The sequence below is a fragment of the Medicago sativa genome, chromosome 5 (assembly GCF_051527215.1).
Source record: "Medicago sativa cultivar Bolivia chromosome 5, Bolivia_mono, whole genome shotgun sequence".
In the NCBI taxonomy this organism is placed as follows: domain Eukaryota; kingdom Viridiplantae; phylum Streptophyta; class Magnoliopsida; order Fabales; family Fabaceae; genus Medicago; species Medicago sativa.
Genome location: NC_140753.1, coordinates 57,065,303 through 57,191,222, shown reverse-complemented (window position 1 = coordinate 57,191,222; position 125,920 = coordinate 57,065,303). Strand labels below are relative to the sequence as shown.

Sequence of the window (125,920 nt, the reverse complement as noted above, 5' to 3'; positions counted from 1 at the left end):
GGTGTAAGAGCTAAACTTTATTTATATTTTTTTTTTCGAAGTTCATATTTAGCAAATTCTTCGACGCGCGACCCGCCGTACAACCCGTGTTGTAGCATTCTCCTTTACTAGTTACCACTTACCACATGCAAAAAGCCAACTTTTCATCTAACAATTAGTAGGACGAATATATAGTTGAGGTGTAAATTCAAGGATGGAGTCATGCAACTTAGAGCATCTACAATAGAATTATTGCATTTTCGCTCTTTAGCGGGTCGTGCGTGTGTGTATATGTATATGTATACGTGTGTACTCAAAAATGGTCTAAAGTCAAACTCTTATTACGATGTGTATATGATGTAATTAACTTGTTTTTCACAAGTAAAATTGAATGTGGTTCATTGTTACCTCTAAATATATGTTTTCCTTCGTCAATTTTATTAAATATAAATATAACTTTATGTCATTTTTTATTCACACGATCACAAATTCATTTCACAAATAAATTCATACCTCGAGATTGTGTGTCAATATTTTTTTCTTTGTCAAGTCATCTAGTAACTAAAAATTCACTTTTTAAAGGTAAATAATAAAGGTATTTTAATTTTGAACCCTCACTCTTACTTGTTACAATGTATTTTCTATATTATATGAGTTAAGCTTAGAGAGAGTGTGTCCCTATTATAGTCTAAAAAAAAAAGTAACATACATTTGTATTGTATCCTTAATTAGATTACTATAGACTTGCGTAGTACATCAATAAAAAAGTGCACGGCTACATGCTGAGCAATAAACTATGCTAATGATCTTTTTATGTTGTCAACCAGTGCCACCTTCTTCACATACCACCTTTCTATTGCAAAATATATTGTTCCTTTTCAACCAAACACACAAACAAATTCATAATCATAATCTTGTATAGATTAACATTGTTAATAATCATCTCTAATCACTTATCCTTACACTAATAACTCTGTCCTTGTAGTAAGCCTAGTGCACATATTTGACTGACCGTAGGCTGCTAACAGCCCCCGACCGTATAGCCGTCATGTGGGTTCGGTCATAATGCATAATAATGCATGAATATGGACATTAGAAACAACATGGTCATAGATATGAAAATCTGTCTGGGCCACAATTCTTTTCGTTCAACTTTCAAACTACATTTCTATATTATTTATTACATTTGAATATCAATTACACTCTCCAATCATTATTATAAGCAAAAATCAACATTTTAAATTTATTTATTAAATGATGTATTAGTCTTTATTAAAGATCATATACATCATTAATTGAATAATTCTAAAATGTAAATATTTACTTATAATAGTGACTGGAGGATATATCAATTAATTAATTAATTATTCATGCATAGCTACAAATACATGGTTATAGTTATGTCGTCATTGATGACAGGTTTTTTTTTTTTTTTTGCACAATAAATTTTCTTTTACTTACCTATAGTACATCATTATAAATTTGAGACAAATACCAAAAACACAACAAAACATGACATTTTAGTTTACTTTATGAATATATTTAATATCGACCTCTAAAAAATAGTTTACAGAAGAGCATTTATGATTTTTAATAAAATAAATAAATTTTGATATATATTACAATAATATTCAATCAAACATTGTGCATTAAAATATCGAAGAAACTACAACCATAATTGTATTGGAAGTGAATTAGCTCACTAACAAGAACGGTGTGAGTGAACTACTATAAAAAAATACTTCATCCGTTTCAAAATGAGTGCTGCTTTAGCCAAAAAAAATTGTTTTAAAATGAATGCCACTTTCGGTTTTCAATGCAATAATAACTTTTTCTTTTCAATTATACCCTTCAATTAATACTATGTTACACTACTTCCAAAGTATTATTTTTTCTTTAATGAAAAACAAATTGTTATACCCTAATTTTGGACCTAAAAATACCAACTCAATTCTTTCTTTTTTTTTTTTTTGCATTTCAAGTCATTTGATATGTCTCTGATCAATTGCATCTTTCTCTGCATTTTATTTCAATATTATTTGCAAAATTCATGTAAAAGGGTATTTTAGTCATTTCCTGCGTTCAACTCATTTTTTGTTTGAGTCTTTTAAATTGGTTTGTATAAGTCCTTGTTTCAATCTCATGTCAAAATTCATTTCAGAAAATATTCAGTTGAGTCATTTTTTAGTCAGTTTAGCCCCTAGGGGCATTTTAGTCATTTCCCATGATAAAATCTCTTTTAATCTTTAAAAATTTGTTTGAGTCTTTTCAAATAGTGTGAATAAGTCTTCATTTCAATTCTATGTCAGAATCCATTTCAAAAATTGCATTTAAAGTCATTTCGAGTCAATTTTGCCCCTAGGGGCATTTTAGTCTTTTCATGTGTTAAAACCCTGTTTAAATTCTAAAATTTGTCTCTGAGTCTTTTAATTTGTTTGAATAAGTTCTTGCTTTAATCACTTGTTAAAAAATCATTTTAAAATTGCATTTGAGTCGTTTTTAGTCGTTTTTAGTCCCTAGGGGCGTTTTGGTCATTTCACATAATATTTCTGATTCGTTTTAATCTGCTTTGTTGTTTTTAATCGTCTCGTTTTACGTTAATTTTCAATTTACTTTTTCAATTCGATTTTAGTTTTAATTTTCATTTTAGTCCTCGCACTTTTATTATTTACGTTTTAATCCCTTTTAAGTTTGTTAGAGTCCAAGTGCCATGTGTCCAAATGTTATTGGTCCTTAAAAGTTTGTTACAAGTCAAGTGCCACATGGCATTATTTCATTGGTCCAGGCTCACCACATCACCTATATAAGTCAAACTTGTGGTCAATTTTTCAACACCAATCATTAATCATTTTTTCACAAATTCCACAAAAAAGTCATAAAAATTTTCTCTCTTTTCCCTCTTTCTTTTTCCTCACGTGTTCCTTTTCTTCTCCTCCATAACAACCTCTAACCACCACTTCCTCCACCACTCAACCACCCTAACAACCTTTCTTCCCCACCATAACTAACCACCCTAACAAACTCCTCCTTCCCTTTAACCACCTCAAACCACCACAACAACAACCACTAGCCGCCACTTCTCCCACCTTCAACCACCACAATCTCCAACAACCTTCATCATCTAGCATCAACAACATCCCAAATCTGCATTCAATCATTACCTTCATCCTCACGCAAGCTTCATCATCATCATCATCATCCTCACGCAAGCTTCATCATCATCATCATCATCCTTCAACAATATCAACAAACCGCACCATTTTCAAGCAAATCGAATCCAATTCCGACGAAGGTTCCGCTGAACCAATTCAATCACAATCGAATTAGCAAGATCAGCAACAACAACACGTTTTCAAACAAACAGAGGTCCACCGGAACCGAAGCTTCAAGCGGCGAACAGCGGCGATCTCCGGTAACGACGAAGCTTTCAAAACGTGAACAAAGAAGGAACAAGAAAACGGAACAGAATTGAAGCTGAAGCAAGGAGTGCAGAAGACTGAATCTGAGTCAAGGAAAAACCGTCCAGCTTGAAGGAAGAAGGATCCGCCATTGTTGGCTTCAAGGTCGCAAAGCAAGCAAGAAATTCCTCCGATTTGTGCAAGAGGTAAGCATGTTAACCCTTTGGTTGTGATTTTCGAATTTACCTCTCAAAAGTGTTGAATCTGGATGTTTAAGTCTATGTATTTTGAGCATGGATCGGTTGAAAGAAAGAAAGGAAGGAATGATTGTGTTGAAAAAGGAATACGTGTTTTATAATTTGGAAGAAGAAAGAACCCATGATCCATGGATCCAAACCATGACCCATGCCACTATCCAACAAACATGGATCTGCCCCCATACTCTCTTAGGCCCAACGTTTTCCTTTTGTTCTTTTTTCCAGTATGCTATATCCACCCCCCTTCCCTGCATGCTTGTGTTAAATTTTGCTAATTACACCCCTGTTTGCTTAATCTTTTTCATAAAAATTCCTAAAAAATTTCCTAGGTGTTCTTGATCATTTTTTTGATATTTTTGTAATATTGTCATATGTTGAATCTTGGTTAAAAAATGTGTGGTATTTTCTTGATTAATTGTTTGCTTTTTGTCAAAAAATTGTGAAATTTTGCATGTGTTTGTGTCTAAAATTCTCTAAAAAAATTCCAAAAGATTCATACATGTTTCTTGATAGTTTTGCGGTATTTTTTGTGATAATTGTTGCATGTTAAAATTGATAAAAATATATGTGGAGTTTTCTTGTGATTTTATGTTACTTTTTGATAATTTCTTGTGAAAATTTTGCATGATCTTGGCCCTTAATCTTGAGTATTTGATGTGGAACCTTGTTATATGAATTTTATGAAAATTGTGACTTTGAATCCAAGAAATTGGTGCTGTTTGTGAATATGTCATTAATGCCTTGTGTTCCAAGTTTTGTTTGTAAATAAATAATGTGAAATTTGCCTAATCTTTGTCTTAAATGCTTGGTAGTGTATATTCCTTTAATCCTCTTTGTGAAAATTGAATTGAAATTCTTTGGAAACTCTTTGAGGTATGAGGATTATAGGTCATATTCAAGCCTTGCATTGGTGATGATTTTTTAGGCCTATTTCACATTTGTTTTTGCTTGTTTTTCTTATGTTAAATTTTCTTACTCTTGTTATGATAGCTTTGACTTGCTTTATATCTTGTGCTACTAACCATTTGTTCATTGTTTCATACATCATAAGCATTCCATATCTCATCTCTTTCTCCATCTTATTTCTTGCACTTTAAGTTTCAATTTCATGCAAAAATTAGAATGTAAAGATTTAGGAGTTCTTGTAATACTTTACTTTAATGTCACTTTTAATTTCTTGGCAAAAGGGCCATAGAATGTATCTAGGGTATGATGTAAAGGACAATGGACTCTAATGATGTACACCGACACAAGCACCGACACATGCACACACATCACTATATAGTTAGAATATGCATGTTTAGATGTATGTTTAGGATTGTATGTTTAGATGTATGTTTAGGCCTTAGACTTAGAAAAAACCAATTTTCCAAAAAAAATGTGAACAACATCACTCAAAATCATTTTCACAATAAACCTTGGGGTCCAAAACCCCATTGAATTTTCCTTTTCATTTTCTTAATCAAATTTCAATGAATAATAACCATACTTAGACCACATTTTGCAAATAACTAATCTCACCCCACATTTTCTAAATCTCATGCCCTTGAGGCCTCTTTCTATTCTTCAAACTCCAATTTTCAAACTTAAAATCAACCAACAAAAACAAAAACATTTTTGAGAGAGAACTACGGTGGATTTGATCCCTTAATCGGGTACGTAGGCAAGGAACAAAATTCCTTCAATTCAAATAAAATAAAAATTCAAACACATTCTTCTCCCTCCAATTCTTCACTTAGAACATTCTTAGGTTTAATAAACATTTTCAAAATAGCATTTAAAAATAAAGCGCGCGCGTAGAAATTAAAGACGGTTCCTATAGGTTACTATAGTCGTTATGGGTGCCTAACACCTTCCCGTAGCGAAAACAACTCCCGGACCTCGATTCTCAAGGGTTTTGCTTACTTTTTCCCTTCCCAAGAAAAAATAAGATATCACCGGTTAGAAAGGTTCAAACGTAATCAATGTTTGACACCCGAAAACCAAGATAAAACAGCTGGCGACTTCACTGGGGAGATTCGAGAGTTACGCCTAGTCTTTATTTCCACGCTTGCGCTTGTATTTTTACTTGCTTCCTTTACTTGCTTTCCTATGTGAATAAATGTTTAAATTCTTGCAAACGTGTGGGGTGAGAATATCAAAAGTCCTGCACCCGGGCTGAGTGAACTTAGGATTTAGGAGGGATATAATCGACAATTCATTCCGGGGGTTGCCTCGTGTTTTGGATTATGCGATCAATCCCACATAGCTGAGGCATTTTGGGGGTGATGTTGTCGGCGCGAGTTGTCGCGTTTAGGCACTTTGCTTCTAATTGTTCTATGACGCTATGAACCGTAGATAACCAAACCCATCCATGGCCATTTTCTAGGATGTAGTGCGGAGGCTAAACCGGGTGTTGTCTCGAGTTTTAGTCGTCACGCGATACTACACTCAAGTTAGACCTTCCACGTATAATCATGGAGCGAGTGTTTGTCTCGTGACACCGTGAGATACGTCGGAGAGGTTGCAACTTGGGAACCTTTTTAGAACCCGGTTACTATTATCCTAAAACCATAGTTTCACCGGACACCGTGTCCACCCATGACTCCTCGACTTTGAACTTCAAACCCACCATGTTTTCTCCGAACTTGAACATAATCATGCATTCATGCATACATGCATACATGCATAAACTTTTTTGTCATGCATTGTTATCGAAGGGCTTAGACAAGTTGAAATTGTAAACATTGTAGGGATGAAGATGACTAAGTCCTACAAGTTCAAGGAAGTGGATTTGGCTAGTTTGAGGGATTTGGCACTCAAGATTGAGGATCCGACTGGTTTCCGACGCCGTTACGGGACTTTACTTCCTATTCTCCATACTAATGTGGATGAGAAGCTTGTGCACACTCTAGTGCAATTCTATGATCCGGGGTATCGGTGCTTCACTTTTCCAGACTTTCAGTTGGTACCTACTCTAGAGGCTTATTCTTCCTTGATGGGTTTATCTATTGCTAAGGGGATACCTTTCTCAGGACCTGAAAATCCTCTTCCTCCATTGGTTATTGCTAAGGATCTCCATCTCAAGACCACCGATGTCTCCAAGAATCTTGTTACTAAGGCACATATCCGAGGGTTCACTTCAGAGTATCTTCTTGGGAAAGCCAACCTCAACACCACTTGTCAGGACACTCTTGAGGCTATTCTTGCACTTCTCATCTATGGGCTTATTCTCTTTCCGAATCTTGATGGCTTCGTGGACATGAATGCTATTATGATCTTCCACTCCAAGAATCCGGTTCCTACTTTGCTAGCTGACACATACCATGCTATTCACGATCGTTCCAACAAAGGTCGTGGATACATTCTTTGTTGTGTGCCTCTCCTCTATAGGTGGTTTATTTCGCACCTTCCGCAGTCTTTCCACGACAATCCGAGGAATTGGTCTATTTCACAGAGGATTATGGCTCTCACTCCTAATGAAGTGGTTTGGCTCACTCCCGCTTCTAGGGTCAAGGAAATCATCTTTGGTGGTGGAAAGTTTCTTAATGTACCTCTTCTTGGTACCCGGGGTGGAATCAACTATAACCCGGAGCTTGCTTTGCGACAATTCGGTTTCCCGATGAAGGATAAACCCATCAATCTTGCTACAGCTCCTTACTTCTTTCACTACTCCAATGCTCCCACCGGAATTAGAGAAGATTTCATGCAAGCTTGGACCAAGCTTCGGAAGAAAGAGGTAAAGCATATGGGTGTGAGGTCTGGTATCGCTCATGAGGCCTATACACAGTGGGTGATAAGCCGAGCTGAGGAGGCTGGTACGCCTTACCCCTCTATGAGATATGTGTCTGCAACTGTTCCTACCATGCCTTTGCCCCTACTCCCACCTACCCAGGAGATGTATCAGGAGCATCTAGCTATGGAGAGTCGGGAGAAGCATCAGTGGAGAGCTAGATACTATGAGGCTGAGAACTTGATCATGACTTTGGATGGAAAGGGTGAGCAGCAGACTCATGAAGTCTTGATACTGAAGAAAGAGTTAGCTAAGGCTAAGAGAGAGATTGAGGAGAAAGACAGACTGCTTATGAGGGACTCCAAGAGAGCTAGGGGGGCCCGTGACTTCTATGCACGATACTGCGACTATGAGTCTGAGTCTGAGGACGACGCTTCCACTTCCTATGCTTGAGGATTGCCATTTTCTGTTGTTATTTCCATTTGTTTATGTTGAAATTGTCTTGTAAAACTATATGTTGGTTGTTTGTTTCCCGTTTATGTTAATTGTTGTTTAGTAATGTTTACAAGTTTATAATTTGTCTAAAACCCTTCGGTAACCTAAAAAGAGTCTTTTTTTTTGCATATGCATTAACACATTTCATGCATCATATGCATTCATTGGCTACAAAAAGCTTCTCTCGTGCTTACTGCCTCCTGATTTTGTCCGCCGCAGTCTGAAAAGTGGCTCGTGCTCGCAAAGTGTATCAACCAGATAGAATTCACCAAACAAGATTTCACAAGAGAAGGATCATGGCTAACTTTGAAGAAGAGAATGCTCGGCTCCGTGCCGAATTGGCTGCTATGAAAGAAGACTTGGCTAAGGCTCATGACACTATGTCTACTTTGCTGGCTGCACAAGAACAACCAGCCACATCTGTCCCAGTTTCTACTGAAGCAATTCCGTCTATCCCACTATCTACCGTGGCTACTGATGCTCGTTTTGTTATGCCCAATGGGCGTCCTTATGGTCTCTCAGCTTACTATTCTCCTAATACCGCTGCTGGTGTCTCTGGTTTCGCTGGTCAAGGACAGATTCATGTGTCCACTGCTATGCCTCAGGTGACTACTGTTGTTACCGACCCTGTTGTACACACTGTGCACCAGGTAATTGATGTCGATACTCCGCGTGGACAAGATCCCGCAATGGAAGCTATGAGAAGACAGTTGATGGAGTTGGCTGGAGAACTCCGTGAGGTCAAGGCTAGCCGAGGAAGCAATGGTGTTCCTGCTAAAGCTCGTGATCTATGCCTGGTATCCCGATTTGAGGTTCCAAAGAAATTCAAAGAGCCAGAATTTGACAAGTACAATGGGACTTCTTGCCCACATAACCATGTTATCCGGTATGTCCGAAAGATGGCTAACTACGCAGACAATGATGCACTAATGATCCATTGCTTCCAGAGTAGCTTGACAGATGATGCAGCAGATTGGTACACTAGTTTGAGTAAAGACAACATCCATACTTTTGAGGATCTGGCTGCTGCTTTTGAGAGTCAATACGAATTCAATACCCGTCTGAGGCCAAATAGAGACTCTCTTAAAGCCTTGTCTCAGAAATCAGATGAAACCTTCCGAGAATATGCTCAGAGGTGGAGGGGGGCAGCTGCCCGTGTTTCTCCTCGACTTGATGAGGAAGAGTTAACACAGACATTCCTGAAGACTCTGAAGAAGGAATATAAGGAGAGAATGATAGTCTCTGCCCCAAACAACTTCTCTGATATGGTTACAATGGGAACGCGTCTAGAGGAGGCCGTCCGAGATGGTATTATTGTCCTAGAGAAAGGTGAATCTTCAAACAGTGCATCAAAGAAGTATGGTAATGGTCATCATAAGAAGAAAGAATCTGATGTAGGGATGGTGTCTGGTAACCCATCTGCAGCTGCCACACAATTACCTCTGCCTTATCATTACATGCAGTACTCGCAACATCCTTTCCTCCCGCCATTCTACCAGCAATATCCTCTGCCACCGGGCCAACCACCAGTGCCCGTCAATGCCATCGCTCAGCAAGTGCAACAACAGCCTCCTGCTCAACAGCAGCAACAACAGGGTCCCCGACCCAAACCTTCCTTCCCACCAATACCAATGCGGTATGGTGAGCTGCTCCCAACTCTACTGGCCAAAGGACACTGTGTCACTAGACCAGGCAGGCCTCCGCCTAATCCATTGCCTCCCAGGTTCCGACAGGATCTAACATGTGAATTTCATCAGGGTGCTCAAGGCCATGATGTTGAGGGTTGCCTTGCTCTGAAGTACATTGTGAAAGACCTAATAGAAAAGGGACGGTTGACTTTTGAGAATAATGCTCCTCATGTCCTCGGCAACCCGCTTCCAAACCATGCTGCTGTTAATATGATTGAGGCTTTTGAAAGGGTCCCTGTTCCTCAAGAGGATCCCGTGCTGGATGTCCGCAATGTTGTTACTCCCTTGGTGCCATTACATGTCAAGCTTTGCCAGGCTTCTCTGTTCAAACATGATCATGCTTCCTGTTCAGGATGTCTTCAGAATTCTATGGGCTGTTGTGTGGTGCAAGGTGATATCCAGAGCTTGATGGATGACAAACACTTGACCGTCAGTGATGTATGTGTGATTGTGCCAGTGCTTCAGGATTCTCCGGGTCAAGCAGGGCAAGCTGCTGGCTGGGGCAAGGTGATTCAGATCTTGGAAAACAAGCGTAAAGAGGGCCTTGGATTCTCCCCGACATCTGCTGTTTCAAAGGGAACCTTTTACAGTGCTGGGTTCATCAATGCTATTGCTGAAGATGCTGCTGAAAGAGGTCATGTGCCTACGTTTGTTATACCAGGAGGCACTGTGAGAAATTGGGAGGCCATTGATGTTCCTTTAGTCATGCATGCTTCCATGTAATGTGTTTTGTTGCTCATGTTTTTTGTTTTCAAAATAACAATCCTTTCGCTCTGCCCAAGGCGAAAGTGATATCATTGTAAGGGCATGTTTGTTTCGGCATTGCCGTTATCAATAAAAGTTGTCGTCTTTCTCACGACTCTTTGTTTTTTACTTTTTAGTGCCTTTTTCTTGGAAATAATGGTAATGCCAGAAAAAACCAAAACATTTGTTATTTTCTTATTAATTTCAAAAATCTGCATAGAAAACATTTTTCTAAAATCATCCCAATCATATTATGCAGATTGAACCACAATAAACCCGTTGAACACAGTGACCCTATGGTTCCTCCAAATTTTGAATTCCCTGTATATGAAGCTGAAGATGAGGATGATGATGATGAAGAAATACCGTATGAGATCACTCGACTGCTTGAGCAGGAAAGAAGAGCCATTCAGCCTCACCAGGAAGAGATTGAACTCATCAACCTGGGTACTGAAGAAAACAAGCGAGAGATCAAGATTGGTGCTGCACTTGAGCCAGAAGTGAAAAAGAAGATCACTCAACTTCTCCACGATTATCCAGATGTCTTTGCATGGTCCTATGAAGATATGCCGGGTCTAGATCCCAAGATTGTGGAACATCGGATACCGACAAGACCTGAATGTCCTCCTGTCAAACAGAAATTGAGAAGGTCTCGTCCAGACATGGCTCTTAAGATCAAGGCTGAAGTACAAAAGCAAATTGATGCGGGTTTCCTCATGACAGCTGAATACCCTGAGTGGATTGCCAACATCGTACCAGTACCAAAGAAAGATGGGAAAGTTCGAATGTGTGTTGATTACAGAGATTTGAATAAAGCTAGTCCAAAGGATAACTTCCCATTGCCTCATATTGATGTGCTTGTTGACAGTACTGCTCAATCCAAAGTGTTCTCCTTTATGGATGGTTTCTCTGGTTATAATCAGATACGAATGTCTCCTGAAGATAGAGAAAAGACGTCCTTCATTACTCCGTGGGGAACGTTCTGTTATAAAGTGATGCCGTTTGGCTTGATAAATGCTGGTGCCACCTATCAAAGAGGTATGACAACTCTGTTTCATGATATGATTCACAAAGAGATTGAAGTATATGTTGACGATATGATTGTGAAGTCAAGTGATGAAGAGCAGCATGTTGTATATTTGAAAAAGATGTTCGAAAGATTGAGAAAGTACAAGCTGCGGTTGAATCCTAACAAGTGCACATTCGGTGTAAGATCTGGAAAGTTGCTAGGCTTCATCGTCAGTCAGAGAGGCATTGAAGTTGATCCTGACAAAGTCCGAGCCATCAGAGAGATGCCGGCCCCTCAAACTGAGAAGCAAGTCAGAGGTTTCCTCGGACGTCTGAATTATATTTCAAGATTCATATCTCACATGACTACTACTTGCGGTCCAATTTTTAAATTACTCAGAAAGAATCAGCCGGTTGTATGGAATGATGAATGTCAGGAAGCTTTTGATAGCATTAAAGAATACCTGTTAGAGCCACCTATCCTTGTCCCGCCAGTGGAAGGAAGGCCTTTGATCATGTATCTGTCAGTGTTAGATGATTCAGTTTGTTGTGTTCTCGGTCAACAAGATGAGACTGGCAAGAAAGAGCATGCTATCTACTATCTGAGCAAGAAATTCACCGACTGTGAGACTCGGTATACGATGCTTGAAAAGACTTGTTGTGCTTTAGCTTGGGCTGCCAAACGCCTGCGTCATTATATGATGAATCATACAACTTGGTTGATATCCCGAATGGATCCAATCAAGTACATCTTTGAAAAGCCCGCTGTTACTGGAAAGATTGCGCGTTGGCAAATGTTGTTGTCTGAATATGATATTGTGTACAAAGCTCAGAAAGCAATCAAAGGAAGTGTCCTTGCTGAGCATCTTGCTTGTCAACCTCTTGATGATTACCAGCCAATTAAGTTTGATTTCCCTGATGAAGAGGTCATGTATCTGAAAGCAAAAGACTGTGAAGAACCACTGATCAATGAAGGTCCAGATCCCAATAGCAAATGGGGATTGGTGTTTGATGGTGCTGTTAATGTTTATGGTAAAGGAATTGGGGCCATCATTGTAACTCCGCAGGGGCACCACATTCCTTTCACCGCTCGAATAACCTTTGACTGCACAAACAACATAGCTGAATATGAAGCATGCATCTTGGGCATTGAAGAAGCCCTCGATCTGAGAATTAAGCACCTTGACATCTATGGAGATTCTGCACTTGTTATCAATCAGATAAAGGGTGAATGGGAGACTCATCATGAGAAGCTGATCCCGTACCGTGACTATGCAAGACGTCTGTTGACATATTTTACCAAGGTTGAGCTGCACCACATCCCTCGGGATGAAAACCAGATGGCTGACGCTCTTGCTACTTTGTCTTCTATGTTTTGTGTCAATCACTGGAATGATGTGCCTGTAATCAAAGTGCAGCGTCTTGATAGACCCGCTCATGTGTTTACTATTGAAAATATGCCAGGTCAAGCTGATAGAGATGTGAATGATAAAAAGCCTTGGTATTACAACATCAAACAATTCTTGCAGAATCGTGAATATCCACCTGGTGCTTCCAACAGGGATAAGAAGACTCTGAGGCGATGGGCTAGCAGATTCCTTCTGGACGGAGAAATCCTATACAAGAGGAACTATGATATGGTCTTGTTGAGATGTGTTGACAAACAAGAAGCTGAGAAGTTGATGCATGATGTACATGATGGTACCTTTGGGACCCATGCTTCGGGTCACACCATGTCAAGAAAGCTGTTAAGAGCCGGCTATCACTGGATCACTATGGAACGTGACTGCAACAGACATGCCAAAAGATGCCACAAATGTCAAGTTTATGCTGACAAGATTCATGTGCCTCCACATGCTCTCAATGTTATCTCTTCCCCATGGCCTTTCTCTATGTGGGGCATTGACATGATCGGAAGAATCGAACCAAAAGCTTCCAATGGACATCGTTTCATTCTAGTGGCAATTGACTATTTCACCAAGTGGGTTGAAGCTGCTTCCTATGCAAATGTGACCAAACAAGTGGTTGTCAAGTTTATCAAGAATAACATCATCTGTCGATATGGTGTCCCCAACAAAATTATCACTGACAATGGTTCCAATCTGAACAATAGCATGATGCAGGCTTTATGTGAAGAATTCAAAATTGAACATCACAACTCTTCTCCTTATAGACCTCAGATGAATGGTGCAGTTGAGGCCGCTAACAAGAACATCAAGAAGATTGTTCAGAAGATGGTCACTACTTACAAAGACTGGCATGAAATGCTACCTTTTGCCCTGCATGGTTACCGTACTACAGTGCGTAGTTCAACCGGGGCAACTCCTTTCTCTCTTGTGTATGGCATGGAAGCAGTTCTCCCTCTGGAAGTGGAGATTCCATCTCTTCGAGTGATCATGGAAGCGAAATTAACTGAGGCTGAATGGTGTCAAAGTCGTTACGATCAATTGAATCTGATTGAAGAGAAACGTATGGATGCTATGACTCATGGACAGTTGTATCAAGTGCGAATGAAGAATGCTTTTGACAAGAAAGTCCGACCTCGAGAATTCAAGGAAGGCGAACTTGTATTGAAAAGAAGGATAAGTCAGCAACCCGACCCAAGGGGCAAGTGGACACCTAACTATGAAGGTCCTTATGTTGTCAAGAAGGCTTTCTCTGGTGGTGCTCTGATTCTTACACACATGGATGGTGTTGAACTCCCAAATCCCGTTAATGCCGATGTAGTCAAGAAATACTTTGTCTAGAAAGAAAAGAACAGCGTGGTAGGTCGAAAACCCGAAAGGGCGGCCTAGGCAAAAATGCGCTTCCCGGTGGATCGAAAACCCGAAAGGGCGATCCAGGCAAAAGTTAGGGACAAAAAAAATGAATATGAAAGAGCTCGCTGAGATTGTACGCAACTCAGGCAAGAATGAGCGCCTCGATGAGCCGAAAACCCGAAAGGGCGGTTCATGCAAAAATGAGGTTGACAATAAAGACAAGTAACTATATCTGGCAAATCACCATCACCCCTTGGGGCATCTGCAACTGTCAATGATCTTCTTCATCAGAGGCTTCTGTACTTGTGAATTCAAAATTTCTATGAAATGTAGCGGTCATCGTGTTCAATGTATCACCAACCAATAAAATTACCATTTTCCAAGCTTTGTAAATCCGTGGAGTCATGTCCTTTGGCTGATTTTCACTCTCCTACATCAATTTGAGCCTTTCTATTGTTTGAAACTCTATTTTTCTTTCCACTTTCAATGCTTTATACAAAATATTTCTTTCTTGTTTGATAATGTTAATGTCTGAAACAAACATTTTTGAAAATTAAAAATCTTTTTCTGTCTATTTTGAAAGCAAACCTGAGCAACAGGGTACATTTCAATGAAACATGCATAAATGAATGTCAATGTCTATTTCAATACATGTTACAAGCAGGTTACTCCCCAGGATGATCTGTGGTCAATGGCAAGAATGAAAAACAGAATGAAAATGAAAAAATGAAAAATGAAAATAAAAAGCTCGCTAAGTTGAAAACCCGGAAGGGCGGCTTAGGCAAAAATGAGCACCCCGCTGATTGACAACCTATGAAGGCAATTCAGGCAAAAATGGGGCAATGAAAAGAATCTTTATTCCCCGGTGAATCGAAAACCCGAAAGGGCGGTTCAGGCAAAAATGGGGTTTGAAAATGAAAAATGAAAAGAATGAAATATTGAAAAGCATTGACCACAGATGCGAACATCCAATGTTTACCCAGCACTGACACGCCTAGCAACGGCGACCTGTATCCAAGAACCTTCCAAGGATCCCTCCTTTACATATTTTATTGCCCTCAGCCATGGTTTTGATACGTCTCCCAACGATGGTCTCTCCAAAGAGGTTTTTCCCCTGTGAATATGTTGCAGCACGAGCCACTACGTGCCCAAACTTCCAATGTTTCATCTGCCTTTGTGAAACTTCTCCGTCAAACTGTCAACCAATCATGCATTTCAAGCATTCATACATGCATAATCATGCATTTTATGTGATCATACATCCAATAATCTTGCTATACCATACATACATGTTGCATATCCAACTTTCAACTGTCAACTGTCAAATTCAATCCAAATTCCAACTGTCAAATTCAATTTCAATTTCAACTTCAATTCCAATTCCAAATTCAATTCAATTTCAACTGTCAAACTCAATTTCAATTTCAATTTCAATCCCAACTGTCAAATCCAATTCAATGTCAAACTGTCAAATTCAACTCAATGTCAATTGTCAAATTCGATGCAATCTCAACCTTCCAATCTCAATTCCAAACCATGTCAAATGTCGAATTCGAAGCAATCTCAACTCCAATAACAATGTCAATGTTGACATCCAATGACAATGTCAATGTCAATCTCCAATTCCAATGTTGACATCCAGTGACAATGTCAATGTCAATCTCCAATTCCAATTCCAATGCTAATCTCTAATTCCAATTCCAATGCCAATTTCCAATTCCAATGTCAATTTCAATTCCAATTTCAATCCAATTCCAATGTCAAATTCCAATATCAATGTCAAATGTCAAATGTCAAATGTCAATATCCAATGTCAATGTCAAATGCAAATGTCAAATGTCAAATGTCAATGCCAAATGTCAATGTCAAGTATCCAATGTCAAATGTCAATGTCAAATGTCAATGTCAAATATCCAATGTCAAATGTCAATGTCAATGCCAATCCAATGTCAATGTCAATGCCAATTTCAATGTCAATGTCAATGTTAATGTCAAATGCCAATGCCAATGTCAATGTCAATGTTAATGTCAAATGCCAATGTCAATGTTAATGTCAAATGCCAATGTCAATGTCAATGTCAATGTTAATGTCAAATGCCAATGTCAATGTCAATGTCAATGTCAATGTTAATGTCAAATGCCAATGTCAATGTCAATATTAATGTCAAATGCCAATGTCAATGTTAATGTCAAATGCCAATGTCAAATGTCAAATGTCGATGTTAATGTCAAATGCCAATGTCAATGTCAAATGTCAATGTCAATATCCAATGTCAATGTCAATGTCAATGTCAATGCCAATGTCAATGTCAATGTCAATGTTGATGTCAATTTCAACTGTCAATTCAGTTCAAATCAATGCCAATTTACTTTTGGGCCAACAAAAATGGTCATGTCTATTTTCAAATCAGGTCAATGACAATTTACCCTCAATTGGTATCTTGTTAAACCAGACTTTCAATTTGTATCTTGTTACTGGTCAAGTGCAAGGTTCAATCCAAAAAGAACCACTTGTACCTGCTTATATGTCTATGTTTCCGGTCAAACGGCAAGTTCGATCCAAAGAACAGTTTGTACCCTTTGCTTATGTTTTGTTTACGGTCAAGTGGCAAGTTCGATCCAAAGAACAGCTTGTACCTATCTTTTGTTTGTATTCTCTCGGTCAAGTGGCAAGTTCGATCCAAAGAACAGCTTGTACCCGTTTCGTGTTTGTATTTCCTCGGTCAAGTGGCAAGTTCGATCCAAAGAACAGCTTGTACCCGTCTCTTGTTTGTATCTCTCGGTCAAGTGGCAAGTTCGATCCAAAGAACAGCTTGTACCCGTCTCTTGTTTGTATCTCTCGGTCAAGTGGCAAGTTCGATCCAAAGAACAGCTTGTACCTGTCTATTTTTTGCCCGTTCTTTCTACCTTGATGTCTATAAATCCCTTGGTGGTGTGACACAGCCTGTAGATTCCGGTTCGATTGTCTTGCATTCATAAATGAAATGTTGCATGGCATTCATGTCTTTGAAAATCTGAAAGTGTATTTTTATGTCCAAAAGCAGTGCAAATGTTAATATTTAAGTATCTTCGTCCCGTCAACTCAAAGACTTCGTCTCTTGACTCTCCGGACAAAGAAACTTAAATAGGGGCAGCTGTTATACCCTAATTTTGGACCTAAAAATACCAACTCAATTCTTTCTTTTTTTTTTTTTTGCATTTCAAGTCATTTGATATGTCTCTGATCAATTGCATCTTTCTCTGCATTTTATTTCAATATTATTTGCAAAATTCATGTAAAAGGGTATTTTAGTCATTTCCTGCGTTCAACTCATTTTTTGTTTGAGTCTTTTAAATTGGTTTGTATAAGTCCTTGTTTCAATCTCATGTCAAAATTCATTTCAGAAAATATTCAGTTGAGTCATTTTTTAGTCAGTTTAGCCCCTAGGGGCATTTTAGTCATTTCCCATGATAAAATCTCTTTCAATCTTTAAAAATTTGTTTGAGTCTTTTCAAATAGTGTGAATAAGTCTTCATTTCAATTCTATGTCAGAATCCATTTCAAAAATTGCATTTAAAGTCATTTCGAGTCAATTTTGCCCCTAGGGGCATTTTAGTCTTTTCATGTGTTAAAACCCTGTTTAAATTCTAAAATTTGTCTCTGAGTCTTTTAATTTGTTTGAATAAGTTCTTGCTTTAATCACTTGTTAAAAAATCATTTTAAAATTGCATTTGAGTCGTTTTTAGTCGTTTTTAGTCCCTAGGGGCGTTTTGGTCATTTCACATAATATTTCTGATTCGTTTTAATCTGCTTTGTTGTTTTTAATCGTCTCGTTTTACGTTAATTTTCAATTTACTTTTTCAATTCGATTTTAGTTTTAATTTTCATTTTAGTCCTCGCACTTTTATTATTTACGTTTTAATCCCTTTTAAGTTTGTTAGAGTCCAAGTGCCATGTGTCCAAATGTTATTGGTCCTTAAAAGTTTGTTACAAGTCAAGTGCCACATGGCATTATTTCATTGGTCCAGGCTCACCACATCACCTATATAAGTCAAACTTGTGGTCAATTTTTCAACACCAATCATTAATCATTTTTTCACAAATTCCACAAAAAAGTCATAAAAATTTTCTCTTTTCCCTCTTTCTTTTTCCTCACGTGTTCCTTTTCTTCTCCTCCATAACAACCTCTAACCACCACTTCCTCCACCACTCAACCACCCTAACAACCTTTCTTCCCCACCATAACTAACCACCCTAACAAACTCCTCCTTCCCTTTAACCACCTCAAACCACCACAACAACAACCACTAGCCGCCACTTCTCCCACCTTCAACCACCACAATCTCCAACAACCTTCATCATCTAGCATCAACAACATCCCAAATCTGCATTCAATCATTACCTTCATCCTCACGCAAGCTTCATCATCATCATCATCATCCTCACGCAAGCTTCATCATCATCATCATCATCCTTCAACAATATCAACAAACCGCACCATTTTCAAGCAAATCGAATCCAATTCCGACGAAGGTTCCGCTGAACCAATTCAATCACAATCGAATTAGCAAGATCAGCAACAACAACACGTTTTCAAACAAACAGAGGTCCACCGGAACCGAAGCTTCAAGCGGCGAACAGCGGCGATCTCCGGTAACGACGAAGCTTTCAAAACGTGAACAAAGAAGGAACAAGAAAACGGAACAGAATTGAAGCTGAAGCAAGGAGTGCAGAAGACTGAATCTGAGTCAAGGAAAAACCGTCCAGCTTGAAGGAAGAAGGATCCGCCATTGTTGGCTTCAAGGTCGCAAAGCAAGCAAGAAATTCCTCCGATTTGTGCAAGAGGTAAGCATGTTAACCCTTTGGTTGTGATTTTCGAATTTACCTCTCAAAAGTGTTGAATCTGGATGTTTAAGTCTATGTATTTTGAGCATGGATCGGTTGAAAGAAAGAAAGGAAGGAATGATTGTGTTGAAAAAGGAATACGTGTTTTATAATTTGGAAGAAGAAAGAACCCATGATCCATGGATCCAAACCATGACCCATGCCACTATCCAACAAACATGGATCTGCCCCCATACTCTCTTAGGCCCAACGTTTTCCTTTTGTTCTTTTTTCCAGTATGCTATATCCACCCCCCTTCCCTGCATGCTTGTGTTAAATTTTGCTAATTACACCCCTGTTTGCTTAATCTTTTTCATAAAAATTCCTAAAAAATTTCCTAGGTGTTCTTGATCATTTTTTTGATATTTTTGTAATATTGTCATATGTTGAATCTTGGTTAAAAAATGTGTGGTATTTTCTTGATTAATTGTTTGCTTTTTGTCAAAAAATTGTGAAATTTTGCATGTGTTTGTGTCTAAAATTCTCTAAAAAAATTCCAAAAGATTCATACATGTTTCTTGATAGTTTTGCGGTATTTTTTGTGATAATTGTTGCATGTTAAAATTGATAAAAATATATGTGGAGTTTTCTTGTGATTTTATGTTACTTTTTGATAATTTCTTGTGAAAATTTTGCATGATCTTGGCCCTTAATCTTGAGTATTTGATGTGGAACCTTGTTATATGAATTTTATGAAAATTGTGACTTTGAATCCATGAAATTGGTGCTGTTTGTGAATATGTCATTAATGCCTTGTGTTCCAAGTTTTGTTTGTAAATAAATAATGTGAAATTTGCCTAATCTTTGTCTTAAATGCTTGGTAGTGTATATTCCTTTAATCCTCTTTGTGAAAATTGAATTGAAATTCTTTGGAAACTCTTTGAGGTATGAGGATTATAGGTCATATTCAAGCCTTGCATTGGTGATGATTTTTTAGGCCTATTTCACATTTGTTTTTGCTTGTTTTTCTTATGTTAAATTTTCTTACTCTTGTTATGATAGCTTTGACTTGCTTTATATCTTGTGCTACTAACCATTTGTTCATTGTTTCATACATCATAAGCATTCCATATCTCATCTCTTTCTCCATCTTATTTCTTGCACTTTAAGTTTCAATTTCATGCAAAAATTAGAATGTAAAGATTTAGGAGTTCTTGTAATACTTTACTTTAATGTCACTTTTAATTTCTTGGCAAAAGGGCCATAGAATGTATCTAGGGTATGATGTAAAGGACAATGGACTCTAATGATGTACACCGACACAAGCACCGACACATGCACACACATCACTATATAGTTAGAATATGCATGTTTAGATGTATGTTTAGGATTGTATGTTTAGATGTATGTTTAGGCCTTAGACTTAGAAAAAACCAATTTTCCAAAAAAAATGTGAACAACATCACTCAAAATCATTTTCACAATAAACCTTGGGGTCCAAAACCCCATTGAATTTTCCTTTTCATTTTCTTAATCAAATTTCAATGAATAATAACCATACTTAGACCACATTTTGCAAATAACTAATCTCACCCCACATTTTCTAAATCTCATGCCCTTGAGGCCTCTTTCTATTCTTCAAACTCCAATTTTCAAACTTAAAATCAACCAACAAAAACAAAAACATTTTTGAGAGAGAACTACGGTGGATTTGATCCCTTAATCGGGTACGTAGGCAAGGAACAAAATTCCTTCAATTCAAATAAAATAAAAATTCAAACACATTCTTCTCCCTCCAATTCTTCACTTAGAACATTCTTAGGTTTAATAAACATTTTCAAAATAGCATTTAAAAATAAAGCGCGCGCGTAGAAATTAAAGACGGTTCCTATAGGTTACTATAGTCGTTATGGGTGCCTAACACCTTCCCGTAGCGAAAACAACTCCCGGACCTCGATTCTCAAGGGTTTTGCTTACTTTTTCCCTTCCCAAGAAAAAATAAGATATCACCGGTTAGAAAGGTTCAAACGTAATCAATGTTTGACACCCGAAAACCAAGATAAAACACAAATCAATAGTTGATTAGGATAATTTTGAAATACCCCTACTAGAAAATTACCTAGGATATCTAGCATGAGTGTTAAACTCGGCATCGGGTACATTAAAATTACAATAAATAAAAACTCTCTGAACAATTCATAGAACTTCTCACCTGTTAACTCATAAATAGTACCACTGACGTGTACTTTATATGGTCCAGCTACTTCTGCTCCTTCATCAAGTACCATCCTGTCGTATAAGAACTCGTATATCTGAAATAAATAAAAGGGATTGGGGTGAGACAAGATGTCTCAGTGAGTTCCTCCTATCCTAGGTTGTAGGCAACCTCGGGTAAACTAGGATCGCCATCTGTTTTTAAACTTAGCCCATTTTGAGTTTATACGATTTCATTACGCATAACTGAGCGATTAGGGGATAACTAGAATCGCTGTTTGAAATACTACTTTGATTATATAACACATATAGTCATACTCATAACCTTAATTATAACCATAATCACCATAATCATAATAATAATAATCATAAACATATCTCCAATATATCGTATTTTGGTATAGCTTACATTTTGACATACTTATCTGGGTATGTCTCTGATCCTTTTTTTTATAACAACTAGTTTCGGCCGGAGTTCCATAACTAAAATTCCACATTTCCAACTATTGGTAAAAATGCCCATGAACTATTGCTTCGTAGTTAATTCATTCTAAACATAACTTTCATGTTAATATGCGTATGCTATGTTAGTGCTCATGTTGGAGGGTCCTTAGAATTTTTCCTTGGTTCCATAATTGAATATATTTTATATTTTTCTTTCAATTATTAACATAATAATTCTTGACTTAAAATTTCATATCATTAATTATACATTTCAAAATGTGCGTATATACCACATTATCTCTTCGTTGTGGCGAACGGAGTTTTCGTATTCGTTACTATGACCCGTACGTCATAGGCTACATTATCTCTTCGTTGTAGCAAACAGAGTTTTCATATTCGTTACTATGACTCATACGTCATAGGCTACATTATCTCTTCGTTGTAGCAAACGGAGTTTTTTCTCAATATTCTCATTTTCTTTCTTTCTTTCTTTCTTTCTTTCTTTCTTTTTCTATGAGCATGTTACTCATTTCAATTTTTCTCCTCATTTCCATTTTTCTGTGATTTTCTATAATTCACTGTGAGCATATTACTCATAGGTTGCATTTCAAATTTTCTTTCAAATCATTTCTATAAGTATATATGCATCAATTGCGTTGTTAATTTCCCTCCAACATTTATACTAACATCAACATACTTATTAACATAAAAGATATTTTAGAATACACTAATAAGGATACCTAATTCAAAAATAATCATTCTACTGTCTCATATTTATTCTGTTTCAAATGTACCATTCATATGGCATAATAGTCATGCTATAATTATGCCAACTTATTCTAATAACTCATAATCACACATTAGCAATTTAATGGTATAATTTACTACCCAAGGGTGGGTTTTCTAACTAAAGGAACTCACCTCGAATCACTCTTGGAAAAATTGCAAAGCATCTTATCAACAGCCTGCAGATTCTGCTATCTCCAAAACTACATAATCAAATTTTCAAAATAGCTTATGCCTTGACTTATAGGTCTTGACTTTTCCAAAACAGTCCAACCCACTTGTGACATACTCCTAACTCATCAACCAGCATATAGAAAAATTAACATTTCAGTCCCATAAATAATCTCTTTTGGAAACTTTAATCCCTTTTAATGCCTCAGCTTATAGCTTCTACTTCTTGGCAGCTCATGATTCGTTTTCCAAGCTTCAGATCAAAAGCCCAAACCCTAGCTTCAATTTATCTTGCTTCTAATCCCCAAATAAACCATGACTAAAGCTTCAAACACACCATACCTTAACCCACAAGCTTGATTTTGCTACAAAAGTGAAATAGGAAATGGTGGGAGGGAAAAGAAAGGAACACGTGAGAGGAAGAGGAGAGAAAGGAGAGGTGCTAATTTTTTATTTTTTTTTTTTTGTGAAAGAAGAGTGTAGAAAAAATGTGGCAAGTTTAAGTTTTGTCCTATTTGTACCCCTTTTTGTGCAAATGACCAATTTTCCCTTTCTACACTATTCTTCAAACTAAAATATCCGATAAAATGCCGTAAAAGTTTTAAGCGGAATATTCCATTTCCCGTAGTCCGTTGGTATAATATGATTTGGTCCTGAAAAGTCTTTTGCGCAATTACCATTTTGCCCTTCACTTAAAAATTCTAAGGATAAGTAACTGATATTGAATTTTTACATGCGGGGTATTACAAATTTGGTAAAATTGCTATGACATTTGACTACTTTATTCCATTCCTTAATATGTGTACAATTGGTTAAAGCGACTCTCATTTTGAAACGAAGGGAGTAAATTAATTGAATTGAAAATAGAACAATAAATAGAAAACAATATGATAGAGAAAAAAGTTCATGTATACTATAAAACAACTTATAATTTATGAAAATTTTTGCTTGCAAAATGAATTTCGGTTTGAGAGAGAAGAGTGATATATATTACTCCATCACTTCATTTTTAAATGTCGATACACGTTTTGTGTTTCTATTTAACTACCGTTTTGAAAGTCTAAGAGTACAAATTATCAATTACACATTTTCTCAACTACCCATTCTTACTCCTTTTCAATAAACTAATTAATAATAGGCTAAAATATGGTATTGGTCCCTGCAAAATAGGTCAGTTTTGGTTTTAGTCCTTGCAAATTTTTTTTATGGTTTTTGGTCCCTGCAAAAATAGGTCAGTTTTGGTTTTAGTCCCTGCAAATTTTTTTTTATAGTTTTTGGTCCCTGCAAAAATATGTCAGTTTTGGTTTTAGTCCCCTGCAAAATTTTTTTTTTTATAGTTTTTGGTCCCTGCAAAAATTTGTTTTTGAAAATAGTCCCTGACCCCAATTATGTGATGATTTGTCACTTTTGTGCATATGTGGCATATGTGCTTACTTAATAAAAAAGAATATTATTTTTTATAATTTATATAACAATAATTATTTTTTAATTAAAAAATAATAATAAAACAGATACAATAATTATTTTTTAATTTATAAAAGTGACAAATCATCACATAAATGGGGTCAGGGACTATTTCCAAAAATAAATTTTTTTGCAGGGACCAAAAACTATAAAAAAAATTGGAGGGACTAAAACCAAAACTGACCTATTTTGCAGGGACCAATACCATATTTAAGCCTTAATAATATATATTTGGAAAATTCAAGTTTCATTTTCAAACAGAGTTTGTTTTATTTTAAACTTATTATGATAAAAGTGATAATGTAAACACAAATAAAGGGAACTAACATACATAGATTATTTTAGCAATTGTAATCTCACTCAAGATAATCATAAACTACCCAAAGAGGTGGGTTCTACAACTAAAGGAACTCACCTAATCACTTTTCTAACAACTTTAAAGCAGTTTAACCTTCATTGAGCTTCTGCCATCTTCGACTTCAGCTTCAATCTCTAATCTATTAATTCAAACATGTCCAAACAGCTCCGCAATCACACTTCGAAACGTAACAGATCTTACCATTACTACTTACTCATCTTTCTTGGCTTCTATAGGTTGCATAACATTTTATCTTCTTATTTCACAAATTTGACACTTAAGGTTCGGGAGGTGTGGCTGATCTGACAGGGCTTAACTAGATTGTGTTGACCACCACTCAGTAACCACATTAAGAAGTTAACTTCATCAGTTCCAAAATGGTTTGCTTAATCCTCAGTTAATTCACTTAACAACTCAAACATTAAAATCCTGCTCGTTCCAAGCGTTCAAGTCCCTCACTTCTTACATCCTCTACTTCTACTGAGAGCTTATGGCAGCAATTAATCTGGGAGTTATTCAAGAGCATAATGGAAATGTTTTAAGGTTAAGACGGAATATGTCAATATCGTTTGACGTGTGGTTGAACGGTATTTCATATGTGGATACAAGAGAAGTAAGTGATCCGATATGAAGCTTTCAAGTGGACGACTAAGATTTTATTAACCCCATGGACATGTTGGATAAGTTGAAGTCACAACTGAACAAATACTTTGTTCATCTTGGTGAAAATTAAAAAACATGTTATGTTGGTGTACAATAACCATGCATATATTTGGGGGATGATAATGACCAACGAAAAACTTTTTATGGTCCTCAAATACTTCAAGATGATGGCGATGTAGTATCCATGTTTTCATAGATATTGTTGAAAATAATAAGGTCTCTCTTTGGGTTCGTTCCAACTTCGAGTGTCTAGATTGTCATTAGAGATTTGATGTCAATTTATGGAGTTTTCAGTTATTTAATGTAATGTCGTGTAATATGTTGTCAATTTATGTAATGTTGAATTTTAATCATTTGTGTATTGTGAATGTAATGTCGAATCGTTGTGATGTTCTTGAATTATGAAAGAAATATGACATTTAGACCGGTCATTTTCTGTTCTGGTTGTTAATTTAAACGTTGTAAACATTTATGAAGGATTTGATTTATTTTCAGATTTTGTCTAATAAAAACATTTATTACAAGATCGGCTGGTAACAACCGTTGGGGAGAATGAACCGTGTAAATGAGTTAATTCCAGGGTGTCCTAGAACAATTTTTGAAGGCTGAAATAGGTCGTGAGTTTAGCTCAGTTGCTAGGAACAATGCATAATATATACAAGGTCATACAAGATCGGAGGTTCAAACCAACCCCCCAACCACTAGGCATGGCAACAAAACCCATACCCACGGTTTGTTGGAACAAAATGTGTTTAACAATGAACCTTAAAGAGTTTTGATGATAACAAGGTATTAAAAATTGTAAATTGGACTAGCTAATATTTGTTCAAGTGTACAGGACCATAATTATAAAGTTACATCATCATTGGTTCTGAATGAGCAAATAAAGAGCAAAAGGAAATGAAGCTTAGATGATTCTGAAGGCAAAGCGCTCCTGAAGTCAAGCTGCTCCTGAAGAAATAGCGCTCCTGAAGTAAGCTGCTCCTGAAGAATAGTGCTTCTGAAGACAAGAGGTCCAGAAGCCACATCATCAGAAGCTGCGTCATCAGAAGCTGCAGAAGTCACATCATCAGAAGCTGCATCATCAGAAGCTGCCTTATCAGAAGCTATTTCACCAGAAGCTGAATCTCAACTGGATTTGCAAAAGATTCAAGAATTGAAGAATTATCAATGCAAAAGCTGTCTATTGGATTCGAAAACACAAACAAAGGATTAGTGGAGTTTTGCAACGGTCATTTCAAAGGTGTTTGAAGGCTTGTGCTTGCAATTTGGACGAAAGCGTTGACATTGTACTTTGTACGAATTGTACAACCACGTTCTCCACTACTCTGTTTTGTGTCCACGCTTCAAGACAAGAAAACAGCTTCAGAATACGGTCTCGCCTGCATAGATGTTCCTTTGGATAAGGAATGGATTTCAAATTGGTTCTTCATAGGACAACAACCAAATCAGGCAAAAGATCATTGGTGAAAGATCAAGCTTCAACAACGACTCTTTGGTGTGCTGGCAATTTCACAACGTCTCTTTCACACCTCTATATAAAGGAGTGAAGACCTAGAGAATTGGTAATGCAAGAACGCTGAACGAAAGACTCACAAGATTTTCACAAGTACCAAACCTCTGCTGAAATTGTTCTGCATTCACTTAGAATTTCTGTGTCTCAAAGTCATATCTTAGAAATTCTTAAGTCCATTGAGTCTGTATCTGATTTGTATTGTGAGCACCTCTGATTGTATATCAAGTGTTCAACCTTAAACAATTTTCTGTGTAATTTTGTTTAGTTAGGAAGTCTCTTGCAGTTGTGCTTGAGCAGGAAGTCTCTTGATTGTGTTCTTGAGCAAAGGAAGTCTCTTGCTTGTGTGCTTGAGCATTGGAAGTCTCTTGCTTGTGTGCTTGAGCATTTGTAATCAGATATTACTCATAGTGAAATCTCCTTGGAAGTGCAAGGGGGACTGGACTACTTCCGGATTGTGGAAGGAACCAGTATAATTGCTTTGTGTCGTTCTTCTTCTCTCTCTCTGTTTTATTCCGCTGCATTTAGATTCTGATTATCACTTCAGAAGCTGTCTCGCTTAGCTTCTGATCAGTGTGTTCAGTTTTTAGGAGAAACGAAGAATTTTTCTAAAACACAATTCAACCCCCCTTCTTGTGTTTTTTTCTCACCTTCAATTGGTATCTAGAGCCTTGGTCTGTTGTGTAACACTTAACCGTGCAACAGTCAAAGATCTGAGAAAAACATGTCTACTCCTCCTCCTACTGGTTCTAGTGATACTAGCTATAAACATGTCTCACATGATTATAGTGATAGTAAGAAAACCAGTGTTGGAAAAGTTCCAAAGTTCAATGGAGATGCTGAAGAGTTCTCTTGGTGGAAGACCAACTTTTACAGTTACATCATGAGCCTGGATGAAGAATTATGGGATATTCTGGAAGATGGTGTTGGTGATTTAGTCCTTGATGAAGAAGGAGCTGCTGTGGATAGAAAGAAACATACTCCAGAACTGAGGAAACTTTACAAGAAGCATCATATTATCAGAGGAGCTCTTGTCACTGCCATACCCAAAGCAGAATACATGAAGATGAGTGACAAATCCACTGCTAAAGCTATGTTTGCTTCTCTCTGTTCAAATTATGAAGGGAGCAAGAAGGTCAAAGAAGCAAAGGCTCTCCTGCTTGTACATCAGTATGAGTTATTCAAGATGAAGGATGATGAAACTATTGAGGAGATGTACTCAAGGTTTCAAACCTTAGTTTCTGGGCTACAGATTCTAAAGAAGAGCTATGTTGCTTCTGATCATGTAAGCAAGATACTCAGAAGCTTACCTGCCAGATGGAGACCAAAAGTGACTGCCATTGAGGAAGCTAAAGATTTAAACACTTTAAGTGTCGAAGATCTTGTTAGTTCTCTCAAAGTTCATGAGTTAAGTCTTAATGAACATGAGTCTACTAAGAAGAGTAAATCAATAGCTCTTCCATCCAAAGGCAAGTCATCAAAAGCTCTCAAAGTGGTTGAATCTGAAGAGGAAGAACAGTCAAGTTCAGATTCTGAACCAGATGCTGCTGAAATGGCCATGCTCTCAAACAGACTTCAATATCTGGCCAAGAAGAACAGAAAGTTTCTCTCCAGAAGGGGTAACTCCAGAAGCTCAAAGAAAGAAGATCAGAAGGGATGCTTCAACTGTAAGAAGCCTGGACACTTCATTGCTGAATGCCCTGATCTTCAAAGAGAAAAGTCAAAGGACAAGTCAAAGAGGTCTACATTCAAACCAAGCAAACTCAAGAAGCAGATTAAGCAGAGTTTAATGGCAACCTGGGATGATTTGGGTAGTGAATCTGGTTCTGATAAAGAGGATGCTGATGAAGATGCAAAGGTAGCTGTTGGGTTGGTAGCAACAGCAACTTCAGAAGCTGGATCAGATTCAGACTCAGAAGATGAAAACGAGGTATATTCCAAAATTCCCAGAGATGAACTTGTTGAGTCACTTAAAGAACTTCTTACACATTTTGAAGTAAGAACCAATGAGTTGAAGGATTTAAAAGAAAAATATGCTGATTTGGTACAACAGCAAAAATCAACTCTATTGGATCTGAAAGCTTCTGAACAAGGACTTAGGGGCTTTGACTTCATGTGTAAAACATATGAAGATCAGCTCAGGTTCTTATGTAAGAAGCTACAAGAAAAGTGTAATGAAAAACCTTTAAGTAACCATGAAATTGCTCTTGAAGATTTTATTATATCTGGCATTGACAGAAGCAGAGTAGCTTCTATGATTTATAGCATTTACAAGAACAATGGCAGAGGAATTGGTTTTCCAGAAGTGAAACTTGAGAAAACCAATCTAAAATCTTGTTGTGAATGCATCAAGGAAGGTCTGAAAACATTCTTTGTACCAGAAGGGGCTGAGTTGGAAACTGTTGTTCAATCAGAACCTGAAGCTTCTAGTCCTAAGGCTAAGATTACTTCAACGCCAAAGAACTCTAAGTCAAAGGCTATGATCAAATCTGATTCCAAGACTTCAAAGGTCAGGATCCTGAAAAGATTAGAACCTATTCCTCAGAGTCTGGTGAAACCAAAATCTGGGGTTCTGAAGTCTAAGTTTCAGAAGAAGATAGTTACTGCTTCTGAAGTACCAAAACCTAAGGTGATGGTTAATCAGAAGCAACCCAACTCACAGCACAAGGTACAAGAAGTGAAGAGTAAAGCCTTAAGTACTAACCTTCCAGGACCCATAGAACAATGGGTACCTAAATCTAAAAATGTCAATGATGCAGGTATGTCTAAGAGCAGTACCAAAGCAAAGATCATGGTACCTAGACAGCGGTTGCTCAAGACACATGACAGGAGACAAGTCCATGTTCCTCAGCCTAACAATGAAAGAGGGAGGAAATGTGAAATTTGGAGGCAACCAGTCAGGCAGGATCATAGGTACAGGAACTATTGGTAATTCCTCTACCTCAATTAATAATGTATGGTTGGTAGATGGTCTTGAACATAACCTTTTGAGCATTAGTCAATTTTGTGATAATGGTTATGATGTGCTTTTTGAAAAACCCAACTGTACAGTAATCAACAAGGAAGACAAATCCATTGTGTTCAAGGGAAAGAGAGTTGACAATGTCTATAAAATCAATTTTTCTGAACTGGCTGATCAGAAGGTGGTTTGCCTACTATCAGTGAATGATAAGAAATGGATGTGGCACAGAAGGTTGGGACATGCTAACTGGAGGTTAATCTCTAAGCTTAGTAAGTTACAACTTGTGAAAGGGCTATCAGACATTGACTATCATTCAGATGCACTCTGTGGTGCATGTCAGAGGGGGAAAATTGTGAAATCATCTTTTAAAACCAAAGACATTGTTTCAACCTCAAGACCTTTAGAATTACTCCATATTGATTTATTTGGACCAGTAAGTACTGCATCCTTATATGGAAGTAGATATGGATTAGTCATTGTTGATGATTACAGCAGATGGACTTGGGTGAAATTCATAAAGAGTAAAGATGTTGCGTGTGATGTATTCAGTAGCTTCTGCACTCAAATTCAATCTGAAAAAGAATCAAAAATTTTGAAAGTCAGAAGTGATCATGGTGGAGAATTTGAAAATGAGCCATTTGAAGCTTTTTGTGAAAAACATGGAATTTTCCATGAGTTCTCTTCTCCTAGAACACCACAACAAAATGGGGTTGTAGAGAGAAAGAATAGAACTTTACAAGAAATGGCCAGAACCATGATTCATGAAAACAATTTACCAAAACATTTTTGGGCAGAAGCAGTGAATACAGCATGCTATGTTCAAAACAGGATCTATATTAGACCTATTTTGGAGAAAACAGCATATGAACTCTTTAAAGGAAGAAAACCCAATATCTCTTACTTTCATCAATTTGGATGTACTTGTTACATTCTGAACAACAAGCTCTACCTAAAGAAATTTGATGCCAAGGCCCAAAGAGGAATCTTCTTAGGTTACTCTGAAAGGTCAAAGGCATACAGAGTGTATAATTCAGAAACACTTTGTGTTGAAGAATCTATGCACGTTAAATTTGATGACAAGGAGCTTGAAGATAAAACTTCAAAGCAAGGTGAAAGTTTTGCAGAGATACAGGTTCCTGAGGCTACTCAAGAACCTGATCAGATAGCTGAGTCTGAAGATAGTCCAGAAGCTGAACCCACATCAGAAGCGCAAGATGAAACTGCTTCTGATGAAGCACAAGATGGCTCACATCAAGCAGATCCTCCCAGAAACACATTCAAACACAAGTCTTCACATCCTGAGGAGCTAATCATTGGAAACAAAGATAGTCCAAGAAGAACAAGATCACATTTCAGACAAGAGGAGTCAATGATTGGACTAATCTCAATGATTGAACCTACAACAGTTGATGAAGCACTTTCAGATGATGGATGGATCCTAGCTATGCAAGAAGAGTTGAATCAATTTCAAAGAAATGATGTGTGGGATCTGGTACCCAAACCTCAGCACAAGAACATTATTGGAACAAAATGGGTATTCAGAAACAAGCTGAATGAGCAAGGTGAAGTAACAAGAAACAAAGCCAGGCTTGTTGCACAAGGGTATAGTCAACAAGAAGGCATTGATTACACTGAAACGTTTGCTCCAGTTGCAAGATTGGAAGCAATCAGGTTACTTCTTTCCTTTGCAGTTAATCATGGCATAATATTATATCAAATGGATGTCAAGAGTGCATTTCTAAATGGTGTCATAGAAGAAGAAGTGTATGTCAAGCAACCTCTTGGATTTGAGGATATTAAATATCCTGACCATGTTTTTAAACTGAAGAAATCACTATATGGCTTGAAACAAGCTCCCAGAGCTTGGTATGATAGACTAAGTAATTTCTTAATCAAAAATGGTTTTAAAAGAGGACAGGTTGACACTACACTCTTCAGAAGGACCCTTGAGAAATATATTCTTGTTGTGCAAATATATGTTGATGATATAATATTTGGTTCTACTAATGCATCTCTTTGCAAGGAATTTTCGGAGTTAATGCAGGATGAATTTGAAATGAGCATGATGGGAGAGCTGAAGTTCTTCCCGGGCATTCAAATCAATCAATGCAAGGATGGAGTCTATGTTCATCAATCAAAGTACACAAAGGAGCTTCTGAAGAAGTTCAAACTTGAAGATTGTAAAGTGATGAACACTCCAATGCATCCTACGTGCAATCTGAGCAAAGAAGATGAAGGAGCTAAAGTAGATCAGAAGCTGTATAGAGGTATGATTGGTTCTTTGTTATACCTCACTGCATCTAGGCCAGATATTTTATTCAGTGTATGCTTGTGTGCAAGATTCCAATCAGATCCTAGAGAATCTCATATGACTGCTGTCAAGAGAATCTTCAGGTATTTGAAAGGAACAACTAATCTTGGACTCCTTTATAGGAAATCCTTAGATTATAAGCTAATTGGATTCTGTGATGCTGATTATGCTGGTGATAGGATTGAAAGAAAGTCAACCAGTGGCAATTGTCAATTTCTGGGTGATAATCTTATATCCTGGGCTAGCAAAAGACAAACAACTATTGCTATGTCTACAGCAGAAGCAGAATACATTTCAGCTGCAAGTTGTTGTACACAACTACTTTGGATGAAACATCAGTTGGAAGATTATCAGATAACTGCTAACAGTATTCCCATTTATTGTGATAATACTGCTGCTATTTGTTTGTCTAAAAATCCAATTTTGCATTCAAGAGCGAAGCACATTGAAATCAAACACCATTTTATCAGAGATTATGTTCAAAAAGGAATTTTAGATATACAATTCATTGATACTGAAAATCAATGGGCTGATATATTTACTAAACCTTTAACTGTTGAAAGATTTGATTTTATAAAGAAAAATTTGAACATGCACTTTGTATCTGATTAAATGCTTGCTTGCTCCTGAATAGGATTTTAGGTTCTGAAGTTAGTTCAGAAGCGGTAGTCCATCAGAAGCTCTTTATTGAGGTTCTGAGGAAAACACGCTTCTGATGATGACGTCAGCATCTGAAGTCCAGAAGCTGGATTTGTTGCTTCTGAATAGTTGAATTAGTGGAAACGTTGGAAGTTACCTTTTAAAAAGTAACTTCTGGCCCACTAACTTGGTAGTTACTCTGTGAACTTCTTACGTGGCCTGTATGTGTTGGTGTATAACTAAAAGGGCAATGATGATTTAATAGCTTTGAAAGTACTTTTCACGCGCCCCCAATTTTGTCATTAATGTTATGTTTGTTTGTCTCTTTTGAATTGCAATCGTTTTACTTTTAACACTTTGTCAATTCACACACTACTCACTCACAACAAACACATTTGCTCTCAAACCTCTTGCGAAGTAAGCGCATTCTCTCAACCTTAGAACCCTAAAATCTTCATCTTCTTCAAATCTTCGTCAATCATCAAATGGCATCATCAAGCTCAAAAGTTTCAGAATCTACATCAAACAAGCAAAGCGTATCAGAATCTGGGTCCATCTACAAAGAGAAGACTATGGATATTCCATGGAAATCCTTAATAGTTCAAGTAGAGTCACCGGTGGATTTTGCTTCACTCAAGAAGTATGAAGTAAACATGGAAGGATTGATAGAGACTCAGATGCTGTCTGAGTATTTCAAGATGCTAAATGGGCCAACATATGTGAACTTGGTCAAGGACTTTTGGTTAAAAGCTGAAGTGTACAATGAAAAGCCTGCAAAAGTCGTAAGCAAACAAGCTGGGTCAAAGAAAGGGAAAATGGTCATGGATATGAATCCTACATCATTTGATAGCTTAGAAATAAGGTCTGAAGTGATGGGCATTCCTATAACCATCACTGAGGACGTTATAGCTAAAGCTTGTAGGATGGATGCAGAGGGAAGATTCCAAGAAATAGTCAGGAAGGAAGATGTCCTGCTACAAGGTTACTACAACACTCTTTTGGGTGGGAAGAAAGATGCAAAGCCTTCTGAAATGGAGATTCACAACAGGATGTTGGTGAAATTCAGTAATGATTGCTTCTTTCAAAGAGCAGGAGGATCTGACCAACCCAACAATCAACAGAAGCTAGCAATTTACTTCATGGCTATTCTGGAAAAGATAAACTTCCCAAGATATGTAATGGATCATCTCTGCTGGGCCATAAATGAAAGCACTATCAGAGGAAGAAAACAAGTACCCTATGGAAGATTGCTGTCTGAAATCTTTTATCAAGGAAGGGTGTTGGAGTTCTTAAAAAGGACAAGGAGTGCTTCTGATAGATGTTTCGAAGTCTCTATTGCTGAAAGGACTATCAGTAGCAGGAGCTTATGCTCTATGAAGTTCATCAAAGAAGCCCCTAAAGATGAAAAGTGGTTAGAGATGACAACTGCTGAAACTGAGATAATCAGGGACTTTCCTCCCATCTTTAAGGAAAGTGACTCTGATTTCCTAGTTCAATCAGTAGCTGAGTACGTCTTGGAGGAAGATGCGAGGTCTCAGGAGGAAGCTGCTATTGCTAAAGGGAAAGGCAAGAAGGCCAAAGCAGTTGCTGTGTCAGAAGCTGCTGTTTCTGATGCACCTAAAGGGAAAAGGGCCAGAACTAGTTCTGAATCTGATGCTGCTCCTACTAAAGGGAAGAAGGCCAGAACTAGTACTGAGTCAGAAGCTGCTAAACCTGTTTCTATCAAGGAAAAAGGAAAGATGCAGAAGGTTGATGCTGCTTCTATTCCACAGAAGAGGAGAAAAGGTAAGGCAGACTTGGTAATCACTCAAGAGCAGCTGGAGGAAGCTCTTGAAGAAATGGAAAAAGAAGAGGCTGATCCCAAGCTGAAGAAGAAGAAGGCTCCCCTTCAACTTGTGAGTCCTATGGTTGAGATGACTCCAATAAGGAAAAGGATGGCAGATGAACGTGCTTCTGAACTTATTTCAGACAAAAAGGATCTAAAAGCATAATACACTCATCAAAGAGATGAAAAGCTCAAGGCCTTGGGTATGGAAGATTGTGATAGGTACTTCAAAGAGAAATTGGCTGAAGTAAGAGTCATTGCTGGTAAGCCTTCTGAAGACAATGAGGAAGACGATATGATGCTCATTTTTGAAAATGCTCCAGAAGAGGGAACTTCAGAAGCAGTTCCTCAATCTGCTGGTCCACAGAAGATCACTTCTGAAGCTGACCCTGCAGATCAGGTAATCCAGATTCCAGTCACCTCTATCCCCATTTCACCCTCTTCACCATCAGCACCTGAACCATTAGAAGACACTTCTGTCTTAGACAATCTTGCTCTCCACTACTCAGGTGAGTTACCCATAGACAAATCTACCTCAGAAAAGGCCTCTGAAACAACTCCAGAAGCAGCTGCTTCTGAAAATGTTGTTTCAGAAAACCCCCATCAACAAACACCTGAACCACATAAACCCACAACACCCCCACAATCACCAACAGCTACCATTGACCCCCAACTCAACACTCAAACATCATCTTCACCACAACAACCACAAACTGAAACTGAATTTCAACCTTTACCTGAACACTCCCCAGAACCAACTCCCATAGATGTTGACATCTCTCTAGTCAATGTTCAAGCCTCAACCTCTACCACTCACATTGTCTCTGACCAGCCTTCATCTTCAAACACACAAACACACTTTACCTTTCCAGTTCCTAACCCTGTTCAAGATTTGGAAATCAGTGATTCTGATCTTGAAATCCTTGAACAACCACCCTCAAACATCCTGGAATCTGGATATATTAATTCTGAGCTTCTGACAATTCTGAGTCAGATGCATAATCTGGTGGATCAAAGAAGGACAATTGATCTCTCAAGTGCATATGAAGACTCCTGGGCATCTCTTCAGAACCGGGCAGCTGAGCTTATCGAAGAGATCAAGGCTAAATGCATCAGAGTCAAGCAAGCATCAGTCAGAAGGCTAATGGAGCATGTGAATCAGAGTCTCAGAGTAAGAAGTTCTACACTGCTCCTGGCAAACCAGCCTTTCTTCTCAGAAACGGACTACTTGACCAGAGAAGCCAGGTTGTGTAAGCTTCTGAAGAAACAGATGGCACAGCAGCAGCAAGAAGCTAAGGAAAGGGAACAAGCTCTTCTCCAGAGGCAACAACAACTTGAAGAACTGTTGCAGAAGAAGATTGAAGAAATGGAGGAGATGAAGAAACAACAACAAACCAACCCTTAGATGCACACCCTTGTGTTTTACTTTTTGTTTGTTGTTTGTTTTATTTTCTTAGTTCTTGCTTCTGAAACCATCTTGTCTTAATTCTCTTGCTTCTGAATGCTTACTAATTCTGACTATTTAGCTACTTCTGACAATTGAATATACATGTTCATATTTTTTTTGCTCTGATTTATTTAGTTCAATTCCTATTATACTCTCTCATGTTTGAGTTTTTCTCATATCTTTTTGTCTTTTTTGCTTAAATTTATTTCAATTTTTTTGATAATGACAAAAGGGGGAGTATATGTGACAAGTATTTAAAGGCTCTGAGCCCCATTAATGGCATTTGAAATTTTTGAAAAACTTCTATCATTTTTTTTACCTTATTGGTATAAGCTATGAACGAACGAAGGAGTATCAAAATTCAAGTAAAGTTAATTGAACCATTCTTCTTATCTATAAGTTAATTCCTTCAATGATTCTATTTTGTTTTTAAGCTCTGATAATATTATTGCGCGAAAAATGAATTTAATTAACCTGGATAGAACTTAGGGGGAGCTTACAAACCTCACCTTAAAGACTATCAGACTCAGGGGGAGTTTGAGCTTACAAACCTCAGATTCTGAGCTTACAAACCTCAGAACCCCAAAGTCAACTTGTTAATTAGATTAACAACAATTGATCAATTTTAAATACTTTTGTTTGTCATCATCAAAAAGGGGGAGATTGTTGGAACAAAATGTGTTTAACAATGAACCTTAAAGAGTTTTGATGATAACAAGGTATTAAAAATTGTAAATTGGACTAGCTAATATTTGTTCAAGTGTACAGGACCATAATTATAAAGTTACATCATCATTGGTTCTGAATGAGCAAATAAAGAGCAAAAGGAAATGAAGCTTAGATGATTCTGAAGGCAAAGCGCTCCTGAAGTCAAGCTGCTCCTGAAGAAATAGCGCTCCTGAAGTAAGCTGCTCCTGAAGAATAGTGCTTCTGAAGACAAGAGGTCCAGAAGCCACATCATCAGAAGCTGCGTCATCAGAAGCTGCAGAAGTCACATCATCAGAAGCTGCATCATCAGAAGCTGCCTTATCAGAAGCTATTTCACCAGAAGCTGAATCTCAACTGGATTTGCAAAAGATTCAAGAATTGAAGAATTATCAATGCAAAAGCTGTCTATTGGATTCGAAAACACAAACAAAGGATTAGTGGAGTTTTGCAACGGTCATTTCAAAGGTGTTTGAAGGCTTGTGCTTGCAATTTGGACGAAAGCGTTGACATTGTACTTTGTACGAATTGTACAACCACGTTCTCCACTACTCTGTTTTGTGTCCACGCTTCAAGACAAGAAAACAGCTCCAGAATACGGTCTCGCCTGCATAGATGTTCCTTTGGATAAGGAATGGATTTCAAATTGGTTCTTCATAGGACAACAACCAAATCAGGCAAAAGATCATTGGTGAAAGATCAAGCTTCAACAACGACTCTTTGGTGTGCTGGCAATTTCACAACGTCTCTTTCACACCTCTATATAAAGGAGTGAAGACCTAGAGAATTGGTAATGCAAGAACGCTGAACGAAAGACTCACAAGATTTTCACAAGTACCAAACCTCTGCTGAAATTGTTCTGCATTCACTTAGAATTTCTGTGTCTCAAAGTCATATCTTAGAAATTCTTAAGTCCATTGAGTCTGTATCTGATTTGTATTGTGAGCACCTCTGATTGTATATCAAGTGTTCAACCTTAAACAATTTTCTGTGTAATTTTGTTTAGTTAGGAAGTCTCTTGCAGTTGTGCTTGAGCAGGAAGTCTCTTGATTGTGTTCTTGAGCAAAGGAAGTCTCTTGCTTGTGTGCTTGAGCATTGGAAGTCTCTTGCTTGTGTGCTTGAGCATTTGTAATCAGATATTACTCATAGTGAAATCTCCTTGGAAGTGCAAGGGGGACTGGACTACTTCCGGATTGTGGAAGGAACCAGTATAATTGCTTTGTGTCGTTCTTCTTCTCTCTCTCTGTTTTATTCCGCTGCATTTAGATTCTGATTATCACTTCAGAAGCTGTCTCGCTTAGCTTCTGATCAGTGTGTTCAGTTTTTAGGAGAAACGAAGAATTTTTCTAAAACACAATTCAACCCCCCTTCTTGTGTTTTTTTCTCACCTTCACGGTTACCCGCCCGAACCAAACCCAATTTGACGGGTTTTCCCTGTTTTGGCTGGGTTTGGGTATGGGTATGAGTTTTCCCCGATTTCAAAACACGGGTATGGGACGGGTAACGGGTATATAAGTACCAACCCCGAACCCATACCGTAACCAGTCCCAAATGAAAAAATTACTTTATGTTGATATGTCATGTTAGTTTGTTTGATAATTATCATGTTAATGAAAACTACTATTGATATTTAAAGGATCAAATAAATCATTCCGTCTAACAAATGTTAAAGTGAGTGTATTGTTGGATAATGTATTACAATGTTGCTCTTGGGGATGCAAAAAAACTTCTATTTTTTATCAAAAAAAATTATTCAATGCGTGGACGGGGATGAGGCTGGGATACCCGAACCCGTGGGGGACGGGGATGAGATTCAATTTGTCATCCATGTTGGGTTTGGGTAGGGTAACGGGTAAGTATATAAAAATCGGGCATGGGGACGGGGAAGGTAAAACCCGTCCCCACCCTACCGACCACCACAAAAAAAAAAAAAAGGTTGAAAAAGCAATCATATTAACAAAATTGAATTTCTTTTAAAAAAAAATCAAAATTGAATTGAATGAAACAAATATACAAACAAAAAAGGAGCGAAAATTGAACGAGAACAATTCTCATCTCACCGCCGGTACAACACCTCTTCTCTTTTCTTAATAATCGAATTGCTTTATTTTTCTTTCGTTAATTACCAACCTGTCCCAATCGAAGAAATTGTTGTTGTTTTGGTTTGTTTGTGTGATCGTGAAAATTCTGAATTTAAACCTATGTTGAATGCAAAACCCTAGTTCTAGGAAATTGCATTTAATTCTAGCTGCGGCTTCATGATTATGGGATCATGTTTCACACGATTTTTTAAGTCCATGTTCCTTCATAACTTCCTGCTTTTTAAATTACTTATAATTATATGATTTATCGTATAATTTTTGTTATTTGTATTACAGATTGATCCAAAATGGCCAAAGATGAACCCAAAAGTAAGTAGATAGAAACCCTTGCTTCTTCATTTGCTTAATTATAGAGCTTGGATTTCATTTGCATATATGTGAATATTAACATTCATTAATGGTAAAGCTAGTAACTTGAGAGTATTTCTTTTATGAGAAATTAGTTATTTGCAACACTCTTCTCTTACTTTATTGCTTTTGTTTCCTTCTTATAGAGACAAATGCTCAAAAAGGGATTAAACGTCGAAAAACACGACGTGAGCTTCAACCGTCATCTGAGAATAACAAGAGAACCAAGAAGTTAGCTGAAGATGATCATGATCATAGTAAGTGTATTGCAGAACAGTTGTGATACAATTTTCTTACTGTATTCTCATGTCCTTTTTCTTTGCTTCATATAGAGACCGTCTTGGATGTCGACTCAAATAAGCTCAAAACAGATGATGGAAACAAAGGAATTGAAACAAGCAAAACACCACTTAAATCTGAAGATTATGAACCTTGGAATCCTAATAAGCCTATACCTGAAGGTTTTGTACCTTGGTTGGAACATGATCATGATAAGTGTATTGCAGAAGAATTGGGACTCGACCTTGATGCTCCGATACCAGCGCACTGTAAGCCGACCTCACTTGTTCTTCAGTATTTGATGTATATGTTATATAATATTAATTAATGTATGCTGTGAATATCAACCTCTGATATCTTCTTCCGAAGTTCATTGTGTGTGTATTGGCATTCAAGTACCATCTTTTTGGGAAGTAAATGATTTCTAGTATTCAAAGTTGATACGTATCTGAATATTCATAATCACTCTTCTCTCTTGGTGATTTATATTTTGATATATATGTTTCTCACTTTTCATTACTACATTGTGTTGATAAAACTCCTATTATCTTTGCAGATGCCGATTATTTTTACAATCAGGTACTGTGTTCTACAATGTCTGCCCTTTTAACTTTTAGTCATAATGCTTTGATGACCACAACATTATATAAATATCAACTTGAAACTTTTGTTTATTGAAACTTTTAACTTTCCACTAGAATCAACTTGATGTAGCACAACTATTTAATTAGATATACCCTTTAATGTTTGGTCCATTTCTCCAACATTTGCTCTATCTTCTGTTTTTTTTCCTGGTTGTAGGCTACTCCTTCCCCAGAAGGATCATTCAATTTATATTATTCAGAATCAGAATTAGCCAAACTCGATCCACTTGATATTATCCGTCGGGCACCTACTCCACCAATAAAATTTCGATCTACATGTAGTGACTCTTCATCATCTCCTTCTGATGGAGATCCAATGGATCTTGGGTCTGATGATGACTCAGATGGTCTAGGGGGGCCGATAACAAGTTCCAAGGCAAAGAAAAGGAAAGAAGCTTACAAAAAACAGCTTGAACTCGAGTCCCGCCCTGATGCAAAAACTGCCGAATGGCTCAAAATGCTTGATGAAGACGAGGCCAGGTGGAAACCAACTAATTGATTTTAGCACTTCATTTGCTTAAGACTTTATTTCTAATTTCCAGTTTAGTTAATTTTGAGATAACTTATGTGACGCACCAGACATATGCCTAAAAAGAACGTGCTAGCTTTATGTACCTGTGTCATATTGATAGATGTTCTGAATTTCTAAAAGAGCCGTGCTATTTTCCGCAAAGAGAGTTCTCACGGAATTTTGTGAATACTGCTTTTTATATTTCTCTCGTATATGGTCTTAAGAACCTCTAAAATGTATAGCTGAAAATAATAGATGATTAATTGTAAGGCCCATAGATCATACACCATCAACATTAAATCTGATTTTTTTTTTTTGTTTTTGAAGGATTAAAACTCAATTTGCTGAACAACTTCAAACATTTAACAAAGAGTAAGAACCACTGATCCCTTGGCATGTTAGAAGCTTCAATTTCTTAAGGTTTTGCATCTCTTTCATAGCCAACAAATTCCACAATCATCTCCACGGATACCAGCAATACAAGTTGTCATTTTAGATACTGTTACACGTTGTTTCTTACAACATATGTGTATGGAAAGAAAAAGAAAAAAAAGGAAACGGGTGACACAATATTATGCCATTTGAGTTCTTAAACAGGTTTTTATTGAAGCAAAAATTACTACAACTTCTAGTTTTAGCATTAGAGACACTCTTACTCTTTTTTTTTTTTTAAAAAAAAAAGAAGATAGTCTTATTACACCTAGAATCATCAAATGGAAACTATTGTCTAATTGTCAATGGAAACAAAAGTTCCTACTTATTTTCACATAAGCATAAAAAGGAAAAATATCAACATTGGAAGCAACTTGACTAAAGACACAATGAAAGGCAAAATAATTGATTTCGCCTACTTTGTAGTTTATCTCTTGAACCTCCTAATGCAGTACTTTGTTCAATGGTTAGGTATGTTGGTCTATATGGCCAATAAGGTTGCAAGCTAGAGGGGGGTGAATAGTTTTTTAAAAAAGTTTGATTTGAAATGTTTTGACTAATTGGAAACAAGCTTGAACAATCACAACAATTACAAAAAGTTAAAACTATGTGCTAATAAGATTCAATATAGAGAGATTCACAATATAAATCTTATTACAATCAAATATTAATAGTTCTTGAACAATTTGCAAAACTTAGACAATTTCAAATCCAAACCTATAAGGAAATATAATATGCTATCAATAAAAAACACAATGTATATGCAATTGATAAATTGGATAGAATTTCATAATAATCAATCCAAGTACAATAGTGAAAACCAAATTCAAGGAATTAGATTAATTTTTATAAAAAAACTACTTCGTTCAATTAACAAAATTCTACACTATCAATTAATCAATTAACATATACAATTAACGAAAATTAAAGAGGATAAGGAAAAGAGAACGACACCGATATTTTTATAGTTGTTCACCCTTTCGTCCTGGCTTCGGGCTACGTGAACTCTTATTGGTGAAAAATGCCTCCACCAAGGTCATCCACTAATAGTAATAATGTTGAATTAATACAAATGTGATTACAAGAGTTCCTTAAAACTATCCTAGTTCTTCAACTCCTATGTAAGCACTCCCCCAAACTTCAAATACCCTTTGAATTTGGCACTTCTTGAATCTTCGAATCCTTGAATACCCATGCACCCCTTTGAACTCTTCACTTAAGTCTTTGATGCTACGTCCGGTAAACGAATCCCCTTCGATTGCAAGAACAATTAGAAAGACCCCAAAGACCTTTTGAGGTGGAATGAGATTATTCACTTCACTTTAAAACCTTGATTAAGCCCAACCAATTTCCTTGAGAATATCAACTTACAATCCCTATAAGCACCCTAGCAAATCAATGCGACTCAATGTACAAAGTGATTATAAGAAAAAGTGTTTAATCTTGAAGAATTTATGAACAATGAGTTGTTGTGACTTAGAGAGAATAGATGCAAATGATTCATTGATTTTGGTATTATGAGGAAGTGTGTGTGTGTGTGTGTGTGTGTGTGTGTGTGTGTGTGTGTGTGTGTGTGTGTGTGTGTGGGGCAAGTGCAAAATTTCGGCAAAAAACAACACAGCGAATCGATTCACTAAATGTGTGAATCAATTCAGACAGCTAAATGACAAGCAGGCTGACTATATAGATTGATACGCATCAGACACCTTTTGAATTGTTTTAAATGTTGCATACGCACACAGAACAGATGTTGCTTCAAGATCAACTTCTTGATTAAGCTCTTTGTCATGTATATATCCTTACTAATGAACCGATAATTTTTTTGTGATCAATATATTACTAACATTAAATAAATATAAGTATTTTTATGTTTTATATCGTGGACAAAATATCAAAAGTTTAAACGTTACGAACTAAATTTATTACAAGATCGACAGTTACCTGTTGTAGGGGAGAGCCTTGGTGCCGGGTCTCGAACCGAGGTTGAAGAGAGTTTCTCTCAACAACGTGACTTCTTAGGAGACAGACGAGAGCCTACAAAAGTTAAATGCCATTCGGGGTAAGGGAGCAATATTAGAAGTCTAACGAGCAATTTTCAATTATTATATAAACAAAAATTGAATAAAAGTAACACATAAAAAAAAGGAAAAGGAGCGTTATTCTCATGTTACCACCGGTACATCACCTCACGCTATATCATCTTCTATTCTCTTTTCTTAAAAATCGATTGCTTTCATCTTTTTTGCTTTTTTGCTTTCATCTTTCTAGGGTTTTGGTTTGTTTCATCTTGAAATTATTGTTTAAACCCAAGCTTAGTGTAAAACCCTAGTTCTGGGAATTTGTGTTTAATTAATTGATTTATCATTCACAATTTTTTGTTATTCGTTTTACAGATCGATCAATAATGGCCAAAGATGAACCCAAAAGTAAGTACTAGATAGTAACCCTTAATTCTTCATTTGCTTAATAATGGAGTTTTAATTTCATTTTTTTTCTTAAGTGAATTGAGTTTTAATTTCATTTGTTTGCTTATAACACAAGAATTCTTCATAAACTACTAATAATTTTAACATCTATAGAAACCAATATGACTTACAATACAATTGCTTTTGTTTCCTTCTTATAGAGACACATGCCAAAAAATGGATTAAACGACCAAAAACACGACTTGAGCTTCAAGCGTCATCTAACAAGAGAACCAAGAATTTAGTTGAAGACAAAAAACTCTGGGATGAGCATGATCATAGTAAGTTTCCTAACAGTTGGGTTGGGATACAAATTCTGTACTTTTTAATTTTACTGTTCTCGTCTCTTACTTCTTTCTTATTTGTTTCTTATAGAGACTGTCTTGAATGTCAAGTCAAAGAAACGCGTTAATTCAAAGAAATGGGTGAATTCAAAGAAACGGATTAATCCTCAAAAAAAACTAAACAAGTTGATAAACAAAATGGCACTTAAACCTGAAGCGTCATCTACGATGAAGAAGAATTTACCTGAAGAAGACGAACTCACTAATGAGCATGATCACAGTAAGTGTATTGCAGAACAGTTGGGATAAAATTATCTTTCTGTATTCTCATGTCCTTTTTCTTTGCTTCATATAGAGACTGTCTTGAATGTCAACTCAAAGAAGCTCAAGACAGATGATAGAAAGAAAGGAATTGAAACAAGCAAAACACCACTTGAACCCAAAGCCTCATTTCAAGATGATGATCCTTGGTATGATCATGATCATGATAAGTGTATTGCAGAACAATTGGGACTCGACTTTGATGCTCCGATACCAGCATATTGTAAGCCGACCTGACTTGTTCCTCAATATTTGATGTATATATAACTTATATACTATTTATGTATGCTATGAATATCAACCTCTGATATCTTCTTCCGAAGTTAATTGACGGCTGCCTATAACATTGGCATGAACTTAATCGATGTCTTAGCTTTATAATTACAAGCAAATGCAACCTTCAATCTTACAGTGTACTTGTGTGTGTGTGTGTGTGTGTGTGTGTGTGTGTGTGTGTGTGTGTGTGTGTGTGTGTGTGTGTGTGTGTGTGTGTGTGTTGGCATTCAAGTACCATCTTTTAGGAAAGTATATTATTTCTAGCATTCTTCTCTATTAGTTTAGGTCATGGAAGATTCAAAGTTGATATGTATCTCCCTCTCTTGGTGATTTATATCTTGATATATATGTTTCTCACTTTCCATTACTACACTATGTTGATGAATCTTTCTATTATCTTTTGCAGATGCCAAATATTTTTCTGATCAGGTACTGTGTTCTACAATGAATGCCCTTTTAACTTTGAGTCATTATGCTTTGATGAGCACAACCATTATATACTATTTAATTTTACAACATAAAATATACATGCTTTTGTTTTTTCACTCAAAAAAACTCGTGCTCTTTTTGTTTGTTGCTTGAAACTTGTAGCTTTCCACTAGAACCAACATGACGGGACACAATTATTTGATTAGATATTCCCTTTTACTGTTCTTTCCCATTGTCCAACATTTGCTCTATCTTTTGTTCTCTTTGTTTCCCATTTGTAGGTTCCGCAATCCCTAGAAGAACCATTCATTTTGTCAGGTTCAGAATTAGACAGATACTCTCCATTCCATAGCCCTCCTCGTGAAGTAACTCCATTATCACCTCGTTATAGAGACCTAATGGATCTTGGGTCCAATGATGCCGCAGATGGTCTTGGGGGTCGGGGTCCAATGACAAGATCCAAGAGAAAGAAATTGATTGAAGAATGTTACGAAGAGGTTGAGATTGTACTGGCCTCTGAATGGTGCATATCCATGGAAGATAAAATCTTTGAAGTGCCCGCTGTGAGGGTATGAAGTGTTTGATTTTAGCATTTAAATTGCTTAAGACTTTATTTTAAATTTTAAATTTGGTTTAATTTGTAACAATAGCCAACTAGTGATTTAACCCATGCATTTCACATGACATGTCTAAAATGAAGGTGCTTTATATATATTATTGTAAAACGCTTAAAATATATTGAACAACGAATATCCTATGCAAGGTAATCAAAATCAGACCCAACATTAAATCAGTGTAGACGAACCGGTAGTAATTAAATATTTTAATTTTTTACGAGCTCATTAATCCTCTATGTGAAAATGAGTTGTCTGTTTGTTATGACATTTAATTTTATTGATATGGAGTTCACTCTCCTCTTTTTTCGTTCACATCGCCTCCTTCACTTCATGATGTGGAAAAGTTGGATATATGACAGACATGTTAAAGCATGTAAGTCATGTTTAAGCATAAAGGTTCCTGACAGACATTTTAAAGCATGTAAGTCATGTTTCTATTAATCTTACAGAGATGTTTAAATGCTCTTATGGGTTTCGGATTAAGAAAGTTAATTGCTCTGTTTAATCTTGCAGAAACTTATCTTTTATGAACAAGTCCAGCATAACATTGGAAAAAGCTAAGGGTGCCCACAGCTTAGTTTGAGGCCTTCAATTGTGAGGCCAATTCGATCCAAAAATTACTAAAGTGGCATTGGTTTTCAATTTTTGAAGTTTAAAATGGCAGGAAAAAGTAAAATCCGGTTGAACTTGTGTAACTGGCTCAACAGCCGCTGGTTTTTATCTCGTGTGCTTGATTTTTATCTGGTTCTATCACAGGCCGGTTACAGGTGTCAATTGGATTGGGCATAGGTTTGGTTCCAGGTTGAATGGCCTGTCCGGTCTAATTTTGATTACCTTGGTTCTATTTCATATTGTTAGTTGCACTTAATTTCTAAAAATATATAATATGTTTGTAGCATTAAATTAAAATGGACCAGAGATCTTTTCTTTTTCCGAAAAGTGTCATGCAAGACACTTGTTAAGAATTCAAAAACCGAAATAATTGATATGTTTTGTGTAGATAAGTTTCTTTTTAAAGTTTTATGTGCTTACATCATTCTCAAGATAACATCAGAAGACACATCTGCTATGGTTGGACACACAAAACTTCCAAATACATATTTCCAGGAAACTTAATGCATAATATATTCAGAGAAGCGAGAAACTTGGTGGTTCAATAGGAAAAACAGAAGGTATTTCAACTTTCTGATCTATGTGCATACTTGCTTCATATGTATTATGGAATTTAATATACAATGCAATATGGAATTGAATAGTCTGAGGTTATTGATATCAAACTAGGTTTTCTAGGATGTCTTTCTGATTGTTGTTATAAATGGTTGAAGGATTCTTAGGTTTTGGAGTGTTCTTTTCTGTTGCTCAGTTTTGAGTAATATTTTGTTTGCCATTGTATGTTTGTCTGAGGTTAGAGATTATTGATATCAGTGCAAGTTTCTCTATGTTTCTGCCTGTTAATTGATAGTTAGTAGCAGGGTCTGATTTGGGCTCATATCAGAAGTGACATTTTCTGGTTATAGGCTCAGGAGGATTTCTAGTTTTTATCTTGTGTCTCTTTACTAGTTTTATTGGGTTTTGGCTTAATAAGCTGAAATCTATGGTTTTTTCTATGGTTTATACATGTTATATCCAATGAGCTGAATTGTATAGTTTTTCAAATTTGTTGCAGGTTCTTCAAAAGTAAAAAACCTTGTGGTCAAGTTGTGGTGATGAAAGCTTAGGAGGCTAAACTATGGCATGCTCGAGAATTTAGTGGGGCTATGGATGTGCACTACTTAGTGCAAAAATGAAAACATAATAAGAAGGAACAAAATTAGTGGGGCCATAGATGTAACATATTTGGAGTTTTAAATTTGAATGAAGTTTGATCTAATTTTGCAACACTTTTTACAAAATTCTCAAAAATGATAAATGTAACGTTTTTTTATTGTTACCGACAACTTTTGAATGTTATAGATAAAACTCTAAAATGTAACTAAAAATCTTTAGTAACAAGGCCTTTGACTAAAAAAAATATTCAAATGTTACTAAATTTAATTAGTAACATTTTTCTTGATTTAGTAATAGTTTTCAAGTGTTACTCAATCTCAACTATGTTGTAGTGACTTTTGCTCCCAAATTTTCTTTGCAAGTTAGACCTTTAAGGAGCCACTGTGTTGTGTTAACAGTGGGGGGAATATGGGCTCCTAGGGGGATGATAACCAAATGATCTTAGCAAAATAAAAAAATAAAAAAGGAAGTGGTAAGAAATTCAACCATGACTTCTTCAAAAGAAAGAAATTCAACCATAGTTAAAGAAAAAGCCAATACATAGTTTGCGATTCAATCTATTTAGAGAACAATGTTTGCCAAATGATACACAAAATAAATATGAATTATGGCAATATATTTTGAACTAGATCTTCAACCCATGCCAACAGGTCGTTTATAATTGAAGTATAATACTTTTTGCAATTTGAATATCTGTTTACGTGATGAGGAATGATATTTTGACAACCAATTTTAAATAACTTTTAGTGACACCTTTTTTCCTCTAATTTTATTGGACAATAACAGTAGAGAGTGAAAAATGAAGAGAGAGAATAAAAATACAATGTGAGTATGAGAGAGAGCTGTCACAAAAGTTGTTTAAAAATGGTTGTTCAAATATCATTTCTCTTATGTGATAAACATATAAATACTCAATATTTGAAGGGATTTGTATGCCTAGCTCTACTAACAATTATGAATATGATGAATATTTTGAATCAGATTCAAACCCAAAATCTCACATCTTCTTATCTTCTTTTATTATAAAAGCTTATCTTTTTTTATAAAAGCTTATTAGGTTAAGTTTTGCTTAACCCTAATTTCTTTTGGCTTTTCCCTCCTTTGTTATGCATTAAATGAACATCATTTAATGCATTTTCAAATTCAGTTTCCCTCCCAATCTATTATGACCTTTCATAAGCCAGATTTGAATTGTCAATATCTTCCTTGAATTGTCAATATCTTCTCTTAATGTCTAAATAAATTCGACCCCAAAATCAATGTTCCTCTTTTAATCTTCCCATTTATAATTAGTGTAAGACAATTGTGTCTCTGCCATAAGCCCTCTCTATGTCCTCCATTGTTGCTTCTTTCTCTGTTTCCCTCAATTCTCCAACCGTATTAGTGGTGTTGTTTGATTTGCTGGCTAATGGTGACCTAATTAAGAGGTTTCCCGACAACATGAAGCGGCAGAGGTTGGAACTGGTTCATTTGTGTTCTACTTTTTGATCTCCCATTGTCTCTCTTTCTAATTCACATTTAATCCAGATCAAACATTTGAAATTGTTCTCTCTCACCCCCCCCCCCCCCCCCTTCAACATGCATCACCGGTCAAAGAGAGAGAAGCCTTTTCAACTCCTTCCTCTGATGGACATGTTTACTGCCAGGGTTCACTGAGCTTGTAATGGATCTCATCATCTCATTCCCTCTCTTTCCCTTACCCCCTCTTTCACATTCGTTCAGATGGGCTTTTCAAATCGCAGTCTTTTTTGTGTTTCAACTTTCAACGAGCAAATAATAACATCTATGTCACTGTGAACAAATTCTGCTTGGTAAATATTAAATGTCAATTGTAAGGTTGTCTAAATCGAGATTTTGCTTCAGGTTAAAAGAGAAGAGCAAAATCGACTATCTTAAAATCTCGAAGGATTTTACTCAACTACTTTTGCATAATCGATATTAGAAATTGTAAAATCACAATCAAAATCGATGGATTTTACAAACAAAAAAAAACTTAAATCCTAAATATATGTTATAAATGGTATGTAGTCATAAATGACTTAGTTTATAAGAAATGGTAAAGTCACAATCAAAATCGATGGATTTTGCCTATTTTGGGATTTTACTACGGATTTGAGCCGTTGAAGGTGAAGAAAGTCACAAAATCTTGAATTTTAGGATTTAAGTCAAAAGTTTTGACAACAATGGTCAATTGTGGGGTGCTGAGAGCAATTTTAGAAGTCTGAATAGCAGTTTTCAATTATATAAACAATAATCCTTATTTATTAATTTTGTTACGTCTACAACAATTTAACCTAATTTTTTCCCGCTCATTTGCTTTATTAGGTTTGCAATTATTTAACTTAACAAATTCCATCTAAAAAAATGCATCGCACCAATTTCATTCCTATCATCTTGCCTTTTTTTTTTTTTGAAGAAAATATTTTCTACACTTATTTGATGTTGCACGTTTGTTCCAGAAACTATGAGCATATCAATGATCACGTTTGATGTCTTCTATTTTATACTTTTTTTCGGCGACCCTAATCCTTATTTATTAATTTTGTTACGTCTGCAGCAACTTAACCTAATTTTTTCCCGCTCATTTGCTTTATTAGGTTTGCAATTTTTTAACCTTTTACACTTTTTTTTTGGATTTTTTTTTTAATTTCATGCCTTTTGTTTTTGACATCCTTATCCTAATTTATTAATTTTGTTACGTCTGCAGCAAATTAACCTAATTTTTTCCCGCTCATTTGCTTTATTAGGTTTGCAATTATTTAACCTAACAAATTCCATCTAAAAAAATGCATTGCACACCAATTTCATTCCTATCCTCTTGCCTTTTTTTTGAAGAAAATATTTTCTACCATATCAATGATCACGTATGATCCTTCTTTTTTTTGTCAAGAATTTTACACTTTTTTTTTTGGATTTTTTTTTAATTTCATGCCTTTTGTTTTTGACATCTTTATTTATTAATTTTGTTACGTATGCAACAACTTAACCTAATTTTTTCCCGCTCATTTGCTTTATTAGGTTTGCAATTATTTAACCCAACAAATTCCATCTAAAAAAATGCATTGCACACCAATTTCATTTCTATCCTCTTGCCTTTTTTTTTTGAAGAAAATATTTTCTACCATATCAGTGATCATGTATGATCCTTCTTTTTTATACTTTTTTTTTTGTCAAGAATTTTACAATTTTTTTTTTGGGTTTTTTATTTATAATTTCATGCCTTTTGTTTATGAGATCTTTATTTATTAATTTTGTTACGTATGCAACAACTTAACCTAATTTTTTCCGCTCATTTGCTTTATTAGGTTTGCAATTATTTAACCTAACAAATTTCATCTAAAAAAATGCGATGCACACCAATTTTATTTCTATCCTCTTGCCTTTTTTTTTTTTGAAGAAAATATTTTCTACCATATCAATGATCTTACGGGTTAAAGATTATTTATTAGTCTCTATTATAGTCGAGAAAACCCGTGCAACGCACGGGTCAAAAGTCTAGTTTCCATGTAAACTTGGTTATACAGTTAAAACTCTATAAATTAATAATGTCGGGACCGGAGAAATTTATTAATTTAGAGAGTTATTAATTTATCGATAAATTAATAATTATTAATTTAAAGAGTTTTTAAGTAATTATACTGTACATACCATACAAAAAGGCAAATTAGTCTATGCCTCTTAGAATTACGTTGCAGCGAACCTTGGGACTCAACGTAAATTAGTAACTACTGTGTCTATATGCATTGGAAATCAATAATGACTTTTGAAGTACAATAAATGTAAACAAGAGGAACAAATGTGTTCAATGTATTCTTAATATTTTTTTTCAGTTTCTATGAATTATTAATTTATGATTTTCTTGGGACAGAAAATTATAAAGGGATCTCCCGAAAAATTATTATCTTATTATTTTATCGAGTTTTTCAATTTTTTACATTGGTTCAAGTCGGGACCGGACAAATTTATTATTTTAGAGAGTTTATTAATTTATCGAGTATTAAATTAAAGAGTTTCTACTGTATATACCTAAATTATTGATAGGATTACCGAATTTTCTTTTAAAATATTTTCAGATTTCATACATTTTATGAAGTGTTTTAATTTGTCTACTATGGATTATCACATGTTATTTTTTCACCGTTACCTATTATATATTGCATTTTATTATTCGTATGTCAATCCCTTTACAATAAATCTGAGCGGAGCACGGGTCAAAAATCTAGTTGAATTGAATGAAAGTAACACATAAAAAATAAAAAAGGAGCAAAAATTGAACAGAGCGCTATTCTCATAATACCGTCGGTACAGCACCTTTCGTTTTATCATCGTTTATTCTCTTTTTTTAACAATCGATTGCTTTCGATTTTTTCTTTTGTGAATTAGTAACTTGTTCCAATCGAGAAATTGTTGTTGTTATTGTTTTTGTTTGAGTTTTTTCATCTTGAAATTATCTGCGTTTAAACCCAAATTGAGTGCAAAACCCTAGTTCTGGTATATTGCGTTTAATTCTGGTTGCGGCTTCATGATTATCATACAATTTTTGTTATTTGTTTTGCAGATCGATCCATAATGGCCAAAGATAAACCTAAAAGTACGTAGATAGTATTAGTAACCCTTACTTCTTCTTCTTCATCATAACACCAACCCTTAATTATGTGAAAAAAAATTAACATTAATTCATTCATTATAAAGCTTATAATACATGCATAAACCACTAATTATCATAACAACTTGTATTTCCTTCTTATAGAGACACGACTTAAGCTTCAAGCATCATCTAAGAAGAGAAACAAGAACTTAGCTGAAGATAAGCATGATCATGGTAAGGGTATTGCCCATCAGTTGGGTTGGGATACAAATTCTCTATTTTTAATTTAACCTCACTCGTCTCTTACTTAGTTCTTATTTGCTTCTTATACAGCCTGTCTTGAATGTCAAGTCAAAGAAGCGCATTAATTCAAAGAAACGCGTAAATTCAAAGAAACGGATTACTCCTAAAAAACCACTAAACAAGTTGATAAACAAAATGGCACGTGAACCTGAAGTATCTTCTACGATGAAGAATAATTTACCTGAAGAAGACGAACTCTTGGATGAGCATGATCACAGTAAGTGTATTGCAGAACAGTTGGGACACAATTTTCTATTTGCAGCACTCATGTAATTTTTCTTTGCTTCATATAGAGACTGTCTTGAATGTCGACTCAAAGAAGCTCAAAACAGATGATGGAAACAAAGGAACTGAAACAAGGAAAACACCAATTGTACCCAAAGCCTCATTCCAAGATGATGATCCTTGGTATGATCATGATCATGATAAGTGTATTGCAGACCAATTGGGACTCGACTTTGATGCTCCGATACCAGCATATTGTAAGCCGACCTGACCTGTTCCTCAGTATTTGATGTATATATATGTTACATACTATTTATGTATGCTGCGAATCTCAACCTCTGATATCTTCTTCCGAATTTCATTGACGGCTGCCTATATCATTGGCATGAACTTAATCGATGTCTTAGCTTTATAATTACAAGCAAATGCAGCCTTCAATCTTACAGTGTATTTGTGTGTGTGTGTATGTGTGTGTGTCTTGGCATTCAAGTACCATCTTTTAGGAAAGTGAATTATTTCTAGCATTCTTCTATTAGCTTTGGTCATGGAAGTTTCAAAGTTGATACGTATCTGAATATTCCTAATCTCCCTCTCTTGGTGATTTATATCTTGATATATATATTTCTCTCTTTTCATTACTACACTATGTTGATGAAACTTTCTATTATCTTTTGCAGATGCCAAATATTTTTCCGATCAGGTACTGTGTTCTACAATGAATGCCCTTTTAACTTTGAGTCATTATGCTTTGATGAGCACAACCATTATATACTATTTAATTTTACAACATAAATATACATGCTTTTGTTTTTTTACCCAAAAAACCCGTGCTCTTTTTGTTTGTTGCTTGAAACTTGAAGATTTCCACTAGAATCAAATTGATGTGCATGACACAATTATTTGATTAGATATTCCCTTTTATTGTTCTATCCCATTGTCCAACATTTGCTCTATATTTTGTTCTCTTGTTTTCCCGTTTGTAGGTTCCGCAATCCCCAGAAGAACCATTCATTTTGTCAGGTTCAGAATTAGACAGATACTCTCCATTCCATACCCCTCCTCATGAAGTAACTCCATTATCAGAGCCAACTGATGACATTCTATTTTCACCTTCTCATAGAGACCGAACGGATCTTGGGTCCAATGATGTCGCACATGATCTTGGGGATCAGGGTCCAATGACAAGATCTAAGAGTAATAAATTGCTGGAAGAATTTTACAAAGAGGTTGAGATTGAAATGGCCTCTGAATGGTGCAAATGGCCTCTGATTTTACAAAGAAATTCCATTGAAGAGCCCTGTGAGGGTATGAAGTGTTTGATTTTAGCATTTCAATTGCTTAAGACTTTATTTTAAATTTGGTTTAATTTGAAACAAGGGCCAACTAGTGTGTTAACCCATGCATTTCACATGACATGTCTAAAATGAAGGTGCTTTATATATATTATTGTAAAATGCTTAAAATATATTTAACAACGAATATCCTATGCAAGGTAATCAAAATCAGATGCAACATTAAATCAGTGTATACAAACTGGTAGTAATTAAATATTTTAATTTTTTTACGAGCTCATCTCTATGAGAAAATGAGTTGTCTGTTTGTTATGTTTTCAATTTTATTGATATGGAACTTCACTCTGCTCTTTGTTTCGTTCACATCGCCTCCCTTCACTTCATGATGTGGAAAAGTTAGATATATAAGTTCCTGACAGACATGTTATTATAGAATCAACATTAAAAACACTTGATTTATTAATGATTTACTGGGCCAATTCAACCATCAAAGTTCCTGACAGACATGTTTAGGCATGTAAGTCATGTTTCTATTAATCTTGTTGAGAGGTTTAAATGCTCTTACGGGTCTTGGGTTAGGAAGGTTAATCTCTGTTTAATCTTGCAGAGAGTTGTCTTTTATGAACAAGTCCCACATAACATTGGCCAATTTGATCCAACAGCCGCCGGTTCTTATCTTTATTGCCTGATTTTTATCTGGTTCTATCGCAGGCCGATTATAGGTGTCAATTGGACTGGGCATAGGTTTGGTTCCAGGTTGAATGGCTAGTCCGGTCCAATTTTGATTACCTTGGTCCTATTTCATTTTCATAGTTGCCTTTAATTTCTAAAAATTTTACATGTTTGTAACATTAAAGTGAAATGGAGTAGAGATCTCTCTATTTCGAAAAGGGTCATACAATACACTTGTTAAGAATTCAAAAACCGAAATAATCGACAAATTTCATGTAGAAAAGTTCCTTTAAAAGTTTCAATGTGTTTACATCATTATCAAGATAAAATTTTCACTTTGAACTTCTTAACAAGTGTCTTTAGCATTTCCCTTCCTATAATAAATTGACATCTCCATTACTATTAAGTGATGTGTAAATGTTTAATTAATGTCATCAATTTGAAAAATGTTTGAATTTATAACATTAATAAGTCCAAAATCATAGTAATGAAGACCTCCATTTCTTTTGAGAAATTGTGAAGATCCTTGAACAATGAAATACAAATCGTCATTTTTGAAATTGTTACAAATTGTTTATTTTATTCTTTTGAAACTCATTCAACTAACAGAAGCAACAAGAGAAAAAATCGTCAGCCTTTCCAAAAGAAAGGCATCTACCAACCAAGACTTGCAACCAACTTGCATAGCACAACTAAGTCTATGATCTTCAACATTCAAATTCCTAGAAACCAAATTGACAGACCCTTGTAATCCTTGAAAGCACCCAAAAGTAGTAAACCCCTTCGGGAAGCAACCTGCATCAACCTGAATAACATAAGCATGAGTTGATTGAATCTAAACCGGTTGTGCACTCTGCTGCCTACACTTCTTTGGTACAACTTGGTTAAATTCCAAAACAAAAGAGGAAATAAAGTGGGTGGATTATAGGGTGAAGGATCAATTAAGTCCTTCTTCGGTGGACCAGAATAAAAATATCATTAGATTCAATCTAGGGTCAAGATTTATTGAAAATAAAAGTTAAATCGTTTAAAAATTGTCGGGGTTCCGTCATATTATATGTCAATGACGACAGCCGCGCTGATCTCATTATTAATGTATAAGGTGGACTAGACTGTAAAGTTGAAATATAAAGATAAATAACATTCAGGCTCATATAATTATTAGGATATAACCCAAGTGGGAGATTGTATTGCACTTTTTCTCCCTATCTTTTGTCAATTGTGCGATTTTGCACCCCATGTTTTTAAGCAAGTGATTTTGCACCCCATCCTTTTCCCCCATTCTGATTTGAATGCCCCTCGTGTGTTTTAGTGATGATGTGTCTAATTTTGATGATGTGTCTTCATTTAATGTTTGCCATGTGTGTAAATGTAATTTTTTAAAAACAAAAAATTGATTTTGGAAATTAAAAGAAAGGGAAAAAAATTGCTAAAAAAAAGGAAAAAAATTAACAAATCCGCCATGGACGGAACCAGTAATCAAAATCCACCACCGACTTCCACCGTCAGAGACAATTCTCCACCGCCAGAGCAATCACCGGAGAACCTCCGTCACGTCAACGGTATGATCAACAGAAACCATTAAAACCAATAAAACCCATATCTTGTTTCCCTCAAACTTATAAAAACGCAGATCCATGGTAATTAGAAGAAAGCCAAAATTACTGTCACCACCGCAGTCTAATTCGTCACAACAACACTGTCGTTTTCCCTCAACCACAACACCACTGTCACTATCCCTCTCACACAACCCTATTTCTCTGACGGTTCGTCGCCACGTCCTGATCTCTGGCCAAATGCATGATTTAGGAACTGGTGTTGATGAACTAGGAATTAACTGAAATGGTTCTCGACCATATGATGAAGATGAAGGGAAAAAATAGGATGAAGATGAAACAAGTGTTGATGAACTGGTGTTGTTGAAAAGGTTATGACGTTGATGAACAACAATACCATGAAGTTGAAAGGGAAAAAAATGTGAAAGGTTTTTCTTTTTAAGTTTTACGATGTTTTAGATAGATATTTTTTGTTTAAAAAAAAATCTGTGAATAAAATCCAAATGGAAAAAAAAATTATAATAAATAATTGGGGTTTTTTAATTGGTTTTAGTTTTAATTTTATTTTCTCTCTCTTCTCTCTTCTCTCTCTCTCAAAAAAAAGTTTTAATATTATTTTTGTTTTAATTTTATATTTTAGTTGGTTTTTGTTTTAATTTTATTTTAATTGGTTAATGTTATTTTAATTTTAATTTTATTTTAACAAGATCCATATTTTCTTTTAATTTCCAAAATCAATTTTTTGTTTTTTTAAAAATTACATTTACACACATGGCAAACATAAAATGAAGACATTTCATCAAAATTAGATACATCATCACTAAAAACACATGAGGGGCCTTCAAATCAGAAAGAGAGAAAAGGATGGGGTGAAAATCGCTCGTTTAAAAACATGGGGTGCAAAATCGCATAGTTGACAAAAGATAGGGGGAAAAATGCAATTAAGCCTTGAATTATATTCTAATGTCCTTATGTGAACAAATATCTTTATAATAATTTCATTAGTTATTTATGCATTGATGATCAAATTAAGTAATAAGGCTAATTAGATTTTTATGTAGATAATTAATTAATTGATATGAACTCAATATGAGTGAATGTCTGAATTGTCCATTGACAGAATAATGGGAAACCTAATGGTCATCACACTATAAGAGGTTGTGGTCCCCAATACACCATACATTGTCTACTCTTTTCTCCCCATCTAAAGAGAACTTGAGGCATGAAGGTGACGGTTGAGGAAAAATCAAATCAACCGTCCCACATAACATTGGGAAATTGAAATTATAGTGTGTGGAGCATGAGTTATAAGTTGAAGTCTGTACCTCATCAAACTAAAGCTAAGGGTGCCCACAGCTTAGTTTGAGGCCTTCAATTGTGAGGTCAATTTGATCCAACAGCCGCCGGTTCTTATCTTTATTGCCAAATTTTTATCTGATTCTATCGCAGGCCGATTATTGGTGTTAATTGGACTGGGCATAGGTTTGGTTCCAGGTTTGAATGGCTATTCCGGTCCAATTTTGATTACCTTGGTCCTATCTCATTTTGATAGTTGCCTTTAATTTCTAAAAATTTAAAATGTTTGTAACATTAAAAGTGAAATTAATGGAGTAGAGATCTTGTCTATTGCGAAAAAGGATATGCAAGACACTTGTTAAGAATTCAAAAACCAAAATAATCAACAACTTTCATGTAGAAAAGTTAAATCGTTTAAAAATTATCGGAGTTCTCCTATGTTATACGTAAGTGACGACAGCTGTGGTGATCTCATTATTAATGTATAAGGTCGACTAGATTGTAAAGTTGAAATATAAAGATAAACAACATTCAAACGTGCGCCTAAAAAATTCTGATATAATTATTAAGATATGCAACCCAAACGGGAGATTGTTGGAATATTTTTTATTTTTTTTTTAAGGAAAATTGTTGGAATATTTTATTATTTAATTATATTCCAATATCCTTGTGCCGACAAATATCTTTGTAATAATTACATTAGTTATTTATGCATTGGTGATCAAAAAAGACTAATTAGATTTTTATTTAGATAATTAATTAATTGAAGAGAACTTAACGCATAACGTGCACCGATTGAGGAAGAACCAAATCAGCCGTCGTTAACCGTCTTCTATGTTTTCATATCAGGATCTGATCATATTCATGATTTGGTTTTAATTAGTTCCGCTAAAGATTTCTACTTTTGTCTTGTATTATGCACGTCTTGTGAAATTGATCTATATACACTTAATTCCGACAGGTAACGCCATTACAAAACCACGTCTTGTTATTGGAGAACCATGGAATAGCAATACCTTTCTTCATTTAATACCTTAAACCAATTACCTTTGTTTTATCGTGAAATTTCATGAATTATACAATATGAGTGCAAAACCCTAGATCTGGGATATTGCGTTTAATTCGTTTCATGATCATATGAGCATTTTTCACATGATATTTTTAAACCCTTGTTTATTATTAGCTTCCTGCTTTTGAAATTGCTTCTAATTAATTGATTTATCATTCACATTTTTTGTTATTGGTTTCACAGATCGATCCATTATGGCACCCAAAAGTAAGTAAATAGTAACCCTTACTTCTTCATTTGCTTAATTATGGATTTCATTTGCTTATGTGAAAAAAAATTAACATCCATTTATGGTAAAGTTTACAACACATATAACAAATTGTATTTCCTATTGCTTTTGTTTCCTTCTTATAGAGACACAACTTGAGCTTCAAGCTTCTTCTAAGAAGAGAACAAGGAATTTAGCTGAAAATGAGCATGATCATAGTAAGTGTATTGCCCAACGGTTGGGTCAGAATACAAATTCTATATTTTTAATTTTACCGCACTCGTCTCTTACTTTGTTCTTATTTGCTTTTTATAGAGCCTGTCTTGAATGTCAATTCAAAGAAACGCTTTAATTCAAAGAAACGGGTGAATTCAAAGAAACGGCTTGCTCCTCAAAAAACACTAAACAAGCTGATAAACAAAATGGCATTTGAATCTGAAGCGTCATCTGTGATGAAGAATTTACCTGAAGAAGACGAACTCACGGATGACCATGATCACAGTAAGTGTATTGCGGAACAGTTGGAATACAATTTTCTTACTGTACTCTCATGTCCTTTTTCTTTGCTTCATATAGAGACCATCTTGGATGTCGACTCAAATAAGCTCAAAACAGAAGATGGAAATAAAGGAATTGAAACAAGCAAAACACCACTTAAATCTGAAGATTATGAACCTTGGAATCCTAATAAGCCTATACCTGAAGGTTTTGTACCTTGGTTGGAGCATGATCATGATAAGTGTATTGCAGAAGAATTGGGACTCGACCTTGATGCTCCGATACCAGCGCACTGTAAGCGGACCTCACTTGTTCTTCAGTATTTGATGTATATGTTATATAATATTAATTAATGTATGCTGTGAATATCAACCTCTGATATCTTCTTCCGAAGTTCATTGTGTGTGTATTGGCATTCAAGTACCATCTTTTTGGGAAGTAAATGATTTCTAGTATTCAAAGTTGATACGTATCTGAATATTCATAATCACTCTTCTCTCTTGGTGATTTATATTTTGATATATATGTTTCTCACTTTTCATTACTACACTGTGTTGATAAAACTCCTATTATCTTTGCAGATGCCGATTATTTTTACAATCAGGTACTGTGTTCTACAATGAATGCCCTTTTAACTTTTAGTCATAATGCTTTGATGACCACAACATTATATAATATTTAATTTTGTCATATACAATATAAATTTCTGTGCTTTTGTATTTTCACCGCAAAAGAAAAATCTGCTTTTGTTTGTTTATTGAAACTTTTAACTTCCCACTAGAATCAACCTGATGTAACGCAACTATTTAATTAGATATACCCTTTAATGTTTGGTCCATTTCTCCAACATTTACTCTATCTTCTGTTTTTTTTTTATTGTAGGCTACTCCTTCCCCAGAAGGATCATTCAATTTATATTATTCAGATTCAGAATTAGACAAAATCAATCCACTCGATTTCCCACGGGAACCTACTCCACCAATGGAATTTCGATTTGCATCTCGTAACCCTCCATCATCTCCTTCTGATGGAGATCTTGGGTCTGATGATGACTCAGATGGTCTAGGGGAAGAAGCATTGTACAATAAACTTCTTGAACTCGAGTACTCTGATGCAAAAACTGCCAAATGGCTCAAAAGGATTGATGACGATGAGGCCAGGTGGAAACCAACTATTTGATTTTAGCACTTCATTTGCTCAAGACTTTATTTCTAATTTCCAGTTTAGTTAATTTTGTTGTAACTTATGCGACGCACTAGACATATGTCTAGAAAGAACGTACTTTATTTGTACAACCTTTGTAAAATGCTAATATATCTTGGGTTTGATGATGACTCAGATGGTCTAGGGAGGCCGATAACAAGATCCAAGACAAAGAAAAGGGAAGAAGCGTACAAAAAACAGCTTGAACTCGAGTCCTGCCCTGATGCAAAAACTGCCAAATGGCTCAAAAGGATTGATGACAATGAGGCCAGGTGGAAACCAACCAGTTGATTTTAGCACTTCATTTGCTTAAGACTTTATTTCTAATTTCCAGTCTAGTTAATTTTGTGATAACTTATGGGACGCACCAGACATATGTTTATGTATTATTGTAAGCGTTGTCCTATGCCATATTGATAGATGTTCTGAATTTCTAAAAGTGTCATGCTATATCTCGCGAAGAGAGTTCTCGCGGAATTTCGTGAATACGGCTTTTTATACTTCTCTCGTATATGGTCTTGAGAACCTCTAAAATTTATAGCTAAAAATAATATTAATTGCAAGTCCCATAGGTAATGGAAAATCAAGAATTTATGCAAGTGAAAATAGATCATACACCATCGACATTAAAACTGATTTTTTTTTTTTTAAGGATTAAAGCTCAATTTGCTGAACCGCTTCAAACCTTTAACATAGAGTAAGAACCACCGATCCCTTGGCATGTTAGAAGCTTCAATTTCTTAAGGTTTTGCATCTCTTCCATAGCCAACAAATTCCGCAACCATCTCCACGGATACTAGTAATACAAATTGTCATTTTAGATACAGTTACACATTGTTTCTTACAACATATAAATAGAAAGGAAAAGAAAAAAAAAGGAAACAGGCGACATGGAAATGATGGGTTCATTTGAGTTCTTAAAGTGGTTTTTATTGAAGCAAAAATTAGTACAACTTTTAGTTTTAGCATTCGAGATACTCTTACACCTATAATCATCAAATGGAAGCTATTTTCTAATTGTCAATGGAAACAAAAGTTCCTACTTATTTTCAAATAAGCACAAAAAGAAAAAATAACAACATTGGAAGCAACTTTGACTAAGGACAGAATGAAAGGCAAACTAATTGATTTGACATACTCTGTAGTTTATCTCTTAAACCTCCTAATGCAGTACCTCGATTATGCCTCTATTGTATCATGATAATTCAAAAGTGTACAACATGTACGAAACGATTTTTTCTTCCAATTTATATAATACATGTCTTCTAGAATCAAAACTACGTTTTTTAAAGTTTGCTTGGCGCTTGATTCATAAACAGATTCCTACAAAAGATCATTTATCAAGTCGAGGTGCGATTCAGTCTAATGTTATTCAGTGAACGAGTCAGTGTGGTATGGAGCAAATGAAGCTGATCATCTTCTTTTTTTTGGGCATGCAGTCTTTAGAAGTGTTTCGTATTTGTTTAACAATGGTTAGGTATGTACTCTGTCAGCCCTTTACACCTAACGGATCATCTTAGGAAGAAGAATTGTACAATAAACTGCTTGAACTCGAGTCCCACCCTGATGCAAAAACCGCCAAATGGCTTGATGATCTTGAAGAGGCCAGGAGGAAAGCAACTATTTGATTTTACCATTTCATTTGCTTTAGACTTTATTTCGAATTACCAGTTTAGTTAATTTTTAAACAAGGGCCAACTAGTGTGTTAACTTATGCGATGCACCTGACATATGTCTATAAAGAATGAGCTTTATGTATTATTGTAAAATGATTGTTTCTTGAATTTATGTATTTTGAACAACCGTTGTCCTATGTCATATTGATAGATGTCCCAAATTTCTCCACCATCACCATCTCTTCCCCTTCGATATCTATCCTGATAATGATCGTTTCAAACCCCCAGTGAGAGCTTTGTCAATCGGATAGTTTTTGCATTATTCTGATTGTTTTCCCTTTTATTGTTTATTTGCCACTATTGTTCTATTCACATTCATAGGATACAATATTCATATGACACTTCAGTAGTCTATGAAGGCTAGCTCTGGTGTGAATTTATCCTAGTTCATGTTGAAACTATGCATTTAACAACATTCTGTTACTTATCACAAAAATATGGCTGATATTGCTCCTTGTCACATATTATGGAAATATATACAGGAGAATGTGGTATGTTTTGGAATAAGCAATGGAGAATCACAGGCACATGTAACGTATGAGGAAGGTTTCTTAATTCTATTGGTCACAGATCATACTGCAAGCTACAGAATTCTAGTGTTACGTTGTTCAATTGTAAGGAAAGATAAGCAGGGAGGATACGGTGTAGGAGGAAGGATTTATATTGTATCAGAGATGAAGAAGGGGATTTTATGTTGACCCGAACCGAATGGTTTTCCCCTCTTCTTGATATTGATGTTGGAGAGGCGCTTGGATTGTTAAAGGCTATGGAATGGGTAAGGGATTTATTACAAATGTGGAACATGGATTTCAAGGTCGACTCCAAGACGGTTGTAGAGAACATATACGGAAAGCAGATCGGTGTTTTAGAATTTAGTGAAATAACCACTAAATGTGTATATCTGCTTGCACAGATCTTATAAACTTTAATGTTCATTAGAGACAAGCAAATGAAGCTGCTCATGGCTTAGCTAAGGCGACTCCGTCGAAATCTAGTTTCTATATTAATTCTAACAACCCACCATGTATCGAATATATTTTTATAAATGAAATGCATTAAACTTTTTGTTGTAAACAAAAAAAGTTTGTAGCATTAAATTAGTCTATTATGCCATGATAATTCAAATGCATACAACAAGTAGGAAACGATTTTTTCTTCCAATTTCTATAATACGTGTCTTCTTGAAAGAAAACTACGTTTTTAAAAGTGTCATTGTTTGCTTGGTAGTTGCTTCGTAATCAAATTTCTACAAAAGATAATTTATCACGTCGAGGTGTGATTAAGTCTATCTAAATGGAATTAAATTTTTTAAATAATATTATAAAATATAAAATAGTAAATAATATAGTTTAAAAATAGAAAAGGAAATAAACAACTTAAACTCGTGTATCTTCTTTATATAAACTACTGTTTAAACGAACACTTTATGTCTGTCTATCCGCTATTCTTATTGCACTAACCGATATAAATTACAAACAATAGTTTTTACGAAGGTTTGATTAAAATTAATTTGATTTTGATTAAAATTATAAGTATAGATTGTAACACCCACACTAAACGTATCTAGAAAGTTTAGTATGTGTGTTATCTTTAGTACTGGATACATTAAAATTTACAACAATAAAACTTTGAATGAATATAATATACAACAATACGTGTTCGTACAATATCAATACAACACATCTCGTCTAAAACATAGTAAATACATCCTTGATATCCACATCATCCGACAGCGGGTACGAACGAGCATCTGCTGAAATATCCATCCGACTACTAGCTTGCAATCCAACCTGTTTATTTGAAACAAATAAGGATTGGGATGAGACATAATGTCTCAGTGAGTTCTACCTAATCCTAGGCTATAGGTAACCTTGGGGGAAACCTACGGTCACCACGTGTCTACAATACAACCTGACGGTTGATTATACGTGTGTGGTCATACTTTCCTAGACGGTCGTGCATGTTAAACCCATCATAGGTTCATTTTACTTGTCATACGTCTTGCTATCATCATACGTGTCATGGCGGTTTAAGAGAACCTAATACCGCTATGCCAAGATATGCTAAACACATCGAGGCCTAAACATAACATAATCATGACACGATCCTAAACCGGACGATTAGGGAAACCTAAGATCGTTATCGGCATAATTTTCTTTACTTGCTTTATTTCATAACTTGTACGTATCTAACGTCATATAATATCTTGACATCCTTAGTGGTTCATGCTATCATACTAGTTCTCGACGATCTTCATCAAGGCTCTATTACATAACCTATACATTTCTAACTTCATATGAAAATCAAGTTCATTCATTAAGTTGGAGGTTAGCATTGAACAACAACAACAACATTATCTGAGTTCATTTTACGGAGAGCCCCGGGGTGGAGTAAACCCGAGCACAATCCCTATCTAACCGATGAAAACCTATCTAAGGTAACATCGGAACTCCCTCTGTCACGTGCGGGCCCCCCTTGCGGAGCTTATCCCGTTTCACCTAGCGGAAACCCCTCGAGATCCAACCTAGTGTGGATCACAAGAGACATGACACCTAGGTCTTTCATTATTGTCTTATTCATTCATGTAAGGTTTCTAACCTATACATGCTTTCTCCTATACCTCGGATCCGGGATCGATCCGATTAGCGGTAAACTACATACTTGTTCATTCATGAACATAGTTAATCATAGTAGAGAGATTAACTTATCAATCCACAACTTATCATGCGTGCACAAACTTTCTAAATCATATGCGAAGAAAATATACTTCGCGTCTTATCCTACATAGGATTCTTACTTAACTTTCTAATTCTCGACAAGCTATGTCGAGGCTCTACATACATACCTTTTCTTAGTTCATCGCTACCCGAGTAATTCGGCTTAAACTCTCTTGTGCCATTCTTGCCATACATGCTAAGATTACCATGATTTTCATTTCAAGAATCATTTGATGTTATGTGCATTACTTAGATGTTGTTTTGGGGTTATAAAGTTGTAAAACGATGAAAGACAAGCTTCAGAATGCACCACCGGCCCTAGAATGAGCCATCAAGCCAAAAGCTTGCTGGCAGGACCAGAGAATTTCGCAGATAGCGACCTGCAAGCCTGGGGAATTTCGCTATTAGCGAAATATTTCGCTAATAGCGAGTTTCTTCTGGTCTGTGGTGCAAATTTTGCAATTTTGACCCAAAACTCGTCCAATTCGATCCTGCAATGCACCATAAACATCCATCAACATATAGAGACATTTATAAACATATTTCATGGCAATTTAACATCTAATCAACAAGAATTGGCCAAAGTGGCATTGGGGTTCTAAACCCCTAATTAACATAAATTTATGAATTCTCACAAGAGATAACACAACCCAAAGGTGGAAAACTATCTATACAACTCACCTTAACATGTTTCTTGTAATTCCTTCAAGTTCCAAGCTTTTCCAAGACCAAACCCTAGCCCAAGAATCCAAGTTCAATCCATTCTCTTTGTTGTTTCTTGTCCTTAAAGCTTCCATAATCCATGCTTGGTTACCACTTGTTGATCTTGAATGAGTTTGAGTGGATTGGGAGAGGGAAAGGGGCGACATACTTAGAGAGAAGGAGGAGAGAAATTCTTTCTCAAACCTAGAGAGAGAAAGAAGAAGAAATTATGAAGATTTTACCCCAAAATCACTTATATACTCCCTTGCGCAAAAGTACTTAAATGCCCTTCGTCTCAATCGCGTTTAGCTTGACACTGATACTTAAACCCATACTCGAGTATTATTACTCGATAAACAATATTTGTCATGCTCACTTCCCATGAACCTTGGTCCTCAAACACGTTGACTAGTAATATTCCATTAGTTAGCGAGCGGGATATTACATAGATAATAGATATTATGCATTTTCATATTGTAATTTGTAATAAACTAAACATTTTTTTGAAGGATATACCAAAGTAAGGATAGATAATAAATATTATGCATTTTCATATTGTAATTTGTAACAAACTAAACATTTTTTTGAAGGATATACCAAAGTAAACTTATCTTCTTCAATGATACAACCAATATAACAAATATAAAAAAATTCAAAAAAAATATAATAAATATAATATAACTTTTTTTTAATGACACCAACAAAAAAAATCGGCCCAAAACAGCCCCCATTCTTCTTTTTATATATAAAAAATTTCAAAAAAAATATAATAAATATAATATAACTTTTTTTAATGACACCAACAAAAAAAATCGGCCCAAAACAGCCCACATTCTTCTTTTATATATAGGATGAAAATATAATGTAGAGCGAAAACTGAACTGAGCGCTATTCCGATTTCTATTTCATATTCACATTCACTACCGGTACAACACTTCTCCTCTATCATCTTCTATTCTCTCATTCTGATTTTTCCTTTAATTCTCATTATTTTCTTCATTTATCTTTTCTGAATTACTTCTAACTTGTTCCAAATCGAAGTTGTTGTTTCTTTCATCATGAAATTATTTGAATTCAATAATTTGTGTGCAAAACCCTAAATCTGGGAAATTGCAGCTTCATGATTATGAGAGCACGTTTCACACGATTCTATAAACCCATGTTCATTCTTAATTTTCTGTTTTGAAATTGCTTCTAAATAATTGATTTATCTTTCACTTGTTTTTGTTATTTGTTTTACAGATTGATCCATAATGGCCAAAGATGAACCCAAAAGTAAGTAGATAGTAACACGAGAATTCTTCATAAACTACTAATAAAATAATGAATTTTCGAAAAAAATATTTTGTTACCAAATATAAATTATGTTAAAAAAACTAAATTTGAGATAAAAAAAAGATAAAAAAAATATGAATTTTCGAAAAAAATATTTAAATAGTAGAAGTTCAAATAGTAAAACAAATATAAATTATGTTTGACTCAAATACCATTGAAACTAGTAGACACTAAAATAAAAAATGTTTTGAGCAGTTTGTATGTTTTTCGAAAAAAATATGAATTATGTTTGACTCAAATACCATATTTTTTTTTATCTTTTTTTTTTCGAAAATTTAGTTTTTGTAAATATGATTAATCTTTTTTCAAAAATTTCAAGATTGGTCATTTTCAAAAATTTGAAGATTATTCATATTTATAAAAACCATGTCCGAATAACAGGATACAATGTATATTGATTGACATCGGTATATAAATCATGTTATACGGTTGAATGACAAGTACTTTCCGAAAAAAAAAATATGATTTTTTTTCATTTTTCCGGTATTGAAAAAATCTGGAAATATGAATTTTTCAAAATTTATTAATTTTTTCCATAATGTTATCATTTTTTTAATTTTTCCAGATTTTACTTTTTATTTTTAAAATTTTCCAGATTTTTGTTTTCATTTTTATTAATTTTTCCAATTTTTTTTTTAAAATTTTTCGGTATTTTTTTATTTTTTTCCAGAATTTTTTTTCATTTTTTTTATTTGTTAAGAATTTTTTTCGTTTTTTTATTTTTTTAAATAAAAAACTTAAAAAAAATATTTTTTAATTATTAAAAAAATATTTTTTTTTTATTAAAAAAATATTTTTTTTATTAAAAAATAGGAAATGCCACGTGTCCCTATTAAAAAAATAAAAAATAAAAATAATTATACAGTCAGCGTGCCACGTCATCAAAAAAGGTGACGTGGCGCGCCACATCAGCACCTGGCGTGTGCCAGATTTGACCAGGGGTGTTTTCGACGGAATCTTCATATTTCAGGGTTGGAATCGAAAGAATCTTTTTTACTGGGGGGAAAACCGGAACTCGCCTATATTACAGGGGGTAAAAATGTATTAACCCATAATTTTAACTTGTTCAGAAAACAATTATGTAAATAACTCAAGAGTTTCTCATCTATCACAAATTGTATTTACAACACTCTGCTCTTACTGTATAGCTTTTGTTTCCTTCTTATAGAGACAGATGCCAAAAAACGGATTAAACGTCCAAAATCACGACTTCAGCTTCAAGCGTCATCTAACAAGAGTAAGTTGATCATAGTAAGTCTATTTCCCAACAGTTGTGTTGGGATACAAATTCTGTATTTTTAATTTTACTGCACTCTTCTCTTACTTTATTCCTATTTGTTTCTTATAGAGACTGTCTTGAATGTCAAGTCAAAGAAACATGTTAATTCAAAGAAACGGATTCCACCTCAAAAAACACTAAACAAGTTGATAAACAAAATGGCATGTGAACCTGAAGCGTCATCTACAATGAAGAAGAATTTACCTGAAAAAGACGAATTCTTGGATGAGCATGATCACAGTAAGTGTATTGCAGAAAAGTTCGGATACAATTTTCTTACTGTATTCTCATGTACTTTATTTTTGCTTCATATAGAGACTGTCTTGAATGTCGACTCAAAGAAGCTCAAAACAGATGATGGAAACAAAGGAATTGAAACAAGCAAAACACCGCTTAAATCTGAAGATGATGAACCTTGGAATCCTAATAAGCCTATACCTGAAGATTATGTACCTTGGTTGGAGCATGATCATGATAAGTGTATTGCAGACCAATTGGGACTCGACTTTGATGCTCCGATACCAGCGTATTGTAAGCCAACCTCACTTGTTCCTCAGTATTTGATGTACTATCTTTTAGTTAAGTAAATTATTTCTACCATTCTTTTATTAGCTTAGGTCATGGCAAAGTTGATACGTATCTGAATATTCCTAATCTCCCTCTCTTGGTGATTTATATGTTTCTCACTTTAAATTACTACATTATGTTGATGAAACTTTCTATTATCTTTTGCAGATGCCAAATATTTTGACAATCAGGTACTGTGTTCTACAATGAATGCCCTTTTAACTTTGAGTCATTATGCTTTGATGAGCACAACCATTATATACTACTTAATTTTACAACATAAATATACATGCTTTTGTTTTTTCACCCAAAAAAACCCGTGTGCTCTTTTTGTTTGTTACTTGAAACTTGTAGCTTTCCACTAGAATCAACATGATGTGACACAATTATTTGATTAGATACTCCTTTTAACTGTTCTTTCCCATTGTCCAACATTTGCTCTATCTTTTGTTCTCTTTTTATCCCGTTTGTAGGTTCCGCAATCCCCAGACGAACCGTTCATTTTGTCAGGTTCAGAATTAGACAGATACTCTCCATTCCATACCCCTCCTCGTGAAGTAACTCCATTATCAGAGCAATATCAGCTCCTAACTGAAGACGCTCTATTTTCACCTTCTCGTAGAGACCTAACGGATCTTGGGTCCAATGATGATCTTGGGGATCAGGGTCCAATGACAAGATCCAAGAGAAAGAAATTGCTGGATGAATTTTACAAAGAGGTTGAGATTGAGATGGAACTGGTCTCTGATCAGTACAAATCCATGGAAGAGAAATTCATTGGAGAGCCCGCTGCGAGGGTATGAAGTGTTTGATTTTAGCGTTTCAATTGCTTATGACTTTATTTTAAATTTTAAATTTGGTTTAATTTGTAACAAGGGCCAACTAGTGTGTTAACCCATGCATTGCACATGACATGTCTAAAATGAAGGTGCTTTATATATTGAACAACGAATATCCTATGCACGGTAATCAAAATCAGACAAAACACTAAATCAGTGTAGACGAACCGGTAGTAATTAAATATTTTATTTTTTTTACGAGCTCATTAATCCTCTATGAGAAAGTGAGTTGTCTGTTTGATATGTTTGCAATTTTCTTGATATGGATGTTCACTCTCCTCTTTGTTTCGTTCACATCGCCTCCCTTCACTTCATGATGTGGAAAAGTTAGATATATAAGTTCCTGACAGACATGTTTAAGCATGTAAGTCATGTTTAAGCATAAAGGTTCCTAACAGACATGTTATATCATGTAAGTCTTGTTTCTATTAATCTTACAGAGATGTTAAATGCTCTTATTGGTCTCAGATTAAGAAGGTTAGTTGCTCTGTTTAATCGTGCAGAAACTTATATTTTATGAACAAGTCCCACATAACATTGGAAAAAGCTAAGGGTGCCCACAGCTTAGTTTGAGGCCTTCAACTGTGAGGCCAATTCGATCCAAAAATTACTAAAGTGGCATTGGTTTTCAATATTTTAAGTTAAAAATGGCAGGAAAAAGTTACATTCGGTTGAACTTGTGTAACTGGCTCAACAGCTGCCGGTATTTATCTTGTGTGCCTGATTTTTATCTGGTTCTATCACAAGCCAATTATAGGTGTCAATTGAATTGGGCATAGGTTTGGTTCCAGGTTGAATGGCCTGTCCGGTCCTGTTTCATATTGTTAGTTGCCCTTAATTTCTAAAAATTTATAATAAGATGTTTGTAGCATTAAATTAAAATGGACCAGAGATCTTTTCTTTTTCTGAAAAGTGTCATGCAAGGCACTTGTTAAGAATTCAATAACCGAAATAATTGATAAGTTTTGTGTAGAAAAGTTTCTTATCAAGATATATGTTGACTTTGAAATTTTACATCTCCATAATAGTGATGGATAAATGTTTAATTAATGTCATCAAGTTGATGTTTTTTGAATTTATATCATTGATGTCCAAAAGCATAGTAATGAAGACCTCATTTCTTTCATCTCTTTTTGAAAAATGGTGCATATCCTTTTTCTTTTTTAAGGAAAATTGTGCATATCCTTGAACAGTGTTCTTTGAATTCATTCTTCGGGATTTTACAACCTGCAAAATTGGTTCAATACTAGCATAGAATTAAAGCCTCTAATGCCTTCCATGACCATCAAAGAACACTATCGAATACCAAGCGCTCTAGCAAGAGTAGGTTCAGTTGTCATGTTCTCTTTTATGCAGGCTAAGAATGTTGTTTTACCAGTGTAATCCTTGATAACGCATCCAAAAGAAGTAAACCCCTCCTGTAAGCAACCTCCATCAACCTGAATAACATAAGCATGAGTAGATTGAATCTGAACCGGTTATGCACCCTGCTGCCTACACTCTTTGGTAAAACTTGGTTAAATTCCACAATAAAAATAGAGGAAATAGAGTAAGAAAATATTATGTAAATGTCGGTATTTATTTGAGTGTTTAAAGTTGTTTTTCATTGAACAAATTCTTAGTTTATCATAAGAGATACTATTTACTTAGAATTATCACATGATAGCTATTGTCAATGGAAACAAAAAATCTTACTGATTTTCACATAAGCATCAAAATAAGAAAAATAATAACATGGAAACAACTTGGCTAATTTTTAAAATCAAAAGAAAAATAATTGATTTCACCTGCTTTATACTCCCTCCGTTTCAAAATGAGTGTCGTTTTAGGTGTTTACACACATATTAAGAAATGCAATGATTAAAATAAAGAGAATGGTTATTTTACCAAATTATCCTTATTAACTATTGGTTAGTTTTAAAAGTAATATTTTGGAAGTAGTGTGCAGAGTATTAATTGGAGGGTACAATTGAAAAGAAAAATTTATTATTGCATTGGAAACTGAAAGTGACATTCATTTTGAAACAAATTTTTTTGGCTAAAGCGACACTCATTTTGAAACGGAGAGAGTAATAAGCTAACTATTGAACCTCCTAATGCAATAATTTGATTATGCCCCTATTAGGCCATGATAAGACTAATGTATACAACATATAGGAAACATTTTTTTCTTTCCAGTTTCAATCATGCGTCTTCAAAACCATATATAGGGGGCATAATATATAGGGGATGATTAGAGTTTTTCCCTGGCGGTTCAGCAACATCATACCATTCCAAGTGTCTACTTGTTCCTCAAATAACAAATCTCGCCCTGTAATTAGGTCTTGGTATCTGGGCACTTACTTGCTTCTCAAGTCTCGCCTAGGATCATGGGCCTCCTCGCTCTTTTGATGGGCTCTTATAACAATTGATTTGGAATTCTGCTCTTTACCCAACATTTTTTACTCGTTCTCAACTGAAAAGACCAAAATACCCTTGCGTGACTTAACTCACGCTGGTTTTGTTTCATCCAATTTAACAATTGTTTACGTATAAGAGGCTTCAAGAACAAGGAAAAACAGATCAATCAAAGAAAGATTTAGGTACTAATTGTTTGTTTTAATTTTCTTCCTCTACATCTTTATATTTATTTTTTCCTGTACGTTTGACATTATCATATACATAAACTATCGATTGAGTGGCACCCCGAAATTATCATAATACCTCTAATGACACTTAGTGCCGTTTGTTGTACGGAAACGAAAGTTCTGTTGGGGCTCGACGGGCTTAACGCAAGTGTAAATTAAATATTTTTACTATTCACGTAATTTACTATTCACGTAAATAGTACTGCAGCGGTAGCAATAAAAATGGAACACCAATAATTAACGTGGAAAACCCCCTAATACCGAGGGAAAAACCACGGGACAAACTCCGAAAAATATTTCACTATATTAAAGAATATTACAATATTCTTTTCACTCTCTTACACACCCAAGAGATACAATATAGTTATTCCTGTGAGACCCACTCCTATTCTAATGCTATTATTTTATAGCATCTAGGAGTTATAGAGATGATACCCACCCAGTGTATTTTTCCCACACTCTCTGGATTTACTCAACACTCTATTTTTCCTCTCACACACTTCTACACACAACACACAGCAGAAGCTATTATAATTTTTTTCACTTCTGCTCTTTGTTGTTCTGTGTTGTTGTTATGATTTCCTTCAATTCAAGTCCTCTATTTATAGAAGGGAGGGACTGAAAGAAAACAAAGTTGCAAGCACAATTAACAATTTTTGGACGGCACCGAAAGAAGATTGCAAATTGATTCTTTTTGGCTGGACCAACCCACTCACCAGCAAGTGGGGCCAACAATTCTCCCCCTCCAGCCAAAGGGAGATATCCTCGTAATTCATTCACTTGCGATCCATGCCGATCAACTCGGCACAAAGTTGAAGCTTTTCATGCGCTACAACTTTCGTCAACATATTCGCATGATTTTTATCAGTGTGAATCTTTTCCAACATAAGTTGTTGTTCTTCCGCTGCTTGACGCAACCAATGATATCTGACATCAATATGCTTTGTACGAGAGTGGTACATCGCATTCTTACTCAAATCCAAAGCACTTTGACTATCGCAATGGATAACGTACCTTTCCTGCTTCATTCCCAATTGATCAAGAAATCTTTTTAACTAAAGCATTTCTTTCCCTGCTTCAGCCATGGCAATATATTCTGCCTCTGTTGTTGATAAGGCAACACATTTTTGCAATTTAGATTGCCATGATACAGCTCCCCCTGAGAAAGTAAACACCATTCCTGAAGTAGACTTTCTACCATCCAGGTCACCTGCCATATCAGCTTCTGTGTAGCCTTTCAAAATCGATTCTGATCCTCCAAAGCATAAACACTTATCAGAGCTTCCTTTCAGATACCTCAAGATCCACTTCACAACTTCCCAATGTTCTTTACCAGGATTGGAAAGAAACCTTCTAACAACTCCAACTGCATGAGCAACAACTGGCCTAGTGCAAACCATTGCATACATCAAACTCCCAACTGCTGAGGAGTAAGGTATTGCAGCCATAGCTTCTTTTTCATCTTGACTAGTAGGACAACTCACTCTGCTGAGTTTAAAGGGATTGGCTAACGGCGTGCTAACTGGTTTAACACCCTTCATGTTGAATCTTTCTAGAACCCGATCCACATACTGTTGTTGTGACAACCATAGCTTCCTAGCTTTCCGGTCTCGCAAAATCTTCATACCTAGAATTTGCTTTGCAGGGCCTAGATTTTTCATGTCAAAGGATTTTGACAATTCCTTCTTCAAATCACCAATCATATCCTTGTCTTGTCCCACTATCAACATATCATCTACATATAACAGAAGAATGATGAATTTGTCACCTCGAAATGTTTTGACATATACACAATGGTCTGCATCTGTCTTGGTATATTCATGACTCATCATGAAAGAGTCAAATTTCTTATACCATTGTCTTGGAGCTTGTTTTAATCCATACAAGCTCTTTTTCAATTTGCAAACAAAGTGCTCCTTTCGAGTCTTCTCAAATCCTTCTGGTTGAACCATGTAGATTTCTTCATCTTAATCTCCATGAAGAAATGCAGTTTTTACATCCATTTGTTCAAGCTCCAAATCCAAACTGGCAACCAATCAGAGTATAACTCGAATTGAACTCATCTTAACAACTGGAGAGAATATTTCATCAAAATCTATTCCTCGCTTTTGTCCAAAACCTTTTACGACTAAGCGAGCCTTGTACTTCACTAGCTTGTCACCATCTTTCTTGAGCTTGAACACCCATTTGTTCTTCAGGGCTTTTCTGCCTTCAGGAAGTTTCACAAGTTCATAAGTGTTATACCCTAATTTTGGACCTAAAAATACTAACTCAATTCTTTTCTTGCATTTCAAGTCATTTAAATTTGTCTCTGATCAATTGCATCTTTCTCTGCATCTTATTTCAATGTTGTTTGCAAAATTCATGAAAAAGGGCATTTTAGTCATTTCCTATGTTAAAATTTCTTTCAATCTTTGAAAAATTGTTTGAGTCTTTTCAACTGGTTTGAATAAGTCCTCATTTCAATTCTATGACAAAATCCATTTCAAAAATTGCATTTGAAGTCATTTTGAGTCAGTTTAGCCCTTAGGGGCATTTTAGTCTTTTCATGTGTCAAAATTCTGTTTAAATTCTAAAATTTGTCTCTGAGTCTTTATTTTCACTTGTATAAACTCTCGCTTTAATTCCATGTCAAAAATCATTTTAAAATTTGCATTTGAGTCGTTTTAGTCCCCAGGGGTATTTTGGTCATTTCACACGAAATTTTGGCAGAGAGAGGTTACTTTAAAGTACCTCATTTAAGTATTTGGTTCGTTTTAGTCCATTTTGTGTTTTTTATTGGTTTCACTTTACGTTTATTTCAAATTACGTTTTTTAATTCAATTTTATTAATTTTTTCATTTTAGTCCTGAAGTTCCCAAAAAATTGCATTTCAGTCCTTTAAACTTTTAAAATTGCACTTTAGTCCCTTTTCATTTCTTTTTTACGTCAAAATTTTATTTTAGGTCAATTGCATATTAGTCCAGTTTGTCAAAGTTGCAGTTTAGTCCCAAAGTTTTAAAAATTGCAGATCAGTCCTTAATTCATTTTAGTCCAAGTTTAGTCCAAGGGCACGTGGCAATATTCCATTGGGCAGAGGGGACACTTGGCACCTATAAAACAGTGCCAACTCAAGTCAAAGTCAGAACAATCACCATTCCAGAAAGGCCAACTCATCACAACACAGTCACTATTCTCTCTCCTCACGCGCCACCCTACCAAAGCCCTAACAAACTTTCTCCACCATTGAAACCACCGTAACCGTTTCCAGATTCATCCAAAACAAACACAAGTTCACAAATTCATCACAAAATACACAAAATCAACACAAGTTTCCAAAGATCGAAACCAAAATACTTTCAATTCAACAAAATATTTTCGAATTCAGCAAGGTTCTCAGTGATTACTTGCGTAATCTTCATCATTGAACCGTAAAATTTCTTCCTGCAATTCAAGCGAAGGACGCGATCACAGAAAGGAAAATTGAAGAAGAGAAGAAGAGAAATCGAAGAATCAGAGAATACGAAGAGAAACCTTCAACAAAACCGGTCCAAAATTCAATTCGATCTAATCCAAAACCCTAGGGTTTCGAATCAAGTACCAAATCGAAGAACAACAGTGAGAGAATCTCAAATCTGCGAGGAAATTGAAACGGTTAGGGTTCAGAAATCAAGAGAAGAAAAGAAGATCAAAGGATTCCATCGTCTTCTCCTTTTTTCCAACCGTCAACAGGTAAACACGTTAAAACTCCTCAGTTTTTCTCAAAAATACATCAGCGAAGTCAGATCAAAGTGAATCGGTGTGAATCTGCACTTCTTTCCTCATTTTTCTTGAAAACGTTTGCAAATAGAGGAACAGGTGAGGATTCACATCGTAAAACAAACGCCATAGCCTCGTTTTGACTCGTTCTTTGTAAGTTTCAACCTAACCGAACCATAAAAGTATAGATCTAGAAAGATCTACGAGTTTTTCACAAGAAACAAGGAAAGATTCAGAAAGAGAACGAAAAAGCGAGTATTATGGTGTTTCGTTTCATTAAAAACGTTAGGGTTTCATGTTCGTCGGAATCTGGAAGTAGTGCCGGAGAAGATGAACTTTCCGACCAACATTCATCCTCTCCGGCGAGCCATTTGCAGAGTTCTTAGAGAGAGAGAGAAGTTAGAGAGAGAGTGAGAAGAGAGGAATGAGTTGTGAACCGGTCCCTTGTGTTTTTAAAGGGACGTGAACCAGACCGGTTCACCTGAACCAGTCTGGTTCATCCCTGGACCTTGTTAGCTACCGTTTGATCTAGGGTTTAGGATCCTAGATCAATCCAACGTCCCTGATACGTTTGGATAGTCCAGGATCCATATTCCCTTTGGGCCTGGTTTTTTCGTTTCGTTTTTTTTGTTTTTTTTCTATATGCACTTGTTTGCCTGCTATATACACCCCTGCATGCTTATTTTTGTTCTATAAAAATCCTACAAAAATTTCTATGTGTTCTTGATCTTTTTTTTGACATTTTTGTGATGTTGTTATGTGTTCAATCCTGATTAAAGACATGTGGTATTCTCTAGTTAATTGTTTACTATGTTTGTTAAAATTTGTGAAGTTTTATATGTCCTTGTGTCCAAAAATTCTTTAAAAATTCTAAAAAATTTCACATATATTTCTTGACAATTTTGTGATGTTTTGTGGTGATTTTTGCTTATTAAAAATTGATAAGAATAATGTGTTGATTTTCTTGCTAAATTTGTGATATTTTATAGTAAAAAACTTGTGAAAATTGCTTGATTCTAGCTCCAATTTCTTGATAAATGGTTGTGACCTATACCATATGATTTTGTGAAGATTTGGCTACTGTTTGTATGTGTTTCTTGCTACATGTGAATATGTGTAATTAGTTTCTTGTGTTACAAGTCATGTAAATGTGTGTATGTGAAAATAAAGTGCTAAGTGTACCTAAAGTATGTCATGACCCTTGACTTGGATATGCCCTATAACTCTCACACTCATAATACAATGAAGTCTTTGAAAATTATCATGATATGGGAATTATAGGTCATACACTTGTCTTGTTATCATGATAAATTTTAGGCATACTTTGCTAGGGGTTTAGTCACTTTTCTAAGTTTTTTTGCCACTTTGTTTAATGTTCCTTTTGCTTATAATTTTCATGCAATTATGCCTTATCCTACTAACCATTTCATTTCATGTTTCATTCGTTCATAAGCATTCCTCATCTCACTTCATCTCTATAGCTTTAAAGACTTAGTATGTGAAGCCTAGGAATTCTTGTACTTTATTTTCATGCAATTTTAAATTCTTGCAAGACCATAGAATGTATCTAGGCCAATGATGTAAAGGACAATGGACTCTAATGATGTACACCGACACAAGCACTGACACATGCACACACTCCACTTTAGATGTATGGCTAGGATATGCATGTTTAGATGTATGTTTAGGATTGAATGTTTAGATGAATGTCTAGGATTTATACTTAGAAAAATCATTTTCCAAAAAAATATATGAATAACATCACGCAAATCTTTTTCTAATAAACTTTGGGATCCAAAATCCCATTGATTTTCTCTTTTATTTTCTTAATCAAATTTCAATGAATTTTAATCATACTTTGACTTTCTTTTGCAAATAACTAATTCCAACCTCACAATTTCACAATCTTATGCCCTTGAGGCCTCTCTCTCTATTCTTCAAAATCCAATTTTCAAACTTAAAATCAACCAACAAAAACAAAAACATTTTTTGGAAGAGAACTACGGTGGATTTGATCCCTTAAAAGGGTACGTAGGCAAGGAACCAATATTCCTTCAATTCAAATAAAATAAAAATTCAAACACTTTCTTCTCCCTCCAATTCTTGACTTAGTAAACTCTTAGGTGTAAATATCATTTTTCAAATAGCATTTAAAAATAAAGCGCGCGCGTAGAAAATAAAGACGGTTCCTATAGGATACTATAGTCGTTATGGGTGCCTAACACCTTCCCGTAGCGAAAACAACTCCCGGACCTCGATTCTCAAGGGTTTTGCTTATTTTTTCCCTTTCCAAGAAAAAATGAGATATCACCGGTTAAAAAGGTTCAAACGTAATCAATGTTTGACACCCGAAAAACCAAGATAAAACAGCTGGCAACTTCACTGGGGAGATTCGAGAGTTACGCCTAGTCTTTACTTTTACGCTTGCGCTTGTATTTTTACTTGCTTCTTTTACTTGCTTCCTTATGTGAATAAATGTTTAAATTCTTGCAAACGTGTGGGGTGAGAATATCAAAAGTCCTACACCCGGACTGAGTGAACTTAGGATTTAGGGGGGATATAATCGACAATTCATTCCGGGGGTTGCCTCGAGTTTTGGATTATGCGATCAATCCCACATAGCTAAGGCATTTTGGGGGTGATGATGTCGGCGCGTGTTGTCGCGTTTAGGCACTTTGCTTCTAATTGTTCTATGACGCTATGAACCGTAGATAACCAAACCCATCCATGGCCATTTTCTTAGGATGTAGTGCGGAGGCTAAACCGAGTGTTGTCTCGAGTTTTAGTCGTCACGCGATACTACACTCAAGTTAGACCTTCTACGGATAATCATGGAGCGGGTGTTGTCTCGTAACACCATGATATACGTCGGAGAGGTTGTGACTTGGGAACTTTTTAGAACCCGATTACTATTACCTAAAGCCCTAGTCTCACCGGACACCGTGTCCACCCATGACTCCTTGACCTTGAAACTTAACCCTCCATGTTTTCTCCGTACTTGAAACGTGATCATGCATACATGCATACATGCATACATGCATAAACTTTTTCCCATGCATTTATCGAAGGGCTTAGACAAATTGAATTTGTAAACATTGTAGGAATGGGGAAGACTAAGTCCTACAAGTTCATGGAAGTTGATTTGGCTAGTTTGAGAGATTTGGCACTCAAGGTTAAGGATCCGACTGGTTTCCGACACCGTTATGGTGACTTACTTACTATTCTCCGGACTAATGTGGATGAGAAGCTTGTGCACACTCTAGTGCAATTCTATGACCGGGAGAATCGGTGTTTCACTTTTCCCGACTTTCAGCTGGTACCCACTCTAGAGGCTTATTCTTCTTTGACGGGTTTACCTATAGCCAAGGGAACACCTTTCACGGGTCTTGAGCATCCTCCCGTGCCTTTGATTATTGCTAAAGATCTCTATCTCAAGACCACCGATGTCTCCAAGAATCTTGTCACCAAGGCTCGCATCCGAGGGTTCACTTCGAAGTATCTACTTGAAAAGGCCAATCTCCAAACCACTTGTCAGGACACTCTCGAGGCTATTCTTGCACTACTCATCTATGGGCTTATTCTCTTTCCACACCTTGACAACTTCGTGGACATGAATGCTATTATGATCTTCCGCTCCAAGAATCCGGTTCCTACTTTATTGGCTGACACATACCATGCTATTCATGATCGTTCTGGCAAGGGTCGTGGATACATTTACTGTTGTGTGCCTCTTCTCTATAGGTGGTTTATTTCGCACCTTCCGAAGTCTTTCCATGACAATTCGGAGAATTGGTCCATTTCACAGAGGATCATGGCTCTCACTCCTAATGAAGTGGTTTGGCTCACCCCCGCGTCTAGAGTTAAAGATATTATCTTCGGTGGTGGAAAGTTTCTTAATGTACCTCTTCTTGGTACCCGGGGTGGAATCAACTATAACCCGGAGCTCGCCTTACGACAATTCGGTTTCCCGATGAAGGGAAAGCCCGTCAATCTTGCCACATCTCCTTACTTCTTTCACTACTCTAATGCTCCTACCGGGATAAGAGAGGATTTCATAGAGGCTTGGTCTAAGCTACGGAAGAAAGATGTGAAGCACATGGGTGTGAGATCCGGTATTGCTCACGAGGCTTATACTCAATGGGTGATAAACCGAGCTGAGGAGATTGGCATGCCTTACCCTTCCATGAGATATGTGTCTGCATCTATTCCGACCATGCCTTCACCCCTATTGCCACCTACTCAGGAGATGTATCAGGAGCATCTAGCCATGGAGAGCCGAGAGAAGCATCAATGGAGGGCTAGATACTTTGAGGCTGAGAACTTGATTATGACTTTGGATGGGAAGGATGAACAGAAGACTCATGAAGTGTTAACATTGAAAAGGGAGTTAGCCAAGGCTAGGGAAGAAATTGAAGAAAAGGATAAGCTGCTTATGAGGGATTCCAAGAGGGCTAGGGGAGCCCGTAATTTCTATGCCCGATATTGCAGCTATGAGTATGAGTCTGAGTCTGAGGATGATACTTCCACCTCCTATGCTTGAGGATTTCTGTTTCCTGCTGTTACTTCCAGTTGTTATTGTTGTTTCATGTATTCAAAGTCTATCCCTTGTCTTGGCATTTCAAAGGGAGTTATATTGTGAAACCTTGTGATGTTTGAATGTTTCAAGTTTGTTTAGTAATGTTTACAAATTTCTAGTTCGTCTAAAACTCTTCGATAAACATAAAAAGAGTCTTTTGCATATGCATTAACACATCTCATGCATCATACGCATTCATTGGTCACAAAAAACTTCCCTCGTGCTCATTACCTCCTGGTTCCTCTGCCGCAGTCTGAAAGGTGGCTCGTGCTCGCAAAGTTTACCGACCAGATAGAGTTCATCACACAAGATTGTACAAGAGAAGGAATATGGCTAATTTTGAGGAAGAAAATGCTCAGCTCCGTGCCGAACTGGCTGCTATGAAAGAGGACCTGGCTAAAGCTCATGACACTATGTCTACTCTGATGGCTGCACAAGAACAACCGGTCACATCCGGTCCGGTCCTTACTGAAGTGGTTCCATCAATCCCACTATCCACAGTGACTTCTGATGCTCGATTTGTTATGCCCAATGGCCGTCCTTATGGGCTCTCAGCTTTCTATGCCCCTGACACTGCAGCCGGTATCTCCGGTGTTGCCAATCAAGGACCTACTCCTGCAACAACTTTTGCTACTACACCTACTTCTATGCCTCAAGTGACTCCCATTATTACCGAGCCTGTTGTACACACTGTGCGACAGGTAATCGACGTTGACACTCCACGTGGTCAGGACCCCATAATGGAGGCTATGAAAGAACAATTAAGGGAGCTAGCTGGAGAACTCCGTGAGGTCAAAGCTAACCGTGGGAATGCTACTTCAACTAAGGCTCGTGATCTATGCCTGGTATCCCAGTTTGAGATTCCTAAGAAGTTCAAAGAGCCAGAATTTGACAAATACAATGGAACTTCTTGTCCACACAACCATGTCATCCGGTACGTCCGAAAGATGGCCAACTACGCAGATAATAATGCTCTGATGATTCACTGCTTCCAGGACAGTCTGGCAGAAGATGCGGCAGACTGGTACACAGGTCTAAGCAAGGACAATATCCATACTTTTGAGGAACTCGCTGCTGCTTTTGAAAGCCATTATGAGTTCAACACCCGCTTGAAGCCGAATAGGGATTCTCTTAAATCCTTGTCTCAGAAGTCAGATGAAACCTTCCGCGAATATGCTCAGAGATGGAGAGGGGCAGCTGCCCGTGTTTCTCCTCGACTAGATGAGGAAGAACTAACGCAGACATTCCTGAAGACTTTGAAGAAGGAATATATTGAAAAGATGATAGTCTCTGCACCCAATAACTTCTCCGACATGGTTACTATGGGAACTCGTCTAGAGGAGGCTGTCAGGGAAGGTATCATCGTTCTCGAAAAGGGTGACTCTTCAACTAGTGCGCCAAAGAAGTATGGTAATGGCCACCACAAAAGGAAAGAATCCGAAGTAGGGATGGTATCTGGTCATCAGCCTACAGCTGCAGTTGCTCCTAATGCTGCTCAATTACCTTATCACTACATGCAATACTCTCAACATCCTTTCTTCCCACCATTCTATCAGCAATATCCTCTGCCACCGGGTCAACCACCAGCACCCATTAATGCCATTGCTCAACAGATACAACCACAACCTCCTGCTCCACAGCAACCTCCGCAACAACAGGGCCCTCGGCCCAGGACTCATTTCCCACCAATACCAATGCGGTACGCTGAGCTACTCCCAACTCTACTTGCTAAGGGCCACTGTGTCACCAGACCAGGCAAGCCTCCGCCTACACCATTGCCTCCCATGTTCCGACAGGATATCACATGTGAATTCCATCAGGGCGCTCAAGGACACGATGTTGAGGGTTGCTATGATCTGAAGTATATTGTAAAAGACCTGATGGACAGAGGACGGTTGACTTTCGAAAATAATGTTCCGCATGTGCTTGACAATCCACTTCCAAATCATGGTGCTGATAATATGATCGAGGCTTTCGGAAGAGTGCGTGTTCCTCAAGAAGCTTCAACCCTAGATGTCCGTAATGTTGTTACTCCCTTGGTACTGCTACATGTCGAACTTTGTCAGGCTTCTTTGTTCATTCACGATCATGCTTCTTGTTCAGAATGCCTTCAAAATCCCATGGGTTGTTGTGTGGTGCAAGATGATATACAGAGCCTGATGGATACCAAGCATTTAATTGCCAGTGATGTTTGTGTGATTGTGCCAGTATTTCATGATTCCCCTGCTGAAAAGGTATCTCAGACAAAGGATGTTGAACCCTTAGTGATCAGGTTACCTGGCCCGGTATCTTATGCCTCCACTAAGGCAATCCCCTACAAGTATGATGCAACTATGATTGAGAATGGGGTGGAAGTGCCGCTAGTATCCCCAGCTACAGTTGGTAATATTGCTGAAGGAATTGCCACTCTAAGAAGTGGAAAGGTCCGTCCACCTTTGTTCCAAAAGAGGGTTGTTACACCTGTTGCCACAATAACTCCACCAGTTACTCCTCCTGTTGACAAGAACGCCGGCCCATCAGGCCAATCTATTGAAGAGTCTAATCTGGACGAAATTTTGAGGCTCATCAAAAAGAGCGATTATAAAATTGTAGACCAGCTGCTGCAAACTCCATCAAAAATATCCATCTTGTCTCTACTCTTGAGCTCAGAAGCCCACAGGAAGGTGTTGATGAGGATACTGGAACAAGCCTATGTTGATCATGAGGTCTCTGTAGACCAATTCAATGGAATAGTGGGTAACATCACTGCTTGCAATAACTTGGGGTTTGGTGATGATGAACTCCCCGAAGCAGGAAAACACCACAACTTGGCTCTGCATATCTCAGTGCACTGCAAATCTGACATGATATCCAATGTGCTGGTGGACACTGGATCATCCTTGAATGTAATGCCTGAGTCTACGCTGAGACAGTTGAGTCACCGAGGAATTTCCCTAAGGGGAAGCAGCTATTTGGTTAAGGCTTTCGACGGATCTCGCAAAGATGTTCTTGGAGAGGTAGATCTGCCAATTACCATTGGTCCTGAGACATTCCAGATTACTTTCCAGGTCATGGATATCAACGCTTCTTACAGTTGCCTCCTCGGAAGGCCGTGGATTCACGACGCTGGGGCAGTAACTTCTACTCTGCATCAAAAGCTCAAGTTTGTGAGGAATGGTAAGCTTGTCACTGTGCATGGTGAAGAAGCATATCTGGTTAGCCAAGTGTCATCTTTCTCTTGTGTTGAAGCAGGGTCCGCTGAAGGGACATCATTTCAAGGATTGACTGTTGAGGGTGCGGAGCCTCGAAGAGCTGGTACTACTATGGCCTCATTGAAAGACGCCCAGAAGGCTGTTCAAGAAGGGCAAGCTGCTGGCTAGGGCAAAATGATACAGATTTTGGAGAACAAGCGTAAAGAGGGCCTTGGGTTCTCCCCAACCTCAAGCGTTTTAAAAGGAACTTTCTATAGCGCTGGGTTCATCAATGCTATTACCAAAGATGCTGCTGGGAGTAGTCATGTGCCCCCGTTTGTTGTACCAGGAGGTACTGCGAGGAATTGGGAGGCCATTGATATTCCTTTAGTCATGCATGCTTCCATGTAATGTGTCTTGTTGCTCATGTTTTTCTTTGTTTTCAAAATAACAATCCTTTCGCTCTGCCCTAGGCGAAAGTGATATCTTTGTAAGGGCGTGTTTGTTTCAGCATTGCCGTTATTAATAAAAAGTTGTCGTCTTTTCCGCGACTCTTTGTTTTTATACTTTTTAATGCCTTTTCCTTGGAAATAATGGTAATGCCAGAAAAAACCAAAACGTCTTTATTTTCTTATTAATTTCAAAAATCTGCATGAAAAAACTTTTTTTCTAAAAATCATCCCAATCATTTTATGCAGATTGAACCATAATAAACCCGTTGAACACAGTGACCCTATGGTTCCTCCAAATTTTGAATTCCCTGTATATGAAGCTGAAGATGAGGATGATGATGAAGAGATACCGTATGAGATCACTCGACTGCTCGAGCAAGAAAGAAGAGCCATTCAGCCACACCAGGAAGAGATTGAGCTTATCAACCTGGGTACTGAAGAGAACAAACGAGAGATCAAGATTGGTGTTGCATGATGACATTCTGTCATTACGTAATATTAGGGACTTATTGTGACATTTTGATAGAGTTCTTATGCAATTTCTACTGTTCTGGAGTGCAAAAAGCTTAAATGTTGAAGTCTGTTCGAAGGAAATCGCGCCACGCCAATTTCAAGTCGTGCTGCGATTTTTGAAGCAAAATTACATACTCCCTGTTTGAGGGAAATCGCGGCACGCCTATATACATGGCGCGGCGCGATTTTGACGGGTCAGGCCCATGACTTCTATAAATACTGCACTCAATCTGAAGAACAAGGGTTACGATTTTGGAGAACGAAAGTGCGATTTTAACACCCAGAAGGCTGCAGCAGAGAGGATTTCATCATCTCTAACCCAGTTTATGTATGTTTTAATTCTTTCATTGATTATGCTATTTGTAAACTCAATTATGAGTAGCTAAATCTCTTAGAGATTAGGTCGGAGATGAACCTATGTAACCCTAATTGATCATATGTTGCTGTGAAACTCTATTACTTATTAATGATATTCTAGTTTTCATTCAATTCAATTGTTCTTACTGCTTTTTATATCCTGATCAAATATAAACATGATTTTGTGAGATCAAATGACTACTGACCATAGCTTTCGACTTAGACCTAATTGAATTGTTCTAATAAACATGGTTAGTCTAGGAATGGATAATCGTTTGTTAGTGATATTAGGTTAACGTGCTTAAACCTTTGATGATTATTAGACCACCTAAGGAATTAGGGGCTGTAGTTTAAAAAGAGGGTTCTAACTCAAGGGATTGATTAGGGCTAATTTGTTAACTATCGTGGAACTAGAGAATCATTAGTAATAATAGGTGCAGTAACCAATTAGGGGAAACATAGAGGATTCGAAGACCTGATCTCATCTCTCTCCTATTTTCTTAATCAAATCTTTACTTTTTTATTTGATTTCCTAAAATCAAACCAAATCTACTGCCTAGTGGCAAACCAAAAATAACTTTTATACATCCTAATTATATAACGCAATTAAATTATTGAAGTTAAAAACATTCCTTGTGGGAACGATATTTTTACTACTTCGATAGTTATTGGTACACTTGCCAATCATCTATCAAGTTTTTGGCGCCGCTGCCGGGGACTGTTGAATTATTTCAACAAGGCAATTACGTTATAATTTAGGGTTTTTGCAATTTAATTTTTCTGTTTTTTATTTTTTATTTTTCTGTTTTCATATTCACTTGATTACTTTGCGTTGTGCAGTGCTACTAAGGTATTTTGCTGTTTATGCGAGGTAAACAGAGCTCGGACGACTTAGAGTACGATCCGGAAATTGAAAGAACTGCTAGAGCACTTCGGAAAGCTGTCCGATCGCAAAGGTTAGCTCAATCCGTTCCACCGGGTGTTCGAGAACAAGTACCGGAGCAACTCTCAAGTGAATCTGAAACAATCTCTTCTCCTAAATCTGCAACTATGGAAGGAGAAGGAGTTGTACCACCAAGACCTAAGCTTGGAGACTACGGGTTAGCCACTCATCGCGGTCAACTGACCCACACTTTTCAACCAGCTAACCCTGTAGCTTTCGACATCAAGACAACTGTCCTCAACGGTTTGAGGGACAAGCAATTCGATGGGACTGAAGCTATGAGTCCTCATGAACACTTGAGCCGTTTTGCTGAAACCTGCGAGTTTTGTGTACAACCAGCCACCGTGACTGAAGCACAAAAGAAGCCAAGGCTATTTCCTTTCACCTTGACGAGAAGAGCAAAAGATTGGTTGCTAACAATTCCAAACGGGACTGTCCAAACATGGGAAGAGTTAGAGCTGAAGTTCTTGGAGAAATACTTCCCTATGTCTAAGTATTGGGACAAGAAGATGGAGATCTCTAACTTCAAGCAAGGAGAAGGTGAATCATTGTATGATGCTTGGGAGCGATTCAATTTGCTTCTCAAGAGATGCCCTAATCATGAGTTCACCGAGAAGCAATACCTCCAAATCTTCACTGAGGGGGTAACACCAAACACTCGAATGTTCTTAGATGCTTCCGCGGGAGGTAGTCTCAAGAGCAAAACTGATCATGAAGTCCAAGCTTTGATAGAAAACATGGCTGGAAATGAGTATCGTGCTGAAGCTAAGAAGAAGGAAAGAGGAGTGTTTGGGGTGAGTGAACAAACTGCTATCCTTGCTAACCAAGCAGCGATGAACAAACAGATCGAAGCTCTAACTAAGGAGTTTCAAGGCTTCACTTTGGCTCATAAGCAACAACAAGTAGCTGCAATCAAGTGTGACTTATGTGGTGAAGAACATCCCAACGATGAATGTGTTCCAGAAGGGTCAAATGAAGAAGCTAACTTCATGGGAGGTTATTAAAGGCAGAATCAATACTACAATTCAGGCATCAACAAGCATCCCAATCTAAGCTACTCAAATAACAATGCTTTGAACTCTCAGATGCTCACTCCTCCTCAACAACAGCAAAGGAAGCCATCAGCTCTTGAGGAAACTATGACGAACTTCATGAAGATGACTCAAGGCAACTTTGAAGAGATGAAGAAGAGTCAAGAAGCTGAAAGAAAGAACAATGAAGCTTCTAGGAAGCTGCTTGAAACTCAACTGGGGCAATTAGCTAAGCAATTGGCTGAACAAAGTAAAGGCGGATTCTCAGGTAACACTAAAGATAACCCTAAGAATGAGTCTTGTAATGCTATTGAATTGAGGAGCAAAAAGGTTTTGACACCTTTAGTTCCAAAAGCTCCAAAGAAGGTTGATGATGTAGTTGAGGTAGAGGAGGATGATGTAGTTGAAAAAAATGATGAGGGTGTAGTTGAAAAAGAAAATGATCATGGAGTAGTTGAAAACGAAAGGAAGAAAAAAATAGAGGGAGAAAAAAGTGAGAAGTTAATTGATGAAGATTCAATCTTGAGGAAGTCGAAGAGTCAAATTTTGAAAGATGGAGACAAACCACAGGTTATTCCATCATATGTGAAGCTTCCATACCCTCACCTTTCAAAGAAGAAAGAAAAGGATGAAGGCCAATTCAAGAAGTTCATGCAACTTTTCTCACAACTTCAGGTGAATATTCCTTTCGGTGAAGCTCTTGATCAAATGCCATTGTATGCTAAGTTCATGAAAGACTTGTTGACTAAACGAAGGAAGCCTAAGGATGATGAGAACATAGCACTTTCTGAGAATTGTAGTGCTATTCTTCAAAAGAAGCTGCCACCTAAGCTGAAGGATCCTGGTGCTTTTACTATCCCTTGTTCAATTGGACCTATAGACATTGGAAGAGCTTTATGTGACTTGGGAGCAAGTGTAAATCTGATGCCACTTTCAATGATGAAGAAGCTTAAGTGTGGGGAACCAAAACCAACAAGAATGACCATTACTTTAGCTGATCGGTCAATCTCTTACCCTTTCGGTATACTTGAAGATGTGCTAGTCAAGGTTAATGACTTGGTGTTCCCAGCAGATTTTGTGGTCCTAGACATGGCTGAAGATGAAGACATGCCACTCATTCTAGGAAGACCTTTCCTTGCAACTGGTCGTGCTTTGATTGATGTTGAACGTGGAGAGCTAATGTTGAGGTTTCATAAGGAGCAGGTAGTCTTCAATATCTTTGAGGCAATGAAGCACCAAGATGAGAATCCCAAGTGTTACCGGATTGACGTTGTGGAAGAAACAGTCGAAGATAAAACCCTTGAATCTCAACCTATTCAATCTAAGGAGGTGGAAAGTGTGGAATCTATAGTTAAACAAGAAGTGATTAAAGATGTTGGAATGATAGAGGGTGTTAAGCAACTGGAAGTAAGCAAAGAACAGATGCAACAACAATCATCAGGAGACATCCGTGACAACAAGTATGGGGGATTGACAACTGGTAAAAATGAAATAAAGACTACTACCACTGGTCCAGGTGGTAAATTGGCTTATAAGAGGATTCCCTGTGGGATGCGTAATGGGCCGGCTGCTTTTCAATGGTGTATGCTTTCAACTCTCTCTGATACTTTAGAAATAATTAGGAGGTACTGTGACGAAGGGTTGGCAAGAAACAAGCCTGTTGATGAAGCTGTGGACCTAAAGAAGTCTGGTGCACAAGGAACTTTCAAGGGTAAGGAACAAAAGCTGAAACGGTACCGTGAAGGAGGACTCCCAAACAATGAAGAGGGAGCCACATCAACTGATCCTTAGGGATAGTCATCAGTCAAGCTAGTGACGGTAAAGAAGCGCTGGGTGGGAGGCAACCCACTATTTATTTTTCAGGTATGATTTTATTGCTTTCAAAAACAAAAACACAAAAATATTTTTCTTTTCTTTTAATACAAGGCAGGGAAGTTTAAAAAAATTTTTGTTCAAGGATACCTCTTGCCAAGAAAATCATGCAAGGTACTGATGTCTTGCATGATTCTCTCCTCAAAAGTTTTTCAAAGATTTAATGAACTCAGGCATTTTTCAAAAAAAAAAAAAACAAAAACAAAATTTTTGGCCTGAGGAAGCAAAGAATCCCCCCTGTACATTCAAAATCGCGCCGCGCCAATATATGGCCGCAGCGCGATTTTCAGAAGCAGCAAAGGTGACCCCCTGTTTCACCAAAATCGCGGCACGCCCATTATCCACCGCGGCGCGATTTTGGCTGTTATGTGAAAAAAAATAGCCGTTGGAACTATCCGTTACTAGCCGTTACAAAATTTGCCCGTTATTGACCGTTGCAACTCAAAATCGCGCCGCGCCTTGCATTTTGGCGTGCCGCGATTTTGCCCAAACAGACCTATAAATCCTTCACTGTTCATCATCATTTTCATTCCATTCTTCCTACCTTTCTCTACCAAAACTTCCCTCAACTTCCATTCACGAATTTTTCTAATCTTCATCTCCTTTTTCACTTCCTAAACATCATCTACCCATAATCCTATCATCAATTCATCACTCCAAACCACCATCCAACCACTATCATTCCCAAATTTTCCAAACTTCACAAAACTTCCCTTTCACCATCTCCCTAAACCACAAATGGCCTCAAACCAAAGAAACACCCGCTCAAAGAAAACTACCAACCCCAAACCATCCACAAGCAAATCCAAACGCCCTCGTGCCGCATCCGAACCACCCAAAAACGCCATCCATTTCATCAATGACCAAGCCCAAGAGTTCCATCAATCTATGAAGAGTTTCGAAGTTATAGGGGAGAGGAAGTTTGATTTCACAAAACTAGTGAAATATCCTTTCTTTGAGTCTGAATTAAGAAGGAGGGGGTGGACGAGATTGAATGAGATGATCGACGAGGCAAACAACAAAACGGTGATCGTCGAATTCTTTGCAAATGCAAGGGTGTCCGATACACCCTTTCAATCTTTTGTTCGAGGAAAGTACATTGATTTCAGCCCGGAAGCTCTCAACGCATGGCTGAATGTTCAAGCACCGGAGGAGTGTTGGGTAGAAAAATTGAGGAGGGAGAGATTTGCCATTACGGAGGATACCTTTGATGAGATCATCACAACCATGTGTAGGCCTGGGTCGACTTGGAAAAAGTCCTGGATGCTTACTTATGCGGAGATGCTGCCGATACCCAAGGCGTGGGTATCATATGTGGTCCAGACTCTTGAGAGTGCATCTTGCACTTCTGAAATTCCCCTCAAGAGGGTGCTTGCTGCCTATGCCATCATCAAGGGGCACCCTATAGATATTGGCCGCCTCTTGGCCAATAGTCTTCATGATCTAGCAACCGGGAACACCACACAATTGGGACATGGAAGCTTAATTAATTGGTTGTGTGAGCAAGAGTTGGTGCCGGCTTATGATAGTGATCTCAACACAAGCAATATGAAGCCAATCACCGACTCGGTCATGGATGGGTTTGTGAAGAAATATGAAGGCTATATGAAGGAGAGAGAGAGGGAGGCAGCAAGGCAACAACGAATGGAGCAAGGAGGGAGTAGTAGCCAAGGGGGTTATGCTCCTCTTCACCCAAAGCTTGAGGAATTCATGCATGTGCAAGCTAATTGGATGAATGAGACTTCGGACCAGCTGTGGGTGAACCGTCCTAGGTTCTCAGCTGCGTTTGCTGCGGAGGCTCAATTGCATATGGGTCCGATTCGTGGGTCTTATGAGAGGTTTGGAGGCTCCCGTGAGCACATGGAGCAATATTTTACACATCAAGAAGAGTATGGGCTGCGCATGAGGAGGGAAATCACTGATGATTTCAATACCACCGAGCAAGATCAAGGGGATGGCATCTTTGAAGGATTGAGGACACCGGGGGCTGGACACTCGGATGATGATCAAGACATGGGCTGATCTACTGATGGATTAGCATTTTCTGCTTTTTTAGTAACAGTTGTTTGATGAAACGGTATTCCAAAAGTTCTAAAGGAGGGGTGACTTGATTCAAAGGCGAAGTGTACGGCGTTGCTAGGTAGTCACATACTCCCAGAAATCTCAGCCATAAGGTTCATTGCCAAATTTGTTTTTCAATTTACTTATATTTAGATTAGTTTTCCATGCAACTACATTTCTAGAACTTGCATTGTTTCTCTATTATTGATTGGTCTTTGTCAATTACACACTGAGGCAAAAGTGCTTGGTCCTGTGAGCCTTCTTGAAGCCTACCCTGTTTTAAATTGTTAAATTTATCCTTTCTTAACCAATTGTGAGCCGGTAGGATTAGAACTTTTTGTTCGGTGACAAACTACATTACAAGCCTAGAGACTTTTAGGACTTGTCCCTTAATGAATTTCTGAGTTAAGGCATTGTAGAATGTTGCTAAAGATTAAGTTTGGGGTTGCTATTGGAATTTGCAACCAACTAAGTTTGGGGTGGGGGTACTAGAGAATAAGAGAACAAAAAAATGAAAGAAATATGAGATTGTCATGCAAAATATACACATAAAAATGGTGTATCAAAAAAAAAAAAAAAGAAAGAAATTGAATGATGAAAAAGGGACAAAACATTGAAAATCCGAGTAACTTCAAACTCGATTGTCCCTAAATGTTAAAAATATTCTCTAGTACCTTTGCATTGATTGTATTTCCACAAGGTGAATGATCGAAGGATTGAATTTTGTGCTTTAATTTCCGTAGGAATGCCTAACTCAAATTTTGTGTAGCCTACTTATCCAAATATATCCCACCTTTCACCTAAGCCCCGTTATAACCCTAAAGACCTCAAAAGTGTGTAATGATATTGACTTTGATTGATGTTTAGAAACTTTTCAAGCGTATGGTAATATGTAGACCTGCATGTCGACTGGTAGAACCCTATTTCATATTGTTGCGTGGAGTTGTGAATTGGTGGATGCGAACAAGTCAAACTAGCTCATCTTTAGCTAGAAGGAGAATGAACTTTTGGGTACTATCGTTTTGTCAGGTAACTATTATTTTACTGTCGTTTGTCACTGTTGCAAGCAAATTCCTTGAGGACAAGGAATGGTTTAAGTTTGGGGTTGTGATGACATTCTGTCATTACGTAATATTAGGGACTTATTGTGACATTTTGATAGAGTTCTTATGCAATTTCTACTGTTCTGGAGTGCAAAAAGCTTAAATGTTGAAGTCTGTTCGAAGGAAATCGCGCCACGCCAATTTCAAGCCGTGCTGCGATTTTTGAAGCAAAATTACATACTCCCTGTTTGAGGGAAATCGCGGCACGCCTATATACATGGCGCGGCGCGATTTTGACGGGTCAGGCCCATGACTTCTATAAATACTGCACTCAATCTGAAGAACAAGGGTTACGATTTTGGAGAACGAAAGTGCGATTTTAACACCCAGAAGGCTGCAGCAGAGAGGATTTCATCATCTCTAACCCAGTTTATGTATGTTTTAATTCTTTCATTGATTATGCTATTTGTAAACTCAATTATGAGTAGCTAAATCTCTTAGAGATTAGGTCGGAGATGAACCTATGTAACCCTAATTGATCATATGTTGCTGTGAAACTCTATTACTTATTAATGATATTCTAGTTTTCATTCAATTCAATTGTTCTTACTGCTTTTTATATCCTGATCAAATATAAACATGATTTTGTGAGATCGAATGACTACTGACCATAGCTTTCGACTTAGACCTAATTGAATTGTTCTAATAAACATGGTTAGTCTAGGAATGGATAATCGTTTGTTAGTGATATTAGGTTAACGTGCTTAAACCTTTGATGATTATTAGACCACCTAAGGAATTAGGGGCTGTAGTTTAAAAAGAGGGTTCTAACTCAAGGGATTGATTAGGGCTAATTTGTTAACTATCGTGGAACTAGAGAATCATTAGTAATAATAGGTGCAGTAACCAATTAGGGGAAACATAGAGGATTCGAAGACCTGATCTCATCTCTCTCCTATTTTCTTAATCAAATCTTTACTTTTTTATTTGATTTCTTAAAATCAAACCAAATCTACTGCCTAGTGGCAAACCAAAAATAACTTTTATACATCCTAATTATATAACGCAATTAAATTATTGAAGTTAAAAACAGTCCTTGTGGGAACGATATTTTTACTACTTCGATAGTTATTGGTACACTTGCCAATCATCTATCATTGCACTTGAGCCAGAAGTGAAAAAGAAGATTACTCAGCTTCTCCGTGATTATCCAGATGTCTTCGCATGGTCCTATGAAGATATGTCGGGTCTAGACCCCAAGATTGTGGAGCATCGGATACCGACAAGGCCCGAATGCCCTCCTGTCAAACAGAAGTTGAGAAGGTCTCGTCCAGACATGGCTCTTAAGATCAAGGCTGAGGTGCAGAAGCAAATTGATGCAGGTTTCCTCATGACAGCTGAATATCCTGAGTGGATTGCCAACATCGTACCAGTACCAAAGAAAGATGGGAAAGTTCGAATGTGTGTTGATTACAGAGATTTGAATAAGGCCAGTCCAAAAGACAAGTTCCCATTGCCTCATATTGATGTACTTGTTGACAGTACTGCCCAGTCTAAAGTGTTCTCCTTTATGGATGGTTTCTCCGGCTACAACCAGATACGGATGTCACCTGAAGATAGAGAAAAGACGTCCTTCATTACTCCATGGGGAACATTCTGTTATAAAGTGATGCCGTTTGGCTTGATAAATGCTGGTGCAACCTATCAAAGGGGTATGACCACTCTGTTTCATGATATGATTCGCAAAGAGATTGAAGTATATGTTGATGACATGATTGTGAAATCAAGTGATGAAGAGCAACATGTTGTGTATTTGAAAAAGATGTTTGAAAGATTGAGAAAGTACAAGCTGCGGTTGAATCCTAACAAATGTACATTTGGTGTAAGATCTGGAAAGTTGCTAGGCTTCATTGTCAGTCAAAGAGGCATTGAAGTTGATCCTGACAAAGTCCGAGCCATCAGAGAAATGCCAGTCCCTCAAACTGAAAAGCAAGTCAGAGGTTTCCTCGGACGCCTGAATTATATTTCAAGATTCATATCTCACATGACTACTATCTGCGGACCAATTTTCAAATTGCTCAGAAAAAATCAGCCTGTTGTATGGAATGATGAATGTCAGGAAGCTTTTGATAGCATTAAAGAATACCTGTTAGAACCACCTATCCTTGTCCCGCCAGTGAAAGGAAGGCCTTTGATTATGTATCTGTCAGTGTTAGATGATTCAGTGGGTTGTGTTCTCGGGCAATAAGACGAGACTGGAAAGAAAGAACATGCCATCTACTATCTGAGCAAGAAGTTCACTGACTGTGAGACTCGGTATACAATGCTTGAAAAGACTTGTTGTGCTTTAGCTTGGGCTGCCTGATAGACGTTTGGCAAGTGTACCAAATACTATCGAAGTAGTAAAAATATCGATCCCACGAGGACTGTGTTAATCTCAATTCAGCAATAAGGTAAATATTTAGGATGTGTAAATTATTTTGTTTAGATTTGATTTGATTGAATAAAATTAAATAACATAAAATAAAGATTTGTTTGGAAAATATAGGAGAGATGAGATTAGGTCTTTTGAATCCTCTGAGTTCCCCTGTTTGGTACACTGCACCTATTTCTCATAAATATTTCTCTAGGTTTACGATGGTTAACTAAAATAGCCCTAATCAATCCCTTGAGTTAGGACCCTCTTCTCAGATTACAGTCCCTAATTCCTTAGGTGATCTAATATTCTTTGAAGGTTTTAAGAACGTTAACCTAATATCACAAATAAACGATTATCCATTCCTAGACTAACCCTGTTTATTTGAACAATTCAATTAGGTCTAAGTTGAAAGCTATGGTCAGTAGTCATTCATTCTTACTAAAACATGTTTATATTTGATCAGAATATAAAAAGCATTAAAAACAATTGAATTGAATAAAACTAGATTGATATTCACTTAAAATAGAGTTTCACAACAACATGGTTCAAACAGAGTTACATCAGATTCATCTCAGACCTAATCAAAGAAAATTAGCTGGACATGATTAAATACTTAAACAACATAGTAAAGAAAGTAAACCGATAGAGTTCCGTCGTTGTCGGCGTTGCTCCTCAATCTTCTTTCAATCGATATTATTGATGTTCTTTCTCCATATCCAAGTGCCTCCTTTCTTATTCCAAACAAAAGTAGCAGCTGATTACGTGAATTTGTTGTACCAGCCGTAATCCCTTTTTCTTTGTGTGGCTTGCTTCTTATATAGCCAATGTAACCTAGTTTTCTTTCTTTCTCCCCAAGCATCACGTTTTTATTTATTTTCTTGGATCAAACAAAAGCCCATATAAATTATTAATTCCATTGCTTCTTCACATCTCCTTTTTGCTCTTTTTCTCATGTTTGAGACTGTCTTCAACTTAAATAGGCAAATCTGGCCACGCCAAAATCGTATCACGATGCCAATAATCGTACCACGATTTGGCCTTAAACCCTAAAAATCCTTCCAGATCCATCTTGCAATCGTACCACGCCAGGAGGAATCGCACTGCGATTTGGCTTCTTCAAAAATGTGTGTTCTGACTTCAAAAATCGTATTACGATGGTGAAAATCGTACCGCGATTCCTGGATTCCAAGTCTTCCAATTTTCTTGCTTTTCTTGCTCTTCTTGATGCTTAAACTTGCTTGTGAACTCAAAAATATCATGAAAAAGACTCTAAAAATAGTGCATGACTGACTGTCATCACAACCCCAAACTTAAACCATTCCTTGTCCTCAAGGAATCTACTTGCAATATTGACAATCGACAGTAAAATAACAATTACCTGATCAAGCGATAGTACCCAAAAGTTCAACACCTTACTAGCTAAAGATGAGCTAGTTTGACTTGTTCGCATCCACCAATTCACAACTCCACGCAACAAAGTGAATAGGGTTCACAGTCGACATGCAATCTACATATTACCATACGCTTGAAAAGTTTCTAAACGTCAATCAAAATCAATGTCAATACACACTTTGAGGTCTTTAAGGGTTATAACGGGGCTTAGGTGAAGGTGGGATAATATTTGGATAAGTAGGCTACACAAAATTTGAGTTAGGCATTCCTACGGAAGTTAAAGCACAAAATTCAATCCTTCATTCATTCACCTTATGAAACAACAATTAATGTAAAGGTACTAGAGAATATTTTTAACAGTTGGGACAATCGAGTTTGAAGTTACTCGGATTTTCAATGTTTTGTCCCTTTCTTTTCATCATTCATTTTCATTTTTTCATTTTTTTTTTCATACACCATTTTTGTGTATATTTTTCATTGATAAAGTTCATTCTTCATTCTTTGTTCTCTTATTCTCTGGTACCCCCACCCCAAACTTAATTGGTTGCAAATTCCAATAGCAACCCCAAACTTAATCTTTAGCAACATTCTACAATGCCTTAACTCAGAAAATACATTAAGGGACAAGTCCTAAAAGTCTCTAGGCTTGTAATGTAGTTTGTCACCGAACAAAAAGTTCTAATCCTACCGGCTCAAATTGGCTAAGAAATGGATAATATATAACAATTAAAATCAGGGTAGGCTTCAAAAGGCTCACATGACCAAGCATTTTTGCCTCAGTGTGCTAATGACAAAGACCAATCAACAGTAGAGAAAAATCGCAAGTTCTAGAAATGTAGATGCATGGAATATTCTAATATATGTAAATTGAAAAACAAAATTTGGCAATGAACCTTATGGCTGAGATTTCTGGGAGTTGTGACTACCTATCTTTACTGCCGTACACTTCGCCTTTGAAATACCAAGTCACTCCTCCTTTTGAACTTTTGGAATATCACTTTGATCAAACATTTGTTACTAAACTGTAAAGAGTCAACAAACAAGCAAATTCATCAATAATAAACAAGTTCAGATTCAATCACATAACAGGGGGATACCACTGAGTTATTCAAACATACTGACAATTGTCTAACTCAACAATAAAAATAAATTACTGAAAATAAAGACATAATAAAAAGGATGGGTTGCCTCCCACCAAGCGCTTTCTTTTACGTCATTGAGCTTGACGTTTCAACCAATGTTAGGGTGGCAAATATGTCAGAAAGAACACATCATCCTTCTTCTTCCTCTTGTTTGGTAGGAATTCCATGTATTTGTAACAAAGAAGTAGATGCTCCCATGCTCTCACCGTTAAACCTTTGGAATTTAAGCTCTCCCACCTTAGAGAAGGACATGCAACCATCTGCACACGAGTGATTTCCTTAACCCCTGTTTGTTCATACTTCGAGAAAATGTCAGCACTCCTTACTTTTGGATTTTCTTCCACCACAACCTTGTGACACTCAATCTCCATCTGAACCAGCTTCCTCTGAGACTCATGTGCTTTCTCAACAAGATCACCACACTGAACATCAAACTTCTCAAATGAAACTTGATTTGACACCAAGAAATCATCTAAAATATTCTGAAGTTGAGTATTGTAATCGATGTTGATCATCTCTTTCTTCCCTTCACCATCACTACCTGGTTGATTCGCCTCATAATGACCACAACTCGAGATTTTGTTGTCCAAAATTTTGATCTTAAAAGATAGCATATATTTTTCATACTGCAACTTAGCAATCTCTTCTGTGTCATAGAGGAGTACCCTGTCTATCATAGCTGCAAAACTTGGATAAAATGTTCAGTAGCAAAGTATGAGAGGAAAATAAAGAGCATAATATTATTTTTTTTTATAAATATATATACAAAAATATAAATGACAAAAATCCTAAATAAAAACAAAATTGCCAAATTGAAATGACTTAACAGTCCCCGGCAACGGCGCCAAAAACTTGATAGACGTTTGACAAGTGTACCAAATACTATCGAAGTAGTCAAAATATCGATCCCACGAGGACTGTGTTAATCTCAATTCAGCAATAAGGTAAATATTTAGGATGTGTAAATTATTTTGTTTAGATTTGATTTGATTGAATAAAATTAAATAACATAAAATAAAGATTTGTTTGGAAAATATATGAGAGATGAGATTAGGTCTTTTGAATCCTCTGAGTTCCCCTGTTTGGTACACTGCACCTATTTCTCATAAATATTTCTCTAGGTTTACGATGGTTAACTAAAATAGCCCTAATCAATCCCTTGAGTTAGGACCCTCTTCTCAGATTACAGTCCCTAATTCCTTAGGTGATCTAATATTCTTTGAAGGTTTTAAGAACGTTAACCTAATATCACAAATAAACGATTATCCATTCCTAGACTAACCCTGTTTATTTGAACAATTCAATTAGGTCTAAGTTGAAAGCTATGGTCAGTAGTCATTCATTCTTACTAAAACATGTTTATATTTGATCAGAATATAAAAAGCATTAAAAACAATTGAATTGAATAAAACTAGATTGATATTCACTTAAAATAGAGTTTCACAACAACATGGTTCAAACAGAGTTACATCAGATTCATCTCAGACCTAATCAAAGAAAATTAGCTGGACATGATTAAATACTTAAACAACATAGTAAAGAAAATAAACCGATAGAGTTCCGTCGTTGTCGGCGTTGCTCCTCAATCTTCTTTCAATCGCTATTATTGATGTTCTTTCTCCATATCCAAGTGCCTCCTTTCTTATTCCAAACAAAAGTAGCAGCTGATTACGTGAATTTGTTGTACCAGCCGTAATCCCTTTTTCTTTGTGTGGCTTGCTTCTTATATAGCCAATGTAACCTAGTTTTCTTTCTTTCTCCCCAAGCATCACGTTTTTATTTATTTTCTTGGATCAAACAAAAGCCCATATAAATTATTAATTCCATTGCTTCTTCACATCTCCTTTTTGCTCTTTTTCTCATGTTTGAGACTGTCTTCAACTTAAATAGGCAAATCTGGCCACGCCAAAATCGTATCACGATGCCAATAATCGTACCACGATTTGGCCTTAAACCCTAAAAATCCTTCCAGATCCATCTTGCAATCGTACCACGCCAGGAGGAATCGCACTGCGATTTGGCTTCTTCAAAAATGTGTGTTCTGACTTCAAAAATCGTATTACGATGGTGAAAATCGTACCGCGATTCCTGGATTCCAAGTCTTCCAATTTTCTTGCTTTTCTTGCTCTTCTTGATGCTTAAACTTGCTTGTGAACTCAAAAATATCATGAAAAAGACTCTAAAAATAGTGCATGACTGACTGTCATCACAACCCCAAACTTAAACCATTCCTTGTCCTCAAGGAATCTACTTGCAATATTGACAATCGACAGTAAAATAACAATTACCTGATCAAGCGATAGTACCCAAAAGTTCAACACCTTACTAGCTAAAGATGAGCTAGTTTGACTTGTTCGCATCCACCAATTCACAACTCCACGCAACAAAGTGAATAGGGTTCACAGTCGACATGCAATCTACATATTACCATACGCTTGAAAAGTTTCTAAACGTCAATCAAAATCAATGTCAATACACACTTTGAGGTCTTTAAGGGTTATAACGGGGCTTAGGTGAAGGTGGGATAATATTTGGATAAGTAGGCTACACAAAATTTGAGTTAGGCATTCCTACGGAAGTTAAAGCACAAAATTCAATCCTTCATTCATTCACCTTATGAAACAACAATTAATGTAAAGGTACTAGAGAATATTTTTAACAGTTGGGACAATCGAGTTTGAAGTTACTCGGATTTTCAATGTTTTGTCCCTTTCTTTTCATCATTCATTTTCATTTTTTCATTTTTTTTTCATACACCATTTTTGTGTATATTTTTCATTGATAAAGTTCATTCTTCATTCTTTGTTCTCTTATTCTCTGGTACCCCCACCCCAAACTTAATTGGTTGCAAATTCCAATAGCAACCCCAAACTTAATCTTTAGCAACATTCTACAATGCCTTAACTCAGAAAATACATTAAGGGACAAGTCCTAAAAGTCTCTAGGCTTGTAATGTAGTTTGTCACCGAACAAAAAGTTCTAATCCTACCGGCTCAAATTGGCTAAGAAATGGATAATATATAACAATTAAAATCAGGGTAGGCTTCAAAAGGCTCACATGACCAAGCATTTTTGCCTCAGTGTGCTAATGACAAAGACCAATCAACAGTAGAGAAAAATCGCAAGTTCTAGAAATGTAGATGCATGGAATATTCTAATATATGTAAATTGAAAAACAAAATTTGGCAATGAACCTTATGGCTGAGATTTCTGGGAGTTGTGACTACCTATCTTTACTGCCGTACACTTCGCCTTTGAAATACCAAGTCACTCCTCCTTTTGAACTTTTGGAATATCACTTTGATCAAACATTTGTTACTAAACTGTAAAGAGTCAACAAACAAGCAAATTCATCAATAATAAACAAGTTCAGATTCAATCACATAACAGGGGGATACCACTGAGTTATTCAAATATACTGACAATTGTCTGACTCAACAATAAAAATAAATTACTGAAAATAAAGACATAATAAAAAGGATGGGTTGCCTCCCACCAAGCGCTTTCTTTTACGTCATTGAGCTTGACGTTTCAACCAATGTTAGGGTGGCAAATATGTCAGAAAGAACACATCATCCTTCTTCTTCCTCTTGTTTGGTAGGAATTCCATGTATTTGTAACAAAGAAGTAGATGCTCCCATGCTCTCACCGTTAAACCTTTGGAATTTAAGCTCTCCCACCTTAGAGAAGGACATGCAACCATCTGCACACGAGTGATTTCCTTAACCCCTGTTTGTTCATACTTCGAGAAAATGTCAGCACTCCTTACTTTTGGATTTTCTTCCACCACAACCTTGTGACACTCAATCTCCATCTGAACCAGCTTCCTCTGAGACTCATGTGCTTTCTCAACAAGATCACCACACTGAACATCAAACTTCTCAAATGAAACTTGATTTGACACCAAGAAATCATCTAAAATATTCTGAAGTTGAGTATTGTAATCGATGTTGATCATCTCTTTCTTCCCTTCACCATCACTACCTGGTTGATTCGCCTCATAATGACCACAACTCGAGATTTTGTTGTCCAAAATTTTGATCTTAAAAGATAGCATATATTTTTCATACTGCAACTTAGCAATCTCTTCTGTGTCATAGAGGAGTACCCTGTCTATCATAGCTGCAAAACTTGGATAAAATGTTCAGTAGCAAAGTATGAGAGGAAAATAAAGAGCATAATATTATTTTTTTTATAAATATATATACAAAAATATAAATGACAAAAATCCTAAATAAAAACAAAATTGCCAAATTGAAATGACTTAACAGTCCCCGGCAACGGCGCCAAAAACTTGATAGACGTTTGACAAGTGTACCAAATACTATCGAAGTAGTAAAAATATCGATCCCACGAGGACTGTGTTAATCTCAATTCAGCAATAAGGTAAATATTTAGGATGTGTAAATTATTTTGTTTAGATTTGATTTGATTGAATAAAATTAAATAACATAAAATAAAGATTTGTTTGGAAAATATATGAGAGATGAGATTAGGTCTTTTGAATCCTCTGAGTTCCCCTGTTTGGTACACTGCACCTATTTCTCATAAATATTTCTCTAGGTTTACGATGGTTAACTAAAATAGCCCTAATCAATCCCTTGAGTTAGGACCCTCTTCTCAGATTACAGTCCCTAATTCCTTAGGTGATCTAATATTCTTTGAAGGTTTTAAGAACGTTAACCTAATATCACAAATAAACGATTATCCATTCCTAGACTAACCCTGTTTATTTGAACAATTCAATTAGGTCTAAGTTGAAAGCTATGGTCAGTAGTCATTCATTCTTACTAAAACATGTTTATATTTGATCAGAATATAAAAAGCATTAAAAACAATTGAATTGAATAAAACTAGATTGATATTCACTTAAAATAGAGTTTCACAACAACATGGTTCAAACAGAGTTACATCAGATTCATCTCAGACCTAATCAAAGAAAATTAGCTGGACATGATTAAATACTTAAACAACATAGTAAAGAAAATAAACCGATAGAGTTCCGTCGTTGTCGGCGTTGCTCCTCAATCTTCTTTCAATCGCTATTATTGATGTTCTTTCTCCATATCCAAGTGCCTCCTTTCTTATTCCAAACAAAAGTAGCAGCTGATTACGTGAATTTGTTGTACCAGCCGTAATCCCTTTTTCTTTGTGTGGCTTGCTTCTTATATAGCCAATGTAACCTAGTTTTCTTTCTTTCTCCCCAAGCATCACGTTTTTATTTATTTTCTTGGATTAAACAAAAGCCCATATAAATTATTAATTCCATTGCTTCTTCACACCTCCTTTTTGCTCTTTTTCTCATGTTTGAGACTGTCTTCAACTTAAATAGGCAAATCTGGCCACGCCAAAATCGTATCACGATGCCAATAATCGTACCACAATTTGGCCTTAAACCCTAAAAATCCTTCCTGATCCATCTTGCAATCGTACCACGCCAGGAGGAATCGCACTGCGATTTGGCTTCTTCAAAAACGTGTGTTCTGACTTCAAAAATCGTATTACGATGGTGAAAATCGTACCGCGATTCCTGGATTCCAAGTCTTCCAATTTTCTTGCTTTTCTTGCTCTTCTTGATGCTTAAACTTGCTTGTGAACTCAAAAATATCATGAAAAAGACTCTAAAAATAGTGCATGACTGACTGTCATCACTGCCAAACGCCTGCGTCATTATATGGTGAATCATACAACTTGGTTGATATCCCGAATGGATCCAATCAAGTACATCTTTGAGAAGCCTGCTGTTACTGGAAAGATTGCACGTTGGCAAATGTTGTTGTCTGAATATGATATTGTGTACAAAGCTCAGAAAGCAATCAAAGGAAGCATCCTTGCTGAGCATCTTGCTTGTCAACCCCTTGATGATTACCAACCGATTAAGTTTGACTTCCCAGACGAAGAGATTATGTATCTGAAAGCAAAAGACTGTGAAGAACCACTGATCAATGAAGGGCCGGATCCCAATAGCAAGTGGGGGCTGGTATTTGATGGTGCTGTCAATGCTTACGGTAAAGGGATTGGGGCCATTATTGTAACTCCGCAGGGGCACCATATTCCTTTCACTGCTCCAATAACTTTTGAATGTACAAACAACATAGCTGAATATGAAGCATGCATCTTGGGCATTGAAGAAGCCATTGATATGAGAATTAAGCACCTTGACATCTATGGAGATTCCGCACTTGTTATAATCAGATAAAGGGTGAATTGGAGACTCACCATGAGAAGCTGATCCCTTACCGTGACTATGCAAGACGTCTGTTGACATATTTTACAAAGGTTGAGTTGCACCACATCCCTCGGGATGAAAACCAGATGGCTGATGCTCTTGCTACTCTGTCTTCCATGTTTCGTGTGAACCACTGGAATAACGTGCCCGTAATCAAGGTGCAACGTCTTGATAGACCCGCTCATGTGTTTATTGTTGAAAATATCCCCGATCAGGCTGATGAAGATGTGAATAGCGGAAAACCTTGGTATTACAACATCAAACGGTTCTTGCAGAATCACGAATATCCACTAGGTGCTTCCAACAGGGATAAAAAGACCTTGAGGAGATGGGCTAGCAGATTCCTTTTGGATGGAGAAATCCTATACAAGAGAAATTACGACATGGTTTTGCTGAGATGTGTTGATGAACAAGAAGCTGAGAAATTGATGCATGATGTACATGATGGTACCTTCGGGACCCATGCTTCGGGCCACACTATGTCAAGAAAGTTATTAAGAGCCGGCTATTATTGGATAACTATGGAGCGGGACTGCCACAAACATGCCAAAAGATGCCACAAATGTCAAATTTATGCTGATAAGATCCATGTGTCTCCACATGCTCTCAATGTTATTTCTTCCCCATGGCCTTTCTCTATGTGGGGCATTGACATGATCGGAAGAATTGAACCGAAGGCTTCCAATGGACATCGTTTCATTCTAGTGGCGATTGACTATTTCACCAAGTGGGTTGAAGCTGCTTCTTATGCTAATGTGACCAAACAAGTGGTAGTGAAGTTTATCAAGAATAACATCATTTGCCGATATGGTGTTCCCAACAAGATCATCACTGACAATGGTTCCAATCTGAACAATAGCATGATGCAAGCTTTATGTGAAGAATTCAAAATCGAACATCACAACTCTTCTCCTTATAGACCTCAGATGAATGGTGCAGTTGAGGCCGCTAACAAGAACATCAAGAAGATTGTTCAGAAGATGGTCACTACTTACAAAGACTGGCATGAAATGCTACCGTTTGCCTTGCATGGTTACCGCACTACAGTGCGCAGTTCAACCGGGGCAACTCCTTTCTCTCTTGTATATGGCATGGAAGCAGTTCTCCCTCTAGAAGTGGAGATTCCATCTCTTCGAGTGATCATGGAAGCAAAATTGACTGAGGCTGAATGGTGTCAGAGTCGGTATGACCAGTTGAATTTGATTGAAGAGAAACGCATGGACGCTATGGCTCATGGACAGTTGTATCAAGTACGAATGAAAAATGCGTTTGACAAGAAAGTCCGACCTCGAGAATTCAAGGAAGGCGAACTTGTATTGAAAAGAAGGATAAGTCAGCAGCCCGACCCAAGGGGCAAGTGGACACCTAACTATGAAGGTCCTTATGTTGTCAAGAAGGCCTTCTCTGGTGGTGCTTTGATTCTTACACACATGGATGGTGTCGAACTTCCAAATCCTGTTAATGCCGATATAGTCAAGAAATACTTTGTCTAAAAAGAAAAGAACAGCGTGGTAGGTCGAAAACCCGAAAGGGCGGCCTAGGCAAAAATGCGCTTCCCGGTGGATCGAAAACCCGAAAGGGCGATCCAGGCAAAAGTTAGGGACAAAAAAATGATGAATATGAAAAAGGTCGCTGAGATTGTACGCAACTCAGGCAAGAATGAGCGCCTCGATGAATCGAAAACCGGAAAGGGCGGTTCATGCAAAAATGAGGTTGACAATAAAAGACAAGTAATTATATCTGGCAAATCACCATCACCCCTTGGGGCATCTGCAACTGCCAAAGATCATCTTCATCAGAAACTTCTGTGCTTGTGAATTCGAAATTTCTATGAAATGTAGCGGTCATCGTGTTCAATGTACCACCAACCAATAAAATTACCATTTTCCAAGCTTTGTAAATCCGTGAAGTCATGCCTTTGGCTGACTCCCACTCTTCTACATCAATTTGAGCCTGTGCTTTTGTTTGAAACTCTATTTTCTTTCTACTTCCAATGCTACATACAAAATATTTTCTTTTTATTTGATGATGTCAATGTCTGAAACAAACATTTTTTGAAAATTGAAAAATCTTTTCCTGTCTATTTTGAAAGCAAGCCTGAGCAATAGGGTACATTTCAATGAAACATGCATGAATAAATGTATATCAATGTCCATTTCAATACATGTTACGAGCAGATTTTTCCCCAGGATGATCTGTGGTCAATGGCAAGAATGAAAAAACAGAATGGAAAATGAAAAATGGAAATAAAAAGCTCGCTAAGTTGAAAACCCGAAAGGGCGGCTTAGGCAAAAATGAGCACCCCGCTGATTGACAACCTATGAAGGCAATTCAGGCAAAAATGGGGCAATGAAAAGAACTTTATTCCCCGGTGAATCGAAAACCCGAAAGGGCGGTTCAGGCAAAAATGGGATTGAAAAATGAAAGAATGAAAAGAATGAAAAATGAAAAGCATTGACCACAGATGCGAGCATCCCACGTTTATCCGGCACTGACACGCCTAACAACGGCGACCTGTATCCAAGAATCTTCCAAGGGTCCCTCCTCTACAAGTTTTTTATTGCCCTCAGCCATGGTTTTGATACGTCTCTCAACGGCGGTCTCTCCAAAAAGGATTTCAATGTGAATATGTTGTAGCACGAGCCACTACGTGCCCAATCTTCCAATGTTTTGTCCGTCTCTGTGAAACCTCTCTGTCAAACTACAAACCAATCATGCATTTCAAGCATTCATACATGCATAATCATGCATTTTATGTGCTCATACATTCAATAATCTTGTTATACCATACATACATGTTGCATTCCCAATCTCAACCTTCAACCCAACTCAGTTTCCACTTTCAAATTCAACTCAATCTCCAATTTCAATCCAATCTTAATTTCAATTCAATCCAATTTCCACTTTCAAACTCAATTCAATCTCAACTTTCAATCCAATCCCAATTTCAATTCAATCCAATTTCAAATGTCAAATTCCATTTCAATTTCCAATTCAATTCAATTTCAATCTCCAATTCAATTCAATTTCAATTTCCAATTCAATTCAATTTCAATTTCCAAACTCAATTCAATTTCAATCTCCAATCCAACTCAATTTCAACTCTCTAATTCAATGTCTATGTCTATGTCTCTGATTAATCTCAACTTCCAATCTCTCTTTCAATCTCAAACTCTCAATTCAATGTCTTTGTCAATGTTAATCCATTCTCAATTTGCTCTTGGGCCAACAAAAATGGTCATGTCTATTCTCAAGTCAAGTCAATGTCAATTTACTCTCAAGTTATATCTGTCCAAATCAAACTTCCAATTTGTATCTTGTTATCAGTCAAGTGGCTAGTTCGATCCAAAGAACAGCTTGTACCTGCTTATATGCCTACATTTCCGGTCAAACCACAAGTTCGATCCAAAGAACAGTTTGTACCCTGCTTATTTTTGTTATCGGTCAAACGACAAGTTCGATCCAAAGAACAGTTTGCACCAACTTACATGTTGTGATATTAATCAAGCAGTGAGTTCGATCCAAAGAACAGCTTATATCATCCTTTTGGTCTATGCCTCCAGGTCAAATAGCCAGTTCGATCCCAAGAACAGTTTGTACCTGCTTACCTGTTTGAATTTTCAATCAAGCGACAAGTTCAATCCAAATAACAGCTTGTATCTTCCTATATGTTTGTATCTTCAACCAAGCGACAAGTTCGATCCAAAGAACAGCTTGTATCTTTCTTTATGTCTATGTTTCCGGTCAAGTGCCAAGTTCGATCCAAAGAACTGCTTGTACCTGTCTTGTATCTCTATTCCCAGTCAAGTAGCAAGTTCGATCAAAAGAACAGCTTGTACTTGTTATACCCTAATTTTGGACCTAAAAATACTAGCTCAATTCCTCTTTTCTTGTGTTTCAAGTCATTTGATATTGTCTCTGATCAATTGCATCTTTCTCTGCATCTTATTTCAATGTTATTTGCAAAATTCATGAAAAAGGGTATTTTAGTCATTTCCTGTGTCCAAACTCATTTTAATCCTCAAAAATTTGTTTGAGTCTTTTCAATTTGTTTGATTAAGTTTTTGTTTAATTCTACGTCAAAATCCATTTCAAAAATTGCATTTGAAGTCATTTTGAGTCAATTTAGCCCCTAGGGGCATTTTAGTCTTTTCATATGTCAAGACTCTGTTTAATTTCTAAAAATTGTCTCTGAGTCTTTTAATTTGCTTGTATAAACTCTTGCCTTGATTCTCTGAAAAGAAAACCACTTTAAAATTGCATCTGAGTCATTTTGAGTCGTTTTAGTCCCTAGGGGCATTTTGGTCATTTCACATGAAATTTTGGCAGAGAGAGGTTACTTTAAAGTACCTCATTTAAGTAGTTGGTTCGTTTTAGTCCATTTTGTGTCTTTTATTGGTTTCACTTTACGTTTATTCCAAATTACATTTTTTTAAATTCAATTTTTATTAAGTTTTTGCATTTTAGTCCTTTTTTCTATTTTTTCTTTAAAAAATTTTCTAATTTGCATTTTGGTCCTCCAAGTCAAACTTTTATCTTTTAGTTCTTTTTTGGTCAATTGCATTTCAGTCCCCATTAATGTCAAGTTTTGTTTTTAGTCTTTTTTTTCAAAATTTACAGATTGGTCCTTAACTTCTCAAAATTGCAAAATGGCCCAAAGTCCAGAATTAGTCCAAAGCCGAGCCAAACAAGTCCAAATACAGGTGTCAAATTGAAATTGGTCCAGTGGTACACATGTCAGCTATAAATAGGCCACATCATCAATCACAGTATCAGAATCAATCACCAATTGCCAACTAAACAAACACGTGTTACAATTTTCTCTCCAGCCACCGTAACAAACTCTCAACCACCACAAGAGCCACCGTAACAAACTCTCAACCACCATAAGAACCACCGTAACAGAATCATAAACCCTAGCTCAAATTAACCTCAATTCCTCACAAATCCACACGAATCTATCACAAATTCCCATCAATTTCAACAAATAAAACTCAAATTCAACAATTACGTAACCAAAAACAGTTCAAACACCGAATCATCGTCATCGAACTGTGAACTCTGCAATTCCAACACCGAATCATCCAGGGGACAAATCGGTGCGATCACAGAGAATTTGGAGAAGAGAAGAAGGGGAATCAAAGCAAATTTTGAACCAGAGAAGAGGAAGAAGATAGAACACCGATTTATTTTCGGTTTAAACTCACCAGGAGGATCTGAAGCAATCTCAAGATCTTTCGTTCGAATCTCCAAGTCAAAACGAGGTAAACACGCGAACTCTTCTCATTTTTGTTCGAAATCATCATTGAAGGTTCGTAATTAACAAATAAACGGTGAAATAAGATAGATCAACAAGTTTTAAAACTTGTTCTTTCGAAAAAGTTCGAGAAAGATCGAAAAGATTCGAAAACCAAAACCCTAGGATATAGATCTGTAATGATTCACCGTTTATTTTGTGAAATTAAGTGCAAATTTGTCATCAGCATGCAAAATAAGATAGATTAGGGTTTGAAGTGACGAACGGTGAGAACACCGGTTAAGCCTCAATTTTCAAGAAGATACAGAGAAAGGATGAACGGAATCTGTCGTTCTCATCGGAGAAGACGACGATTCCGTCGTCCTACAAGGCTTACGAGGTGTTCATCACCTTCCTCTTGTTCAAACGGCGCCGTTAGGGTTTAGGTTGAGAAGAAGAGAGAACGAGAGAGATATGAGAGAAGAAAGAGAAAGATTGGTTAAAAATGAGGTGAGACCGGCTCACCAGCTTTTATAGGGAGGTGAACCAAACCGGTTCATCTGAACCAGGCTGGTTCACTCCCAAACCGGTCTCTTCGTCGTTTGTGACCGTTCGATCTGCTTCTTGATTATGTATACGGCGTAGATCCAGCATTTGTGTGTTCCTTCTTTGGCTTATGATGTGTCACGCGCCCTCAACCCTTGGATCTAGGGTTTGAGAAGGAACTGGGTTGATCTGAGGGCTGTAAAGCAGTTGGATCATCCAGATCCAACTCAAACCTTTGAGCTTGGGTCTGTGGTCACTGAATTTCGTTTTCCCCTTTTTTTTTGCTATTTTAACACTGTGTGTTGATGCTTACACCCCCTGCCATGCTTAAAATTCTCATGAAAATTCCATAGTTTTTTCCATATATTTTTCTTAACCTTTTTGTGATACTTTTATGTGTCAAATCTTGATAAAAATATGTGTAGCATTTTTTTAATTTGTCTACTATTTTTGTTAAAATTTGTGATTTTCTTGTACATTTTTAAGTCCAAAAATCTTTTAAAAATTCTAAAAAAATTTCATATACATTTCTTGATAATTTTGTAGTATTTTTGTGATGATTTTTGCATATTAAAACTTGGAAAAAATAATGTGTCAATTTTCTTACTATTTTGTGATGTTTTGTATTAAAAATTGGTGAAAATTTGCTTGGTTCTAGTTCCAATTTCTTGATAAATGTTTGTGACCTATACCATATAATTTTGTGAAGTTTAGCTACTGTTTGTATGTGATTCTTGCTGCATGTGAATATGTGTAATTAATTTCTTGTTTTACAAGTCATGTGAATATTTGTTTGTGAAATTAGATGCCAAATATGCCTAGAAATGTATCATTATTCTTGATTTGAATGTATCCTCATAATTCTCATATTGTTGATTGTGATGAAAATCTTTGAACATTGTCATGATATGGGAATTATAAGTCACACATTTGTCTTGTTATCATGATGATTTTTAGGCATATTTTGCTAAGAGTTTAATCACCTTTTTTTGCAAGTCTTTGCTACTTAGCTTAATGTTCCTTTGCTTATAACTTTCATGCCATTATACCTTGTCCTACTAACCATTTCATTTCATGTTTCATACATCATGAGCATCCCATACTTCATCTCCTCATTCATCTTATTTCTTGCACTTTAATTTTCATGCAAAAATTAGAATGTAAAACTTAGGAATTTTGTAATATTTTACTTTATGCCTTTAAAATTCTTGCAAGACCATAGAATGTATCTAGGTCAATGATGTAAAGGACAATGGACTCTAATGATGTACACCGACACAAGCACCGACACATGCGCACACATCACATAGATTTTCTTTTAGATGTATGTTTAGGATTGCATATTTAGATGTATGTTTAGGATTGCATGTTTAGATGAATGTTTAGGACTTACGCTTAGAAAAACCCATTTTCCAAATAAGTATGAACAATATCATCCCAAACCATTTTCTAAATAAACCTTGGGGTCCAAAACCCCATTGATTTTCTCTTTTATTTTCTTAATCAAACCTCAATGAATTTTAACCATACTTTGACTTTCTTTTGCAAGATAACTAATTCAACCTCACAATTTCACAATCTTATGCCCTTGAGGCCTCTCTCTCTTAATCTTCAAAATTTCATTTTCAAACTTAAAATCAACCAACAAAAAACAAAAACATTTTTTGGAAGAGAACTACGGTGGATTTGATCCCTTAAACAGGTACGTAGGCAAGGAACCAAAATTCCTTCAATTCAAATAAAATAAAAATTCAAACACTTTCTTCTCCCTCCAATTCTTCACTTAGTAAACCTTTAGGTGTAAATATCGTTTTCAAATAATATTTAAAAATAAAGCGCACGCGTAGAAAGTGAAGATGGTTCCTATAGGATACTATAGTCGTTATGGGTGCCTAACACCTTCCCGTAGCGAAAACAACTCCCGGACCTCGATTCTCAAGGGTTTTGCTTATTTTTTCCCTTCCCAAGAAAAAATGAGATATCAAAGGTTAAAAAGGTTCAAACATAATCAATGTTTGACACCCGAAAACCAAGATAAAACAGCTGGCGACTTCACTGGGGAAATTCGAGAGTTACGCCTAGTCTTTATTTTTACGCTTGCGCTTGTATTTTTACTTGCTTCTTTTACTTTCTTTCTTATATGAATAAATGTTTACTTTCTTGCAAACGTGTGGGGGTGAGAATATCAAAAGCCCTACACCCGGGCAGAGTGAACTTAGGATTTAGGGGGGATATAATCGACAATTCATTCCGGGGGTTGCCTCGTGTTTTGGATTATGCGATCAATCCCACATAGCTAAGGCATTTTGGGGGTGATGTTGTCGGCGCGTGTTGTCGCGTTTAGGCACTTTACTTCTAATTGTTCTATGACGCTATGAACCGTAGATAACCAAACCCATCCATGGCCATTTTCTAGGATGTTGTGCGGAGGCTAAACCAAATGTTGTCTCGAGTTTTAGTCGTCACGCGATACTACACTCAAGTTAGACCTTCCACGGATAATCATAGAGCGAGTATTGTCTCGTAACACCATGATATACGTCGGAGAGGTTGTGACTTGGGAACTTTTTTTTAGAACCCGGTTACTATTTCCTAAAGCTCTAGTTTCATCGGACACCGTGTCCACCCTCGACTCCTTGACTTTGAAACTCAACCCTCCATGTTTTCTCCGTACTTGAAATGTGATCATGCATACATGCATACATACATAAACTTTTTTCCATGCATTTATCGAAGGGCTTAGACAAATTGAGTTTGTAAACATTGTAGGAATGGGGAAGACTAAGTCCTACAAGTTCATGGAAGTTGATTTGGCTAGTTTGAGAGATTTGGCACTCAAGGTTGAGAATCCGACTGGTTTCCGACACCGTTATGGTGACTTACTTACTCTTCTCCGGACTAATGTGGATGAGAAGCTCGTGCACACTCTAGTGCAATTTTATGACTGGGAGAATCGGTGTTTCACTTTTCCGGACTTTCAGCTGGTACCTACTCTAGAGGCTTATTCTTCTCTGACGGGTTTACCTATAGAGAAAGGAGCACCTTTCACGGGTCTTGAGCATCCTCCCATGCCTATAGTTATTGCTAAGGATCTCTATCTCAAGACCACCGATGTCTCCAAGAATCTTGTCACCAAGGCTCGCATCCGAGGGTTCACTTCAAGGTATTTACTTGAAAAGGCCAACCTCCAAACCACTTGTCAGGACACTCTCGAGGCTATTCTTGCACTACTCATCTATGGGCTTATTCTCTTTCCACACCTTGACAACTTCGTGGACATGAATGCTATTATGATCTTTCGCTCCAAGAATACGGTTCCTACTTTGCTAGCTGACACATACCATGCTACTCATGATCGTTCTGGCAAGGGTCGTGGGTATATTTACTGTTGTGTGCCTCTTCTCTATAGGTGGTTTATTTCGCACCTTCCGAAGTCTTTCCATGACAATTCGGAGAATTGGTCTATTTCACAAAGGATCATGGCTCTCACTCCTAATGAAGTGGTTTGGCTCACTCCCGCAGCTAGAGTCAAAGAGATTATCTTCGGTGGTGGAAAGTTTCTTAATGTACCCCTTCTTGGTACCCGGGGTGGAATCAACTATAACCTGGAGCTCGCCTTGCGACAATTCGGTTTCCTGATGAAAGAGAAGCCCATCAATCTTGCTACATCTCCTTACTTCTTTCACTACTCTAATGCTCCTACCGGGATAAGAGAAGATTTCATAGAGGCTTGGTCTAAGCTACGGAAGAAAGAGGTGAAACACATGGGTGTGAGATTCGGTGTTGCTCACGAGGCTTATACCCAGTGGGTGATAAACCGAGCTGAGGAGATTGGCATGCCTTACCCTTCCATGAGATATGTGTCTGCATCTATTCCAACCATGCCTTTACCCCTATTATCACCTACTCAGGAGATGTATCAGGAGCATCTAGCCATGGTGAGCCGAGAGAAGCATCAGTGGAGGGCTAGATACTATGAAGCTGAGAACTTGATTATGACTTTGGATGGAAAGGATGAGCAGAAGACTCATGAGGTTTTAACATTGAAGAGGGAGTTAGCCAAGGCTAGGGAAGAAATTGAGGAAAAGGATAAGCTGCATATGAGGGACTCCAAGAGGGCTAGGAGTGCCCGTAACTTCTATGCCCGATACTGCAGCTATGAGTCTGAGTCTGAAGATGACGCTTCCACTTCCTATGCTTGAGGATTTCTGTTTCCTGTTGTTATTTCCAGTTGTTTATGTTGTCTATCCCTTGGCTTAGTATTTCAAAGGGAATTATCTTGTAAGACTCTGTAATGTTTGTTTTGTCTGGTTTTAATTGTTTAGTAATGTTTACAAGTTCCTAATTTGTCTAAAACCCTTCGATAAACATAAAAAGAGTCTTTTTTGCATATGCATTAACACATCTCATGCATCATATGCATTCATTGGTCACAAAAGACTTCCCTCGTGCTCATTACCTCCTGGTTTCTCCACCGCAGTCTGAAAGGTGGCTCGTGCTCGCAAAGTTTACCGACCAGATAGAGTTCATCATACAAGATTGTACAAGAGAAGGAATATGGCTAATTTTGAGGAAGAGAATGCTCAGCTCCGTGCCGAACTGGCTGCTATGAAAGAAGACTTGGCTAAGGCTCATGACACTATGTCTACCCTGATGGCTGCACAAGAACAACCGGTCACATCTGGTCCGGTCCTTACTGAAGTGGTTCCATCAATCCCACTATCCACAGTAACTTCTGATGCTCGATTTGTTATGCCCAATGGCCGTCCTTATGGGCTCTCAGCTTTCTATGCTCCTGACACTGCAGCCGGAATCTCTGGTGTTGCCAATCAAGGACCTACTCCTGCAACAACTTTTGCCATTACACCTACTTCTATGCCTCAAGTGACTCCCATTGTTACCGAGCCTGTTGTACACACTGTGCGACAGGTAATTGATGTTGACATTCCACGTGGACAGGACCCTATAATGGAGGCTATGAGAGAACAGTTAAGAGAGCTAGCTGGAGAGCTCCGTGAGGTCAAAGCTAACCGTGGAAACAATGTTTCAACTAAGGCTCGTGATCTATGCCTGGTATCCCGGTTTGAAATTCCTAAGAAGTTCAAAAAGCCAGAATTTGACAAATACAATGGAACTTCTTGTCCACACAACCATGTCATCCGGTATGTCCGAAAGATGGCCAACTACGCGGATAATAATGCTCTGATGATACACTGCTTCCAGGACAGTTTGGCAGACGATGCAGCAGACTGGTACACAGGTCTAAGCAAGGACAATATCCATACTTTTGAGGAACTCGCCGCTGCTTTTGAAAGTCATTATGAGTTCAACACCCGCTTGAAGCCGAATAGGGATTCTCTTAAATCCTTGTCTCAGAAATCAGATGAAACCTTCCGCGAATATGCTCAGAGATGGAGAGGGGCAGCTGCCTGTGTTTCTCCTCGACTAGATGAGGAAGAACTGACGCAGACATTCCTGAAGACTTTGAAGAAAGAATATATTGAAAAGATGATAGTCTCTGCACCCAATAACTTTTCTGACAGGGTTACTATGGGAACTCGTCTAGAGGAGGCTGTCAGCGAAGGTATCATTGTTCTTGAAAAGGGTGAGTCCTCAACTAGTGCGCCAAAGAAATATGGTAATGGCCACCACAAGAGGAAAGAATCTGAAGTAGGGATGGTGTATGGTCATCAGCCTACAGCTACAGTTGCTCCTAATGTTGCTCAATTACCTTATCACCACATGCAGTACTCTCAACATCCCTTCTTCGCACCATTCTACCAGCAGTATCCTCTGCCGCCGGGTCAACCACCAGCACCCGTTAATGCCATTGCTCAACAGGTACAACAATAGCCTCCTGCTCAACAGCAACAGCAGCAACAACAGGGTCCTCGACCCATGACTCATTTTCCATCAATACCAATGCGGTACGCTGAGCTGCTCCCAACTCTACTTGCTAAGGGCCCCTGTGTCACCAGACCAGGCAAGCCTCCGCCTACACCATTGCCTCCCAGGTTCCGACAGGATCTCACATGTGAATTCCATCAGGGCGCTCAAGGCCACGATGTTGAGGGTTGCTATGCTCTGAAGTATATTGTAAAAGACCTGATGGACAGAGGACGACTGACTTTTGAAAATAGTGTTCCTCATGTTCTTGACAATCCCCTTCCAAATCATGGTGATGTTAATATGATCGAGGCCTTCGAAAGGGTTCGTGTTTCTCGAGAAGCTTCCACTCTAGACGTCCGTAATGTCGTCACTCCCTTGGTACCGCTACATGTCAAACTTTGTCAAGCTTCTTTGTTCACTCACGATCATGCTTCCTGTTCAAGATGCCTTCAAAATCCTATGGGTTGTTGTGTGGTGCAAGATGATATACAGAGCCTGATGGATACCAAGCATTTGATTGCCAGTGATGTTTGTGTGATTGTGCCGGTATTTCATGATTCTCCTGCTGAGAAGGTATCTCCGACGAAGGATGTTGAACCCTTAGTGATCAGGTTACGTGGCCCGGTATCTTATGCCTCTACTAAGGCAATCCCCTACAAGTATGATGCAACTATGATTGAGAATGGGGTAGAAGTGTCTTTGGTATCCCCAACTACAGTTGCAAATATTGCTGAGGGAATTGCAACTCTGAGAAGTGGAAAGGTCCGTCCACCATTGTTCCAAAAGAGGGTTGTTACACCTGTTGCCACAATAGCTCCACCAGTTGCTCCTCCTATTGACAAGAACGCCGGCCTATCAGGCCAGTCTATTGAAGAGTCTAATTTGGACAAAATTCTGAGGCTTATAAAAAAGAGCGATTATAAGATTGCAGACCAGCTACTACAAACTCCGTCAAAAATATCCATCTTGTCTCTACTCTTGAGCTCATAAGCCCACAGGAAGGTGTTGATGAGAGTACTGGAACAAGCCTATGTTGATCATGAAGTCTCCGTGGATCAGTTCAATGGAATAGTGGGTAACATTACTACTTGCAATAACTTGGGGTTCGGCGACGATGAACTCCCCGAAGCAGGGAAACGCCATAACTTAGCTTTGCACATCTCAGTACACTGCAAGTCTAACATGATATCCAATGTGCTGGTGGACACTGGATCATCCTTGAATGTAATGCCTGAGTCTACGCTGAGACAGTTGAGCCATCATGGAATCTCCCTAAGAGGAAGCAGTTATCTGGTTAAGGCTTTTGACGGATCTCGCAAAGATGTTCTTGGAGAGGTAGATCTGCCAATTACCATTGGCCCTGAGACGTTCCAAATTACTTTTCAGGTCATGGACATCAATGCTTCTTACAGTTGCCTCCTCGGAAGGCCGTGGATTCACGACGCTGGGGCAGTAACTTCTACTCTGCATCAGAAACTCAAATTTGTGAAGAATGGGTCCGCTGAAGGGACGTCATTTCAAGGATTGACTATTGAAGGTGCGGAGCCTCGAAGAGCTGGTACTACTATGGCCTCATTGAAAGATGCCCAGAAAGCTATTCGAGAAGGACAGGCTGCTGGCTGGGGCAAAGTGATACAGATTTTGGAGAACAAGCGCAAAGAGGGCCTTGGATTCTCCCCAACCTCAGGCGTGTCAAAAGGAACTTTCTATAGTGCTGGATTTATCAATGCTATTACCAAGGACGCTGCCGGAAGTAGTCATGTGCCTACGTTTGTTGTACCAGGAGGCACTGTGAGAAATTGGGAAGCCATTGATATTCCTTTAGTCATGCATGCTTCCATGTAATGTGTCTTGTTGCTCATGTTTTCTTTGTTTTCAAAATAACAATCCTTTCGCTCTGCCCGAGGCGAAAGTGATATCTTTGTAAGGGCGTGTTTGTTTCGGCATTGCCGTTATTAATAAAAGTTGTCGTCTTTTCCGTGACTCTTTGTTTTTACTTTTTAGTGCCTTTTTTCCTTGGAAATAATGGTAATGCCAGAAAAAACCAAAACATTTGTATTTTCTTATTAATTTCAAAAATCTGCATGAAAAACATTTTTCTAAAATCATCCAATCATATTATGCAGATTGAACCATAATAAACCCGTTGAACACAGTGACCCTATGGTTCCTCCAAATTTTGAATTCCCTGTATATGAAGCTGAAGATGAGGATGATGATGAAGAGATACCGTATGAGATCACTCGACTGCTCGAGCAAGAAAGAAGAGCCATTCAGCCTCACCAGGAAGAGATAGAGCTTATCAACCTGGGTACTGAAGAGAACAAGCGAGAGATCAAGATTGGTGCCGCACTTGAGCCAGAGGTGAAAAAGAAGATTACTCAGCTTCTCCATGATTATCCAGATGTCTTTGTATGGTCCTATGAAGATATGTCGGGTCTCGACCCCAAGATTGTGGAACATCGGATACCGACAAGGCCTGAATGCCCTCCTGTCAAACAGAAGTTGAGAAGGACTCGTCCAGACATGGCTCTTAAGATCAAGGCTGAGGTGCAAAAACAAATTGATGCGGGTTTCCTCATGACGGTTGAATATCCTGAGTGGATTGCCAATATTGTGCCAGTACCGAAGAAAGATGGGAAAGTTCGAATGTGTGTCGATTACAGAGATCTGAACAAAGCCAGTCCAAAAGACAACTTCCCATTGCCTCATATTGATGTGCTCGTTGACAGTACTGCTCAGTCTAAAGTGTTCTCCTTTATGGATGGTTTCTCTGGCTATAATCAGATACGAATGTCACCTGAAGATAGAGAAAAGACATCCTTCATTACTCCATGGGGAACATTCTGTTATAAAGTGATGCCGTTTGGTTTGATAAATGCCGGTGCAACCTATCAAAGGGGTATGACCACTCTGTTTCATGACATGATTCACAAAGAGATTGAAGTATACGTTGATGACATGATTGTGAAGTCAAGTGATGAAGAGCAACATGTTGTGTATTTGAAGAAGATGTTTGAAAGATTGAGAAAGTACAAGCTACGGTTGAATCCTAACAAATGCACATTTGGTGTAAGGTCTGGAAAGTTGCTAGGCTTCATGGTCAGTCAAAGAGGCATTGAAGTTGATCCTGACAAAGTCCGAGCCATCAGAGAAATGCCGGCCCCTCAAACTGAAAAGCAAGTCAGAGGCTTCCTCGGCCGCCTGAATTACATTTCAAGATTCATATCTCACATGACTACCACATGTGGACCAATTTTCAAATTGCTCAGAAAGAATCAGCATGTTGTATGGAATGATGAATGCCAGGAAGCTTTTGATAACATTAAAGAGTACCTGTTGGAACCACCTATCCTTGTCCCGCCAGTGGAAGGAAGGCCCTTGATTATGTATCTGTCAGTGTTAGATGATTCAGTGGGTTGTGTTCTCGGACAACAAGACGAGACTGGAAAGAAAGAACATGTTATCTACTATCTGAGCAAGAAGTTCACCGATTGTGAGACTCGGTATACAATGCTTGAAAAGACTTGTTGTGCTTTAGCTTGGGCTGCCAAACGCCTGCGTCATTATATGGTGAATCATACAACTTGGTTGATATCTCGAATGGACCCAATCAAGTACATCTTTGAGAAGCCTGCTGTTACTGGAAAGATTGCACGTTGGCAAATGTTGTTGTCTGAATATGATATTGTGTACAAAGCTCAGAAAGCAATCAAAGGAAGCATCCTTGCTAAGCATCTTGCTTGTCAGCCTCTCGATGATTACCAACCAATTAAGTTTGACTTTCCAGATGAGGAGATTATGTATCTGAAAGCAAAAGACTGTGAAGAACCACTAATCAATGAAGGGCCGGATTCCAATAGCAAGTGGGGGCTGGTATTTGATGGTGCTGTCAATGCTTACGGCAAAGGGATTGGGGCCATTATTGTAACTCCGCAAGGGCACCATGTTCCTTTCACTGCTCGAATAACTTTTGAATGTACGAACAACATAGCTGAATATGAGGCATGCATCTTGGGCATTGAAGAAGCCATTGATATGAGAATTAAGCATCTTGACATCTATGGAGATTCCGCACTTGTTATTAATCAGATAAAAGGTGAATGGGAGACTCATCATGAGAAGCTGATCCCTTACCGTGACTATGCAAGACGTCTGTTGACATACTTTACAAAGGTTGAGCTACACCACATCCCTCGGGATGAAAACCAGATGGCTGATGCTCTTGCTACTCTGTCTTCCATGTTTCGGGTGAATCACTGGAATGACGTGCCCGTAATCAAGGTGCAGCGTCTTGATAGACCCGCTCATGTGTTTGCTATTGAAAACATCCCAGATCAGGTTGATGAAGATGTGAATGGCAGAAAACCTTGGTATTACAACATCAAACAATTCTTGCAGAATCACGAATATCCACCTGGTGCTTCCAACAAGGATAAAAAGACTTTGAGAAGATGGGCTAGTAGATTCCTTTTGGACGGAGAAATCCTATACAAAAGAAATTACGACATGGTCTTGTTGAGATGTGTTAATGAACAAGAAGCTGAGAAGCTGATGCATGATGTACATGATGGTACTTTTGGGACCCATGCTTCGGGCCATACCATCTCAAGAAAACTGTTAAGAGCCGGCTATTACTGGATAACCATGGAGCGTGACTGCCACAAACATGCCAAGAGATGCCACAAATGTCAAATTTATGCTGATAAGATCCATGTGCCTCCACATGCTCTCAATGTTATCTCATCCCCATGGCCTTTCTCTATGTGGGGCATTGACATGATCAGAAGAATTGAACCAAAGGCTTCCAATGGACATCGTTTCATTCTAGTGGCAATTGACTATTTCACCAAGTGGGTTGAGGCTGCTTCCTATGCAAACGTGACCAAGCAAGTGGTTGTCAAGTTTATCAAGAATAACATCATCTGTCAATATGGTGTTCCCAACAAGATCATCACTGACAATGGTTCCAATCTGAACAATAGCATGATGCAAGCTTTATGTGAAGAATTCAAAATTGAACATCACAACTCTTCTCCTTATAGACCTCAGATGAATGGTGCAGTTGAGGCCGCTAACAAGAACATCAAGAAGATTGTTCAGAAGATGGTCACTACTTACAAAGACTGGCATGAAATGCTACCGTTTGCCTTGCATGGTTACCGTACTACATTGCGCAGTTCAACCGGGGAAACTCCTTTCTCTTTGGTGTATGGTATGGAAGCAGTTCTCCCTCTGGAAGTGGAGATTCCATCTCTTCGAGTGATCATGGAAGCAAAATTGACTGAGGCTGAATGGTGTCAAAATCGGTATGATCAGTTGAATTTAATTAAAGAGAAACGCATGGATGATATGGCTCATGGACAGTTGTATCAAGTACGAATGAAGAATGCCTTTGACAGGAAAGTCCGACCTCGAGAATTCAAGGAAGGCGAACTGGTATTGAAAAGAAGGATAAGTCAGCAACCCGACCCAAGGGGCAAATGGACACCTAACTATGAAGGTCCTTATGTTGTCAAGAAGGCTTTCTCTGGTGGTGCTTTGATTCTTACACACATGGATGGTGTTGAACTCCCAAATCCTGTTAATGCCGATATAGTCATTGATAATGAAGGGCCGGATCCCAATAGCAAGTGGGGGCTGGTATTTGATGGTGCTGTCAATGCTTACGGCAAAGGGATTGGGGCCATTATTGTAACTCCGCAAGGGCACCATATTCCTTTCACTGCTCGAATAACTTTTGAATGTACGAACAACATAGCTGTGTTTTATCTTGGTTTTCGGGTGTCAAACATTGATTACGTTTGAACCTTTTTAACCGGTGATATCTTATTTTTTCTTGGGAAGGGAAAAAGTAAGCAAAACCCTTGAGAATCGAGGTCCGGGAGTTGTTTTCGCTACGGGAAGGTGTTAGGCACCCATAACGACTATAGTATCCTATAGGAACCGTCTTTAATTTCTACGCGCGCGCTCTATTTTTAAATGCTATTTTGAAATGATATTTACACCTAAAGTTTTTCTAAGTGAAGAATTGGAGGGAGAAGAATGTTTTTGGATTTTTATTTTAGTTGAATTGAAGGAATTTTATTCCTTGCCTACGTACCCGTTTAAGGGATCAAATCCACCGTAGTTCTCTCTCAAAAAATGTTTTTTGTTTTTTTGTTGGTTGATTTTAAGTTTGAAAATGAATTTTGAAGAATGGAGATTGAGAGGCCTTAAGGGCATGAGATTGTAGAAAAAGAGTGGGGTTTGATTAGTCATTTTGCAAAAGAGGTCAAGTATGATTATTTTTCATTGAAATTTGATTAAGAAAATAAAAGGGAAAATTACAATGGGATTTTGATCCCAAGGTTTATTTGGAAAATGGTTTGAGTGAAGTTGTTCACATTTTTTTGGAAAATTGATTTTTCTAAGTATAAAGCCTAAACATTCATCTAAACATACAATCCTAAACATACATCTAAACATGCATATTCTAGCTATATACCTAAAGTGGTGTGTGTGCATGTGTCGGTGCTTGTGTCGGTGTACATCATTAGAGTCCATTGTCCTTTACATCATTGGCCTAGATACATTCTATGGTCTTGCAAGAAATTTAAATTGCATAAAAGTAAAGTACAAAAAGTCCTAAGCATTACAATCTAATTTTGCATGAAATTTAAAATGCAAAAAATAAGATGGATATGGAATGACATGAGAATGCTTAGTGAAAGTATGAGACATGAAACAAGAGAATGTTAGTAGCATAGGGTACAATAAAGCAAGCAAAATATCATGATAAAAGCATGGGAAACTTCACAAAAATAAAACTAAACAAGTGCAAAGCTATACCAAAATTCACTCATAAAATGCAAGAATCATGCAACCTATAATTCTCATATTCCAATGTAATTTTTCAAGATTTTGAATCAGGTTTTAATACGAGAATTAAGGCAACATGATGACCTCAACATTTACAAAGTAAATCTAGATATTTCTTGCATTTATTTATACACAAAAGTAACTTGTAAAGCAAGTAAACAATTAAAAATCACACACATGCAGCAACACAGTAGCAAAGTATTCACAAAATCAATCAACATATATCATCAACATATCAAGAATTTGAAATAGAGTTTAGACTATTTTCCATGAGAATTTTCACATAAAATCAAGAAATAATGCAAGAAAATACAAGCATATTTTTTATCAACATTTTCAGTAAACAAATTGCTCATAAACATCACAAAAATCATCAAGAATATACACAAAAATTTGTAGAAATTTCCAAGTAATTTTGAGCATATACAGAGGTGCAGAAAGTAAAAAAAAGGTGTAGGAAATAGCAAAAATAGAATGAAAAAACGAAGTCTGCAGGGATACAAGGCCCAAACCCAAACTCATGGATGGATCTGGATCATCCAAGAGCCTCAGAGGCGTTGGATTGATCCAGATCCTCCAAAACCTAGATCTGACGGATCCTAACCTACAACGCATGGCAAGTAAACACGTACACACAGCATGATCAAATCATGGCCGCACATCACATCATCCAGTAAATCTAACGGCCAGAAACACATAGGGAGTACGGGAAGCACAATAGAACAGCACGCACAGGATCAGCATAGGTATAAAAGCAAGATTCAAAGGAAAACCCTCACAATCTTCACTCCTTTCTCTCTCTACAAAGCTCTTAGAGAGAGAGAGTCTGCAGACTCTCTCTTCTCCGACCTAACGCCGGTCATCTTCCTCACTTCTCCGACGCGGTGGCCGGCGGTGGCGCCGCCGCGTCGGAACCCTAAACGGAAACCTAATTACATGCTCTTGACGCTCATGACCTCCTCTCTTCGATTCTGAGGCTCGTTTTTTCAAAAGATTCACGAATCAACGTAGATCGGAGAAAAGCTAAACGCTACGTTTTTGTTCTTAAATTCCTTTTAAACAGCGTTTTGGAGAAAGATCTCCTAAAACCTCCTGTCTACGTTGATTTGTGAAGAAACAGCATGAATATGAGATAAACTAACATGATTTGCAGAGGAAAAAAATGAAAAAGGGACGGGAAGGAAGGTTCGGTACCTGGACGGAAGAGAGGATGAACTTCTTCGAATGTTCTTCTTCTTTTGACTTCTGTGAACTGTTTGATTCTTGATCTGCTTCGTTGATGCTTCGATTTTTGATTCGAAACCCTAGGGTTTCAAATTTTGCTGTGATTCTGTGCTGGTTTCTTCGATCTTCTTCTCCTCTAATTCGGTTTCGAATTCAATCCGTTTTCTTCTCTTCTCTCAAACTCCTCCTTGTGATCGCCTTTTGGTTCGAATTGCAGGAAGGAGGCAGAGATTCGATGATGATGATTCCCTATGGAATCTGAGAATCTCTGGAATTCGAGTTAATTTTGTGAATTTGTTGCTGGATTTGATCGAATTATGATGAAACTGACACGAATTTGAAGGATTGATGTTGATTTGAGTTCAAGAAATTCGGTTAGGGTTTGAAGGTGGATGAACATTCATGGTGTTCATGTGATTTTCTGAGTTTTTTTTGGGATTTTGATCGAAAAATCTTGTGAGAGAGAAAGTGGAATGTGTTTGTTGAGTTGGCAGAAAATGGATGGTCCCCTTGACCATTGACTGTGACTGGATTATTTATAGATGATGTGTATGACTGTTGGACCAATATAAACGTGACATGTGGCACTCTTTTGTAACAAACTTTTGTGGACAAATAAGACTCTGACACGTGTACAGAATAGATGACTTGGACAAAAGAGGACTAAACTGCAAAATAACAAAAAATAAGGACCAAAATGCCCCTGGGCTAAAATGACTAAAAAAGACTCAGATGCAAATTTTAAAATGGATTTTCTGACAAAGAATTGAAACAAAAGTTTATTTAAACCAATTTAAAAGACTCAGAGACAATTTTTAAGATTTGAACAGGGCTTTGACACATGAAAAGACTAAAATGCCCCTAGGGGCAAAACTGACTTAAAATGACTTCAAATGCAACTTTTGGAAAGGGTTTTGACATAGGATGGAAGCAAGGACTTATTCAGACTTATTTGAAAGGACTCAAACAAATTTTTAAAGATTGAAAGAAATTTTGACATAGGAAATGACGAAAATGCCCTTCTATGTGAATTTTGCAAATAAAATTGAAATAAAATGCAGAGAAAGATGCAATTGATCAGAGACAGTTCAAATGACTTATAATGCAAGAAGAGAAGAATTGAATAAGTATTTTTAGGTCCAAAATTAGGGTATAACAAGCTGAATATGAGGCATGCATCTTGGGCATTGAAGAAGCCATTGATATGAGAATTAAGCATCTTGACATCTATGGAGATTCCACACTTGTTATTAATCAGATAAAAGGTGAATGGGAGACTCATCATGAGAAGCTGATCCCTTACCGTGACTATGCAAGACGTCTGTTGACATACTTTACAAAGGTTGAGCTACACCACATCCCTCGGGATGAAAACCAGATGGCTGATGCTCTTGCTACTCTGTCTTCCATGTTTCGGGTGAATCACTGGAATGACGTGCCCGTAATCAAGGTGCAGCGTCTTGATAGACCCGCTCATGTGTTTGCTATTGAAAACATCCCAGATCAGGTTGATAAAGATGTGAATGGCAGAAAACCTTGGTATTACAACATCAAACAATTCTTGCAGAATCACGAATATCCACCTGGTGCTTCCAACAGGGATAAAAAGACTTTGAGAAGATGGGCTAGTAGATTCCTTTTGGACGGAGAAATCCTATACAAAAGAAATTACGACATGGTCTTGTTGAGATGTGTTGATGAACAAGAAGCTGAGAAGCTGATGCATGATGTACATGATGGTACTTTTGGGACCCATGCTTCGGGCCATACCATGTCAAGAAAACTGTTAAGAGCCGGCTATTACTGGATAACCATGGAGCGTGACTGCCACAAACAAGCCAAGAGATGCCACAAATGTCAAATTTATGCTGATAAGATCCATGTGCCTCCACATGCTCTCAATGTTATCTCATCCCCATGGCCTTTCTCTATGTGGGGCATTGACATGATCGAAAGAATTGAACCAAAGGCTTCCAATGGACATCGTTTCATTCTAGTGGCAATTGACTATTTCACCAAGTGGGTTGAGGCTGCTTCCTATGCAAACGTGACCAAGTAAGTGGTTGTCAAGTTTATCAAGAATAACATCATCTGTCGATATGGTGTTTCCAACAAGATCATCACTGACAATGGTTCCAATCTGAACAATAGCATGATGCAAGCTTTATGTGAGGAATTCAAAATTGAACATCACAACTCTTCTCCTTATAGACCTCAGATGAATGGTGCAGTTGAGGCCGCTAACAAGAACATCAAGAAGATTGTTCAGAAGATGGTCACTACTTACAAAGACTGGCATGAAATGCTACCGTTTGCCTTGCATGGTTACCGTACTACAGTGCGCAGTTCAACCGGGGCAACTCCTTTCTCTTTGGTGTATGGTATGGAAGCAGTTCTCCCTCTGGAAGTGGAGATTCAATCTCTTCGAGTGATCATGGTAGAAAAATTGACTGAGGCTGAATGGTGTCAAAATCGGTATGATCAGTTGAATTTAATTAAAGAGAAACGCATGGATGCTATGGCTCATGGACAGTTGTATCAAGTACGAATGAAGAATGCCTTTGACAGGAAAGTCCGACCTCGAGAATTCAAGGAAGGCGAACTGGTATTGAAAAGAAGGATAAGTCAGCAACCCGACCCAAGGGGCAAATGGACACCTAACTATGAAGGTCCTTATGTTGTCAAGAAGGCTTTCTCTGGTGGTGCTTTGATTCTTACACACATGGATGGTGTTGAACTCCCAAATCCTATTAATGCTGATATAGTCAAGAAATACTTTGTCTAAAAAGAAAAGAACAGTGTGGTAGGTCGAAAACCCGAAAGGGCGGCCTAGGCAAAAATGCGCTTCCCGGTGGATCGAAAACCCGAAAGGGCGATCCAGGCAAAAATTAGGGACAAAAAAAATGAATATGAAAAAGCTCGCTGAGATTGTACGCAACTCAGGCAAGAATGAGCGCCTCGATGAACCGAAAACCCGAAAGGGCGGTTCATGCAAAAATGAGGTTGACAATAAAAGACAAGTAACTATATCTGGCAAATCACCATCACCCCTTGGGGCATCTGCAACTGTCAATGATCATCTTCATCAGAAACTTCTGTGCTTGTGAATTCAAAATTTCTATGAAGTATAGCGGTCATCGTGTTCAATGTACCACCAACCAATAAAATTGCCATTTTCCAAGCTTTGTAAATCCGTGGAGTTATGCCCTTGGCTGACTTTCACTCTTCTACATCAATTTGAGCCTGTCCTTTTATTTGAAATTCTATTTTCTTTCCACTTTCAATGCTATATACAAAATATTTTCTTTCTATTTGATAATGTTAATGTCTGAAACAAACATCTTTTCAAAATTAAAAACCTTTTTTCTGTCTGTTTTGAAAGCAAACCTGAGCAATAGGGTACATTTCAATGAAACATGCATGAATAACTGTCTATCAATGTCTATTCCAATACAAGTTACGAGCAGGTTACTCCCCAGGATGATCTGTGGTCAATGGCAAGAATGAAAAAACAGAATGAAAAATGTAAAAATACAAATGAAAAGCTCGCTAAGTTGAAAACCCGAAAGGGCAGCTTAGGCAAAAATGAGCACCCCGCTGATTGACAACCTATGAAGGCAATTCAGGCAAAAATGGGGCAATTAAAAGAATTTTATTCCCCGGTGAATCGAAAACCCGAAAGGGCGGTTCAGGCAAAAATGGGATTGAAAATGAAAAATCAAAGAATGAAAATGATATGAAAAACATTGACCA

General features: G+C 37.1%; 6 protein-coding genes, 1 non-coding gene and 1 pseudogene across 8 annotated transcripts; 7 read left to right on the top strand and 1 right to left on the bottom strand.

Annotated features, from left to right (window-relative positions):
• Positions 1–38,724: 38,724 nt before the first annotated feature.
• Positions 38,725–60,217, top strand: LOC146923357 (uncharacterized). Of its 2 annotated transcripts, none has more exons than XM_085708544.1 (7): positions 38,725–38,757; positions 58,177–58,248; positions 58,346–58,531; positions 58,607–58,822; positions 59,110–59,132; positions 59,411–59,688; positions 59,868–60,217. In XM_085708544.1, exons 1-7 carry the CDS (start codon positions 38,736–38,738, stop codon positions 59,935–59,937), a joined length of 867 nt encoding a protein of 288 aa, XP_085564670.1. In that variant the 5' UTR covers positions 38,725–38,735; the 3' UTR covers positions 59,938–60,217. The 2 variants fall into 2 exon arrangements, with proteins under 2 accessions (XP_085564670.1, XP_085564671.1); XM_085708545.1 differs by lacking the exon at positions 38,725–38,757 and adding an exon at positions 58,006–58,029.
• Positions 39,086–40,728, top strand: LOC146923360 (uncharacterized; the record flags this gene model as incomplete). The annotated part of the gene is made up of 4 exons (XM_085710519.1): positions 39,086–39,344; positions 39,632–39,654; positions 39,877–40,199; positions 40,558–40,728. Coding segments are annotated over 4 exons (654 nt in total), but the record flags the coding sequence as incomplete, so codon positions are not given.
• On the top strand, positions 43,067–45,230 carry LOC146923359 (uncharacterized). Its single transcript, XM_085710518.1, has 6 exons — positions 43,067–43,088; positions 43,289–43,408; positions 43,503–43,691; positions 43,767–43,955; positions 44,415–44,437; positions 44,719–45,230. The coding sequence occupies exons 1-6, from the start codon at positions 43,067–43,069 to the stop codon at positions 45,010–45,012; spliced, it is 837 nt and encodes a 278-aa protein (XP_085566644.1). The 3' UTR covers positions 45,013–45,230.
• On the top strand, positions 51,747–53,402 carry LOC146923358 (uncharacterized). Its single transcript, XM_085708547.1, has 4 exons — positions 51,747–51,929; positions 52,006–52,194; positions 52,615–52,637; positions 52,921–53,402. The coding sequence occupies exons 1-4, from the start codon at positions 51,848–51,850 to the stop codon at positions 53,290–53,292; spliced, it is 666 nt and encodes a 221-aa protein (XP_085564673.1). The 5' UTR covers positions 51,747–51,847; the 3' UTR covers positions 53,293–53,402.
• A 5,498-nt stretch (positions 60,218–65,715) lies between the features above and the next one.
• LOC146923356 (uncharacterized) lies at positions 65,716–68,947 on the top strand. Its single transcript, XM_085708546.1, has 7 exons — positions 65,716–65,752; positions 66,069–66,101; positions 67,330–67,398; positions 67,510–67,680; positions 67,756–67,971; positions 68,176–68,198; positions 68,481–68,947. The coding sequence occupies exons 2-7, from the start codon at positions 66,080–66,082 to the stop codon at positions 68,808–68,810; spliced, it is 831 nt and encodes a 276-aa protein (XP_085564672.1). The 5' UTR covers positions 65,716–65,752; positions 66,069–66,079; the 3' UTR covers positions 68,811–68,947.
• A 6,524-nt stretch (positions 68,948–75,471) lies between these two features.
• LOC146923355 (uncharacterized) lies at positions 75,472–79,751 on the top strand (annotated as a pseudogene).
• Positions 79,752–80,116: 365 nt separating this feature from the next.
• On the top strand, positions 80,117–114,046 carry LOC146923353 (uncharacterized). Its single transcript, XM_085711694.1, has 6 exons — positions 80,117–81,303; positions 81,676–81,826; positions 81,941–82,021; positions 87,751–87,943; positions 112,977–113,122; positions 113,942–114,046. Exons 1-6 carry the CDS (start codon positions 80,117–80,119, stop codon positions 114,044–114,046), a joined length of 1,863 nt encoding a protein of 620 aa, XP_085567820.1.
• On the bottom strand, positions 85,723–85,829 carry LOC146923354 (small nucleolar RNA R71). The gene has a single exon (XR_015013026.1). It is a non-coding gene; the product is annotated as a small nucleolar RNA R71 (small nucleolar RNA).
• Positions 114,047–125,920: the final 11,874 nt, after the last annotated feature.

Coding starts and splice junctions, on each gene's coding strand:
- LOC146923357 (XM_085708544.1), top strand. CDS start 38,736: ATGGCCAAAGATGAACCCAAAA. Junction 58,823..59,109: donor TGCTCCGATACCAGCGCACT/GTAAGCGGACCT, acceptor TTATCTTTGCAG/ATGCCGATTATTTTTACAAT. Junction 59,133..59,410: donor CCGATTATTTTTACAATCAG/GTACTGTGTTCT, acceptor TTTTTATTGTAG/GCTACTCCTTCCCCAGAAGG.
- LOC146923359 (XM_085710518.1), top strand. CDS start 43,067: ATGGCCAAAGATGAACCCAAAA. Junction 43,089..43,288: donor GGCCAAAGATGAACCCAAAA/GTAAGTACTAGA, acceptor TCCTTCTTATAG/AGACACATGCCAAAAAATGG. Junction 44,438..44,718: donor CCAAATATTTTTCTGATCAG/GTACTGTGTTCT, acceptor TCCCATTTGTAG/GTTCCGCAATCCCTAGAAGA.
- LOC146923358 (XM_085708547.1), top strand. CDS start 51,848: ATGGCACGTGAACCTGAAGTATCTTCTACGATGAAGAATAATTTACCT. Junction 51,930..52,005: donor CTTGGATGAGCATGATCACA/GTAAGTGTATTG, acceptor TGCTTCATATAG/AGACTGTCTTGAATGTCGAC. Junction 52,638..52,920: donor CCAAATATTTTTCCGATCAG/GTACTGTGTTCT, acceptor TCCCGTTTGTAG/GTTCCGCAATCCCCAGAAGA.
- LOC146923356 (XM_085708546.1), top strand. CDS start 66,080: ATGGCCAAAGATGAACCCAAAA. Junction 66,102..67,329: donor GGCCAAAGATGAACCCAAAA/GTAAGTAGATAG, acceptor TCCTTCTTATAG/AGACAGATGCCAAAAAACGG. Junction 67,972..68,175: donor TGCTCCGATACCAGCGTATT/GTAAGCCAACCT, acceptor TATCTTTTGCAG/ATGCCAAATATTTTGACAAT.
- LOC146923353 (XM_085711694.1), top strand. CDS start 80,117: ATGGCTAATTTTGAGGAAGAAAATGCTCAGCTCCGTGCCGAACTGGCT. Junction 82,022..87,750: donor ATGATTCCCCTGCTGAAAAG/GTATCTCAGACA, acceptor AATGAAATAAAG/ACTACTACCACTGGTCCAGG. Junction 113,123..113,941: donor TTGTACACACTGTGCGACAG/GTAATTGATGTT, acceptor CACCACATGCAG/TACTCTCAACATCCCTTCTT.